Source organism: Molossus molossus, unplaced genomic scaffold, assembly GCF_014108415.1.
Source record: "Molossus molossus isolate mMolMol1 unplaced genomic scaffold, mMolMol1.p scaffold_m16_p_3, whole genome shotgun sequence".
Taxonomy (NCBI): domain Eukaryota; kingdom Metazoa; phylum Chordata; class Mammalia; order Chiroptera; family Molossidae; genus Molossus; species Molossus molossus.
In genome coordinates, this window is record NW_023425366.1 from 58,422,710 (window position 1) to 58,566,888 (window position 144,179).

Below are 144,179 nucleotides of genomic sequence, written 5' to 3' on the forward strand. Positions count from 1 at the left end.
ATGAGAATTTTTTTTTTTTATGTAGGAAAATAACCCACAGCTGTCTTCATATCCTTCCATGAAGCTGTCATTGAAAGGTTACTGATATCTTTCTACTTAGCTTCAATGCATGACCAGTGAAACTATTGAGTTTCAGTAAGTAATATTAAATTAGAAGCCTCATAAAAGATTTACTCTTTAGAATGCTGATATTTCTCAGGTAATGTATTAGGATATATCAAAAGATAAGTATATAAAAAGAGTTACTGTAAATTAAAAAGCCTATTTCAAGTAACCAATGTCTTAAAGCCATAGTACATTCTTAGTGTCCAAAGTCTTCAATTTTTTGAATACCTGAAGTTAAAAATATTACAGATATCTAAAAATAAGTTATTTGGAAATTCTCCTGAAAAATATAGGTACATTAAAATATATATCAATACCTTAAACTAGTCATTTTTTAAACAGAGAAATTATATTGCTTATGAATACTGTGCATTTACATAAGGCTATTTTATTTTTATTATATTTCTCATTGTATTTTAACATTTTACAGGTTTTTATAAAGTTGTTTACTATAAATTAAACTTCCACTTATATTCCAAAACATACTTTAGTATAATGAACTCACAGATAAAACAAGTATCAATTTATAGCCAAATTTCATCTATAACCACATAGCTTTCCTTTCACCTCTGTTACCCATATACTCTGGATTATTTTTAAACAAATTCCATGCATCATATAATCTCATGATTAATATGACATAATCATACTTATGTCAGTATACATTTCTAAAACATAAGAATTTAGCCCTGGCCAGTGTGGCTCATTTGGTTGACTGTCTCCCCATGCACCAAGAGGACACTAATTCAATTCTCAGTCAGGATACATACCTAAATTTCGGGTTCAATCCCCCAGTAGGGAGCATTCAGGAGGCAGCTGATCAATGTTTTTCTCTCTCTCCTTTCCTCTCTCTATAAAATCCATAAAAACATATTTTTTTATTCCTCACCCAAGGATATTTTTCTACTTATTATCAGATAGAGTGGGAGGAAGGGGGAGAGAGAGAGAGACAGAAAGAAACATCTATGTGATAGAGCCACATCGACTGGTTGCCTCCTGCACGACCCCACCAGGGCCGGGGACAACTGCAACTGAGGTATGTGCCCTTGACTGGAATCAAACTCTCGACTTATTGGTGCACAGGTCAATGCTCTACCGCTGAGCCAAACTGGCCAGGGTCATAAGAACATATTTTTTAAAAAACATAAGAATTCATTTACAGTACATACCAGATACACTTATCAAACATATAATATTAAAGATTTCTTAGCTTTTAATTAAATAGTTGGCTTATTTGAATCAAATAAAATTAAGGAACAAACATTGAATTTCTTGTTTCTTATTTTATATTTTGTCCCTACATCATCAAGCTTTTGTAACAACAAAAATTTGTCTTAAAACTCTAAGAATTTCACAAAACTAGGGTTGCTTTGTAAAGTAGTTTGTAAAATAAATTTTGCTGTTGTAACAAAAGTAATTCAGAGAAATATACAAATCAGATGAGTACAGACTGATGACTTTTAGAAAATCAAACATCCCTAGCAGTGCCTGTATAGTTCTCCTAGTGATATCTGTTCTCATCCCCAAAGGTAACACCTTTCTGATTTTTAATATTATGGATGTGTACCCTTGTATTTTAATTTTAAATTTATCTTCATAGTATCACACAATACATATTGCTTTGTGTCCAGTTTAAGTCACCCAAAACCAGGCTCATTAGATATATGCATATAGTTGTGAATAGCAGTAATTTGATCAGTCTCTCTTCTGAATACTATTCCATTAAAATATATTACAATTTATATATTTATGTATTATTCTAATACTGATATGCCCATTAGTTGTTTCCAGGATCTGGCTACTATAAATATTCTCATAAAGAAAATACATGAATATATCTTTTGCTGCAAATATTCCCTTAATTATGTTGGCTGTAATTGTAGGAATAAAAGTGTTAGATCTTAGAGTATTTGTTTTTTCAACTTTAGTAGGTATCTTGAAACATTTTCCAAATACTCATACCAAATAATACTCCTACCAACAGTATACTGAGAATTCCAATTAATGCCCATTTTTGCCAAAAGATATTATCAGATTATCATTCTTTTTATTTATTTTTTTATCCAATCTTGAGAATGCACTGCTATCTCAATTTAGGTTTACTTTAAGTTTTTATTTGATTAAGACTGGAAATTACTCATCTGTTTATTGGCCATTTGGGAATCAACTAGCGTCTTGATATTGCTCAGGTTCCATTTTGACAAGAATATTTCATTGACAGAGTCACATATTTCCACAAGGTGGCACATAGCATCTACACATCTTCCTTTTATGATATTGATGGACTTTGATAGTCACTGCCTAGGTTCATCATGCTATTAGAAGTTGGCAAAATTGAGATATTTAGAATTATTTATACTTCACTTTTAGTTGTAACATTTATTTAAAAAAATGTAAACTTTCTCTAATCAATTATTTGGTTTTCATGAATTACTGTCCACATAGAAAATGGAGGTTTAAAAATACCTTTCTTATTTATTCCTTTTTAAAATAATAAGGTGTTAAATTCCCAACTTCTTGCTGCCTTGGGAGTCCTGTATTACAGTTTATTTTCATTTAACCCATGAGACAAAAAAAATATTACATTTTCTTACCTTCTCCAGCAACTTACAATGAGAACAGTTAATGAATTTTGACATAATTGATATTCTTCAAATCACTGACATTTTCACTGATGTTCAGTTATCTTATCTGAGACATTTCGGGTTAGAATTTAGATCATTCTGACATGACCCTAGTATTCTTTGTTATATGGATTTCTTTCAACAAATTATTCCAGGTTCATCTCATAAAACTCCTGTTTCAAACTTAAAATCAATCACACATCCTCAAAGTGCCCTGTTTTCTTTTAGTTACAGATTACATCTGATGCTCCAAGTGCTTATGAAAAAGGTTTTAGTCATTGTTTCTAAGACTTTTCATTGAATAGAACTAGGAATGATTAAATTTTTTTAAGAGAAAATACACTATGGACTCATACTAACATTTCTGAAACGAATGTATAGTTCAGCTATTTTACTTAAATACTACAATTTTTTATTATGTGACAATTTTGGATATGACCAACTTTAATATAATATAAAGTCACTTATAACACCGAGTGTGTGTTAGGTTATGTTAAAACTTAATGAGGAAGACAGAACAATGAACACCAAAAATGCCTGTGCTCTATTTCCTATAATCCATGACCATGTTCTCTTCCCTGATAAGAGATGTTGCAGATATGTTAAGAGTACAGAAATTATCCTGGATTATGCAAAAAAAAAAACACAGTCTAATCTCTTGAGCACTTATAAATGGAACAACATTTCCTGTTTGGTCAGAGTGCCGACACAACACAAAGGGTTAGAGAGGTGACACATGACAAGGAGGTGATCCGCTAGTGTGTTTGAAGATAAAGGGGGGGTCAAATCAGAGCGGCAGCAGCCTCTAGAATCGGTGAACAACTCTCAGTTTAAAGTCAGCAAAAAACGAGGGACCCCAGTCTTACAACCACAAGGAAATTAATTCTGCCATAAAGCTAGATGAACAAGAAAAAGGATACTCCCTCAGAAGACTTGGTTTTAGTCCAATGAGATCCATACTGAATTTCTTACCTACAGAACTGTAAGGTAATCAGTCTGTATTTTTTAAGCCACTAAATTAGTGATAATTTGTTATGGCAGCAATAGAAAAGTAATATAGTTAAATTCAATTTTTTTCTTTCTACTTTACTTTTGTTTTTTTTATTTTTTTTTATTTTCATTTCATTTTATTTGGTTTATGTAAAATATGCTCATGGGTACAATATAAAATCTGTCAAACAAGATATTCACTGAGAAATTTAGTTTCTATCTCTATCCAACCACTCTTCCCCTTCTTCCCCATTTATAGTCTTAAGATATACATTTTGGCTTTCCAGAGTTATATTTACTAAAGCAAATGCACACATTCATATTTGTATCCCTAAATCTTACATTTTTATTTTTTAATTTAACATAGTCTAAAATTTGCTTTCTTGATGTATAGTTTAATACATTTTAACACATAAATACATCCATATAATCACTTCCACGATCAAGATTCAGAATGGTTTTTCCACTAATGAAACTTTCTTGTGCTATTTATTTAGTGGGAGAAACTACATCCTCCCCTTTATCTCAAACCCTGCCGACCACCAATCTGTTCTCCTTCATAGTAGTTTTCTCTTTTTAAAAATGAAATAACTACAGCCACTCAACATGATGCCCTTGAGAATTATCCACGTTGTTATAAACCGATAGTTTATTCCTTATTATTTTATTGACTTTTAGAGAGAGAGGAAGTGGGGGGAGAGAGAGAAACATCGATGTGAGAGTGAGACATCAGCTCCCTCCTGCAGGCCTCCTACCAGGTATTGAGCCTGCAAGCTGGGCATGTACCCTGACCAGGGGTCAAACCAACAACATTTTGGTGCACGAGATGATGAACAACCAAGTGAGCCACATCGGACAGGGCAGCTTGCTGAAATTTTGAAAATAGATTGTGTTGAATCTATAAATCAATTTGGGAAGAAGTGACATCTAAATAACATAAGTAGTATATAAGACAGTTTTTTAGAGCCGTATACAGTGTATACCTCTATTCATAGGGCTTATTTCATTTCTTTAAGAATCAGTTTGTATTTTCAGTGTACAAAATTTTTTGCATCTTTTGTTGGTTTTCATATTTTTATGTTATTCCAAATAAAATAAATTTCCATTTCCAATTGTTTTGCTAGTGCACAGAAATTCCGTTGACATTACATATTGATTCTATAACCACGCTAAACATCTTGCATTCTATAACCACGCTAAACTAATTTTTTACTCTTGGTAGCTCCTTTGTAGATTCTATTAGATATTCTACATAGATAATTATGGCTACATGAAATATAATTTTACTTTTGCTCTCTGAATGAATATTTTTAATTTATACTTCTTGCCTTATTGAACTGGCTAGAAACTCCTATGAAATGTTTAATATTTTAAGAGTGAAACCAGATATCCCTGTGTTTTTCCTAGCCTACAGAGAGAGCTATAATCTTTAACTATTCCGTAAGATATTAGCTTTATATTTTTCATAGATGTCTTTTATATTATAGTGAAAAAGTTTCTTTCTCTTCTTTGTTGCTAAGAATTTTTCTTATCAGGAATACCTGCTGGGTTTTGCTAAATGTGTTTTTTCTCTGTCTATTGACGTGACCTTTTTATTTTTTGTTTGCTTGCTTTTTGTTATTGCAAATTAAAATGACTTATCCTTTGATGATAAACTCCATTCGTCATTATGAATTATCAACATAATATATTATGAATTCAATTTACTTAAATTTTGAAATTGTGTATTTAAATTCACGATACATATTGTTCTGAACTTATCTTTCATTGTACTATTTTTGTCTAGTTTTAGTACCATAGTAATGCTAGCCTCCTCAAATAAATTAGAAAGTCTTCCTTTCTTTTTAATTTTCTAGACCCATTTGTGTCTTAATGGGTATAATTTATTCCTTAAATATTTTGTAGAATTTACTATTTAAGACATTATTTTAATATACATAGGGGTATTTAAGTTATCTGCTTTTGGATAGATATGTATTGATAATTTGTAATTTAAAGTAATATGTCTATTTCCTTTAAGATGAATTTATTGGCATAAAGTAATTCATAATATTCTATTTAACCATTTAAAGACTGTAAATCTGTAGCAATTTACCTTTGTTATATCTGACAAAGGAATATTTGATTTGTCTGTTTTCATCAAGAATTTACCCAGAGGAATCTGAATATCCTTTCTAGATTATATTTCACTGATAAATGTCTTTAAAGCTTGCTATAATTTTCTCATGTAGAGTTTATCACATTTTGTAATTATTCCTTTGTATGACTTGTATAACACTGTGTATTATATTCCATAATACTGCAAACTATGAGAGTAGGTTCTATGTCTCTGGATTACTATTATAGTCCAGTATCCAGAAAAGTCCTTGGCGCATTGTAGGTATTTGATAAAGCAGTAAAATATAAATGAATATAAATAAGAATAATATGCTATGAAAATTAACAATCATGAAACTATGAATTATTATTATACAAGGTAGGGAACAGTATTACTGTAATGTAACAATAACATATCGGAGTATGAATGAAAAGATAAAATTATCAGATAATCATTTAAACATTGTTGGCTCATAGCTATTTTTATTGCTAAATCCTCAATCTTATCATTAGGGACATTATTATTTACTGTAGAAAACACTGATTATTCCAATGGTAATAATTAAGTGATAATAGTTAATTTAATATTTAAGAAAAAATAATTTTGTGTTCAGTAAATAGTTATCTATTTTTGCATAGACACAGTTGAACTTTTACTACTAGTGTGAACTTCAAGGTCAATTCAGAAGGATAAATAAAAACATGAAAGTTATGGTGAAGAAACTTATGGTGAAGACATTTCAATATTTCTCTATTCAAAAACTTAGAAATTACATATAAAATATTAGACAAAATAAATAAGACAGAGAAAAGCTTAAACTATGAACAAAAATTCCTGCTCCAGAACCTAAAAAATTCAAATCAGTCTAATGGTTAAACTCATAACCTGAGGTGCTCCCCTGAGGAAGCCAGCAGTTTTGTTAGGGTAGCTGATCTTGCAGGGTGCCAGGGAATAGAAGTTCTCCACGTGAGGTTACCGGCTAAGATGGGCTCCCTGATTAAAGCCAGGTTTGGGAAGGGAGAGGGGTGTTCCAAACATTCCTGTACCTTCAAAAAATAGTATTTCCAAAAGTTATATGAGACAGTTTTCTCTTGACCTTTTGTCGTGATAATGGGGAAGGTAGGTTTTCTAAAAGAAATAAAACTGCAGAAAATGTAAATATAAAGAGAGAAAGAGGAAAAAAGACTAAACTAAATCATGCCTTTCAAAACCAGTCTAATCACCAAAACCAAACTACACAAAAAATTAAAAAATAAAAACTTTAAAATTCAAAATAAAAATATTAGAAAATTCTCTAGAGATAAAATTGATTTCTAGAAAGGTAGAAATACTTCAAATACTTTTTAAGATATACAAATTGACATTTAACCTAAAAATAGTTATTAAATAAATATAAAATTATTACAAAGTAAAAATTATATATATACATATATATATACACACACAACAACAACAGTATTAGATACCTTAGAAATGAACAGAATAAATTATAGACTGTATTCAGCAGAATTGATATTTTTTTTTTACTTAGAAAGCAATAATCTATAAAAAAAATAGCTCAGACAGAGACAAGGAAATAAAAACTACTAAGACGTGGAAGATGATTGATGATCCCATAAAAACTGAATAAAAGTTCTATAAGACATGAATAAAATAAATCATAGAGATGCTGTAGTTAAATAGACAATCACTGACAATTTTGCAGGAGAATAGCATGACATGTCCTTTTAAAAGGGTATTCTGAATAATAAGTAGTAAATATAAAATAAATCCTTAAACCAGCACATTATATGAAACTACAGAATTTTTAAGATAATAAAATAGATGTTATTGTCCCAGAGAGAAAAGATGTTTACCTTCATAAATAACAAATTCCTATAGTAAACAATGGGACAAGAAGAAATACTCCTTCTAAACTGAAAATGTTATATCCAGCTGAAATATAGAATGAGGACACAATAAATACACTTTCATATGTAAAAAGATCAGGTTCGTAAACCATTCACGGTGCTTATTAAAGGAATTTTTCAAATAAATAAAGAATTAGAAGCAATAAGCATGAAAGTGTCCACAAGATTTCACCATCACATTCACTATCCAATCCATATACTTTGCTTTTTCTTTCCTTCCTATAGATGAATCCTCCATCACTTGAACAGATCCTTGTTCTTTATTTCTGCACCAAATTTCATGTCACTTACTTAAGCCTTCAGTATTTGTATTCTCTCTGTATTGCATTGTCTACTTTCCTCTCCATTAGCTTATTCTCATCAGCATATAAACAAGCTATTATTTCTCTCACGTTATACATATCAACCTTCTCAATTTGAAATCCTTTCAGCTAGTGCTCCATTTTTTTCCACTCTCTAGTAATAAATTCTTTCAAATAGTTGCCTATACTTGTTTTCTCCAATTTACTTCCTGTCATTACTTTGTGAACCTATTCCAAACAGGATTTTCTTCTTCTCATGCCACTGGTGTTACTGTTATCCTAGGCACCTATGATCTCCACATTGCAAGTTATGATGGTACAAAATCATCTTACTTCACTTATATGGCAGATGCAAGAAATCTAATTTTCACTTCAATTTCAGGAAACACACTAACATTTCTACTGTCTACCTCATGCTACTCCTTAACTTCTTCGCCAGTCACTCCTCATTTCTCTATCACATATTATTGGAATGCATTCGTATCTTAATTTTCAGGGAGATCAAAAGTAAAACTGCAATAGAATCCTACTTTATAACTATAAAAATAGCTAAAATTCACAAGACTGACATGAATTTATGTCAAGAATGGGGAGCACATGTTACTGTTGTTTATGGATGGTAAGAATATAAAACGCTACCACTATTTTGGAAAACAATTTGGCAACACCTTATATAGTTAAACATCCACCTACTCTTATAAAAAATAGTTACATTCATAAGACTCTATCTGAGAAAAATGGTATCTTACACCTCTAAAAGCTTTGTGTAAAATCATTCATATTAGCCAACAATCAAAAACAACCTAAATACTTTTGAAACAAATTTAAAAAATCAAACTGCGTTATAGTCATACAATTGAATACAACACTTCAATAAAATGAATGGACTACTGACATAAGCAATAATGCAGATATCTCAGGACATGTTAAATGAAAATAGCCAAAAAGTGAACATGCTGATATAAATCAATAGTATACACAAACACACACACCCAAAACTATTCTATGGGTGTAGAAATAAGCATAGTAAAAGCAGTAATTGTTGCTTTTTGAATGGAGGATTGAAATGAAAAGGAAAGAAACATAAGAAAATTGTTTGAATTGACAGAAATATTCTATATACTGATTGGTAGGTCTTTACATAGTTGGGGAAAAAAAACCAGCAAAATTGATCTAAATCTGCACATAAGATTTCTGGAATTCAATATATGTAAATTATAATACAGTATAAAAAAGGAAATTTTAAAAGAAGAGGAAAAATGTCTGAGGAATTTCCAAAAATGAAGGCCACAGGAAAATATATATTAAAAACAGAGAAAAAAGACATTATCTTCACAGAAGAACTCTCAGACTAATAACTGGCTTAAAAAAATTTTTTTTTCTGTATTGATTTTAGAGAGAGAGGAAGGGGGAGAGAGAGAGAGACAGAAACATCGATGAGAGAGAATATAAATTGGCTGCCTCCTGCACGCCCCACTCTGGGGATCAGGCCCACAACCTAGGCATGTGCCCTGACTGGGAATTGAACCAGTGACCTCTTGGTTCATGGGTTGATGCTCAACCACTGAGCCACAACGGCAGGACCTAGTAACTGGCTTATAAATAGAAATTATGGAAACCAAAAGTCCCGTTTTTGTTTACAACATGACATGCCAACATGTTGAAAGTGCTGAAAGAAAATATAATGACCAACTGCAATTTTAAAACAACACAGATACTTTTAAAATCTGGGAGAAATTAAAATCAAAATCAGATAAACCAAAACTAGAGACCTGGTTGCTAATAGAACTAAAACAGAACAAAAATATTTCTGAATAGAACAATGAATATATAGGTAGAAATAAAGAAAAATGTGAAATAAATAAATTTGGACTATGATTTTTAAATTTAAATATATGGCAAGAGTAAAGCAAGTCTTGAAGGTAATTAAAGTATTTGTTTTATTTTCTAGCATTACAAACTAGGAAACAGTGACATAAAATAAAAGTTTAAAATCTGAACATTCCTATATCTTAGTTACTAATCTCTTAAAAGTCAGTCTAATTAGCTTCAACAACTATTTCCCATACATTTAAGAGAGAAAAATACATAAAGAAAACAAGGACATAAAGAACAAAAATAAATGAAGAAAAAAAATGAGCTCACAAGAACTCTCCTGAGAATTGTTTTAAAAGGCAGAATTTGAACAGAACTTTATCAAAGTGTATATCTAAATATCTACAAGGTACAAGACAAAACACTTAACTTCATTAGTTATCAGGGAATGTTCAATTAAAACCAACATATTATGCCTGGCCAGTGTGGTTCAGTGGTTGAGAGTTGACCCATGCACCAAGAAGTCGCTGGTTCGATTCCCAGTCAGGGCACATGCCCAGGATGTGGGCCCAATCCCTAGTGGGGGCATGCAGGAGGCGGCCAATCGATGTTCTCTCTCATTGATGTTTCTGTCTCTCTCTCTCTCTAAAAATTAATAAAGAAAAAATAATCTTGCATAAGCAAAAAAATAAAAACAAAAACTCAACATATTATACTACTACAGACCCATGAAAAGTAGAGTGGAAAAGACAGTAACAAATTTGGTGAGGTTATGGGGCATCTGAAACTCAGACACTGTTCATATGTAAAATGGCATAACCTCTTTGGAAAACACTTTTGCAAGTATATATTCATGCTAAATATACACACACTTCATGATCTAACCATTATACTCTTAGCTATATATCCAATAGAAATGTATATAAATATCCGACAAAAGAAATTTACATGTTTATAATAGATAAAATTGGGAACAACAAAATTGATACACTTATCAGTTGTAGAATGGACCATTTCTCACATAGTAATTGTGATATATTCATATAAAGAAGTATTATTCAGCAATGAGACTGAAGCAATTCTTCCTACACATAAAACATTTGATGGTTCTCACAAATAAAATGTGAAGCAAATAAATCTATTCACAAAAGACGTGATTCTATGTATACTCATGCACTGTTTGCGAGCAGGGATATGTTTTTAGAAATGCATTAGGAAATTGTGTTGTGCGAATATCATAGAGTGTACTTACATGAACCTAGATGGTATAGCCTTCTACAAACCTAGGCTATATGGTATATCCTGATGCTACTAGGCTACAAGTCTGTACAACACACTACTGCACAAAACAAAATTATATCAGGCATAAGACAATATAATGTAATCAAAAAACACAGCAAAGAGGAGATAGATGAGACTGCTGCTGGTGAAATGTAACATTTTTTACAGCAAACTTTTTTTAAATAGAAAGAGTATACTCTAAAAGGATGATAAAAGTGTAGTATGGTAAATACATAACATATTAGTTTATTATTATCAAGCATTATGTACTGTACACAATTGTATGTGTTATGCTTCCACACGACTGCAGCTCAGTAAGTTTGTTTACACCGCATCACCACAAACACCTGAGTAACAAGCTGCCTTACAATGGGTATGGTGTCGCTGTGAAATAGAAATGTATCAGCTTCATTATAATCTTATGTGACCACTATTATATATGTGGTCCACCCTTGACCAAAACATCGTTATGCAGACCATGAATATACATCAACTCTCAAAACAAGTAAGACGAACTTATTAGAAAAGAGGAGAGGAATTAGTTTTAAATAGATAGTAACTGGGAGGGGTAATAAAACAAACTTCGGAGATTATATTGTGTTCTGTTTCTTTATATGAGTACTACACAAGGGTGGTTACTTTGTAAAAATTTATGGAAAAATACACATATTTTCAATAGGTACGTTACATATTATTAAAATATTTACTTTAAAAGTATAGAATTGAGCCCGGCCAGTGTGGCTCAGTGGTTGAGTGTCGACCCACGCACCAAGAGGTTGTTAGTTCAATTCCCAGTCATTTTCCGGTCAGGGCATATGCCCAGGTTGTGGGCCAAAGCCCCAGTGGAGGACATGTAGGAGGCGGCCAGTAAATGTTCTCTCTCATTGATGTTTCTATCTCTCTCTCCCCCTCACTTCCTCTCTCTCTAAAATCAATAAAAAGGGGAGGGGATATAAAGTTGTTTGTTTATCAAATTCTTTTCAAAATGATTTTGTTTTTCTTTCTCTGCATATACATATTGTTCCATCAAACAATTTCTAAAGTGGTTTGTTATAGGATGGTGTATTCTTGATACTTTAAAACTATGATTTAGAAATATTCTGTATTCTTTTAGTATTTAATAAAAAGCTTGCATCAAATTTTACAAAAACTATAGTTATCTACTTACCATCATGTTAGATTCTGATCACAACACCTACACCACCCCACACATACCATACACACATTCAAACACAAGGTATTTGGAAAATATATTACATGTATATTTTTATGTAACACACAGAGTATTTCGCAAATATATTACATATAAACTAATATCAACAAATCTAAACATATCTCAACAAAACAAATCTGTTGTTACATTTTTTTATCCCTTGTGAAGTTATTTCTGATCACTCGGTATATAATTCTTTTAGCTTTTATAGTAACAGAGATAAATCCTTAATAACGTTTTTCTCTGGTTATAAAATAGTGAACATTAAAACTTGCATAAAAAAACTATAATAATGTGTTCTTTTGTATAAAGAAATTGGAAAATCAAGGTCAATCTATCTGAACACATTAAATTTCTTTGAGAGTAAAAATTATCTTAAAGATTTCTATTTTCATAGTTATAACCATTAAACATTTCTAAATCAAAAAAACATTCTCCAAGTACCAAAGTCATCTCTTAAATCAATGAATCATGTTTTATATGCTTGTATGTTTCAGTGTATGTGTAAGGATATGTGAGTGAGATATGTGTGTTTATAGAATCAGAATTTGGTTTCAAAACTTACCTCCATTCTTCAATCACCCGTTATACAAGCTTAAAAGGTTTACTTGTTTAGAAACTGACACACATTTGGAATCATAATACAGACCTACCTTGGAAATATTACAGAAGTATCAGTTCTAGACCACCACAATAAAGCAGGTATTGCAATAAATTGAGTCACACAAATGTTTTTTGTTTCCCAGTGAATATAAAAGTTATGTTTACACTACACTGTAGCCTATTAACTGCACAATAGAATTATTTCTATAAAACAAAAACAAAAAAAATCTGTGCATATCTTAATTTAAAAATACTTTATTGCTAATAAATGCTGACCATCATCTGAGCCTTAGGTGAATCATACAATTTTTGCTGGTACAAGTTCTTACCTTCAACTTTAAAAAAAATGCAATATCTGTGAAGCACAATAAAATGATGTTTAAAAAAAAATAAGGTATGTCTTATATGTACTCTTTTGTGTTGTATGTTTACCCAATATTTTGTTTGTAAAACTCATGTATGTTTTTTTTGTAGCAATGCTGACTTTAGTCTTCTTGAAGTATTGTATCCTTAGTATAAATATACCACAACTTATTTATCAGTTCTCAAGTATGATCTTGCTATTATGATATTTAATTTTCTTTTCTCAAATTAATCTATGAACATTTGTTGTGAAAATCACGGATTTGACATATCCATTATTATTGTTGCAAACTATTTTTTTTTTTTGTTTATTGACTTTTAGAAGGGAGAGGAAGAGAGAGAGAGAGAAACATCAATGAGAGAGAACATCAACTGGCCGCCTCCTGCATGCCCCAACCTGGGGACCTACCTGGCCCACAACCTGGGCACATGACCTGACTGGGAATCGAACCTGTGACCTCTTGGTGCATGGGTTGACACTCAACCACTGAACCACACCAGCCAGGCACAAACTATCTCAATGATTAGTTTCCTGGTCTATTTATCCCTCCCTCACTCCCTTTCTTCCTTCCTCTTTCTTTGTATTTGCATGCTACTGTGTAACAAATGTCTCTATGTGTGGCATAAACTGATCCAAGATGTACTTTAATTATAATTTGATGATGAGTTTGCAGGAGAGTTGTCACCCACCTTAACCCTTTTTTGAAACTGAGGTAAAACAGACATACATTATATTAGTTTCATGTTTACAGCATGATGATTTACCACTTGTATACACTGCAATTATCACCATAGTAAATCTAGTCACCATCTGGCACATAAAAAGTTACAATTTTTTTTTTTTTTCTTGTAATGAGAACTTTCAAGATCCACTCTCCTGGAAACCTTCAAATATGCCCTACAATTCCACTGACTATAGTCACCATTTGGCATACCACATCCCTAGGACCTGTTCATTTCACAACTGGAAATTTGTCCTCCCCAACCCCTTTCATCCATTTCTCCTATCACTCAAACCCCTCTCGTCTGAAAACCACAACTCTGTTCTTAGGATCTATAAGTTTTGTTTACTTGCTGTGTTTTTTAGAATCCACATATAGGTGAGATCATATGGTATTTGGCTTTTTTCTATCTGACCTATTTAACTTAACATAATACCCTCAAGGTCTAATCATGTTGTCAATGGGAACATTTCATTCTTTTTATGCTGAGTAATATTCCATGGTATATACGTAACACATCTTCTTTATTCATTCATCCACTGACAAACACTTAGGTTGTTTGACTACCTTGGCTATTGTAAGCAATGCCGCAATGAACATAAGAGCGCATATATCTTTTTTTACACAGTTTGGGTGGGATAAGTACCCAAAGTGAAATTGCTGGATAGCATGGTAGTTCTATTTTTAAATTTTGAGGAACCTCTATACGGACTGCATTAATTTCCATAGTGGCTGCACCAATTTAATTTCCCATAAAAAATGCACAAGGGTTCCTTTTCTCCACATTCTGGCCAACACTTGTTATTACTTGTGTTTTTGATAACTGCCATTCAAAGAGGTGTGACGCTATATCTCACTGTGCTTTGGATTTGCATTTCCTAGATGAGTAGTGATGTGGAGCATTTTTGATGTGCCTCTTGACCACCTGTATGTCTTCTACAGAAAAATATCTATTCAAATCCTCTGCCCATTTTTAAAATCAGATTGTTTTGCTATTGAATTGTATGAGTTCTTTATATATTTTGGATATTAACCCCCATTATTTTTTGCTTTGAAACTGTTTTTTATTTTATTTTTTCCCCATTTAGGATGTGCATTTTTATTTCATTGATGGTTTCCTTTGCTGTACAGAAGCTTTTCGTTTTTTATATTTTGAAAATTTTTTGTAGGTCTTTCATTTATGATTACCATGAGGTCCATGTCTATCTAGCTAGCTAGCTTTTTCCATTCCTTCATTTTCAGTTTTTATGTCTATCAATTTGAAGTGAATCTCCTGCAAGCAGCAAACTGATTACTCTCAATCTTAGTCCAATCATCTGCCCTTTGGCTTTTTTGCTGCATTTAATCCATTTACATTTACAATAAATATTGATAAGTATGTACTTATTGCCCATTTGTTCATTGTTTTCTCCCTTTTGTAGTTCTTCTCAGTTACATGTTTCTTCTCTTTTTCTCTTCTCTCGTGGTTTGTTGACTTTCCTTAGGTTCTACGCTTAGTTCCATTGTGTATCTGCCATCGTTTTTGCTTTGTGGTTATGATGAGGCTTACCTACAACATCCTGTTGGCACAGTCAAGACAGAGGGGGAGCACAAAAGCAGTGCCTGCCAGTGCCCGTGTTGCCACAGAGTCCTAAGAGGCCCCTTCCCTTCTGGAAGACTCTAATATTAGAAAATCTGTCTCCTTCACACATAGTCTAGGTGGCTTTCAAATTGTTTCATTTGCACTGGTCCCGGGACAAGTGAGTCTACATGCTAGCCCTTTAAGAGCAGTATCCCAGAGCCCCTTTGTTCTCCTGTGTATGTGCTCCATTCAAAGCCAGAATTTTTGTAAGTTTGTCTCCTTGTAGTAGGTCCCAGGGGTTGGGGTGCTTGATGTAGGATACAAACCCCTTACTACTCAGGGAGAATCTCCAGATTCATGAGATCCCATCTAATCACAGACTTCTGTGCTGGGATGAGGTTTTTACCTCTCTTTCCCATGTCAATGTAGCCCTTTGACTGTTTGCTGTTTACAAGATATTCAGCTAGTTTGCAGGTCTTTTTCTGAAGGAACTATTCCATATATAGCCGTTGATTCAGTGTGTCCTTGGGAGAAGGTGAGTTTAGGTTCTTCTTACACTGCCATCTCATATTGTCCGCTTCTTGGTCTGTTTATTTTCCTTTGATTACTTGGGGTTTTCTTTGGCTTGTGTATTTTATAGTTTGTTTATATTTTTTAACTCTCACGCTAAATTATTACAAGCTGGCAGACACTGGCAAACTATATCTTTCATAAAACTATAACCACACATTTCCAAACATTATGAGAAATGGCAGTACTAACATTAATATACATCACCATTGCATTATTTACAAATTAAAACAAAGTAGAAGTATTGAAAGATTGTTACACAGTTCAAAAGCACATGAAATATTAAATATGTGTTAAATATATCACCATGAATCCACTGCTTTTTTTTACTAGAGAAATTTAGAAGAGAAGGGGGGGTGGGAATTACACTTCACACTTGAATGTTTGGTAAATAACATACATTAAATTGCAGGAGAACATACAGGATTTTCAGAAATTTAATCATTATTGTTTTACCTACAATACCAAAGCATCTCTATCTTTTAAGACATGTTTACTATATTAAGGGAAATACTCTATGTATGCATCCTACCCAAGACAAAGGCAACATTTCACTCAAAGTATTAATTAGCCTCCATCCATTTATTTTTTAAATATAATCTGTGTTAAATTGTTCTTCAGAGAATAAATATTAAAGCTGTTTTTTTTTTTTGTTTTTTTTTTTTGCTTCTGGAGATGTTATAGGCAAGTGCTCTGTGCAATGTAGATTTGTCATAAACGTTCAAACATATTTTTTTAAATAAGAGTTTTCCTAACAACACAAAATAAAATATGTAGAAAGGCATTAGCTAATTACTGTGAAACTTGATAAAAATCCAACAAATCAGTGTTGCACCAACCTGATATACACTGGAACAAATGTGGTAGATGTGAACAAAAAGTGAGTCAATCATTAACAAATGCTACTCTTCAGTGATTGAGATGAGATCTAGAGTGTTGTTCAGACTGTGGGGTCTTAATTGTGTATAATATTAAAAATATACGAGTATTGTACCTGTCATTTTGTTGCCTAGTATCTTTACATTTCTTATATATTTATAAGATTCTGGCATAGAAATAGATTTAAATAAGACATAACTCACTACTCAACTCATTTTCCGAAAAAGTCAGTTGAAATACAAGTACATTTTGAATGCTAAAGGGCAATGATTATTTGCTAAGTTTCCAAATCAAAGTTGACAGTAACCCAAATGTAGCACTGTATATGACACATAGTAAGTACTAAATAATCATGTTGTATAAATTGCATATATGCACCTTAAACTGAGGTAGGTATAGAGAAAAAGGCAGGGATTAGGTATTAGAAATGAAGCAAAGGTAATGAATTGTCAGAGGAGAAAAATCAAAAGGGCCCAAGACATATATGGATATAAACTAACTAAGAATATGATCACACCCTAATACTATTCACAATTGCTAGATATTACTCCCAGCTAATCACTTCCATATTTGTTTATCAACAAAGAGTTCATTTGTGATTTGATCAATAGAGACTATTGTTTTCCTTTATATGCTTCTGTCATCATCTTCTGGGACCCAAGTGGATGGTTTATCTAACAATGTTACATTTTTTTACCCACCCATCTGCTCCTTCTTTTTTTTAAATAATTTTTTATTTATTAATTTGATTTTGTTACAGATGTTTTTCATTTATCCCCATTGACACCCTCCTCCCCTTCCCCAAACCCCATCCCCAGCTAGATCCTTCTTTCTGTAGCCCACATAGGAAATCCCAAACCTTTTAACTCTTTTACTACTGAATCTCACGTCAAATTATCAAATTAGCTTACAAGAATCTTGTATCTTTCTAGACTCTGCACTCCAAAACTTATTTTTTTAGACTTCTTCAGCCAAAGTTCGACCTCATATTCACTGACTCCACCATTGTCCCCAGTAGCCACCACCTTCTCCCACATCTTCATTTTCCCATTAACAACTATAATTCCATAGTACATTCATACACTCCCTTGGAACACTCGTAACTCTATTGTATGCCTTGCAAAATTTAATGCTGGTTCAACCAGATTATTTTCCTTCTCTGGACTTGAGCACGGGAACTATTTAAGAAAATAATGAGAAAAAATAGACCATTTTTAAGATAATGGCTGCAAACATCAGTTGGCACTCAAAACTGCCTAGTTAATCCACTAATTAATTTTTCCCTTCCTTGAGCCAATTGTTTTTTTCCCCTTCACATCTTGTTTTACATTTCTACCATTTCTACTATCACTCTAATTTGATAGCTTTACCTCATGCTTAGTTGAGAAAAAAAAAAATGATAGAAACGTCCTCTATTTCCCTTTACCAATTTATGAAACTACTTGTATCATAACCACATTGCTTTCCCCTACTTACAGTAAAATAGATGACCCTGACTGAGTTCATCGAAGGTCAAACCTGTAATGCACAGGTGGAATCCTATTCCATCTTATCTTTTTGAGACTTAGCACCTGCAGTTATTTAACCTTTCCCCTTTTACATCACTCACATCTCCATCTCTCTCATATTACACTTATTAGGATGTAGCCATACTACAGGAACTATAAATAAAGATTTTAAATCAAAACCTTCAGTGTTTCTGTGTTCCATCAAGCTATTGCTCTGCTTTAATTTTTTATTTGTTTTAATATCCATGGGGAAACTTCTTGAAATAAGCTCTAAAAATAATTATTGAATTTCCTCAGTGGAATTTATTCTCCAATTCAATTTAATCTCAATTCCATCCTTAACTCCTTCATCAAAACTGTTACATAAGGTTATTCAACAATTCCTTTGTAGCCATGACTAGTATCCACATCCTTTTCCTCATTTTACTTTAAATTTTAGTAGCTATTATTCCATCATCCCTTGAAATATACGCTGCCTCAATTCTGCTAACCAACCCTCTCCTTATTTATAGCCTACCTTAGAGTCTTCTTCTTCTCAGTCTTCTTTATTGAGCAATTTCTTCTTTAAATGTTGGATATAGAATCATCTCTCACTCCTTAGCTTTCTAAGCTGTCTCATCAAGTTCTATAAATGTATACATGTAATCATCTGATATTTCCCAGTGGTTTGCTACAATCCTGACTTGTTAACAGAGCTCTATATTCCTATAACAAATAACCTTTGGAAACATTATTTATAGAGTCTAAGAGAAATATTAAGATCCAAGTATCCAAGATATAGTCTGCGAGGTTATTTCCCCTCAAGGTAGTCTTCCACGCAGTTTTCCACGCCAGTAAATGGCCTCATCGTCAACCCAGATATCTAAGCAAGAACTCTGGTGCCAACTTTGATTTCTGCCTTTTCCCCAACTTCATTTTCAACCTCATCAGTTTAGCCTAACAACTTTTCATCAAAATAAATCCTAGATTGACCTACTTCTCTCTCAACTGTGTTATGTGTATAACTATTTTTGGACTCTATTGTTTTATTGATTTATTTTAACATCAACACTGTCTTGATTACCGTAGCTTTATAAAAAAAATTTAACTTGGGTAGTGTAAGTCCTTCAAAGGTGTTGTTTTTTTCAAGTTGTTATTCCTATTCTTAGTTCCTCTGAATTTCTTAAGAGGAGTAAAAGCAAAAAGAAAAGGGGGGGGGGGCTGGGAAATAGTCTGCTATATTTGTGTTTGGTAATATACTGAATCTATAAATCAATTTTTAAATAATTTATATCTGACAATATTGAGTTTTCTAACACAAACATAGTATTATATTTTCATCTAAGTCTTCTTTTTCTCTCAGCAATATCCCATAACATTCATGTGTAATTGTGTACCTCTTTAGTAAGATCTATAACTAATTATATTATATTTTGATGCAAACATCAGCTGGCACTCAAAACTGCCGCCTATTCACTGACTCCACGATTGTCCCCAGTAACCATCACCTTCCCTTACATCTTCATTTTTCCTTTAATAACTATAATTCCATAGTACGTAGCCAAGATGAGACTATTTCTATTGGTTCTCAAATAAGGTAAATATTATATCTTAGTCCATGAAAAATTGTATCTACTAATATGTAGTCACAGTGAACTAAAAAATACCCGTATAAAGAAAGAAAAAATAAATTCAGTACATCTGTAATTTAGTTGTCTTGCTTGTGTGTGAGGAGATAGAAAATGAGATAGTTCATTAGATGATCTCCAAGTCCACTTCAGTTCTAAAATTCTGTAACTCAAAGTAAACCCTGACCTTGTTATTTCAAGTATTCTGTTCTCTCTGATACTGACCCTGATTAATAATCTTGCTATTCCATGCTGAGCCATGACAGTGTAGTCAAAGCTCTTTTGAATGGAAATATCAGAAACTCACTCTAATTAGTTTAAGGAAAAGTGGGTGAGGAAAGGAAATATATTGTCATCAAATTAACTTATTCACATGAAACCAAGTGCAAGAGAGCAGAGTTAAATCTCACTAGTAACAGGAACCAGGAAATCTTAGATGTGACTGCTGCCTTTTAAATCTGGACCACAAAGTCCCTCTGCTTGTATTTCAACACATATGTGCTTCATTCTTCTTTGACGCATGGATCATTTTGGATTTTAGCATGTTCAAAGCTAGTAAGTCATCCCTGCCAAGCTTTGTCACACCAGTTTAAGTGCACAATAGAGACTAACTAAAATTGCTATGTTCCAGTTCAAAATTCATGGAAAGTTAGATTGATCTAACTTCAACCAAATGTCTGTACAAGTCAACTGTGACAGGGGAAAAACTTCATATTACAGACTAACCACCAGAGTGCATACCTGTTTACTAACAGGCAGAGATTTTGTTAAAAGTTTGGAAGATGTAGACTGAGAAAACATTCTAAAATTTGTCAGGTACACACAGAAATTATGAGAATATTTCAAAAGGTATAGAGAATGGATTGCTAAAATTGATATATATTCTAACCAGACAATATAAACAGTGTTAGAGAAAACTCAATGTGTCATGATATTGTATTTCTATGGAAACAACAAGCAATTACTTTCTATGGCATTTTCTCTCTTTGAACAATGAATTTTGTGTCCATATTCTATTCATCTACAGAAAAAGTACTTCCTATAGAAAATCATTTCACATAGTCATAGACATGTGCACTAGACAGTTTTAAAACCACAATATCTCTAATTAAATGTCTTTCTGACATATAGCCAGCGGCAGGGGCTCTCATGATGGTACTAACGACCTGTGAAATCTAAGCAGTTCAGAAGTTCTAAGAGCCTGAATTGGGAGCATGGAACCATAAAATAAAGACTCAGCTACTTTTTTTTTTTTTTTTTTTTTAACATTTAGTGCTTACTGTAGCCAAATTGAAATATAATAGTTGCAAACTAAATTTCTGTATGGAAAACTTAACCTTAGTGTGAAATTAAATTTATCAAAGTAGATGTAATATAAAGTCACTAAAACAAATGTTGAAAATAAACTACTAATAAACACTTAAGTGCATGCCATTAAAACAATGAAAATGAGGGGAAAGTAAGGATTCTCAAGAAAAAGTTAAAGCTGTTATATCCAATTTACTATTATAATATTTTATACGTATCAACCATTTAAATAGTTGTATAAGATTCTATTACCATTGATATATTTTATATATGTATTAATATATATACAGAACATATATTATAATCCTAGATTAAAGTCAAGCAACTATCTGATTCTTATTCTTCAGTAATTGGAAGAACCAATATCTATATTAATTATATAGAAGTACCAAAGGGGAAAAGTGAAAATTAAAAAAAAATAATTTTGAAGGTGACAAAAAAATGAAGAAAATATTTTTCATCGAGTCTTGGGCTACATTCCCATTTTCTATGTACTATACATAAAACATTTGGAAATAGTGAGTTAGGGATAAAGGGAATACTCTTATAATAAAAGTATATGAAGTACATGATAATCTCATGAGAAAATGAAAGCTACTTGTAGAAACAGAGAATGATAAAACAAATTTTTTACCTTACGTACTCAAGTGAGTGATTTCTCTAATTGTTATAATGTTCTTTAGTTTTCAAAGTATGGCTACAAATGCAGTCTGAATTATCAATTGAAACAAAATGAAAGTAAAAGTAGACCAAGAAACTAGGGTCAGAGGGGCTGAGTTGTCACATGTTTAAGGTTGTGAAATCGGGATTTATGATCTGATGATTATTCTTACACAAAACTGAAAATAATTTCCAGATGACTTTATAATACCTATAATACCCATTTTTGAGATCACGATAATTCCAATGAAAATAAATACAAAATATTCCTTGAAAACAGCAATCATTTCAAGGAATGATTGAAATGACAGGTTACTGTTATTTCATTCTTTATCATTACTATTTTAAGTGGCAAATAAAATGAGTATATATTTTATGAGAATTATCTCATTTTCTTTTTAAACTCAACAACTTAATGTGAAGGAAAAGTTATAAATATTTTCATTTAATTTCTTTCATTGTTCAAAATAAAAGAAATTCTTGACAATTGAGCCAATATAGTTGGATGTTCAGCTCATTTATGGGTGTTAATAAAGTTTTTCAGCTAGGTACTAGTATTTTAAGAAAATATCCAACAATTATAGACAAAGACACACAGCAATACACACACACACACACACACACACACACACACACACACACACAGAGGAATCACAAAAGAAAATAGAATAGTTGCAACAAGGCCCATCTACCCCTATATCCTTCGTCCTGTTCCAAGGCAGGGCATTTTCATGGCCAAATCTTCCTAGAGATGGATGTCGCTGATGTCACTATTGTTACTTGACTGTGCTGTTTCTTTCAAATGGAATGGAATGTAAAATGTGACTTGACCTACTCTGAAAATTTCAGTTTAAAGCTCAAAGTCAGAGATGATCAATGATATGAATCTCCACATTTTAAAATGAACTACAGTCACTTACTCAAAGAACTTATTAAGAGGCAGCCAAATGGTCTGGTGATCATCCTCCTCAGCAGCCTTTAAGAGAGAATACTGACAATTCAGTGAAGAAAAATATTCTTTAAAGGGAATTTTTCAAAGCAAAAACAACTCTGTTATTTGTTCTCTCTCTTTCTTTTAATTACGGAGGACAAAAAACAACTGCATCTCCTGTAATTCAAGGTATATACTTGATAGGATACTCAAAAGAAGCAACTATATATATTCAGATGATTTACAAAAGGAGAAATAGACATTTTATAGTCAACTTGAATGTTGAATGAATAGGATACATGCATAGGCCATGTAGCTATTGGAATGGAGAGTGAGAGAAATTCTTGGGAAAATGAACAAATCTCTAATGTTTCTGGACAGGTCATAAACACTGGTACCTGGATGATGAAGTCTGAAGACGGAGGCTGACTTGAATATCCCTAAGTGGCAAAGAAACTGGAAAGAAGACCAGCTGCTTTCTGGGGTAGTAGGCTAGGCTGTGTGAGTTTCAAAGCTCCAGTGATAAGCCATGAAAAGTAACTGAAAAGATATTTTTTAAGAGAACTATCTAATGCATAAAGAGATTCAGCAGTGGGAGGGAGATCGCTACTGCATCACATCGAAAGGATGGCAAAAGTCAGTTAGAAAAGACACTGCCTAGACAGTGGTTAGAAGGTCCAGAGGGATCATTATTATCTGTGAAAGACCATGTATATGCGCCTCAAAAAAGCTAGCTATTGAAAAAATGTATCTGTCGAGATCTCTTATCCTTTGAGACAACATGGAGGGACCTGGAAAGTGTCATCCTAAGTGAAACAAGCCAAACAGAGAAAGACAAGTATCATATGATCTCACTTATTTGTGGAATATAATGAACATAACAGTCTGAGGAATGGGGTAGCCCCAGAGACGTGAAAGTGGGGTACAGACTGACTATCCCCAGAAGAGGAGGTGGGGGGAAGATAAACCACAGAACTTATATGCATGTATGCATGAACAACAGACATGGACAAAAAAGCTGGGGAGAGGGTAGGGAGAGGGGAGGAGGGAATCAGTGGGGGGAAAAGGAGAAACATCTGTAACAAAAATAAATTAATTAATTTAAATTAAGAAAAAGAAAGAAAGAAAAAATGTATTTGACTCAGCCAAGAGAGATCTACAAGTTTTAAAAAGCTAAAGTAAAAGACCCTTTTGCTGGTTCTGAAACCTCTCCATTCTAGAGGTTCAATCCTGGGACAGCTAAAATCAACACATGAGGGTTAGGTCTTGGAGGTGGTGTTGATGAGTCAAAGAATAGATTATGTCATCATTTTCCTACAGCTGTCAGTGAGCCACTGATTGGGCATGAGAGCAATTGCTGGGATTCCAATCAGAGGGAGGGGGAAAAGAAAGAGAGGAGGCTAACATTTTGAATTTAATGAAAGATTAAAATTTAACATTAAATTGGATAGAGTACTTTATTATGTAAAAAATCAAATTTTTTTTTTTTTGAAGAATATTACCATCATAAGTTCTTTCAATGTTTTTCATACTCTCATGGCCAGTAATTAGAGTTCCAATAGTCATTGGCTCATCTGTATTTTCTTGTTTAGGAAGATGACGTTCAGTAACACTACTGTGGTCATGAGTGCTATTTACCAAGTATTTTGCCCAAAATATATATTAGTAGTATGTATCACACTGGATATAAACTTTAATAGACAGATTATGATTGATTACATTGATTTACCTCTTCTTCAGTGATCAAGGATAAATGTGTTGAGATGATGCCTAAGAATGTCTGGGTCTCCATGTCACTTTCATGAAAACATAAATAAACAGATGTCACAGAATGGGGTGCGCCATTAGCATCCCTTGAAAGAATATTGGTTCCTTTTTTCATCTCAGGTTTCAATGTCACCTCCCATTTTCTTGAATTAACCTTATTTTATTATCTTCAAAATTCATTATAATATACTCTTCCTCTTTCCACTTATTTGCTATGTGACAATTTTCTATTCCCAATATTCATAAATCTCTCTCATCAAGATAGCTCTGAAGCCACATACTCTGTGATTAAAATTAACAAATAAAATTTCATGTATGGGTACTGTTAATCTAAGGAAGTTTTTGCACTGAAAATTGTTTCATTACTTATTTAAATGAGACAAAATGTCATCAAATAAAAACTTTAATATAATATTTAATAAAGTAAAAAGAAATGACACATTCTTTATCGTGAGTTAATTTAATTTCTATAAAAGCTGCTAAAAGACTGAAGTTTAAAAGGTTCTTCTTTTAGATATTAAGTTATTTTAAATATATATGGATATATATCTATACACACATCCATATATACACATCCAGATACACTTATATCATCTATGTGTATTATTGGAGAAACATAATTAAACACAAATCTTCTAGCAATCTAGAAAATTCTCCACAAAAGTATAAAAAAAATAAAACTATTTTATTATTGAATTATAATTAAGACATAATGTGATATATATCACGAGCAATCTGCTAAGAGATTTAAAAAAACAGAAAGAATCCTTGCCCTTTATATAGCCAATGGAATACAACTCAACATACACGTTCTCCAGATAAATAACTAGTGCTCAAGTAAGAGGAGTTGACAACACCATTTACCACACATATTTCACCCTAGATTCATTGGGATGGTCATTTGTGTTTGTTAATTGGATTTATCCAAATAAAAGTAAATTTCTCACATCTTTATGGCAGGAGGTAGTTTTGGAGCCAGATGGCTGACTGAAGTCAGGCTTTTATCCTACTACAGAAAGCGGGCGAGAGGGGCTGATTTCCTGAATAATTACATCTCATTGAGGTGGTTCCCAGTCCTTGAGACGGGCATTCCTGAATTGTAACCCAGACATAAGTCTTCTTCAGCCTTTAAAAGGTAAAGGGGAATATAGTCAATAATACTGTGATAAGTTTACACCATGACAGATGATTATTACAATTAGGGTGATCACATTGTGAGGTGTAAAAAGATTGAATCATTGAATCATTACACTGTACACAAAGTTAATATAACTAATATAATATTACATACCAACTATACTTAAATTAAAAACAAAAAACTAAATAAATGGATTTACACACATTTCAAGAGACAGAGAAATAAATTACAAGTTTTCTAAAGTAAATGCTCAGAAAAGGGAGCCGAAAGACGTCTCTCCTGTTACTTTCAGCAGAGATAATTAAGCTTCTTATTTTTAATTTGTATTTGCTCTTACCAGTGTATGTGTAGAAACTTTCTTAGTTATTGAATTAATTTAAGAGGTAACAGTAATTCACAATCTTTTAATTTTAAAAAAAAGCAACTTTAATTTTTCCAATATTTTAAGCTCTCAGACAAACTTAACTTCAGAAAATTTACTTTAAGGTAGTCATTGAAATAAACTACTTTTCCAATTTGTTATCATTATCTTTTGTCAACTGTGCTTTTTAATATCTAATTTAAAAAATACTTCTGTAAACTGTATATCAGAGTTTCCTATAGTATAAGATAGCCCATTTTTTATATTTAATTTACAAAATTTAAATGTAAAAAATAAGAAAAAGTTTATACCAATGTATTTAATGTATAAAACATATGCACAGATGTTAAGTGTACTGATTAATGAATTTTTACAAAATTAACAGTGACAAAACCAGTGCTCAGTGGGATAGAAGTTACCAGAAGCTCCACTGACATTTGTTTCCACTCATTGCCCTTCACCAAAAGTAATTAATATCTTTAGTTCAATAGCCATCAATGTGCTGTGCTGATTTTTGAAATTTATATAAATAGAATATAAAAAATTCCACTCTTTTATGTGTACCTTCTTTCATTTATCATCATGCTTGTGAGATCTACCTACGTTGCAATGTGTGAAATGGAACGTTCCTCCTCAATGCTGTGTGACAATCTTCTGGATAAACCTATCATGATCTATCCATCCTAGAATGGATGGGCATTTGGATTATATCCAGTTTGGGGACATAATGTTGCTATCAATATTCTTTTTTTTTATTCTCACCCGAGGACATTTTTCCATTTTTTGTTCAGGTAGAGTGGGAGGGAGAGAGAGGAACAGAGAGAGAGAGAGAAACATCGATCTGAAAGGAACACATCGAGTGGCTGCCACCCGCACAACCGACCAGGGCCGGGGACAAAGTGCAACCGAGGTACGCGCCCCTTAGCGGGAACCGAACCCGGGTCTCTCAGGACCACAGGCCGACGCTCTAACCGCTGAGCCAAACCGGCCAGGGCGCTATCAATATTCTTATACATATCTTTGGTGAACATATGTAAGTACTATTAGATATAGGCCTATAAGTTAAATTGCTAGCTCATAAATGTGAGCTCATTCAGCTTTGATCGATTTTGACAAATAATTTTTTAATGTGACTATACCAATTCAACCTCCCTAAAACAGTGTATGAATCAGTTCCTCTATATCTTAGGTAATACTTTTCCATTTTAGCCACTGTCATAGTCTGTTTTGGCTTTTAGAACTATATACCACAGTCGGGTAGCTTATAAATAACATCAATTTAAATTTATTGTTCATAATTCTAGAGACTGAGAAATCTACGATCAAAGCTCCAGCATGGTTGGGTGAGGGCCCTTTTCCTGACTCATAGCCAAAGAGCTTTTTATAGTCTTTATCAGAAGGGACTAAGGAGTGCTGTGGGATCTTGCTCTTTCTTTCCCTTTTTAAAAATTATGTTCTTATTGATTTTTTAGAGGAAGACGAAGGGAGACAAACAGAGGGAGAGAGAGAGGAACATTGATGTGATAGAGAAATATTGCTCACTTGCCTCCCACATGCCCTGACCAGGAACCGACGACTTTTTGATTCAAAGAATGATGCTCAACCAACTGAGACACACTGGCCAGGGCTATGGGATCTCTTTTGTAAGAGTATTAATCCCATTCCTGAGGACTCCACTTGTATAACTTAATCATTTCCCAAAAGTTCTGCCTACTAACACCACCAGCTTTAAGGGTCAGGATTTCAACATATGAATTTGGTGGTAGAAGAGGGGACACAAGCATTCTGACCACAGCAGCCACTTTTTTTTGTGCAAATAATGGTTTCGCATTACCATTTTGCCTTGTACTTCCCTGATAAAGATATAGAGAGATACTAACATAGGTATCTGTGTGTGTGTGTGTGTGTGTACGTGTTTGTGTAGTACTTCTCCAGTTTGTCTATTGCTTTGTATGGACTTTTATTTATTTCAAATTATGAATGTAAGTTTGGGTACATATATTTCAATTATCTTCTCTAACTTTGAGACTTGCCTTTCACTCATATCAGTGTCATTTCACTCATATCAGTGTCAAACCAGAAGTTATGAATAGGAATACAATTTGTTAAACTTTTTGTACTTTCTGTGTCTTTTAAAGACAATTTTTGATTGCCCAGTTCATGAAGACGTTCTCCTACATTTTCTTTGGGAAGCTTTCTAACTTCATGTTTCACATTTTGATTTGAAATTCATCTGTAACTTTTTATTCTTTTAAATTTCTATGTGAATATCCAACTGATTCTGCTACTTGTTGGTACAAGTGTACAGTAATTGCACCTTAGATATAAATCAAGGAATTATATGTGTTTGGGTCTTTTTGTATAACTAGTTGATTTCCTTGATTTATTTAGCTATTGTTGCATCTTTACATATTGTCAGTTATTGTAGCAATATCAAGTATTCATCAGTAGTTATCCAGCTTTATTCCTCTTCTGGGTCCCACAGTTAAGAAATCTGTTGTCTATATTAGTCTTGCTGTTTTGAAAGTTTATTTTTTTTGTCTGGCTTCTTGTGTTATATATATATTTTTTTATTTGGTTTTCAGCACTTTTTTTCCTTAATATGTGTACATATATTTTTCCTTGCATTTAGTTATCTTATGCTTTTAAATATACAAATCGATGTACTTGTGTCAGTAAAGAACATTATCAGCCACTAACGCTGTGGATATTGTTTCTGCCCTGACGTCCTTGTCGCCTCCTTCCTTCTGCATCTGCCGTACCTTCCATCTTGTGCTTCACCTTGAGTACTTCTAAGGGTCTGTTTTCTAGTACAAAAACTCTTTCTTCTCTTCTACCCAATTTAGTCAACACAATAGCCTTATTTCTTAGTTTCAGTTATTGCATTTTTTAGAAATGGAATTTCCACTTGATTTTTGTCATCTATTTTCTTTAACGTGTTAATCACAGTTTATTTAAGATCCACATTTGAGAACTGTAACAACTCAGTCATTCCTTTGCCTGTTTCTTTTGTTTGAATTTTTTTTTCCTCTTGGCTATATATTTTTTTAACATTATAGTTGGTTTTTGACAGAATGAAAAACACTGTAAATGAAAATTATAGAGGCCCTAGATTATGTTATCATTCTACATAGAGGTAGTAGCTCATCTTAATCTAATCATACTGAGCTGACTTGTGGCTGAGTTTCATTAAAAAAATAAAAAACAAAAAAGTGCCTAAGTGTGGTTTGTCACCCCTACTGGACAGCATTTCTCCACGACTCCTAAATGACAGGTTGAGGTGTGTACTACTGTCTGACAGCCTTGGAAGGTCTTGAAATTTAAATTTTGTTTCTCTAGTTCTGTCAGACCCTAAAAAACTCCACAGATGTATTCAGAATACTTGCATCATTTTTCTCAAAGCACATATGGTATCAAAAGTCATCACAATTTTTACTTCATGAAAAACTTCTACTGTAGCACACTAAAATTTCAAACAAAAAGTCATTCTGACACTGTTGTACTTCATCAAAAAAAATACTGGATTTCAAAACAAGAGGTAATTTATCATCCTGGTTAAAAGTATAGTTTGTAAGTCAGACACAGGGTGTGAATCTCGGTTCTACCACCTAAAGATAAATGGTATCTGACAAGTAACAACACCTCTGTGATACTCAATTTTCTTTTCTATAAGTTAGGAATAACCCCTGGCCAGTTTGGCTCAGCGGTTAGAGCGTCAGCCTGCGGTCTAGAGAGACCCAGGTTCGGTTTCCCCTAAGGGCACGTACTCAATTGCAGTTTGTCCCTGCCCTGGTTGGGTCGTGCGGGAGGCAGCCACTCAATGTGTCCCTTTCACGTTGATGTTTTTCTCTCTCCCTTCCTCTCTCTCCCTCTCACTCTATCTGAACAAAAAAATGGAAAAATGTCCTCAGGTGCGGATAAAAAAAAAAAAGAATAAAAATAGTAGCCATGCCTAAGTTATTTATAAAATTTAATTATTTTTTAATTTGACAACCACTTTTTTGGTATACATACCGTTTCAAATACTTTATTTTGTCTTGGGAATACACTAGCTAACAAAATAAAGAATGAACCCTGCCCTCAACTGAATTTGCATTCTAATGTGGGGAAACAGTCAATAAATACCAATATACAAATAAACATGTCAGCCAATTGTAGGTGATACTGAGAAATACAAGGTGACTATTGTTCTGAGTGTCAGACAACCTGCTCCCAGCCAATGCTGTCATTGCCTAAATGGCTCATGAACAAATTGACCATAGCAGCAGTGACAGAGGTTATACAAGAGATCAAAATACAGGATTTCCACTCACCAGGTCAGAGCTGTTTACAGCCACGGCTGAGTGCCAATATCCTCACAGCAGAAACCAGGCTCTGTTATGGTGCCATTCCCTGGGGTTATCAGCCAGCTCAAGCAGTGGAAAAGGCAATACTTTGTTCTCACTAGAGTAGGTATTTACTCTGGATGTGAGTTTTCCTTCCCTGTCTGCAGTGTTTCTGCAACAGTAGCAATCCATGGATATAGACACTGCCATACTCACCATGTTGGCATTACACACAACATCATTTCAAACCAACCAAATAATTCCCCAGCCAGTGAAGTCTGGCAGTGAGCCCTGTTCCATGAAATTCACTGGATGTACATGTTCCTCATTACATTGAGACAACTGGCTCAATAAAGCAGGGCAATGGCCTTTTGAATTTTTACTTACGGTTACATCCGGATTGCATATGACATCCTGGGTGTCATGTATACTCTAAATCAGCAGTCCATGTATGAAGATGTTTCTCCCATAACCAAGATTCATAAATCTGTGAAACCAAGGGCAAAAATGAGAAGTACCATCTTTTACTATTACCACTAGTAAGCCATTAGAAAAACAATTAAAAACTCTCCTGCCCCTATGACTTTAGGTTTTAATGGCATAAAAGTTTTAAATACATAAGGAGGAAAGTTTCTATTAATGACTAAATAATAACTCTATTGAACTAGAATTTTAAACAGCAACCTAAGCACTGTTAGCTCCTTGTGCCAAGAAATCAACATGTAAAGAGGGGTTCAAAGTTCTGGTTGGGAAACTGACTCTGACAATCAAGGAAATAGTGGGTTGCTATTACATAATGTGTACTCAGAATATTATGTCTGGTGATCACACAGGTGAGCCCCTGGAGATCTCTTAATACCCCCAAGTCATCTCATTAAAGTCAATGGAAAAGTATCATGTTAGGGGGAAGCATGACCGTATTATTGTTTTTATAGAAAAATTTTTAGCACTGAATGCTATATATAATGAAGGTCTAAAATCAATCATTTAAACTTCCACATTAGGAAAGAAGAAAAATAGAAGATCAAATAAATTCAAAGTAAGAAAAAAAAAGGTAAAAAAAAAAAAAGAGCCACAATCCCACAATCTATAAAATGTCACACAATCAATAAACAATATCAACAAAACCAAAAGCTGATCCTTAGAAAAGATAAATAAAATTTATAAGTCTCTAGCCAGGATAACTAAGAAATAAAGAGTATACAAATTACAAACATCACAAATAGAAGAAGGGCATCAGTATAGATTCCATTGCCATAAAAGGATAATCAAGGAATACCATGAAAATCTCTATGCCCATAAATTTAATAATGTAAGTAAAATGGACTGACTCCTTGAGAGACACAATTTACCAAAACTCATACAACAATAAGTAAACGATATCAGTAGGTCTGTATATTTTTATGAAATTAAATCCACAATTAATAACTTTCTAAAACAGAAAGCACCAAGCCCAAATATGTTCACTGATTAATTCTACAAACATTTAAGAAAGAAGTTATACTGAAGATAGGAAAATGGTGGCAAAGTGAACGGAGCGACACAGACCATCTCCCAGGACCAAACTGGATTTACAACGAAAATAAAGGCAAATCGTCAGGAAGGGGCAACTGAAAGACACCTTGGAGGACCACATAACCAGGGACACCGACTCAATCCTGGTAGGCTTGCAAGGACGCGAGAGAAGGCCAGGAGCCCACGGTCCGCAGCGGCCTGGGTGGGGACCAGGGAACTTGGCGGGAAGTTACTGCTACTGCCTCCCTGGCGACCCTCCATGGGCCCTGGGAACTCTGTAGCCGGCTAAACTCTCCACTGGAGCCGCACAGACTCACGGGCCCCAGGGAACTCGGCGGGACCAGGGAACTCGGCTGGAAGTTACTGCTACCGCCTCCCTTGCCGCCCTGCATGGGTCCTGGGAACTCTGTAGCCTGCTAAGAGTTCACCTCAGCTGGTGCCGCAAAGACTCACGGGGACCAGAGGACTCAGTGGGACGCTGCCACCAAGGCTGAGTCCCGTGAACTCTGCGTGCTAAGCCCTCGGCTGGTGCCGCATGGACTCGTGGGGACCAGGAGACTCAACGGGACGCTATTGCCATCTCTGCAGTGTCCCGCTACTGCAGCTCAGTCCTGGGGCTTCTGCTGAGTGCAACCCCCTCGGCTGGAGCCACAGCCAAGGCTGCCCTTGGCTGGAAGCAGCGCCCTCGGGTTAAAAGTCTCAGGCGGCTCCAGGACGCAGAGTCCGGACAGAGGCTAAATAGGCAGCAGCCACTCACCTTGGGCTCCGGCAGAGGGAAGGCAGACTGGACTGGAACTGTGTGGGGACACTTGGGATTTGGAGGGTGCTAAGAGCTTTCGCTGAGAGCAGCCACGCAGGACTGTGGTCATTTTACTCCTTCCCAGGGCCACTCCAGCAAAGATTCAACCCCACCTGGTGGCCATTGAAATGCTAATTGAGGCCCATTAACAAGGAACAGCTGCCTCACTATCAGGAAATCCTCTTACACTGAGCTCCTGAGGGAGTTTTTCAGGCAACTCAGAAACCAAGGGTCTGCAGGTGACCTCTACTAATAGCCTCCAGGCAAAAAAACCTAGAGGATAACTACCATTCCCTGGACGTGTAACACTAACCAGAAAAGCTAAGACTTGACGGTGGTGTTTAAAATGGGTCCTCCCTGGCGCATCCAAACCCAGGAGAGGGAGCCACAAACAGCAGAACACCAACACCCACTGGGAAAATTTGGCATACTCCAAAGCCCCCTGTGATAGCCAAAATGGTGAAAAACAGAAACAAAAGCCAAATGAAAGAACAAGAGACCTCTATAGAAGATGAGATAAATGAGGTGCAGTTAAGCAAGTTAACAGAACTAGAATTTAGAACTAGAATGCAGAAGCTCAACAGCATGTATAAGGACATGAGCACCATGAGTAAAGACATAGAAATGTTGAAAATCAACCAGTTGGAAAATAAAAACCAACAGGAAGAAATGAAGAATGACATATCAGAAATGAAAAACACATTGGAAGGTCTAAAAAGCAGAGTAGAGAAAGCTGAGGACCGGATCAGTAATTAGAAGACAGGCTAGAAGAAATCAACCAATCAGAAAACCAAAAGAAAAAACGATTAAAAAACAGGAAGACAGCTTAAGAGAACTGTGGGACAACTGGAAACGGAATAATATTCACATCATAGGAGTCCCTGAAGAAGAAGAAAATAAGAAAGGGTTAGAGAATATATTCAAAGAAATAGTGACAGAAAACTTCCCTAATTTGGTAAAGGAAGAAGGCATTCAAGTTCAAGAAGCACAAAGAGCCCCAAGTAAGAAGAACCCAAACAGGCCCACACCAAGACACATAGTAATCAAACTGCCAAAAATTAAAGACAAAGAGAGAATCCTAAAAGCAGCAAGAGATAAGCAACAGGTTACCTACAAAGGAAACCCCATAAGGCACTGAGCTGACTTCTCACAAGAAACACTACAGGCTAGAAGGGAATGGCATGAACTAATCAAGGACATGAAAAACAAGGATCTGAATCCAAGACTACTCTACCCAGCAAGGCTGTCATTCAAAATAGAAGGTCAAATAAAGAGCTTCCCAGACAAAATAAGGCTAAGGAAAAACATTAACACCAAACCAGCACTGCAAGAAATGTTAAAAGGACTGCTGTAATTACCAGGAGAAATGGGAAGGAAAATAGAACCACACTAAACAAAAATGCCAATAAATAAGTACATATCAATAATCACCTTAAATGTAAATGGACTGAATGCTCCCATAAAAAGACACAGAGTAGCTGATTGGATAAGAAAGCATGACTCATCTATATGTTGTTTACAAGAGACCCACCTCACAACAAAAGACTCACGTAGATTGAAAGTGAAGGGATGGAAAAAAATCTTTCAAGCAAACAGAAAAGAAAAAAAAGCTGGGGTAGCAATACTTATATCTGATAAAATGGATTTCAGAATGAAGGCCATAATTAGAGACAAAGAAGGCCACTACGTAATATTGAAAGGATCTATCCAACAGGAAGATATAACCTTGATAATCATATATGCACCCAATATAGGAGCACCAAAATATATTAAAAAACTTCTGGAGGACTTCAAAGGAGAAATTGATAGCAATACAATCATATCAGGGGATTTCAACATCCTGCTGACATCACTGGATAGATCCTCTAGACAAAAAATTAGCAAGGAAACAGAGACTCTAAGTGAAGCACTAGACCAAATGGATTTAATGGATATCTACAGAGAACTACACCCCAAAACTACAGAATTCACATTCTTCTCAAGTGCACATGGAACATTCTCAAAGATAGACCACATGTTAGGGCACAAACTAAGTCTCTACAAGGTCAGGAAAATTGAAATTTTATCAAGCATCTTCTCAGACCACAATGGCATGAAACTAGAAATCAATTGCAAGAAGAACATACAAAGACATTTGAACACATGGAAGATAAATAGCATGTTATTAAACAATGAATGGGTCACCGAGGAGATCAAGGAAGAAATTAAAAACTTCCTGGAAACCAATGAAAATGAAGACACAACAACACAAAATCTATGGAATTCAGCGAAAGCAGTTCTGAGAGGGAAGTTCATAGCACTACAGGCCTACCTCAAAAAAGAAGAAAAATCTCTAATAGACCTCTAATAGACTATCTAACCTCACAATTTAAAGAACTAGATAGCAAACAAAAAGAAAACCCCAGAGCAAGTAGAACGAAGTAAATAGTAAGGATCAGAGCAGAAGTAAATGACGTAGAGACCAAAAAAACAATTCAAAGGATCAATAAAATAAAGAGCTGGTTTTTCGAAAAGATAAACAAGATTGATGGACCCTTAGCTAGACTCACCAAGAAACAAAGAGAGAGAACACAAATACACCAAATCAAAAATGAAAGAGGAGAAGTAACAACTGACACCACAGAAATACAAAGGATCGTTAACAAATACTGTGAACAATTATATGGCAACAAATTCGACAATCTAAGCAAAATGGACAAATTTCTAGAAACACATAGTCTCCCAAAACTGGATCAGGAAGAGATAGAAAACATGAACAGACCAATAACAACAGAAGAAATTGAAGATGTAATCAAGACTCTCCCGGCAAACAAAAGCCCAGGCCCGGATGGCTTCACGGGGCAGTTTTACTGAATATTCAAAGAAGAACTAATACCCAATCTCCTCAAACTATTTCAAAAAATTCAAGAGGAAGGAAGATTTCCAAACTCGTTTTATGAAGCCAGCATAATTCTAGTTCCAAAACCAGAAAAAGACACAACAAAGAAAGAAAACTACAGGCCAATATCCCTGATGAACATAGATGCCAAAATCCTGAACAAAATACTAGCAAATCGGATCCAGCAATACACCAAAAAAATTATCCACCATGACCAAGTGGGATTCATCTCAGAGATGCAAGGCTGGTACAATATTCACAAATCCATAAATGTGATACACCACATAAATAAAATGAAGAATAAACACCACATGATAATATCAATAGATGCTGAAAAAGCCTTCAACAAAATCCAGCATCCATTTCTGATAAAAACGCTCAGCAGTGTGGGAATAGAGGGATCATATCTAGACATAATAAAGGCCACATATGAAAGACCTACAGCCAACATCATACTCAATGGGCAAAAACCGAAAGCATTTCCCTTAAGAACAGGAACAAAGCAAGGATGCCCACTTTCGCCACTCCTATTTAACATAGTACTGGAAGTCTTAGCCACAGCAATCAGACAGGAAGAAAAATTAAAAGGGATCCAAATTGGAAAGGAGGAAGTGAAATGTCATTATTTGCAGATGACATGATACTGTACATAGAAAACCCCAAAGACGCCATCAAAAGTTTACTAGACTTAATAAATGAATTTGGCAAAGTAGCAGGATACAAAATTAACGTCAAGAAATCGATGGCATTCTTATACACCAATACTCACAGAAAGAGAAACTAAGAAAACAGTCCCATTTACCATTGCGGCAAAAAAATTAAAATACCTAAGAATAAACTTAACCAAAGAAATAAAGGACCTATTCACAGAAAACTACAGTTCGTTGAAAAAAGAAATAGAGGAAGATATAAAAAAGTAGAAGCACATACCCTGTTCATGGATTGGGAGAATGAACATCATTAAAATGTCCATATTACCCAAAGCAATATATAGATTCAACGCAGTCCCCATCAAAATACCAACGGCATACTTCACAGAATTAGAACAATTACTTCAAAAGTTCATATGGAACCAAAAAAGGCCTCGAATAGCCACAGCAATTTTGAAAAGGAAGAACAAAGTTGGAGGGATCACAATACCAGATTTCAGGTTGTAGTACAAAGCCACTATAATCAAACAGCCTGGTACGGGCACAAGAACAGGTATATAGACCAGTGGAACAGAACAGAGAACCCAGAAATGGACCCAAGGCAATATGCTCAATTAATATTTGACAAAGGTGGCAAAAGCATACAGTGGAGTGAGGACAGCCTCTTTAATAAATGGTGCTGGGAAAATTGGACAGCTACATGAAAAAAAATGAAACTAGACCATCAACTTACACCCTACACGAGAATAAACTGAAAATGGATAAAAGACTTAAATGTAACTCATGGATCCATAAAAATCCTAGTAGAGACTGTAGGCAACAAAATTTCAGACATCATACACAGCAGAATTTTTACTGACACATCACCTAAGGCAATAGAAACAAAGGAGAAAATGAACACATGGGACTACATCAAACTCAAAAGCTTCTGCACAGCAAAAGATAACAATCATCAAAACGGAAAGGCTCCCCACTGTATGGGAGAGCATCATTGCCAATGATATATCAGATAAGAGGTTAATCTCCAATACATATAGAGTGCTCATACAACTCCACAAAAGGTAGACAAAGAATCCAATTAAAAAATTGGCAGAGGAACTAAATAGACACCTCTCCAAACAGGACATACAAATAGCTAAGAAACATATGAAGAAATGCTCATCATCACTAATCATCAGAGAGATGCAAACTAAAACAACAATGAGGTATCACCTCACACCTGTCAGAATGGCCGCCATCAACAAATCATTAAACAACAAGTGTTGGTGAGGGTGTGGAGAAAAGGGGACTCTAGTGCACTGCTGGTGGGAATGCAGACTGGTGCAGCCACTATGGAAAACAATATGGTGTTACCTCAAAAAACTAAAAATTGATCTTCCATTTGACCCAGTGATCCCACTTTTAGGAATATAGCCTAAGAAGCCTGAAACACCAATCAGAAAGAATATATATACCCCATGTTCATAGCAGTACAATTTACAATCGCTAAGATCTGGAAACAGCCCAAGTGTCCATCAGTAGACGAATGGATCAAAAAGTCGTGCTACATATACACAATGGAGTACTATGCAGCTGTAAGAAAGAAAGATCTCTTATCCTTTGAGACTACATGGAGGGACCTTGAAAGTATCATCCTAAGTGAAACAAGCCAAACAGAGAAAGACAAGTTTCATATGATCTCACTTATTTGTGGAATATAATGAACATAACAGTCTGAGGAATGGGGTAGTCCCAGAGACGCAGAAGCGGAGTACAGACTGTCAATACCCTAAAGAGGGGGGTGGTGGGGGAGAGATAAACCACAGAACTTATATGCATGTATGCATGAACAGTGGACATGGACAGCAATCTGGGGAAAGGGCAGGGAGGGAGGGGGAGGGGGGAATCAGTTAGGGAAAAAGGAGAAACATCTGTAACAAAAATTAATTAATAGAAATGATTAAACATATTACTTTTTTCTTTCAAAATATTTATTTCAAGTAGACATGTATGATGTGCTGTATATAGGAAGACAACCACATGTATGATAGTTGATTAAAATACCTCGAGGAACACACTTATTTGGTTATTCAAATATGAAAAAGTGGAAATAATTTTACAAAAAAAAAAAAAAAGAAAGAAAAAAGTTATACTAATTCTCTACAATCTGTTTCAGAAGATAGAAACAGAGGAATATTTCCTGACTCTTTCTATTAGACTAGTATGAATGCAAAAGGGGTTGTACAATAAATGCAACAAGCTCAGTGACTGAAAGTAACCTTACAGGTGATCTGATCATAAATTTCTAACTGGGAAGGTATGGTAGGTAGTCATGCCCCATGTCTATAACATCCTTAGTAAAAGGCTCATCTTTGTCTTAAGCAGGCCCTGTCCAGTGTTCTTGTGCACACACCTTTAAAATGCCCAAGTAGTCCTCTTTTCCAGACCCCTTGGAGGCAAAACCACCCATAAGGGAGCATCTTGTTGCCTGTATACCAACCCTATTAACTGTAAATGTTAAATGGTAACTATCCTGTACCCACCAATGTAAAAGAAGTATGCATTTTTAATTTTACTTATCCGATCATAAAGATCTCCCCACATTGCTTTCTCCTGCCTATTTAATATACCACCAATGGATTTTGTGTATTCTTCCTTAAGGTTCCTCCTTTGATTCCAAATGTAAAACTGCTTTTCTCCTGAGAATTTTCTCAATTTATTGAGAGCTTGTTTCCAGGCATGCCCTCCGTTTGGCTCAAATAAATTCTTATAAAATGTTCTATAGGTTTGGACATTTTTACACCAACAACAGGCCTACTCTAATACCAAAACCAGTAATTACTCTAATATTAAAAACAAAAGAAAAAACACAGACCAGTATCTCTCATAAACAAATGCAAAAATCTTCATCAAAATATTAGCAAATCAAATCTTGCATTGTATAAAAATAACTATACACCATAACCTTGTGGGATTTATTCCAAGAATAAAAAGGTGGTTTGATATTCAAAAATCAAATATTGTACTACATCACAATAGCAGGCTAAAGAAGAAAAAAAAATCACATGATCATATCAACAAATGCAAAAAATCATTTGACAAAATTCAGTACCATTCATGATAGTAAACTAATAAACTAGAAATAGAGGGAAGTTTCCTTAATTTAATAAATAATATCTACAAAATTCTACAGTTAACATCATACTTAATAGTGAGACATTCTAGGCATTCCCATTAAGATCAGAAACAAAAAGGATATCCCCTTGTACCACTGCTTTTCAACATCATACTAGAAGTTCTAGCTAATGCAATAAGACAAGAAAAGGAAGTAGAGATATACAGATCAAGAAAAAGAAAATAAGATTGTCTTTTTTTTGCGTGTGTAGGCAATCTGTAATAAATATGACAGAATAAACAAACAAACAAAAACTCCTGGAACTAATAATAAATGATTATATCAAGGTTACTGGATACACGGTAATACCCAGAGCCAATTGCTTTCCATAATAAACAAGTAGAATATGAAATTTAAAACATAATGCCATTTACATTAGCACTCCAAAAATGAAATATCTAGGTATAAATCTAGCAAAATATGTGCAATATCTATATGAGGATAACTATAAAATTCTGATGAAAGATATCAAAGAAGAAATAAAGAAATAAATAGACCCTGTCCATAAATAGAAAGACCAATATTGTAAAGATGTCAGTTCTTCCTAATTTGATTGATAGAGTAAATGCATCTCAATCAAAATCCCAGTAGGTTATTTGATGAATACCAACAAACCTCAGTGGATACAGAAGAAAAATCTGGTTGCAAGACTTTTGAAGGGGAAAAAAGGATGAATTGGTGGAGCACTGAGGATTTTTAGGGTAAACTACTCTGCATGATACTGCAATGTTGAACATGTGTCATTATACATTTATCCACATCAATACAATGTACAACACTAAAGTGAATCCTAATGTAAACTATGGCACTCGTGTAAGAATGATGTGTCAGTGTAGATTGATCAGTTGTAACAAATGTACCACTCTGGTGGGGGAATTTGATCATGCATGAGTAGGGGCAGGGTAATTTCTGTACTTTCTTCTCAATTTGTTATGAACCCAAACAGCTCTGAAAACATGAAGTTTACTCCAGAAAAACTGAAATAAAATTTTCTATATTCAATACATGATTTTAATAATTAAATAATTTTAAATAACTAATCGATAAAGTTCATTTACGTTTTAAATATTAGTAAGAATAACAGTAGTTTCCATTCTATTTGAACATTATTTCTTTTTCAACATAAATATATTTTACATTTTAATGCTATAGTCTTATGATTGTTAGACATGAGGACCATAAAAAATTACACACGCCAGCACATGTTTATATTAGAACTTCTAAATGTCAAGGCTAATCATGACACTAGAGTTGAGCACCAAAGATTTATACTTAAAGAATATTAAATGTTTGTTTTCCTTTCTGGAGCAAAGAAAACTTTAAAAAGTTCTTAATTTGCTTTGTAAAAGCAGTTGGTAATTGTGCCTTCATGCCAGACTGCAGTGATGGTGATAAATGGTGTTGATGCCTTAGGGTGATACCTAACTAAATTAGCTGGTAAAGCTAAACTGTGCTCATTTTCCATTTTTTTATAGTGTGTAGTAGTGATGGCTGTTCAGACACCATTCAATTGGCTTTGCTTACATTGTGATTTAATTGTTTCTAAGGATGTAATGAAAATTTAGATATGTATAACAAAAGGGAGAAATGTGCTTTTACTACAGATACAAAGAATAAGATCTGGTAACTGGAGTCCAGGGAGTCTTACAAACGTTAAAGCAATTTCACTTAAAAGCTGCTTCTTCTTTAAATTTTATTTTATTATAATTGCTAAGAGAAACAACCTTTTGTCATGAGAATATAAAAACTGATACTTATGAAGTATTATGAAATTATAAAGCTTGGAGGTTGGATGTATGCAAAAACATACTGATAATGATCTCATTAAATTATCTTTCAGAGTATCTCCTTCTTTGTACCCTTCTTTTTTCAGGCTGTTACTAGGTAAATAATTAAGGTTACTCTATTATTACCATTATTATGGTTCAGTATGTGCTTTTACTTAAAAAGTAATTGTAATTAAAGGAAATAAATTATCCCCTTGAGATTTGCATTTATTTACTATATTACACGAACAGAAAAAGAGAAATAAACTGGAGGGGGTAAAGGAATAATATGAAAAAGAAATCTCAGCATATAACTATTAGGCAGAGGAAATGATAAGCTCTATGTTCTTTAAAAATTGTTACACTTCACAGAATCTGTGCCAATAAAAAAAAGAATCATTATCTGTACATGTATGAGCACATTTACAAAAGGCACAAAAAGTTAGCTGAAGAGGTAGAACTCTAAAGAACTGGTACCCACAAACTGTTAAGCAATACTGCAGGTCCAAAGTGCATGATAGAAAAGCCTTTTAAAATCCAAAAAACAAAACAAAAAAAACATTAGAATGTGATTTCTTTTCATCTTAAACCCAATTTGTGCTTACTGTTTGCTGCTACATTTAAGAGGTGTTTTGTTGTTGTTGTTGTTGTTTTGTTTTGTTTTGGTTTGGTTTGTTTTGATGCCCTGGAGGACAGCTGTGCTCACAGCCATGAGCACTGGGGAGTTTACTATGGTTTAATTTCCAGTCGCTTGGAAATTTAGAGTCTAGATACACATTTAACTCTAGGCTATTAGGATCCTAAAATTTAGCAACCACTTTTTAGGTAGTCTTTGATACATGTCTGGGATCATTTCAAAATTCATATATTTTCAACAACTTTTATATTTAAAATAAGTTATTTCCTTTTAAAAAAATATTTTTAATGTTTTATTTTCCTTTATTGATTTTAGAGAGAGAGGAAATGAGAGGGAGAGAGAGATAGAAACACTGATAAGAGAGAACACCGACTGGCCACCTCCTGCATGCCTCTCACTGAGGATCAGGCCCAGAACCTGGGCATGTGCCCTGACCGGGAATTAAACTGGTGATCTCTTGGTGTATGGGTCTAAGCTCAACCACTGATCCACAGCGGCAGGATCTTTATTTCCATTTTAATATTTTAATTATTATCCTATTCAAGTACTTAATGTGATAACTAATATAAACTACACTTGCAGATAAGATGTATGTTAAGGTCTTTCAAATATGCCTGTGTAGTGCATAATTAGTAAGTTTCTGCATTAAAAAACAAATATCTAAGATTATTTCAAGATGTTGCCTGTGAGTTTCCTTAATTATTTCTCTGAGTATCCTATATGTATTTAACATAAAAGTATTTCTTTAGCCCTGGCCGGTTTGGTTCAGCGGTTAGAGCATTGACCTGCAGAGCAGAGAGTCCCAGGTTTGGTTCTCGCTAAGGGCATGTACCTTGGTTGCAGTTTGTCCCCCACCCTGGTTGGGGTTGTGTAGGTGGCAACCAGTCAATGTGTCTCTCTCACATCAATGTTTCTTTTTCTCTCCCTCCTGCTCTATCTGAAGATAAATGCAAAAAACGTACTCGGGTGAGGATTAAAAAAAATATTTCTTTAATATTTATCTTTATGAACATTAATTCTAGTTTTTGTCCATTGGTGTTAAAACAGCTGTGAATATTTTGTGCACTAATTTTTCATTAGCGTTAAGTCACAAGAGTATGTACTATTAAATTTTTAAATACATTTAAAAGTATCAAAAATCCACAAGTTTATTAACACAATAATATTAAAAAGTAGTGTGACTCCCTTAAACATACCCAACTTAGGTATGTATCTTCCTGTGCTGAAAGATGTTAGCACACTAAGGTAGTACTTACATCATTTCAAACATTTTGGGCTTGGTGAATACTAACTGAGTTCACCTAAAAATCTATGCTTCTGCCTGAATTCTTTAGGCTGTTGTGACTAGATAATTAAACCCTATATTTTTCATTCTAAACCAGTGATTTCATAACCAAAGAAGATGGTTCTGTATCCGAAAGTCTTATAGTTCTGTATCTAAAAGTTATGCCTTACCTAGTTCTTCGTTTGACAAATGAAATCTGCAAAAATAACCTAGTTTTCTATATTATCAAAATTGTAGTTCTAATTCACTTGGTCCTTAGATATGTTGAAGACTTCCCTTGTTTAATTCTAGGGTCCTATGAATTTGATAAACCCTGCAGTCTTTTCATGTGAATTCCATTTCCTAGAACCTGCTCCATGCTTCTTACTCCTTCTTATGTTAGAAACCTTAAGTTAGTGACTTCTCTGGCACCTGCAACTCACCAGGCTGAGAGTTAATAGCACCTCTTTTTTCCACAAATGTGACATTGAAGTTCCAATTTATGGCATTTTTATGGCCCACAGATTTGGGCCAGCTAACTGACACGCTCACTAGCCATGTGCCAAAGCTTGCTCTCACTGCCGTAGTCTGGTGCATGCAAAGGGTGGATGTGTGGAGCACTGGGGGTGGGGCTTGTGGACCAGCTGGGAGGACCTATAGGTGAAGCATTCTCAGTGGCTCATGGGTAGGCTTTTTAAACAAAGTCTGCAACACAATCGGTAGTATTCACATTTGTTCAGTACCCTCTGAGAGTCCTATCTGCTGCTCTCTCAGCCCCTTTCTCATCCCCAGTCATGCAGCTCGTGATTCATGTAGCTCATGATTAATGAAGCAAGAGAGAAGTGAGCCCTTTGGCAGTGTCCCACACATCTGGAAACGCTGGGTGCCCACAAGATCACATGTTTTTCCCTGTGGGAGAAATCAGAGGCTGAAAAGCATCTCTCACACCCCTAAGTTGTGCTGCCGTAAGGAAGGGGATAATGTGGGTAAAAGCAAGCTGTTTCTCTTACCCACCCCAATATGCTCCTACGGGAGGCTGGGACTTCTTGGGAACCCTGGATATTCTCAAAGTTTACTTTGCCCGTGGGTAATTATCTAAAATGGTGTTTTCCATGGGCTCCTGGACCAGCTGAGAAGGGCTGGGGCTCTTTCGCAGGCTACTGCCGGTTCCACGGCCAGGACCAAGGTCTGTCTACTACCTGAAGTAGAAGTACACGGGATCTCTGCTGGCTCCCTTGGTTTGCTAAGGTGATGATATAATTTCAATGAACTTCTATGTCCGGATGCTTAATTTTTGGTAAGAAAGGGACAAAATAAGGATTGTCTTACCCTGCCATGATGCTGACATCACATGCCTTCTTTTTTCTTTACTCTTTTTTTTTTTTTATTCTCACCCGAGGACACCTTTCCATATTCTGTTCAGACAGAGTGGGAGGGAGAGAGAGAGAAAGAAACATCAACCTGAAAGGGACACACCGAGTGGTTGCCACCCACAAGACCCAATCGGGGCTGGGGACAAACCGCAACCGAGGTACATGTCCTTAGTGGAAACTGAACCCGGGTCTCTCGGGACCAGAGGCCGATGCTCCAACCACTGAGCCAAACCTGCCAGGGCTCTTCCTTACTCTTGAAAATGCATCATCATTGAAACCCCACATCCCATTATAATATGCAAAATTTACATTCCTGAAACATTTTCCCTAAACACTGTAACAGTAAACTCAATTATCTGGGCCTATCTACTCCTAAATGACAGGGAAGCTCATTGCAATCTGTCAGTTCATAATTTAGAAATTAATTTTGGTTCCACATGGCTAAGAACAATTGGTTCTTGTAGGGAACACAATGATTATGTTTGCTAAAAATGTAGCATCACAGTTATCTCTGCTCCTATCAGATTAGGGGAAATGTTTTTGTCAAGTCTGTGGTTTTCTACCTCTTGTTTTTATTTTCTTGGCAATTTGTGAAATGTGCTATAGTTAACCAGTCCATCTGGTTCAAGTCCTTTTTCCCTGCTTTACATGTCCTCTTCACAGATCATTGAAACTGAAGAGATTGTTCCTAGTTTATGTGAACACTCAAACTGAATTACAGAAATGGCAGTATCCATGAGAGTTCATGTCATTCACTCCCTGCTGCTACAGAGACCTTTACATAAACTGTCATAGCAAGACTGTTCTTTTTTTCTTTTTTAATTTTATTTGAGACGCTACAATGGTGCACTCCTTATATATGACCTAAGCTATTTCCTTTGCATGCTTTACAGAAATTATTTTGACCCTTCTGCTATTTGTATAACCATCAACTTTGAAGTGGTCCATGTGCCTAGAACTGGTTTTGTGTATTTGTTCTCGACATATTTCTATATATCTTTACCTTTCATTTGTATGCTCACAAGTATTTTTCTACTATTCCCTATACAATACTGTCTTCTGGTTCAAATAAAAAAATCTACTGCTTGCAAATATGGATACCCAATAAGTCATTCACGTAGGTCAAATGAGTCCTTCCTATGATCACTACATAGTCAATGACATTTAGTAAACTGTTTATAGAAATAAATAGTTTTACAAATATAAAAACAATATGTATAAAAAGGAAATAAAGAAAAATTAGAGATAGTTAACTGGATTATCCTTGAATTTTTAAAAAGATCAAGTAAAATAAAAATAAGTAATAGAAAAACATAACCTTACGTATTTGTTTAATTACGTGCACAATTGATTAAAGTTTTAAGCTCCCTATTCATGCTTATTCATATCTTTATTTTTAAAGTTTAATCCCAATAAATAATGTACATCCTTAACATTATAAGATTTTCTTTTCTTAGAAATAAGGGAGATTTCCACTGAAATTTTTTTAAAAAAATTTGCTCTACCCTTATCAATTCCAAACATATTTTTAACATTTGAAGAACGTATTTTATAAATTCCTAAAAATAAACATAAATTTTGAAGTTTCCACTTATACTATTTTGTTAAAAGGAGTAATTATTAGGTAAAACTATTAAGCTCTATATGCCAGTCACTGTGATGGTAAGCTGAGAATACATACTCTTTTTTTTCAGCTTTATTTATTTATTTTTTGCATTTATCTTCAGGCAGAGTGGGAGGGAGAAGCAAAAGAGAAAGAAAGAGAGAGAGAGAAACATCGATGTGAGTGAGACACATCGACTGGCTGCCTCCCGCAGAACCCCGATAAGGGCTGGGGACCAAACCTTAACCAAGGTATGTGCTCTTGACCGGAATTGAACCTGTGACTCTGGTCTGTGGGCCAACACACTAATCACTGAGCAAAACCAGCCAGGGCAGAGCTTCATTTATTTATAAATGACAGAATTGTAAAGATATTTATAGTGCACACCAAGATAATTTAATATATGTCACAAGTGTGACAACAGTTAATGTGTTTGTTCTGTGGCCTTTAGAAATTCACTTTACTCTAAAAATTAATGGACCTCTAAATAATTTGAAACACTTCATGCTTTCCCCTAAATTGACATAAAAGGATTACATGATAACATGGCATGTCTTTTTTTATATGTACTTTTTTTTCTTTTATTGATTTTAGAGAGAAAGGAAATAAGAGGAAGAGAGAGATAGAAACCGATGAGAGAGAACATTGATTGGCTGCCTCCTGTATGCCCTCCACTGGGGATTGGGCCCACAGCCTGGGCACGTGCCCTGAATGGGAATTGAACTGGTGACCTCTTGGTTCATGGGTCGATGCTCAACCACTGAGCCACACCATTAGACATGGCCTGTCTTTATACTAGCTTTCCATTGTTATTAATAACCAGAAATTTATATCAATGTAAACAAAAAGAGGAACTTATTGAAAGATATAAGTATATACATCAGGTCTGGCCAGTGTGGCTCAGTGGTTGAGCATCAACCCATGTACCAAGAGGTCACCGGTTTGATTCCTGGTCAGAACACAAGCCCAGGTTGTGTGCTTGATCCCCAGTGGGGAGCATGCAGGAGGCAGCCGATCTATGTTCTCTCTCATCAATGTTTCTATCTCTCTCTCCCTCTCACTTGCTCTCTTTCTGAAATCAATAAAAGAAAGAAAAAAAAAAATATATATATATATATATATACACACACATCAGTGGATTTTAATGTCTTTATATATTCCAAAATGTCATTTTTAGTTATATGTAAGTATATATATATATATCTCTCTATATATATACACACACATATATATGTATATATACACATATATATACAAATATAAAGATATTGATATAAAATAATTTTTGCAAAAATAAAATGACATTTTAGGAAGTATGTTATCTTATGATTTATGCTGTGATAACCTATAAATATTCTTGTATATATATGTTTTTGAAAAATAAAAATTACATTCATGGATTATTTCTTGTGTCCAGTGAAATCATTTAATATGTTGATATTTGGGTAAGATTTTTATAATCCAAGCTTTTCTAGTTTTGTAAAATGTTAATTGTAAAAATAATTTTTTATATTGAGAAAAAAACAAGTTAAATATTAAACTTGTACATATGGTGACTTTCAGTAAGACTCTGTGACTGATACTTAGCAACAATATTTGTTTACATCAACATAGTAGAATAAAATAATTCTTAAGGCAAAAATCACTTTACTTGATAGAACAAACACCCATAATTCAATGTAGTGGTTAATGCCCTTACACATATTTGCTATAGTATAGGCAAAACTCCAATGTTCTAATCTTGTGAATGCAACCCCTAAATTCTACACAGGGAGACATTACTGGGAATATGTATTATTTGGAATAGTCCCTTGGTAGCATTGAATACTTTTATTTAATATAGCATTAAAACAAACAATGTAGAGTAGGTATATGGTAATGACAACAAGGACAGGAACTCTTGAAAGAAAGCTGACCCTTCAAGAGTTATATTTTAAGAAACAACATAATGAATGGGTAGAATTAAGCAATCATAGAAATAACACACCATAGACAAACTGATGACTTACAATATTTGTATATTTTCCCATTTTTATGAAGCTTGCTAGAGTATATAGAGAGAAACATATCAATATCATAAATGAACAGCTGTGGAAGGACCAGACATATTATGCTGTTTGAAATAACTAATCGAGGTAATGCCAGGTTATGTTGTGATAAACTAATCCTGAAATCTCAGAAGCTGTAAACAGTAAGATTTTTATCTCACTCACACAAAATGGGTTATGAGTCTAACGGCTATCCAGGATAATACTCGGGGATTCAATATTCAGATGATATTCAGGCTAGTTTCATGTTGTGACTGTGCCAGTTTCTCCTTGTTCTCCACATGTGCTTCCAAGAAGGAAGAGAAACATGAAAAAGATACATTTACATCTTTCTGAATTGGTCCTGAAGTGACACACAGCATTTCTGTTCACATTTCACTGAAAATAAACAAGTAACACAGCTCCAAACTAATTTAAGAGTTGGTGGGATGTCAATTAGCACATAAATATTCAATGATCAGTAACAATCTCTGTCAGAGGTTGTTTATTACATTACTAGTATTAGTATTATTAATATTAAGTGTAGCTTTAAAAAAGAAACTGGTTGGTTGGTGTAATTATCCCTTAGCCATTGATCAACTCTGCACACCCTTGGGGAAGCAGGGAGAAGAAGAAATTCAAGTTTAAGGCCGAGAGTCTGGAGTTTAACAAAACTGACTTACTGTATGTGACTTTTGGAGTGTTAACTCATATACTCAACAGTTCTCTTTCTTATTTTCCTATGAATTCAACTAAATAATATGCTATTTGGATAATTGTGTTACAGAACCCTCAATGTTTATAAATTATTCATAGATTTACAAAAATTTCTTTCTGAAAATAATCTCATCCATCTGATTTTGACAACACAATTCTACCTAAAACTTGGCATTATTTATTAGAAAATAATCAACTGGGAATCAAATTTGGTTATCCTGACAGAAAAGTGAGTAATTGGTCTCACATATTGTATTAGGGATACAGAAAATATTAAATAATAATTTTATTTGTGTTGCTTTAAAAGCCTATTTTAATTACAGCTTGCTTATAAAAATATCCATATTGTCTTCTGGCCTTCTTTCTATGCTTAATATAGAAGTGTATGATTTTCCATTAGTGAATTTGAAGTTAATAAAAATTATACAAAATATCCCTATTCATGTTATTGTAAATTACGTTTTTACATTGATTGTAAACTGGCCTACTCACTGTTTTTGTTTTTAACATTTTTCTTTAAAGCATATATTGAAATTGATACCAGGTACTAGGAAACTGTGATAAGTGTTTATAATAAAAATCAATAATAAAAATCCCCTACATGTAAGTAGATTATTAATGGCTTTGTCATTGATATGTAATTATATAAAATATATATATATATTTCACATATATATACACACACACACATATATGTGTGTGTGTGTGTGTGTATCCAACTAAAGAGTAATAATAATTTGAGTTAAACAAACACTACTGAGATCTTCCTTTTGAATGTAACAATTTGTTTTAAAAAAATGCCTGTTCCATATCTAATATAATTGCTGTAGCTGCTTTAACTGTGTGTATACTATGTGCCAGTCACTATACTGAGTATTAACTCAATTCACATATTAGTATTTTCACATTGGAGATAAAAAAACTGGGAAGAAATAAAATAATAATCCTACTGCAATGCATATGCTTAGTGTGTGTGCATTTCTAGCTGATGATTATCTGTCTTAATTCTGAGAAACCATATCCTCAGTGACAGTAAAGCTTGTGTCTCATGCACTGTTCTTCAAGTTTTGTTTTAAAGCGTCTAAACCCATTTTTATGGCATGTACAGTAATTTTATGTGGAAACTGATAACAGAGGAATAGCTCTGGCAGAATTCAGCTTTCTCTTGCCTACTCTGGTGGCCCCTGTTTTACTGCTTAGAGATGAATTCTTTGAAAAATGATCTACATTAATTCTAAGAAAGGACTGTGAGTTCTGTCTTAAGTAAAGAAGCAACCTTTTCTGCTCAAAACGAGTTTAAAATTATGTTAGTAGATAAAAATAGAACAGTGTATACAAATTAACTACAGGTATTTCTTTAAGGATTCACTCAACTCTCAGAAAGCCAAATTGGTAGGGCTAAGAAAGCCTAGTTTTCTTTTTTTCCCTCTAACTACGCTAAAAAATAGTTTACTTAATTTAAATGCATTCACTTTACAGTATGTATTTTGATTAAGATTAAAATGATTACAAAATAGCCTTAAATATTCAAAAATCCCTTGAAGATATGCTATATCAATAAAATAAATAAAACGCTATAATCTCATAATAGATTTGAAAGCAGTATCTGGAAGAAAAAAAAAAAAAAGTGACAGAGATTGTAAACCCAGTATGAAAAAATATAAAATCTGCCTTTTACAAAATCCATTCTCCTTTTGATCTACTCTGATCTCTCTGACTTAAGGCCCAGCTCCTGAATATGCTAGATAATGTTCAGATGTGAAAATAATCTGGGTATCCATCCATCATATTATCACAGCCTAATCATAGAAGTCTTCAGTTAAGATTTTGAAGTCTATCATTTTAATAATGTTTTCACTTGTCCATGAACATCTTGCCCTTTTCCTTTCATTGTGCCCTAACCCAAACTGTACCCAAATTGCAAATGCTTTCCATGAATATAAACACCCCACTAGCCAAGAGCTGCTAGAGAAATACTCAAATATTAGAGTAGATTGGTAACACTGTAAACTCATGATCAATATATCAAATTAGTGCTCAACAGTAATACTACTACATGTTTTGCTCAGTTTTATTCCCCATTCTTCACAGCAATGATTTTCAAGATGTGGGCCATTGACTAGCAACATCTGCAACAATTTTGAACTCATTACAAATGCAAATTATTGGCCTCATGCAGACCTATTAAATAACACATTCAGTGCCTGAACCCAGTAGGCTGTGTTTTAATCCCATGTTTGCTGTCATTTACCCCCTTTACTCAGTCAGGAAATTACAGTTCTTAATACCCTTATTTCTCTTGTATTGTCAACCTCCCTGCTTGCAACAGCATATTTGCTACTGGCTTTTGCACATGTTCTCTTTTCCTGTACTAAAAAGTAATAAATATCCTCCTATTACAAGCAAAGCTTAATACTAAGTGACTCCATTTTTTTCATCTCTTATTCATTATTTAACCTGATAAAGTCTATCGCCCATCCTCGGCAAGCACTAAAACTGTTCTTGAATCTCACTCACAAGCTCACATCAGTACCAGGGCACTTTTTAGTTTTCTAAATTATCCTGTCATTCGTAGTTTTTTCCCACCTTCTGAAATCATTATTATTATTTTTTTTAATGTTTTGAGTGTTTCAGACAACTGAAAGAAAATATCAAGAAACAACTGGACAGAGCAGTCCCAACTTTAACTATAATGTGTGATTTATGTGAAAATTAGTGGGAATTGAGGCTATGCATGCGTGAGATTGCCTGAAGAGGAAATACAGAACGATGTGGAAGACTACTACCTTGAACTATAAATCTGTGAGTCATCAGCATGTTTGTGGTGATTGAAGCTGTGTGTATGAGATTAAACAGAAATTAAACAATGAGATGGAAAGAATCCTAAGGATTCAAAAGTGAAAAAAAAAAAAACTCTTTAAAAGGTACAATAGGGGAAAATGAACCTTTCATTTTCTTTGATGGGTATTTTGTCTTAAATTCAGCTGCTCAATTTTGAAACTTAGGCAGTTCAAAATCAAATGCCCAAAAGAAAATTTATAATTTTTCCTTCCAAATTTAGCTCCTTTCTAGTTTTATTCCTCTATCTTAGAGAATGGCACTATTCATCCCCGTCCAGAATCCAGATGTAGGTGTCATCACTTTAACTGGCTGTCCAAAGCTCCCTAGGAACAATTCATTACTAACATCCTGGTTATATGACTGGTATATTCCTCAAATCTAGCACTTTCTCCATAACTGCCATCAATCTGACGCAAGCTACTGCTTTCACTTATGTGAATGACAGAAAAGGTATTTAGTCTGGTTCCCTTATAAGGGCTCTCTAATTATTTCTCCAGAATGCAACAGGTCATGTCTTCTAAGAACATGTCTTACTATATTATTTATCTTATGGCTCAAAACATTTTAATGACTTCCTATTGCTCTTCAAATAAAGACGTAAATCAATTAATTTGATAAAACCATACTTTATCATGGTCTGGTTCCCTTTTCCATTTATAGTCCATTCTTATTCTCTGCTTCCTCTATTTGAATTTCAACAATACTTACCTTATTTCAACATCATAAATTCATCATTCTACCCCATTCATTGGGTCTTCGCTCACAATCATCCCTGTAATAACGATACCTCCTCTTATTTGGCTTACCCCTATATTTCCTTTAGGTCTCTGCTCAATCCCCAAATGATAATGAGTCAAGTGTTAAGAAATATTTAGAGAGTAATTGTTTTTTCCTTTATGAGGCCATTTGAATGTGTTTTATATTTGTTTAGTTAAATTAAGCCAGCATCCAACCATTTTTATTTAGGAATAGCATAGAAAATTATGAAGACTCTATTTTAACCATCTGTTTTATATATTATATGAATTAAATTAATACATATGGGATTTTATTGATGTGGCTTTTACACATTTATTCACAATGGGGTTAGAACAACATTGCTTACATTTATTTTTCATGTATTTCTAAGTACAGCTTTTATCTTACAATGTAACTACTATAAAATTTTGTTTACAACACATCTGTCATAAAGGAATACGATAACATTCTGTAGCATAAGCACATGTATTTGGCAAAGGATCCATAAAACACAATGTGCTAAACATTTGGCATTTTTTACTTTTTTAAAACCATACAGTATCTGTATTCTATGCTGAATCAAACAATAACTTTGAAGAAGTTTGGTTTTAGAATAGCTAGCATTTTCACACAATAAAATAATTCCCAAATATTTAAAAAGATTACTTCAAGCAAAATCATTTATTGAGCAACTCTTTAGAATATGAGAACAAATGATATATAACATTCAAGCAGATATAATAGATGCCACAGAGTTTTTGCAACAGAAAGATGTATTCATCTACTTTGGAGACTACTGTTTCCTATTTTGCAGAAAGTTCTAATGTTGTTACATTGCTATACAACGTTTTTTGGGTTTTTTTTGTCTGCAATATCCTGAAGCCTGGAAAAGATCCTCCAACACACTGAAGTCATTCTTATGTGTTTGTTGGGATGAGAGAATTTTTTTTTTTAAAGGCTGTAAAGACCTGCCTAGGTACCAGTGGACCAAAAGAAAAAGCTTTAAAAAGCTGTACAGGTACCAGTGGATTTCATTTGTCTGTCCATCCTGTATACTTTCTCCAAATGATCTCCCATATCATCTAACATGACTTGAGTAAAAGCTCTTGATTTCATGTTTTCTGTGCTTCAGATGCATTTTCCTTTTACATATTAATGTTAGCCTCTAGGATATCTTATCACTACTATCAAAATAGTGTGTCAAAACTGTTTCCTCTCTGAATGTCTTACTTTATTCACTGTTAGAACTATTATTTAAGGTTTTCTTAGTATACTCTGGGTATCATTTTTAAAGCTTCCCTCTCCCTCTTTCAACATTTCATTGTTCATCAACCCTACATTAACCCCAAACACACACAGAAAATGTCCATTGTTCTCCCAAATTATTACCGCTTTTAGAATTAAGCCTTACATAATGTTTCTGCTGATACATTCCTAATATATGTTTTAAATACAGTTTTCTTGCTTTTAACATAGATCATCTATTGTCCTTTTCACCATTAGCTTCTCAAAAGAAAAATTCATCACAGCCTCATACACAGAAGCTCTGCTGCTTCTCATGTACTAAATTTAAATTCACAGTATAATGTCAAAGAAAAGAACACAGAGGTATTTAAGTCATCTTTGTAAACTATGTAACCTTGACTCAGGACATCACTCTGAAACTTAGCCCACGCATCTTATGCTCATTTGATGCCACAAACCTGCATCTCACTAGTTTAATAAACACTATTAGCTTCATTAAACATGTGGATCTTTTCCTTTGTTCTCGGGAAAGAATAAGTTGGTTACCTGTCCTCTCCAACCCTTGTTTCCTTAAATAAAAGAAAAACAAATAAAGCCACTCAATTCCACTTTGCTGTTCATTCACGCCCTTCCAGTGAAAGTGACTGCCACCAAGATTCTAGTTCTCTAGGTGTATCTTAATCAGTCATGGTTGTTCCATTCATTTCTCAATAATTGACTTACCAATGGCATGTGATCCAGTTCTGGACAATGACTTGGGAAGTCCTGCTAGGAAATTCTTCAGAAGGATTCTCTATGGCTGAGAAGATACTGAAGCAGTGATGACCTTTGGATGTGAATGTGTTTTCACTTTAACTGCTTTATATATTATATAAAGGAATTTTGTACATGTCAATTCTATATTCTATTCTCTCTCTCCATATATATATTCTTCCCTACCCCCCAGCGAGATTAGAACCATATTCTTTAATTTGATTTTTATATATTTCTAGGTATGTGTTTTATGTAAAAAAATATTCTCCCAAAACTGCCCCAGATGACAGTGATTTTGGAAGATACGTTATTACTTCCAGAACTAAATTTATTTTATGTTCTTGTTAAAGCAAGTTTGAATTGGGATTTTCTGTTACTTACAGCCAATAAAATTTCAGTATCTTTTCTTAATAAACAAAGTCTTACTCAACTGTATGACCTGGTTTCCCTTCTCCCACACGGTATTATTATTATTAAATTGTGCCCAGGGTTTCTCATTGGTCTTTGTGTGAATACTCTTTGATATTTTAAAGATTGACCTTGGTCCAGAATATGAATATCTTTTTTTCTTGTCTATGATTCTCACTTATTTTTAAAGATGTGTTTCTGTTATCTCTTCTTATACACCTGTGATGCTTTACCCAATTCTCAGGCAGATTTCACTCGTTTTATAGTGCTTCAGCTGCAAATATTCTATATCTCTTTATTCATAGTCAATGTTTTCTGTTTTCATTTCTTTTTATTTTTAGGGTATTTATTTCAATCTATCTCCACAATGTCAGCATCTAGCACTCTGAGGTATATCTGATATTCAATCAATATTTGTAAAATGATCAATTATAAGGAAAGTAACCATTTTTTTTAAATATTAAATATCTACTTATGAGACTATATGTGTAATAATTACACAAAATATGTTTTGTTTTATCTCAACAAACTAAATATTCAAAAATAATGAATATGGCTTTAAAAATAATGTCTCCACAAAACTGGAAAAAAAACTCCTGACAAAAAAGAATGCTTTCACAATTGCTGACTTTTTGAAAGAGGACAAGAAGTGCTATTTGAGAATAGGGCTATAAAGGAACAAGTTAATGTTCCAATGAAAATTCCTAGGAGGCTGATACAGTCCATTAATATGAGGGGTGTTTGGTCAATTCACTGAATTACTTCAGATAAAACCTCAGGTCTTCAAGAGTTCTTTCTGAAAATGATAAAATTACAAAGATCACACAGTACTAATTAAGAATGACTTCAATCATTTTTCTATAAAGTTAATACATAATTTTTATTACATGTAAGAGATTGTTGATATTCACACATTTATTCTTTTTACCTAAAAATCCAAAATAGAAAGAAAGATCTTTGATCTCCTTATGATGGGAAAACCTTCCATAAAAAGAAGGCAAGATGAGAGGCTATACAATATTTAGTTTTGAGTTTGCTCATTTATACCTACTTTATTGTGAAGTGCAACAGTAATTATCATTAAATTAATATTTTATACTCAAAATCAAACTTCCTTAATTTCATTAACTAAAAGCTTGTATAGCTTTAAATTCCAAAAGATAGCTAGTGTGTCCATTGTATTGCCAAATAAATAATCACAATAAAAGAAGGGAATGTACTGAATATGTGTAAAGCATGTCACTACACAGAGTGCACATACTTATGAAATGTAATCTCCACTATTACATAACATCTGCCTAGGAAGAAAAAATAAATACAAAATTAATATTCCTAAACACTATATGACAAAGTGAAACAAAATCCATGGAGTCAGAGTTAGGGTCTGTCAACAGATGGTCAATGTTGCCAACTCAATGCCATCAGGAATCCCCAGTTTGGGGAGGGGTAAAGAAGGAAACTTTATTCAGTGCAAAACAGCTCCACAGTGATACAGCATGCTTATGAAAATAGTACAGCTGTGGGGAGGCCATGGGGAGTGGCCCTGGGGCAAAGCAGCTCTGCTCTGCTCTGACCTGGTTTGCTTTGCTCTGTGCCAGTCTGCCTTGGCGTGAGTTGGTCTCCTTCATTCTGTTCTGACATCTTCAATGTTTCATCTTCAGCCAGAGAAACACAGTATGCAACGGAAAGGGAAAGTGCACTCCCTGAGCTCATGCGTAGCTGATTGAGACAGAAGTCCCTGCCCCTAGATCCTGACTGGTCCATCCTCATGCAAATGAGGACTCCAAATCCTTACAATTTGATCGGTCCAAAAGGCACTCTCCTGTTTGGTTGGAATAAAGTCACTCTAATTAGTTGAAAAAAATGCTGATGGAAATATAGCTGTGCAATTCCAATTGGATGGGAAAATCTCAGTTCTGTTGGTTGACGGGACAGCAGGGACTCCTCCATCAGGGCTGGCATGGATGGCAGAAACAGAGCCGAAAAGCAGCTCAGTGCAGGAGGCAGGAGGCATAGTGCAGGCTTCTACCTGAAGTGCCATTTGATTGAGAGGCCCCTGTTTAGAAATACTTCCTAGGCTTTGTTTTACGTTTTGTTTTTCATTTAAACCCAGTTAAGCCACCAGGAGCCCTTTTTCTTAAGTATCTTCTTTCTCAGGGTCCACAGGTTTAAAGTTATAAATACCAAAGCAACATTTTTTTTCTTCAGTCAACATGGCTTCCAACACAAATCTGACTACAGTAAATGATACTTTTATTATTCCAGATAGATGCTGAGATAATTCACTGTTGTTGTTTTTTCCCCAGTAATTGTCATGCAATTGATGATATATTTCTGGTATCAAGTTAATTGTGTATTTCTTTTTCAATTTAGTTTCCAAATGTTGGAAGACTATTAAAAATGCATTTAATGGGTTGTTTGTTTTGGTTTGTTCTGCTATCACCTTTATTCCTCCCTTATATAGCAAGCTGCTCTGTGATACATTAATACAGGGCAAGGTTATAGCACATATGAAAATACATATACTCATGCATGTAATAATATGTAATGATTATATTACATATATATGTCATGTGTATATATATAGTGTGTGTATATACATATGTGTATTATATATATATATATATATATATATATATATATATATATATAATGTACATGCAATGATTATGCTTTATTCACTAGAATTATCTTCCCAAAGACAATGTATAATCCTTAAGGGAAGAATCTGTGGATTTTATTATTTATACATATACACTGGTATCACACTTCTTAGTGCTGAATGCATCATAGATACTCAGTAAATATCAGTTTAATCTCAACAAGGGATTGTTCTACTAGAGTCTCTTATTATGATATTGAGCAACAAAATCAACTATAGTTTTACATATGGCCCATGTCTATCCTAAGTGTGCTTTAGTTTTATCTTTTCATAGCTACAAAGGGAATTTAGAGTATCTTTTTATTATTAGAATTTCTATTTTCTTGCTTCTGGCAGAAAATCAAATCAAATAACTAGATCAATTTAAAATTCAAAGTACAAAATATAGACATATTGGAGAATCTTATTAGGGCAAAAAATTTTAACAAACATAATTTTGATAGCAACAATAATTTAGAAAAAGATGTAGAATACTTGAAAGATCTTAATTTAAATATCCACTGGCAATATCAGCATAGCCAGATAGATTAGATAAATATAGGTATAGATATAGATACAGATAGATATAGATAGATATAGATACAGATATAGATGATAGATATAGATACAGACACAGATAGATACAGATATATAGATATATACATAGATAGATATAGATAAAGATATAGATACAGATATATCTCAGTACAGTAGTTGTCTATCCATCTATTTAATCCCTATTGACACAGTGATTAATTAGACACTGGTAAACACCTTTCTAGCCAAGGCATTTTTAATACCAATATCCTGCAGTAGACATGACCACCTGGCCTCTGTTATCCTGGGAACTAATGATTACATTAAATCAAGAAAGCCATATCTAGCCAGCATCCCAAATAGTCATATTTCTCCTACAAAGGATAGTGACTAGAGGTCATTTCAAGGATGCAGGTGCTGCCCTCATTTATGAATTTTTAATGCCTCATTGAAGTGACTGTCTTCTGTTCCTTCGTATAGAACATAGTGGGTACGCAGGTCATACATCATGACTCCTACATTTTTATTATATGTCTAAGCCTTTGGATTCCTTCCTTCATAACATACCAGGTAAACTCTAGCACCTCAGCTCATTAAATCTAGGTCACACTGACTCTAAGTTTCAGTCGAACAAATAATAAACCACTGACTCACCTCTAGTATACAAGGTAACACATTACATTCTGAATCACTAGTAAGTTGACTTACATAAATAGTGTCAAGGTAATGTCAATGTAAGAAACATTCAAACCTGTGAAGAATTTTGTGAGTTTATCCAAGCCAAACTGTCCACAAATGCTGGGAAGCAAGACTAAGATTGCTTAGTCTTGGATTGAGATAATACTCTGGAGGATGGCAGTTTTGCACCTTAATTTATACATTACAATCAAACAGAAGACTTAAGTGGGTTACATAAAACCTATTGGTGATAGATGAGGGAGGAGGGAGAAAGCAAAGCAGGGAAATCCCTGGGATTGGATAAAAAATAAAATGATAGATACAACTTTATTTTACATACATGGGTGTAGGATAGTTAACAGTCAACCATTAACATGATAATAATAACAATGAGGGGATTTGTGATTTCCACTCTGGTGCATAGGTTGTGCCCTGAGGGGGTTGGAAAAAAAGAAGTTACTCCAGGTTCCAAAGGTCTATAATCTTAGATGCAAAAAAGACTATTGCTCCATTAAGGTGAAAATTGACTTTTGTCAGGAAAGATGCCCGCCCAGGACATGACTACCTGCCATAAACTGTTTTTAGTTAAAAAGTTTAAATTTCAGACCATCCTTTGTGGTTACTTTAGGTCTCTGGGTTTGCAAGGCTACCAAGCAGGTCTTCCCTGAGCTTTTTAGGTTAGCATGTGGCCCCTTTTTGTCCACAGTAAGAAACATTCAAACCTGTGAAGAATTTTTGTGAGTTTATTTGAGCCAAAACTGTTGACAACTGCTGAGAAACGAAACCTCAACACATTGAAATAATGCTCTAGAAAATGGCAGTTTTGCACCTTCTTGTATATATTACAATCAAAAGAGAAGATGTAAATGGATTACATAAAATTCATTGGTGATAGATTAGAGAGGTGGGAGAAAGCAAAGAGGGAAAACATCTGGGATTGGATAAAAAGTAAAATGATAGACACATACATCTTTTACATAGATGGGTACAGGATAGATAACAGTCAACAATTAACATGATAACAATGAGGGGTCTGTGCTTTGACAGAAAAAGGAAAGTTACTTGGACATTCTGAAGGTATGCTATCATAGATACAAAAAGACAATAGACAGGCTCAGTTAAGGTAAAGATTGACCTTTGTCAGGGAAGATGCTGGCCTAGGACATGGCTACAAGCCATAAACTGCTTTTAGTTAAAAAATTTAAATTTCAGACCATCCTTTGTGGTTACCTTAGGTCTTTGAGTTTACAAGGCTGCCCTGAGCTTGTCAGGTTAGCATGTGGCCCCTTTTCATCCACAATAGTATTTGTTTCTTCTTTTATTCATTTAATTTGTTCTCCAGGTTTCACATAGACATAACAGCTAAGTCTTAAAATTCTTTTGGTGTTATGGTATATTTTTCTTGGTCACGGTGTATATTTTTCCTGTTGGAACACTGTCAGATTTGACACTAGTTATGGGTCTAATGGTAAAAGGGAGTGATTGTGATATGCATTGAGTAGAGCTTATATCCATCTCCTCTGAGACATAGGATTTGCATGCAAAGAAAGTCCAGTTTCCTCAGACACAGGAGGACAATTTACTTTGATGGACAAGTGCAGCTCAGAGTGACACAGACCATAAAGATTGTTCATTTCATCTAGGGCTACGAGATGTTTCCATTCCAAGTTTTAGTCTTTACCAGTCTATGATCTAACTTCAACACAGAAAGCTGGTGATACTGAATTCACTATCACTGCAACTCAGCAGGTCACACAATTATAGTTTTTGCCTTTGATTGCTGTCTTTACATTTTATCTTTGATTTTTCAGCAGTGTCAGACCTGTAGCCTCTCAAGGAAGTGCTCTACTTTCCTACTATGACTTGAGCTGTGAGTTAAGGAACCTGAGCTTGTTTTTGCTTCCTGAAGCACACACAGAAGAATCTACTTCCCACCATAGCTCTCCGAGGTTCTTACGGTTATCACTACTGTCATAAGTGAACAGTCGCTGGACTTCCAAGGTACTTGCTTTAACTTGTACTTTCCACAATCAAGCACTAATGATAGCTTAATTAATTCTAATGACACAGAATGTCCTGGATTATTAGCATCCCATTTCTAATTGGCAAGGATCTCAGCAATGTGTCAAAACCCAAAAATACAACAAAAGCAATTCCCACATCCCATCTCTGTGAACCTATCTCCTTGGACCATTATTACTACCAATTCTGTAACAGTCAGAGTCCTGTGGTGAGACAGAAACCACATTGTACATTTGAACAGAGAGAGTTTATAATAAAGGTTTATCAACTACTAAGTATTAGGTGTAAATAGAACTCTAAAGAATAAAAAAATAGATCTATCAACTATAGGGAGCAGCACTACCAATATGGCTGAAGCTGAATACTCAAGGAAGGAAACATTTGAAAAAAAATTCCTTAACACATGACTTAGATTCAGATATTATTGGAGGTGTTGTGGCTATAGCCACTGGATGTCATAAAAGCCTGCTAGAGTTCTGCAGGCAGAAGTACACAAACAGGAAATTGCCTGCTGAGGTGTCAATAAAACTCTCCAGGAATTGCCCACAGGCTTGCTGCTGAGCTAATGAAAAGATGATTGCAATGCTCACTTAATTTATTGGGAAGCTACTGTGGTAGTGCCGCGAAACTCACTGCAGGTTAGCACCACTGGGTGTTCAGTATGCTGCTCAACCATCCTGTCAGCTGATAAAAAAAGAAATGTTTATAGGTTGTAGCTCCCATAAAACAAGCAGGGCAATGAAGAGTAAATTTGGAGCTGATAGGCAATACTTTGGTAAGTGGCACAAACCCAAGCAGACTCAAATTTGGTCCCTATGTTAGAATTGACAAACAGAAACTTTAAAATAACTATAATAAATACCTTAAAGAAAATAGTGGAAAACTTAGAAACTATGCATATAATGATGGAGAAATACAGAATAAAGTATTTTTTAAAATCGCATGCAAGTTTTAAAAATTAAAAAATAGTGCATCACAAAGAATCTATTCAATAAACGTAACAGAGGCCTATAGAAAGTACAATATAGTTTCAATAAACTTGAAGATAAGTCAGTAAAAATCATCTATATTGAAATGAACAAACAAAGAAATGAAGAATGCAAAAAAAAAGTGAAGATTCAAATTCGGTCATATAAAATGGTTAAACATATAGATTTGAATTTCCAAAAGACGAGAGAATTTTGCTGAAGATATATTTGAAAATATAATAGATAATAATTTTTTCAATACTTTTAAAATTTCAAGTCCCTCCAAATCAGTTGATAAACTTACTACAACCCAATGCAACATCAGCAGAATTTTTATAAACATTTTCTGAAGATGAATCAAAATTTATATAAAATGAAAGGATTTATAATAACCAAACAATCTTAAGGAAGAAAACAGCTGGTGGTTCAGTTGCATACACCAAAAGGTCTCAGGTTCAATTCACAGTCAGGGCACATACCTAGCTTGTGAATTCCCCAATCAGGGAGTGTACAAGAGGCAACTAGTTGATGTTTCTCTTTCTCATCGATGTTCCTGTCTCTCTTTCTCCATCTCCCCCTCTCTCTAAAATCAATAAAAAAAACATATCCTCAGGTGTGTATTAAAATAAAATAAATAGATACATTTTTTAAAAAAGAAAGAAAACAATTGGGAGAATTATATTACTTAATTACAAGATTTATTATTAAGCTACAATACTCAAAAAACATAATTAGAATAAGACACAGAATGCAGAAGTAGACTTACATATACAGAATCAATTGACTTATGATGAAGAAACTGCCTCAATTCAGGAGATATAAAAATCTTTTTAACAATGAGCACAAAAAACTGAATAACTATATGGATTAAAATAAATATTAATTTCTTAATATATGTACAATTAATTTCAGAAAAATTATACATACAAATAAAAAAAGATAGAAATATAAAGCTTTTAGAAAAAACATATAGAAAGATACTTTCTTGATTTTGAGTGAGGTAAAAATAAACAAATAATGTAAAGAAACATTCGATACATGTGACTTGATAATAAAAATTCTCTGCTCATTTAAAGAGAAATGGAATCACATGTCCACATAATGACTTATACAAGAATGTATATGTCTTATTCATAGTAGATACAAATTTGAAACAATATAAATGTCCATAAACAGAAGGAAGAATAACATACTGTTATATGTTCAACTGTCAACAGGAATGAACTACTGTGTGTGTGTGCATGTGGTAGTAACAATTATTGTGATTATGTTAAGCATCATGTTGGTAAATATGTATGTTATTTCCTGTTTGTTTGTTTTTTTTTCTTTTTTTTATCCTCACCCAATGACATTTTCCATTTTTTGTTCAGATAGAGTGGGAGGGACAGAGAGAGAGAATGAGAAACATCGACGTGAAGGGACACAGCGAGTGGCCGCCATCCACACAACCCAAACAGGGCCGACCGGGAACAAACTGCAACCGAGGTACGTGCCCTTAGCGGGAACCGAACCCGGGTCTCTCTGGACCGCAGGCAGACGCTCTAACCGCTGAGCCAAACCGGCCAGGGCTCCTGTGGTTTTTTGATAAACCACTACCTTCTGTCTTCAAAACTCTGCTGGCCCGAGGAGACACCCAACCACAGAACTAAAAGCACCAACCAGTGGCAAGAAAGAATCCAAGAATCAACATGGTTATGTACAAGATTTATAATGCTATACCATTGCTTCCCTCCCTGTTTTTCTTAACATTTCTCTCTTCCAAAAAAAAAAAAAAAAAAAGCGAATGCCTTCCTGTTATTAGTCATTCACATCTATATTTTAAATCTTATCTTTGTTTGACATTTTGCATTGGAAGCCTTTCACCAGGAACTACGAAATCTGAGTAGTAACTAGCTAAACATCACTTCAGTGATCACAAGTTTACATTCCAGTCATACCACTTAGTGCTAGTTATTGTAGACTTTTGTGTTCCCCCAAAATCCATATGTTGAAGCCCCAATCCTCAATGTGACAATATTTGGAGACAGAGCCTTTATAGAGGTAATTAAGGTCAAATAATGCCATTAGGGTGGGGCCCTGATCTAACAGGATTAGTGTCCAGATAAGCAGAGACACCAGAGAGCTTACGGGTTCTTTCTTTCTCTACACAACACACACACACACACACACACACACACACACACACACACTGTAAAGTCACAGTGATAAGGTGGATGCCTGCAAGCCAGCATGAGATCCCTTAACCAAAACTGAATCAACTGAGTCCTTAATCTGATACTTCTAGCCTCTAGAAGTGGGAGAAAGTAAGTTTGTTGTTTAAGCCTCTTAGTCTATGGTATTTTGTTATGGCATCCCTTCAGTTATATAGCACTCTATGTTCTTCACAATGCTTCCAAAGACACTAATATGTAGAACCTATATAATGGTATATCATGTTGACAATATTTTAATTTGACATAATAAGAGAAACAAAGCTCAGAGATTTACACAAGATCACCAAAGGTGGAAACTGGCAGATCTCAATATAGAACTGAGAAAATGGATAATTTTTATATTGTACATGTGTGTAAAGATTACATATATTTATTATTTTCAAATAAATTAAATGATCTTGAACATGTTATGATAAGTGGTAAAATACTTGAAGTTATTTCAAACTAATTTCTCTGGAAAACTCTCTTCATGTGTCATCACTCTTCTTTTGTCCTTGTAAAGCAGTACTTTCCTCATCATTAGACAATTTCATCTATAAAAAATATGGCTTTTAGTAAATATACACCTATGAACTTATGAATCCACTCATTCTGTTCTCTGCTGTCTCCAATAACTCATACTGTGAATTTCTTACTAGACTGCAAGATTGGAATGGGATTGTTTTTCTCTTTTGTTTACTGTATATTCTCAGCTTCTAATAAGGCCTGGGTCAATACTTGTTGAACATGTAAACATATAGAGAACAAACAAACAAAAATAACCAAATACACAAAAATGGTTCTTTCCTCGGGTATTTAAAATTTTCTTGGAGCAGATAAAGTTTTAAATAATTTTATGCCTATAGAAGACTTTCTGTTAAAAAATTAAGTTTTTCTCTGATAGTTTACTTATTCCCTTACCCTCTGTTCCCTGTGTTCAGACATACTTATCAATTAAACAAGAGAAGATGAATTACTTTTCATTAAAAGAACGCATGCTGCAAGATAACCAGACGGTAAAGCAAAGATACGATACTAGTGGGCTTGACAGGTTACAAGGTCTCACTAAGCAGCCCCTTTTCTTATCTCACTTGCACATTTATCAAGGGCTCAGCATCTGGTCTTAAAGTATGACCATGAGGGAATCGCAGAGGCTGGTTACTTGGTAGCAAGATGACACACATAGATATTGACCCTGAAAACTCCAACCATTTCCTGGCTTAAGAAAATTTTATAGTTCTTGGAGAATTTGAAATATGCCCATTCAAAATGACTCCTGACCACTTAGTACCTTTTCAGTAAAAATACAGGATATAATGTCTCTTATATATAGAGAGCATCATGTATGTCTGTTTTGGTAGAATTGCAGGCAAGGGGCCAAGTATGGGTTTGGCTGCTCCCATTTTCACATTGTTTGGGTTATAAGAAAAAGAAATAGATAATGGGAAATTCAATGTGTCATCCATAGTAAAGCAAGGAATCCTGAGAACTTTACATTCTTTAGCTTGAGATAAAGAACCATTTCTTTGATATAATGACTCACTTGCTAGTAGGTAATGCTGGTTGGACATGCTATATCAGGTATATACAGGAGCAAGCAAAAGGAAGTTTGCAGTTGTTCAAAAAGACATGCAGGTTATGATTATTACAGCAGCTTTATCAACTCTGTGTCAGGTACTCACAACTGTAAATCTACTTTTGCCTACATGGAGATAATATCAAATGGCATGTATTTTGTGAGTAGAAGCGTGTGCTTGTGCAAAGCTTTTAAAACAGAACATTAAAAAATAGTAATAAAAATATAACATTAAGTAATAATCTTCAAATTAGGGTACATATCTGGAGTTACATGAAGACGTTCTAAGGAAACAATAATCAAGGCTGAACCCTAGATTCTCATATGTATGATTTCATAAACCTTACCTTCATGAGAATAAGCCAGTGTTTCTTCTTGTCCGTCCTTGAGCAGTCCCTCTCATCCATTTTGCAAGAGAAATGTTAACCTCTATTTTTAATATCACAATTGCAAATTGCCTTATTGTAAGATTCATTCAGTGCAGAAATAAAAAGGATGATTCAAAATTTCAGTTTAGTGTCCAGAAAGTGAATGACAGTAAAGACTCGTAACATTTATATATGATATGATTTCTAGATTCCTTGCTTTCATTAAATTGAAAGAATACCTCTTAGACTTTTTGATTAATAGATTATTCATAATATGTCACAATGTGATTTTTTGGCATATAACTCAGAAGGTGTCCAAAAATTTGAGTGGCATTGCATTTTTTTTAACAGCATTCTTCTCACTCTCATCTACATTTTGTCATAATGGCTTATAATTACTTACATATACACAATGAAAACAATGGGAATTACACTGATTTTCAATTATGTCTCAGTTGAGCAATAGGTTATATTAATCTATAAATAGTTTTAAAAAGGAAAACAACCACATGCATCTAAGACATTTTTAAAACTAATTATAGCAATGTACAATAATCGTATCAATTATATACTTATAACAATGATTAGGATCCCTAGGGAAAAATGAAACTTCAAAACACATAACACAGGAAAAGATATTCAAATTTTGTATATAATTTTTTTGTGATACGCTATAAAGGGTGATTAGTAAGATAATTAAAATATAAATATATGGGAATATAATTCTATGGCAAAGATAGAATAAAAATATAAATTCTAGCAGAAAAAAGATATCAAATGATTGTTAAAGGAGAACTTTTTCATATATTTTTAACTGGATAGCACTGGTTATAAAATCATGATTTAATTAATATTTGTAATATGCTAGTATTTATAACCTTTGTGACTATGTAAATTTATGACATAATTTTCTATATTGACTTAGAATGTTAACTTTTAAAAACGTATATGCATATATGCATAACTGATGGACATAGACAATAGTGTGGTGAAGGCACGGGGTTTAGGAGTGGGGTGGAGGGGTTCCTTGAGGGAAAAATAGGGGACACCTGTGATACTTTCAACCATAAAGATAAATATAAAAAATAATAAATTAACATAGACCTGAAAAAAATTATTTCGAGGTTTGCCAGGAAAAAAGATGAAGCCACTGACGTAAAGCATCCTGTGACAGACACGTCTAATTATTTGTCATTTTGCATTCTTCATGTCTTTCTTGTCATGATATAATCCCTGATTTTACCAAGTATCAATCACTGAGCTAAGAGATTCTATTTTCCCCTTTTTCATGCATCTAGTTGTAACCATGAAATAAATAAAGTATGCGACAACGTGGTATGTGCAACTTCTGCATGATCACCTAAAGGAAATTGCTTGCCTGCCACTCATCTCCCTTTCAAACTCCCTGGGCTAGGACAATGGCTGAACGGTCATTTCGTACTCAAAAAATGGAAACCACCTGTGAGGAAAGACAGGGCCATCGGCCAACAAGCCCCAGATGGCTCACTCTGATTTGAAACATAAGTGAAATAAATAGCTCTCTTATTAAATCACTATTTGGAGTGTTTCTTATTTACGACATAAAATTCTGCATTCTAAATAATGTACATGGTAAGTAAATAAATGGAAAAGCAAGTGGTTATATTATTTCAGAAAATCTAAAAATTATCAACGTGGTAGAGTGAATGAATATTTTATTGGATTATACTTGGCATAATTAACTTTTTTCCCAGTCCTAGATTTGATGTGATACGGCTATTTTCCTTTGGACAGGTAATTCTACTTCTCTAAAGCTATTTACTAAAGGGAATAGATTAGATATCTTTAAGGTCTTATTACTTAAATTACAGTGTTTTTCTTCTTTTCATAGAGAAGGCCAGGGGAAGTTGCAAGAGAAGCTGTTATTGAAATTGGGCCTTGAAATATAATTTAGTGGAAGTCCCTGTGAAATCTGAATCATAGAATAAAAGTACAAATCTCACCATGTCTTCCAATGATCTAGAGAGAGTAGAATAAATTGAGTTCATAGGACAACCATATTCTTAGAAAAGAAATATACTTACTGAATGCAGCTCTGATGGAAATGTAGTGGTTGCTTAACACATTACTAACAATATGCAACCTATTCTTATATTTAAATGATCTTGTAATTACAATCCCTAATAGACTTTAATACATGAGACAAATAATATAAGGATGACACTGATCATGGCAATGATCAAGTGACTAAGTATATTTCATTCTACTAAAACAGATAAGATCTTTGGCAGTTGAATATGAGAACATAGGGATAAAAGTGTTCAAAGATGAGAGGAATGATTTGCAAGTTCATTTCAACATAAATAAAATGTTAGTGAGACTTATAATACATGTAGTTAGCGCTTTTCATTTTTAAATTACATAAGTTATGTAAAGCTGTAAATTATTAAGCAAATTGATATCTGAAATCATTTACAATTTATATCAACCACCCAGTTAAAAAAAAAAGGCAAATTAAATAAAAATAAGTACCTCTATGCATACAATTCTTAGTCATTTTAACATGTGTTCTTCCTTAAGTTTTAAACAATACTGTTAGATTATTCCCCCACGTTTTTCAAGATGGTTAAGCTGAAAATCAGAGAGTGAAATAACTTCTTTGAAGTTTCAAAGCCAGTAAATTCTGGTGGCAAGTTTTGTCCTCGTGTCTATTTGTTCCTAAATTCATGCTTTTCCAGGATTACCTTCTTCCCACCTCAATCCATTCTTATTTTTTCCATATCAACTTTATTGAAAAAACAATAACTGTACCCATTTAAAATGTCCCATTTGAGGGGTTCTTACGGACGTGTCAACCAACTATCGACTTCTCATCTTCCTCAAGAGTCCTCACAGTCCTTTGCTTCGCTCCTCACCCGCCACCAAGAAACACTGATGTTTCTAGCATCACATATTAGTTTTGTTTTATGTAAATGGAACCTTCCACTACATACTTTTGTGTTTCTGTGCCTTCAGTCAGCATAATGACTGTGAGATTCATCCATGCTGTGGTGGGTATCATAGCTGTTTCTTTTTTATTGCTGAGGGGTATTCAGTTGTATGGAGATACCATATTTTATTTTTCCATTCAATTATTGGTGGACATTTAGATTGGTTTCAGTTTTGTCTATTATTATAAAAGCTTCTTTACACCCTTCTGTACAAGTGTTTGTGGGGATATATGTTTTTATTTCTCTGAGGGAAGTATCTAGATGAATCCTGTGCTACATGTATGTTTAACTGTTTAGGAAGATGACAAAGGGTTTTTTTCCAAAGTTGTTGTACCATATTACATTTTCACTTGCAGTATATTATAGTCTAGCTTCCCTACATCTCAGAACACATGCCATGCTCACTCTATTTAATCTTAAACATTCTAATAGATGTGTAGTGGTATCCCATTGTGATTTTAATTTTAAATTCCATAAAAGTTAAATGAGGCTGAGCTTATGTGTGTGTGTGTGTGTGTGTGTGTGTGTGTGTGTGTGTGTGTATTCACTGCCCATCTTGAATGTCCTTTAGTCAAATACTGTACTATTTTAATTGGCTTTTGATATATTGTTAAGTATCATTTTTATATCTTTTGTCAGATATATTTATTAAAAATATTTACTACCAATCTGAAACTTATCTTATTGATTTCTTTTGGCTGAATAGTAAAGAACAAACATTTCTCAGATGGATAAATCTGAATTTTGTCATTTTTATTCTTTATGTTTCATTCTTTTACTATGTTCTGTGAAACCTTTGCCTATCCAAATACAGTATGTAAAGATTTTTCTTTATGACTTCTTCTAAGAGATTTAGTATTTATTTTATATTTAGTTCCTTGATGCATTTCAAATCAACTTTTTGTATATAGCAGTATTAATTTCCTATTGCTACATAATAAAATGTCACACTTTGTGGCTTAACCAATTTCACTCATTAAAGTTCTGGATGAAAGAAATCAGACATAGATATCACTGGGTAGAAATCAAAGTTCAAGTAGGGCTGCATTCCTTTGTGGACACTCTAGGGGAGAATCTATTTCCTTATTCACTTCAGTTGTTAGCAAATTCAGTTCCTTGTGGTTGTAGTATTAAAGTCCTTATTTCCTTGCTGACTGTCAGCTGAGGACCAATCCTGACTTCTAGAGGACACTCACATTCCGTGGCTTGTGGCCCTTTTTCTCCACTTCAATGCCAGCAACAGCAAGTGGAGTCTCATTCATATCACATCTTTTCCTGACCCAGGGAGGGAAAGTTCTTCACTTTTGAAGTTTCATGTAACTACACAGAGTCATTTAGATAATCCAGGATTATTTCCTTATACAGGTTCTGGGGATTGGTGTATGGACTTCTTTGGGAGATCATTATTCTGCCTATAACTATGACCAATAATGTTTTTATTTCTATAATGAATGTCATTATTTTAACATCTAATGTGAAAAACATTTTCTTTCTTTATGAAATTGCCTTAGTAACTTTATCAAGAATCATTTGACCATGTACGCTTGATTCTATTTCTGAAATACTCACTTTATTTGCTTATGTAGATGTTTCTTCTTTCAGTCAACACTACACTGTATTGATTACTGCACCTTTACTGTAAGTTTTTAAATTAGGTAAAATAAATCTAACAACTTTTTTTTTTTTTGAAAATTGATTTGACTATTCTAATTTGTTTGAATTTTTATGTTATTTATTTAGGCCTTTTAAAACGTATCAGCATTGTTTTGTAATTTTTATTTTATTTTCTTAAACATGTTTTTATTGATTTTTAGAGAAAGAGGAAAGAAGAGAGAGAGAGAGAAACATTGATAAGAGAGAAAAAAATTGACTAGTTGCCTCCTACATGCCCTCCATCAGGGATCGAACCTGCAACCTGGGCATGTGCCCTGACCAGGAATCAAACCCGCAACCTCTCGGTGAATGTGATGACACTCAACCAACTAAACTACGCTGTCCAGGTTCTGTTCTGTGATTTTTAGTATAAAGTTTCTGATAATATTTTTTAAACTTATTCCTAATTAGTTTATGATTTTTGATATTATATTTTAAATTTATATTTTCTAGTGGTTTGCTGCTTGTACATAAAATGCAACCGATTTATTTTATATTAATCTTATCTCTTTTGACTTACTAAATTCACATATTAGTTCTAATACTAGTTTTATACATTCATAAGGATATTCTATGAAAAAAAATCATGTCACCTGCAAATAAACGGGTTGCCTATTCTTTTTTTATGTTAGTTTCTTTCTTTCTTTCTTTCTTTCTTTCTTTCTTTCTTTCTTTCTTTCTTCCTTCCTTCCTTCCTTCCTTCCTTCCTTCCTTCCTTCCTTTCTTTCTTTCTTTCTTTCTTTCTTTCTTTCTTTCTTTCTTTCTTTCTTTCTTTCTTACAATGACTTGGATCTTCATTACAATGTTGCATAGAAATAGTAAGAGTAGATACCCTTGTCTTATTCCCAGTCAATAAGAAGGTATTCAGTATTTCATCATTAAATGAGGTTCTAAGTTTTTACAGCTGTCTTCTATCAGGTTGAAATAGTATCTCTAAAATTGTAAGTTGCTTAGAGTTTTTCTCATTCTTGTGTACTGAATATTGTAAATGGTTGTTGTTGTTTTTCATCTAATAAGGTGATTACATGTTGTTTCTTCTTCTATTCTATGTGTTAATACTTTATTTTATGTGTTAGTCCAAGTCTTGTGAGAAGCAGATGCTAAAATAAGATTAAGTTTGCAAAAATGTTATTAGGAGACCCATGAGTGACAGAAAATTGAGAGTGGGCTGAGATCTAGGGAGTTGTCAGGCAACACAGGTCTAACACTGTGTGCAGGAGATGAATAGACAATTAAGTAGAAGTATCCTATAATGAATATAGTGAAGTCAAAAAATAGTTGAGAGTCAGGACATCAGAGAGTTCTCAGATCAAAGTATCCCATCAGCAGAGTCCCATGTCTCCTAGAAACAAATCTGCCTAGTCATTGGCAGGTAGCAAATGAGCAATTAATTTCACAGTGCATCCGCTGATGCCCATGGTCAACTTTGGTCCTTATAGGTGGAGGGATTCAAGGCACATCTTATGACTGCCACAAACCAATCTTGGCTCTATACAGGTCTACTTTTTCTTTTAAATAAAATGTATTTTTAGAACTATTTTAGATTTACAGGATCCCATCCAGGATAATATATTACATTTAGTCATCATTTCTTATTCTGCTCCTCTAATATCTGATTTTTAAAGCAAAATCAAAGAGAATCTCTTCCCTGGCTCCTGTGGTAAATTAGTCTCCCCTACTTTGCTTCCTGGACCTAAGCACAACTAAAAGTTTAATATTTATGACATTCTTCCTGATGTGTGTTTTTGTAAAATCAGAAGTAACAGGAATGATTGATATTCTAGTACTTGAAAATCCATAGCACCAATGTAGTTGCATCATACTTCACCAAGTTTGTATAATAATCCAATGAAGTAATGTGTATGAAGATTTCCAAAGTCCTAGTTTCTTGTGTTTTTATTGATGACAGAAGGGGGGCTGCTCCTTTGCTGTCTTGGTCTTCCAAGTTTCTCTTACAAGTCTAAGTGACTGTGTGATTCAAGTTTAGCCAATGTGATGTAAGAGAAATATATTGGGCGAGGTTGCCAGGAAAGTTTATATAACCCACAAATTCACCTAGTATCTCAATTGGCCCTTTATCCTTTGCCCTACTCGATGATTTTCCTATGTAAAACATAAAAAATAGTTTTGATTACTAGGAGTACAGAGGCTATCATTATCCTGTGGATGAAAGCCAAAAGCTAAATTGAATTAAGAAGATAGAAGAATCAACGTCCCTCTTTGACATTTTTGCAGTTTGTACAAGCACAAAACAGCCTACCTCCATAATTTTTGTGTTAAACAAATAACCTTCTTACTTATGTATGTCAGTACTGGTCATTTCTTTGATTATTACTATATTAACAGAATCTTAGTTAATATTGTAGGTTAAATCTTTAACACGAAACCTGTTATAGGTACTTTGATCTATTTTAGTAGGTATTATTATGAATACATTTACCAGTTCCAAAAATTAAATCTACCAAACAAAACACAAAACCCAGAATATATTATAATTTAGTTCTCCCTAATAACACATACTTAGATTAAACATTTTTGCACAAAATGAACAAAGTGGGTCACTAGCACTTTCCCTTGAGGAGTAGGATTAATTCAACTTTGTGCATCTGAGATTTAAAAAAAAAATTAAAGAAAAAGAGTGTAGATATTAATTACCTTGACTAAGTAAATACTCCAAAGCCTAATTTTTAAACAAACAGAATAAAAAAAATATATATTTATAACTTTGAAAGCTTATATGATATTTTTTTTCATTTCAATTCATTTTATAATTTATACTCTAGTTATGAGTCAAACTACTTTACATAAGTTGCTGGGATATTGTGAAGATTCAACAAAGTAATGCATGTACAACACTTAGCAACTGTCTAAAATGAGCATTCAGAAATACTAAATGCATATAAAATACAATAATAAATGAAAAGTAAAAGCAGCTAAATTAAACTTTTTAAATATTTGCTTCAAATCACAGATTTAAAAAACTTCTTAACCCTTATTTTATAAATGAAGTGTCTGACTAGTTCTAATAGACAAAACTATATAAGCAAAAATGTAACTGAAATTATTTAGGCATGAAACCTCCCACCTGTGTTTATTGGCTCTCATTTAGTGGAAATTATCACTTCTATTCTAAGTCATAATATGCTACATAAAAATCAGTTCTTTAAACAACACATCTAGTAGATTTTTTAAGCAATGATACAATTTGATGGATATTTGCTTGCACAGATTTTTGTTACTTTGTGCTTTTTTCTCCTATAATCACTATGGACAGGAGTTTATTTTCAAATAGCTTTCCTTTATATTTTCATTTCATATTTCTCCTGAAATCATAACACTGAGTAATAATTAAGTATGAGACATGGTGAATATATATAAACTTCACAGGTAAGACAATGACAGGTCTCAAGAAAAAGTTTGGAAAGGTACACCAAGATTACATGGTAAGTTGCTACGTTCAAGGATATAACTAAAACCCTGAGTAACTTCCAGTTTTGAGAAAAATGACCCCTAACTATTTAAATACTACTCATTTCTCACACAACTGTTCAACAGCAATGGCTTTCGGGAGAATATATTTTCTATAGATTGCTAGAAGCAAATATTCTTCAGGAACAAATATTATCTTGAGTTATTACTCTTATTAAACTCCCAGAAATCTAGCATGGTCTGCTACCAATTGATTCTGGAACTGAAAAGGTACAAAGCAAGCAGATGTCAAAGGTTCTTGGGCAAAAATCTGCGATAGAGAGAGATATTTCCTCAACAGTCTTCAATCTCTCTTTAGGAAGTCCCTCCTCCAACTGTATCCATACTCATCTAAATATATATCACTCTTTTTGTAGCCAGTCCTAAATTGACATTATACTGTTTTTTTTTTTTTAATCCTCACCCGAGGACATTTTTCTATTTTTTGTTCAGATAGAGTGGGAGGGAGAGAGAGAGAGAGAAACATCAATGTGAAAAGGACACATCGAGTGGTTGCCACCTGCACGACCCAACCAGGGCCGGGGACAAACTGCATCCGAGGTACTTGCTGCTAGCGGGAACCAAACCTGGGTCTCTCTGGACCACAGGCCAATGCTCCAACCGCTGAGCCAAACCAGTCAGGGCCAAACTATTTTTTAAAGTAATGTTCTCAAGGTTTAGTGCTTTAAGAACCTCTGGTTTCTTAAAAATGCAGATCCTGGTCTCCATAACTACCTGGCAATAAATATTAACCGAATTCAAAAGGATCTGAATACTTTATATCTATATCTATTGAATTTTTAGAGAGAGAGGATGGGAGAGAGAGATAGAAACATCTATGTGAGAAAGAGATATCAATTGGCTGCCTCCTACATACCCCCTACTGAGGATAGAGCCCACAACACCGGGCATATGTCCTGACTAGGAATTGAACTGGGATCATTCAGTCCATGGGAGGATGCTCAATCCACTAAACCACACCCATCCGGCATGATCTGAATACTTTTTTAAAAAGTGTCTCAGTTGATATAGACTATATTGAGACTACGCTCTAGACATTCAGGGCTTTGTACTGTTATATTTCCTCAAGTCAAAGAAGATCCTAAGGCACAATGGGCCAAAATGCTGAAGATACTATTTTAAGAGTAGGTTAGAAGAATTTAACTAAATAAGTATTATATTACTATTAAAGAACCAAAGCTAACACTGTTCACTGAAGAATACAAGTAACAATCATGAAAGGTTAAATGGTTTGTCAGAGTACCTGAGTTGTCCAACTGAAGATAAACTCAAATGAGGTAGTTAATGATAAATTTACTCTGTCCCTAAAAACAGAGAAATTTTCCCCTCAGCAAGTATAAAGTGGCTCTGTATGGAATACACATGAATCTCTGTCTCAAAATGAAATCTACCCAAATAGAAGATGATTGAGAATTAATGTGCTCAGAGAAGTTGGAACTACATTCCTGTTCCTTTGCTGAATGTGGGATTTCTTGGGTACATTTTATCTTAATTAGTAGAGAGACAGATGCTGCCTCAGATTTACAAAAATTATAAATTTCGAAATTTAATAAACATTTAGTAACTTTGAATCTTGTTTTACATTATATAAATCCATTATAAACTGTGACATTATTTCAACTGATATTGTTCTGTCTCACCACCTCATTATTTTAACTTAACAAGCTCTCTTCTCCATCACCTTTTACTCATAAAATTGTCCTGAATCTTACTAAATTCTGAGTGAAATGAAGCAAATTTAAAAATACAACAGAAGTTATGTAAAAAAATACACAATAGTCAAAGAAACCTCAAATACCCAAATATATTTGTATATGTGTTATATCTACATGTGTGAGATGCTACTGTAATGGACAAACTTGGCAACGCTGAACTACATTTCCTAGAATTCACTTTCTCGTACATTTCTGGTGAGGGGAAGCCACAAGGAGGGTTCCTAAGAAACCTGGAAAGCAGCTTACTTTGGAAGCACAGATACACGCTGCTGCTGATCAGCTGATTCACCTCATTGGTCTGAAGCAGCAGCTGGGCCTGAAATTACTCTCCCTTCTCAGCATCATCCATCTCACTTCCAGACAGGTGTGTATGTTTATCTCTGTGACAAAGAAACTACCCAACATATGGAAGATACCTTTGGCAACAAGGTCAGGGGCAAGAAGACCAGACTCAGGCCCCAGCAGACTTCCAGCTCCAGCTAGTGGGTCCCAGCCTGCCCTTGACCTTCACCACTTTGCATCCATCTTCCTTTCCTGACTGCCTGTCTAGTGGATTCTTACCTCTGGCACCAGATGTGGAGACAACAGTTTCACAGGGACTGCCTAATTGAACTACAATTATGTAAGAAAAATCAACTTCCTGTAACAGATGCGTTAATATATATGTATATTTATATCTCCTACTGGTTCTGCTTCTCTGAAGACTAACTGACAAAGTGTATATGCTGTGTGTTCTCACAATGATCTTATGAAATAATAATCTGTACTATCCCGATGGAATTGGAGGTTAAAAACCTTGTCCAAGATCGCATTGCAAGCATGTATATAATTCAATCGGGAACAGAACCAGTCAGATACGCCTTCTTTTTTTAAAAAAAGGAAGAAGTTATTGATGTTTGGCACAGTAACCCATATGACTATATAACGTTCCTGTTACATAGTAGGTACTCTCAAGGTGTCGTTTCCCTACGTGGGTGATTTTCCTCACCAAATGTCAGCTGCCTGTGAAAGAATCCTTAGGAACTATATAGAGCACACACCTTCCAAACTCGTACAGAATGGACAGGAAACACAGTCAACATTTTGCTTTTGTTATCATTGTATTGTTCTCTCAAGGTGAACGAGAAATGAATGATTAATCACCTGCTTACATTTGACTTTATTTATGAAATCTCACACAATCAATAATTGATTACTCTCTGGAAGAAGTGACTCACAGACACTGAAAATGGCATACTCCTTCCTTCCAGAAAGGAAATACATTTACTTGATTTTTTTGGGGGGGATAACAGGGTGGGTTTGGGCAGGGGCATGGGCGTGGGGGGCAGAGTTTGACATTGACTATGATGTCCACCTAATCTTTTTGTTTTTGTTGTTAATCGTCACCCAATATAATTTTCCTTTGATTATTTTTTCCTGATAGAGTGAAAGGGGGGGAGGGAGGGGGAGAGAGAGAGAGAGAGAAACATTGATGTGAAAGAGACACACTGATTGCTTGCCTCCCGCATGACCCAGACCAGGTAAGGAACCTGCAACCCAGGTGCATGTCCTTGAACAGGAATCGAACCTGCAACCCTTCAGTCCAAAGACCATCACTCTAAACACTGAGCCAAACTCTCCAGGGAGATGACTACCTAATCTTAAATGGAAAAGGGGCAAGAATAACATTTTGGGGCTTTTGATTTCTTCTACTCAAAGACAAAAAGTTGATTTCTAGCTAACATATAAAATCTCTTTCAATGGAATGGAATAGTAACCACTAACTAGCATTGACATGACTGTTTTCTTTTTCTTTTTCTTTTTATTTTTTATCCTCACCCGAGGACATTTTTCCATTCTTTGTTCAGCTAGAGCGGGAGGGAGAGAGAGGAAGGGAGAGAGAGAGAGAAACATCGATGTGAAGGGACACATCGAGTGGCTGCCACCCGCACGACCAACCAGGGCCGGGGACAAACTGCAACCGAGGTATGTGCCCTTAGCGGGAACCGAACCCGGGTCTCTGTGTACCGCAGGCCGATGCTCCAACTGCTGAGCCAAACCGGCCAGGGCGACATGACTGTTTTCTGTTTGTTTGTTTTTTTTCAAATTGAAATTTTACTTCAACCAGACTTGCCTGGAAACATTGGAAATAAAGAATCTAGAATTTGTAACATGGCCAATCAACTCTAATTGTTTTCATGTTCTACCATGTTAATTTTTTCTTAGGCCAGTTTAACAAGGGCAAGTTTGCAGCAATTTTCACTCATCCCATTTTTGTTTCTTATTTCATTGTCAGGGAAGCATTTAAAATAATGGATAAATGAGTTTGTTTCCCTAATAAGGCACGTGAGTAGTGTCACATTTAGCATGTATTACACAAGGAAAGCTAAGAGACCATGCAGAATGCAAAGAATATAATCTAAATCTGTAATAACAGCAGATGGCACTAAAGGATTTCACACACTGGAGAAGCTAAATTGATTGACCTTAATTGGGTTCCATAATCTCTGTCCAGAGCCCCTCTATCAGAGGTGAGATACTGCCGGCCATTCTCCTCATATGCTAATGACAGAGAGTCCCAGAGGAGAGGGTTTAGGAGAGGAAAGAAAAGGGATGGGAAATGGAATATAGTGCAAAGGGCAGTTTTTTGGAGGTTCAGCCTCCTTTCAGACCCATGTCTGTTTTTGTATCAGATTACTGGCCATAGTGAGAACTAAACCCAACTCCAAAGTTAACTATGGAAATGGTGGCTGTCTTTCTCCCAAGACCACGATGATAAAATCTATGTGCTTAAGCCATAGCTTGTTTTAACAATAGAACCTTGACCAAACTTCACAAATACCACTTTCATTGTTTCAAAGAATAAGTTTTATATGGTATGGGTCCTATTTACGTTATAAGATGTTGGATCTCCAGGGCCTGGCACATAATAGGGAAAATTATTTGCTTCACCAATTAATCAGTTAATTCATCAAAACAAAAACAAGAAAATTTATTTTATTGCTTTTTTTTTTTTTTTTTTAAAGAGTTGACCTACATTTAACTTAGCATCTGGCTTCATCTTTTTCTCAAGTAAAATGCCTGGTTTCACATTTTCACTGTAACCCTAAAAAGAGATATCTTGAAACTTGTTTTCAACTACTGATAACCACTACAGATTAATACTAAATGCTGGCAGAAGTCCAAGCAGCTACATCAAAATGATATGTGAAGGTGGAGCAAAGTGTTTATTCTATTATTGATGCCAGCATACTCTACCCTTACAAAGAAGAAAAAAGAGAACGTGCATTAACAAATATGTCCAATTTGACATGATACTGCTGAAGCATAAAATAACAATTACAGGTAGAAAGAAGACCATAGTGATTTGTTTCCATTGACTTTCACAGGTGTTGATCACCTTGAATATATACTCATTTTCCAAATGGTGTTGTGTGAGCTTTTGGTATTTTGATTGTAATTTTTTCCAAGTTAACTTTTGTTTCCCAGATTTGTGTCTGCAGGTCTGTGACAATGATGTAGTAACAATGATATATCTCAGAATAGCACTGCCTAAATACCACCTGTAAAACAGCAAGAAAGCAGTATCATGAGGAACAGAACAACAGGAGAGATGGTGCCAGCTATGTATTTGTTCAAGCTAATGAGGTGTAAAGGTAATCTGACTTAACCTCATATTGTCCAGAGTTTGAAGGCATGTTGAGGAGTAGGTCCCAAGAGAGAAGGGTGGAAAATTGCCTAGATCAAGTAAAATCAATGGCCAACAGGAGAGAATGACATTTATTTCTCGAGTGTACAATAACCAGGTGCCAAATTAGCAAAAGAGAATGTGTTGGTTTACAGGTCCTCAGCGATGCTGATTGCCATATGTAATCAGAGGACAGTTTATTCTTTTAAATTTTAGTTGAATGTCTAACAATGCTGAAGAGAAATTTTTATGGATGTGTAAAGTTTCTCTACGAAGCTGGGTGGTGAGAAAATACACTGCGGTGAGTTTCATCTTCAGGAATTAAAGTATTAAGTAAAATAAGGTTTCTATTGAATGTCTTATTGTCAGCTAAATCAGAAGTGAGGTCCAATCATAAATATTTTAATCTTCTGTTGGTAATATTAGAAATTATCCCTCCTCTTGCCTCAATAAGATGCATCTCTGCTTACCTTTTGTAAAATCAAACTATATTAATATACATTAAGGTAATAAGACAACATTAAAAAGAATGACTTAGACCCTGTATGCCAAGTTTATCATTCTCTATACATCCTAAATAACTATTAGGGATTTAATAAATGTAATCTTAAAGGCAAATGGTTTGAAAATTCAGACCTCTGTTGATAGGCTTTTTAAAAATTCTTTTCTAGCTCATGATTCTGAAATTTCAGCATAGACTTAAACTATGAGAGTTGTTTATATATACAAAATTATGTTTTTTGTATGATTTAAAAATTCTTTATATTGGCCCATTTTATACTTTCAACCTAACTCCATCTACAATGTAGTCTAGGCTATATGAATCTGGAAACAAAAATGTAAGAACTTTATAAAATTTATAAAGCTTTATAATGCTTCTTTACTTTTGCAGTCCTAGAAATTATGGAATTATACAATTGTAAGAGATGCCTATAAAACTCCAAAATCCATATAAAGACTTGACAATCCAATATACAGAATATACAGATGATGTATTATAGAATTGTACACTTGAAACCTATATAATTTATTAACCGCTGTTACGCCAATAGATTTAATAAAAATAAATGTAAAAATACATTCATACATATCTTTAATCATTAGCATGCACCTCTATTTGAATTTGACTCTCTATGAAATGCGTGAGTGAACTTAAACTGGCTTGTTTTTCTTTCTTTGTGTGTTAATCTTCATCCAATCATATTTTTTCCATTGATTTTGGATAGAGTGGAAGGGGGTGGAGAGAAACATTGATGTGCGAGAGACACATTGATTAGTTGTCTCCTGCACTACCCCAATCAGGGCTGGGATTGAACCTGAAACCCAGGTATGATTGGGAATCGAACCTGCAACCCTTTGCTCCACAGACTGACACTCTAACTGCTGAGCAAAACTGCCTAGGGAAGATTGGCTTGTTTTTCATTTCCATCCAGGGGATGAACCCTGTGAGTAAAAGGTGGCCAGAATAACCTGAACTATTGGTTTCTTTATCCTTCAACTTTTCCCCTAGTGAATGCAGTTGAATTTTATGTAACCACCATTTATTGAATATATGTAACTTCCCTACCAAACTATAATATAGTAAGAAAATAACTAGAGAAGGACAATAGTGTGTAATACAAATCATGAATAAAACAATAGGATTAAAATATCTTATTTTTTAATGATGTAATTTTTTAAAATATGAAAATAATCCTTTCAACAATTAAAAATAAGCTTTGTGTTTGATTTGGGATTGGAAAGCAAGGTGGGAGAAAAGACAAGGAATTTACTGATTTATCCTTTGTAAGTTTTCTGGCTACAGCACAGTTGATGAAATGGTGAAATGCCACATTGCTTCTAGTCAGTATTGCTTTAATGTAAAACTCATGCTCAATTGCCGTTTTCCCTCTGAAGGTTTAAATGAGCCGATGGAGTCTGAAAAATGTACTGGCATCTAAAGTCTAACAAAGTTATGGTGTTAACAGCAGTCAAGATTTCTCTATTTTGTACCAGAAGTAGATATGTGAGAGTCTATGGGGAGGGGAGAGGTGGGGAGGCTCCTTAAAATTATTTAGTAACATAAGTGAATGCCACATGATTATTATCCTTGTCTTAGGGAAATATGCATGATAATGTATTCGTTATTGATTCTTTCTCTGTAGGACTCCTGCTTTGGCTCATTGCTCATTTTAAATGGCTCAGTAAGTCACAAGAGTTGTCAGTGCATTCTCACTTAGCTTTACATCATTTGTTTACAGCATCTGCTCAACAATAGCCGGCTTTATGGATGAGCTCCTATAGACTGTGAGGATTTAATACATAATGCAGGTGTATATTAAATCTGTTACACATATGTCATGACCACAGTGGAATTGTTTGAAAACAACGGTAGATAACTGTGCATTATTTTATTCTGAATCACAAATGCTTAGCATGGTGCCTGGAACATACTATGCGCTCTATGAATGCTTGTTGAATAGATGGATGCACAAATAAATGAATAAAATTAAAACATAGAAAAAATACTCAGTTGATTTTCATATAAGACTCTGCCCACTGGCATACACTGTATTTTCTGCCTGAAATTCTAAATAACTCCTTCTTTGCCTATCTAAACCCACCCCTTCAAGGACTAGCTTCATCCTCATATTCTCCATGAGCTGTACTTGATCATTTCATCAAATGTTATTCTATCCCTGACTAATTAGATGACAATTTGTAATACCTTAGTTGGAGAAAGAAGATAAACAAATGATGAATTAAATACCTATTTATAAGTAGATAAGCAAGATCAATATAATACCAGGTATATACAGTGTTTTACTCTTTCAAAAGACAACAGTAATGTCCGCTGATGTGGACCAATGGTTGAGTGTCAACCCATGCACCAGGAGGTCGCTGGTTTGATTCCCAGTCAGGATACATGCCAAGGTTGTGGGCCAAATTCCCAGTAGGGGTGATGCAGGAGGCGGCCAATAGGTGTTCTCTCTCATTGATATTTCTATCTCTCTCTCCCTCTCACTTCCTCTCTCTCTAAAATCAATAAAAGTAAAAAATAATTTTAAAAAAGGCAAAAGTAAGATTTGGATTCATGTTCTGTGCATTAAACAAATAAATCACTACTCACCTAAGCACCTTGTAAACAGGATATCCAGCAGGTTCTCATGATGCAAATCTGTTTGAGATATAAAATTTTAGAGTTAAAAAACCCATTTAAAATTTTTTCAATTTTAGAAGGACTTTTATTTCAATGAACTATTTTTTTCTATATAATAAACATACACTTGAAAAATGAGCAAAATAAAATTAGCATTTTTATCACTTAGTTCATATCATCTAGCATCTGGCATATTTTAATATAAGTGACACGCTTTTTTTTTTTTCCTTAGAAGGCTAACATTGGAATAATAGCAATCAGTTGTTGCAAGAGTAAAATGTAAGATATAAAGAAATCCTATCAATATAAATATTTAAATTTCTTCTTTTAAATAAATTGGAGCAATTATCACATCTCTCATTACTTTCCAAACGTGCTGTGCTCAAATCCTGTATTAATCACATCTAAGAACTCTCAATGTCCTTGATAAAGCTGAAATAGGTTGTTTAAATTAACCCAAGAAATTCTCAGTGGAAGAGTGAACAATGAAACATTCATTTTTTTTATCCATTCAATACACAAATATTTATCGATATGCCAGTGTCTGGGGAGAATCGCCTTTACGTCTTGTCCACCCCTGCACTGCCTCTGGGGTCTGAGCCCTCTGCCCACGCCTGACCGGACGGGCCCTGGGAGTGGCACCAAGCACTTCCAAGCTGAGTGAGGTGGGGAGGGGAAGCGAGGCCTCTCCAAAGATTGCGGTTTGCTTGCTAGGTGGGTGAGAGCCAGTAAACCTCTGGATGAGTCTGAAAGAGGAGCCTCCGCCAACCGGGGCACCAGGTGTTTCACCCAAGCCTTCCCTGGCTGCACGGAGAACTGGCGAGAGTCGGCCAAGATCCCGTGAGATTTCCAGATCTGGCCTCCTCGGGTAAGGGTGGGGTTTGGCAACAACATCCGAGGCTTGGTTCCACTGTTTTCTGAGCTATTCCTGTGCTCAGTGCTCCTGGCCTATCCTCCCGCCCCTCCATCAGGACCCACGCTTACCCCCCACCCATTCACACCCCAAGCCACAGAGCATACGGTGCAGACTCGAACTGCTCCCTGTTTCACTGCTTTGGAAATCCCACGCTTCACATGCTTGGACCGCACCCCTGTCTGGTGGTTGGGCATCCCCCATGGTGTTCCAAAAAAGAAAGAAAGAAAAGGTGGGGAGGGAGAGAGAAGAAGGAGAGACGGAGAGACAAATGAACACTGAGGAACAGGATACTGGATACTGAGGGACAGGGGTGAACAGGGTAAAGAAGGGGTGTAGTGCCTTGACTCTCCAGCCTCCCAAACAGAACAAGGAACCAGTATGGTGTTATGGCGTGATGACTCCAGCCCTGAGTCTAAGGCATAATCCTCATTTGAAGGCAAAGGGCTCTCAGTGATGTTGGCATAGGCGCAGAAGTCTCTGAAGATGGTCAGGTAGCAAAGTAATTAATAAAAGTATAATTGAAGTCCAGGACGCTAGTAAGTGGAGATCTTTTCCTCCAGGCAGCACTACCTATAATGTCTCCATTGGTCAGTAAGGTCAACCATTCAGAATTATGGGTCCTACAGTAAACTCTTAGCTGGAGTGATTTCCACAATGATTGCACTAAATGAAGTTGCAAGGTCTTTTGTTTTGTTTTTTATCCTCACCCGAGGACATTTTTCCATTTTTTGTTCAGATAGAGTGGGAGGGAGAGAAAGGAAGAGAGAGAGAGAGACAGAAACATCGAGTGAAGGACACATCTAGTGGTTGCTACCCACACGACCAACCAGGGCCAGGGACAAACTGCAACCGAGGCACATGCCCTTAGCGGGAACCGAACCTGGGTCTCTCTGTACCACAGGCCCATGCTCCAACCGCTGAGCCAAACCGGCCGGGGCTGAAGTTGCAAGTTTTAAAACACTCATTTAATGAGAGGAATGATTATTCAGGCTTTCATGAGATCATAATTAAGGTGCTGAAGATTTCCAAAAAGATGCTTTAAATTATCATATGAGTTTGAATTAAGTTGTTAAGGTAAGAAAGAAAGACCTCTTATCCTTTGAGACAGCATGGAGGGATCTGGAGAGTATTATGCTAAGCGAAATATGCCAATCAGAGAAAGACAAGTATCGTATGATCTCAATTATGTGTGGACTACAAAGAACAAAATAAGGTGATGAGCAAAATAGACCCAGAGACACAGAAGTAGGATTCAGACTGATAAACTTCAGAGGAGGGGTTGGGGAGAGATATAAACTAAAGAAATTATGCATATAAGCATAACCAATGGACACAGACAACAATGCTGGGGGGATGCGTAGGAGGGTGTCAATGGGGGGGAAAGGAGAACCATTTGTAACAAAAATAAATTAGTTAAATAAAATAATAAGAATAAATTGTTTGTTGAGAAATCACAAATGCACACCTTTATGAGCAATGAGATCATAATATGTCTCCTAAACTTCTATCTCTACCTTCTCCTTTAAGATCCACCCACATTGCCACCATTTACCTTTCTTCTTCCATTTATGATTATGACTCATCTTCCTTTTAGTCTCTTGTTCTAGCTTTCAGACAATTGTTTACATCATATTCTCAACTTTGCAGATCTGGTCATGGGGTATGTGGGAGTGAGGTAAAAATATAGCTTTTCCTGTATATAGACCCTGTCGTCTTTAGGAGGAAGAAAAGTAATATGGGATAAAAGCAAGGCTTTCTCATGCAACTTTAGAGTGAGAGAATTAAAGTCCACAGGACTAATATATTTTCCCCCGCTAATTCTGAGCGTGTCCATCCTTCATTGCACAGTACCCACTGTCATTATGATTGCAGAACCTCTGACATTTTGCTTTGTTTTTCCAAGCTTGGCATTAGCCAAGACTATAGGAGGTAGAAGGCTAAGATACTCTTCCTAAAGAAGGAGGTGGAAGAAGAGGGATAGAAGAAAATCCCATCCTGCTAAAGATAGAGGAAACATTTAAAAGTTATTCTCAGAAGAGACCTTTGGGGTTATTGGTGCATAATTACATTAAATTTATTATGCTCTAAAAAAGAGTGTATGGACTGAAAGTAAGTTGTAAGTAGGCCACGATAGCCTGTTTTCTTGTCAGTTATAAAAGCACTTTATGAAGGAAATGCCTGATCTATAGAGTAACAATGCGGCTGAGCCATTGTAAAACTGGCTATGCTTTTATACAGGTGGACGATCTGGTGAGCAATTATTGGCTGCATCTGCAGGCAGCTCTCCAGGGCCCACTTACCTGGTTCAGGGATTCAAATAAAGATGCCTAGATTAAATCCTGCTGTGCAAATAGGCTGTCTCCAGCTAAATGTTTCCACTGGGCTTGGTGTGGCATTAGGCTTTATGAGTTCCTTAGAAAATCATGGCATCATCACAATGAACCATTTAAAAAAGGAAGCTATTTCTCTTATATACACAAAAATTATTGACAGTTTATTTTTGTCAAGATAATTGTACTTAGTTTCACATTAAGTGAGTTTAATAAGGATTTCTGAAGTATATAGCAAGGTAGCCTACAAGTGGATAATATTGTGGAAAAGTGAATATGCTTTGTCCCCCTTTTGCTAAATATTTATGTAAGTCAGTAGAGGAAGGTGAAGGTGGTAGTTAAGTTTTTTCATACAGAAAATTTTGCATTCTCCTTTGATGACTAAGTGACACAGACCTTGGAAATAAAATAGCAGCTTGAGAGACAAGAGTCTAGGTGTTGATTAATAAGGAAGCTGTCTGAAATGGATAACAAATCTCATTTGGAAGTCAGTTTTATCTTTATCTTTTAGAACTAATTGCCAAATGTCTTGGTAGAAATATAGAGAGATGCTAGTTACAGTGAATTTACATCCTATCTCTTAAGGAAATTTAAACAAAAGTAGTAGACAAAATAGGTTGGCTTTTTCTGCTAGATTGCAGATAGAGTTGAGTGAAAGGAAAAAAGAACAGGTAAAGGCACAAGCAACAGGAATAAATAAAGTGTTGTATCTAATTAGTACCAGTAACTAATTGAAAACTGAACCAGTGCTAGAATAAATTAAATCCAGCACCTTTTTTGTTATATACTAATAAAACTTTATAACAAAAATAGCTCTTGAGATGGTGATAATTAGAAAATTTAACGACACATAGTACTTAAAATATCTGCATTTTGAAAAATCATTTTACAATAATTGACAAGGGTTAAAAGATCTTTATTTCTAAATATTAATACTGTGTTAGTTCAGATAATAATGGTAAATAAGCCCAGCCAGTGTGGCTCAGTGGTTGAGCGTCGACCCATGCACCAAGAGGTCACCAGTTCAATTCCTGGTCAGGACACACGCCCAGGTTGTAGGCCAAGTCCCCATTGGGGGGGGCATGCAGGAGGCGACCAGCCAACATTTTTTCTCATCAATGTTTCTATCTCTCTCTCTCTACCTTCCTCTCGCTCCAAAAATCAATAAAGGAAAAAAAAATTAAATAATGGTAAATAAAGTTAATTCACATGTTAACAGAGATAACTTTTTGTTGTTATTAATTCTCCCCCAAGGACATTTTTCCATTGATTTTTATATAGAGTGGAAGCTAGGGAGAGAGAGAGAAAGAGAAACATTAGTGTGAGAAAGACACATTGATTAGTTGCCTCCCACACCACCCTGTGCATGACCAGGGATGGAACCTGCAACCCAAGTGCATGCCCTTGACCAGAATTGAACCAGCAACCCTATGGTCCATGATGCTGATGGTCTAACCGCTGTGCCAAGCTGGTTAGGGCAATAGAGATGACTTTACAGATGAGAATTTAGATTGATACCAAATTTCAAAAGATACAAATTTTATTATTTAAATTTATAGAATAGGTTAGAATCATCATAATAAATTCCTTTCAACAATTTTATTATTTCTTTTAATAGTGTTCAAGAAAAAGCCACATTATTTTTGCTGTTTCATTAGAAATCATTGCATATAAAACTTTTAAAAATTAAGATTGCCTCTAGACTGCAAGTTCTGATTGGATGGGTTCAGTTTTTCAGTTTTCACTTCAACTATTACAGTAATGACTGTCAGACATGTGTCTTCTTTTTTTTTTTTTTTATCCCTTTGAAAAAGAAATTCTAAAATAGTTAAAATTGGAATAGAAACCAACACACATAGAAATTATATGTTTATATAAATTATGGTTTATTACAGCATCTGTTGAGCAGCCACAAAAGGGGTGACTTTTAAAATTCTTTTTATCGTTGTTTATTTTTCATAATGCAATATAGAGTTTTATTTGCTAAATATCTTCCATACTTCTCTTTAGTGACATCATGCATATAATAAATAATTCTAATTTATGTGTCATATAAAACCTTTGGTTTTTATTGTAATGGTATTCTAATAATAGGCTAATAAAGTCTGAATCAACAATACAATAAAAATACTTCTCATACTGGCATAATCAACATAAAAACAAGGAAAGCTGGTTTCCTGGATACAATGTTTGATTAGTGAAATCCTCATAGGATGTTTGGGATGAATGAGATCTACTTGTTAAGCTAACTCAACCCATTATTTTTCAGAAACACAAGCGCACATTTTATAACTTCCCAAATTTTAAGACCTTTTTCTTAACATAGTTTGACTTTTCATGCCGAAATAATATATTTGAAATATTTATTTTCCTTGTTCTTGAAAATTACTAAAGTTGTTTTCTTGCCTAACTTATTCAACCCAAGTTGATAAAATTTCCTGATTTTTACCCTGCTCAGGTGGCTCAATTGTTTGGAGTATCATTCTGTACACCAAGAGGCTGCAGGTTTGATTCAGTTAAGGCACATACCTAGGTTGCAGGTTCAGTCTCGGTTGAGCTATATATGGGAAGCAACTGATATACCTTTCTCTCTCACATCAATGTTTCTCTCTCTCTTTCTCCCTTCCTCTCTCTAAAAAGCTATAAAGCCCTGGCCAGCTTGGCTCAGTGGCTAGAAGAACACTGGCACACAGATGGAAGGGTCACGGGTTTGATTCCCATTCAAGGGCACATACCTTAGTTGCAGGTTTGATCCCTGGTCAGGGTTGTGCAGGAGGCAACCAATCAATATGTCTCTCTCATGTCCATGTTTCTCTCTCTCTCTTTCTTCCCTTCCTCCCTTTCACTCTACCTAAAAAAAAATCAATGGGAAAATACCCTCAAGTGAGGATTAACAAAAATAAAAATCTATAAAGAAAACCATATCCTTAGGTGAGGATTTTATTTATTTATTTATTTATTTATTTATTTATTTATTTATTTCATCCTCACCCGAGGACATTTTTCCATTCAGGTAGAGTGGGAGGGAGAGAAAGGAAGAGAGAGAGAGAGAGAAACTTCAACATGAAAGGGACACATCGAGTCGCTGCCACCCGCACGACCCAACCAGGGCCAGGGGCAAACTGCAACTGAGGTACATGCCCTTAACGGGAATCAAACCCGGGTCTCTCAGGACCACAGGCCGACGCTCTAACCGCTGAGCCAAACCGGCCAGGGCTAGGTGAAGATTTTATAAAGATAAAATAATTTCTGATTTTCAAAATAGGTAATTCATTTGTATCATGCTATTGTTATTAAAATTTAATAAGAAATCAGAAATAACATTACCTAAATGACAAGCAGTCCAAACACTCATCCCCCCACAGAAATATTGAAAAACAAGCAGAAAGTATCAGAACCAACTTTGCCATCTGGAAAATGGTCATAGTTATAAGCAACCAAGCAAATGCTGAACAAGAAAAGTCAACATAAAATGGTAGGAAAGCTTTGAAGCACTATTTTCTTTGCCCCAATATTTTCTTTGCCTCGCCATGCTCTGGACTCGGTGGTGATCATGAAGACAAAATAAAGTCCTTCCAGCGGGAGCAGCGCAGACCCTGTTCACAAATTATTGTGTAACTTTACTCTGGGCTATCTGGGGGCTGCTTGAACTGATGTCATGTGCTCATCTTCCTTTCACCTAAGGGCAGAAGAGTGATAGGCTGTTAGAAAATAGTATAAGGTAAATAAAAACCCTCTAGATACCAGGGGCAAAATATAACAGTTGAAACATAAAATAGACCATCCAAACATAATAGGAAAAGCTGGGAAGAGAATTTCTTCCCAGAGAAGAGAAGTTATGGCATTCAAAAGTGCCCGTGTGTACTGGAGAATTTAGGGTGTGAGTGGAGGTAGAAGAGGGCATCAAGGGGATAATGGTGATGGAAAAAAAGTAATAAGTTAATTAAAAATAATAAAAAGAAAACCATGTGCACACCCAGGATGCATTTGTCCCCCCAAAACCCTGGGAACACTGTAAGCTGTGCCTCCGCCTGATCTCTAGACCCAGTGCTTGCAAGAAGTGTGAATTGATTGAAAGGAAATATTTATTAGGTGGCCTTGACAGAAAAATATGAATAGGTGAAAGGATGAATCAGTAAACTCAAAGACAGAGCGATTGGAATCAACCAGTCTGCATTGCATAGGAAAATAAAGAATGAAGTGAATGGAGCCTAGGGAAAAATAAAGACATTCCCATATAAATAAAAGTGGAGTTTGTTACCAGTGGAAATGCTAAAAAAAAAAAAAAAAGTCCTTTAGGTTGAAATGAAAGGGCACAAACAGAACTCAAAGTCATACAAAGCAATAAAGATGTCTGGTAAAGGTGACCACATAGCAAATATAAAAGTCACTGTCATGCAGTGTTTTTTTTTTGTTGTTTGTTTTTTATCCACACCTGAGGACATTTTTTCATTCAGATAGAATGGAAGGGAGAGAGAGGAAGAGAGAGAGAAACATCGACGTGAAAGGTACACATTGAGTGGCTGCCACCCACACGACCCAACCAGAGCCGGGGACAAACTACAACCGAGGCACATGCCCTTAGTGGGAACCGAACCTGGGTTTCTCCTGACCACAGGCCGATGCTCTAACCGCTGAGCCAAACTGGCCAGGGCTGTCATGCAGTTTAGTTTGCAACTTCACTTTCTATTTTCTACATGATTTAAAAGGCTTTAGAAGAGAGTCAAAACAAAACACTGTAAATAAATAAATAAAATGTAATAGAGAAAATGAGAGAGAAATAGATATGACATGCAAAACAACAATAGCAAAATGGCCAAAATCAGTCTTTCCTTATCAGTTATTATTTTTAATATAAATGGGTTAAACTCTCTAATTAAAAGGCTGATATTATCAGAACACATTTTTTAAAAGATTCAATTATATACTATCTACAAGAGACTCACCTTAGATCTAAGTATATTAATAAGGTCAAAGTGAAAGAATAGAGAAAAAATATTCCATAAAAATAGTACCAAAAAGAGTTTTCAGTAGCTATAATAATATCAAAGTAGACTAAATCTAAGTCCTCTGCTAAAGACAAAGAAGGACAGTAAAGGAGCAATTCATAAATATATATATATATATATATATATGTATATATATACACACACAAAAATACACACACATATACATACACACATATATATGTATATATCAATTAAAATGAAATTACACACCAATAACACTCCTCAAATATGTAAACCAAACACAATAAGAGTAGAGACATCAATACCCACTGTCAGTAAAGGATAAGATATCTAGCCATAAGATCAATAAGAAAATTGAGGACTTTAACATTACAAATCAACTAAACCTAATTGAATATATAGAGAACAGTCTACCCAACAATAGCAGAGTACACATTCTTCTCAAATGCAAATGGAACAATCTCCAAGATAGACTATATATTAGGCTTCAAAACAACACTCTTTAATTTAATTTTAACTTTTTTCTTTATTGATTTTAGAGAGAGAAGAAGGGAGAGGAAGAGAGAGATAGAAACATCAATGAGAGATGACATTGATTGGCTGCCTCCTGCATGCCCCTATTGGGGATCGGGCCCATAACCTGGACATGTACCCTGACCGGTGATCAAACCAGCAACCTCTTGGTGCATGGGTCAACACTTAGCCACTAAGCCACACCAGCCGGGCAATGCTCTTTCATTTTAAAAGACAGAAATCATATAAAGTATCTTCTACAAGATCATTTAACTAAAACTAGAAATTAATATCAGAACAAAACTGGAAAATTCACAAATATGAGTACAATAACAGTATTTAAAAATCAATGAGTCAAAGAACAAATCTCAATGGCAATTAAAAAATAGAGAGGAATGAAATAAAGACAACACACTGACATTTATATGATGCATTGAAATCAGTGCTCAGAAGGAAACGTATAGCAGTAAATACTACGTTAAAAAAGAAGAAAGCTCTCTAATCAATAACCTAACTGTACTCTCTAAGGAACGAGAGGAAAACACGTGCAAACTAAACTCAAAGTGAGCACACACAAACAAAAAATGATAAAGGTTAGAGGTCAAACAAAGAATAGAAAAAAATAGGATCAACAAAACCAAAAGTTGCTTTCTTAAAAGAACAAATAAAATTGGCAAGACTTTAGCTAGAAAGAAAAAGAAAAAAACAGAGTGAAGACTTAAATACTAATATCAGAAATAAAAGTGAAGACAATGCCTTGGACCTAATAGAAACAAAAAAGGATTATAAGAAAATACTATGAATATTTCTATACCATAAATTAGAAACCTTCATGAAATAAACAGTTCTTTGGAAGCACATAAACTACCAAGAATGACTAAAGAAATTTTAAAAATCTCAACAGACCTATAACCATATGTACATTTCATCAATAATTAAAAAACAAACAAACAAAAGGACAGTCCAATTAAAAGATAATACTAAGAATCCCAAAACACTAATCAGAAAGAATATACTTACCCCTATGTTCATAGCAGCATTGTTTACAATAGCTAAGATCTGGAAACAGCTCAAGTGCCCATCAGCAAATGAGTGGATAAAATGCTGTGGTACATTTACACAATAAAATACTATGCAGCTATAAAAAAGGACTCTTACCATTTTAGACAGCATGAAAGAACCTGGAGACTATTATGCTAATGTAAATAAGCTGGTCAGAGAAAGACAAATACCACATGATCTTACCTATACGTGAAATCTAATGAACAAAACAAACTCATGAATTAAATAGAATCAGAGGCATGGAAACATGGTACAGACTGATGGATATCAGAGGGAAGGAGCAAGAGGTGGGGTGAAGCAGTGTGAAGAGAGATTAACCAAAGAATTTATATGCATATATGCATTGCCCATGGACACAGACAAGAGGGTGGTGAAGGACTGGGGTAGGGCAGGAGCTAGGTGAAGGGGGACAATGGGGAAAAAACGAGGGGACAACTGTAAAGCTCTCAACAATAAAGTTTTTTTAAAAAAAGTAAAAAAAATAATAAAAACTAGAATATACATTTCTCTATAGAAGTTGAACAAATGACCAATAAGCACATAACAAGATGTCCAACATGATTAGTCATTGAAAATATGCAATTTAAGACCCAGTGAGGTACCATATCATATCCACTATGATGATTAAAATTAAAAAGTACATTGCTGATGGAAATACAAAATGATGAACCATGGCCACCGTGAAAAACAGTTCAATATTTCCTCAAAAAGTAAAACATAGAATTATCACAGGACTCCACAGTTCTACCCCTAAATCCACATACTCCCCCTCCAAAAAAACCTGAAAACAGGTACACAAACTAGTACATGCACTATATAATAGCACTATTCAAAATGACCAAAAAGTAGAAATAGCCTAAGTATTTATCAATGGATAAATGAATAAATAAGTGTGGTATATATTTACAATAAAATATGTTTAGTTAATATATTTCTTTAAAAAGTACACAATATATAATTAAAATCTTTAATGCTCAATTTAGAAAGTAGTCTAAATTGCTTATAGCTAGATAAATAGAAATTTTAATATCAGGGGAAGTTTTGTTACCTCTCTGGACATCTTTTTTTAGTGAGTAAATGAAAGCTGGGGAACGAAATCTGGTTTCATGCTTATATGCCTTCCACTGAACAGGGCCTCTTATAATAGCAACATTTTTCAGACAGTGGTTCAACTTAGATTTTACTGGAGAAGGAATGTTAAGAACCATGTCTAACTTGTGTGTATTGGTATATTAGGAAATGAAATGTGTTACAACTTCACAGTCCAACGCTCAATTTTTCTAGGACTATGGAACTGGGAAAACAAAATTAAATTCTAGAAAATTTTTGCAAAATAAGAATGATTAAAAGCAAATTTGGAGATCTTTTTTTTTTTTTAAGAGCAGTTTGTTAAATCCTAATACTGGGATATTTGTTACAGGTTTCTGTTATCACACCTGCTACTACTCCCTTAATGTAAGTAAAAAACAATATTGACTTTCAATCTCATGGCAAAAATAAAAAAATAAAAAAATAATGGGAACTATACTCATGCCAACAAAACTTCGGTCTTTAAATTTTTCCAAATAGAAAAAATGCTCAAACTGCATTTGTAAAGTGTTTTATAATATAATCTAAATAGTTTTATAACTTTGCCTGGGCTGGTTTGGCTCAGCAGTTAGAGTGGGCCCATGGTCCGGAGAGACCCAGGTTTGGTTCCTGCTAAGGTCACATACCTTGGTTTCCATTTGTCCCAGGCCCCGGTTGGGGTCATATGTGTGGCAACCAGTTGATGTGTCTCTCTCACATCAATGTTTCTCTCTCTCTCTTCCCCCCTCTTTCCCTCCTATTCTATCTGAAGGTAAATGCAAAAATGTCTTCTGGTGAGGATGAAAAAAATAACAAAAAACAACAATAAATAGTTTTATAACTTTGCTATTTTTTATCTACAAAAATCAGCTCATTTCTATTTATCTATAAGCAATTTAGATTACTTTCTAAATTGAGCATTAAAATAAGAAATCAGAAATGCCTATTAGTCTAAAATGAAGATGCTGTAGATTTTTTATTTTTAATTTAATTTTTTAAATCCTCACCCAAGGATATTTTTCCATTTATTGAGAGGGAGAGGGAGAGAGAGAAACACTAATGCAAGAGAGACACATCAACTGGTTGCCTCCCACATGACCCCTATCAGGGTCGGAAACAGAACCAAAACTGAGGTATGTGACCTTGACCAGAATTGAACCCATGACTTTTTGGTCTGTGGGTTAATGCTCTAACCACTGAACCAAACCAGCCAGGACAGTGCTGTGGATATTGATGTGACTTATTGATGCAAGAGAGAAGAGAAAAGAGAGAGAGAGAGAGGATACATCCCTGGGGGTTATGTATTAGTGGTAATAAGTCATTTTCTTCAAGACAATTTTCATCCTTAAAAAATAATCAAGTTTTTAAACAGTCATACCACAGACAAGTAAGAAAACATAAAACATGACAGTTTCTTCTACTTTGCCCTTCTTTGGGCAATAATACAGAATCAAATTAAGTAAACAAACAATTAAATAATATAAAACTTCTTTTCTATCAAGTTATGGAAATTTAGACAAATTTCTTTACAAGAACTAGAACTTATATCTTCTATATAGCATCTATTTTAGATAAAGTGATTTCATTTTTTATTTAAGAAGGAAGGTGAAAAAATTGAGCCAACATTCATCAATAAATAGAGTTCATTAATGAGTCAAATTTACTTGAAAATTTTGAAAAAGTGATACTCAACTTAGGTGTTATTTCATTATAAGAAAAATAAAGATAGAATATATTTCAAAAAATATTTATACGCAATTGTTTTTGGTGATGTATACTTTGGAGTTCAGTAGGGGTTTGAATCTCAAGAGCAAAACTGAAATAAGTTCTGAATATAACCTTTACTCTTAATTAAAATGAAGGCACTGTGCAAGTGGGATCTAGGGATCAATCAGTTATTGGCAGCCCACCCCCAAAACAGGCATTAATTTCATTATCTTTGAAATAAAAGTAATTGTATTAATAAAATATGTACAATTCTATCAGCTCAGAAGTTTTATATTTTGATTGGTTGACTAATTTTAGAGAAAGAAAGGAAGGGAGAAAGAGAGTGGAACATTGATTTGTTGTTCCACCCATTTATGCATTCATTTGTAGATTCTTATATTGCCCTGACCAGGGATGGAAACTGCAACATTGGCATAGAGGGGGCAAGGTTTTAGTCCACAAGCCAGCTGCCTAGGGCTTCAGAAGTTTTATAATTTGGTGAAATGAAGAGAGAAAAGATGGAGACATGTAAAGATTATGAATAGCAATAATATAGATATGGAAACTAATATTCATTTAAAACTTTTGATTTTATGAGGCATTTTAATATATACCACCCCCCTTTTTATCCACATCAAAGTTCTACCAAAATGCATTAATTAAGAAAATGCTGTTAAAATACCCACATTTTTCTGCTATTTATACTGAACATGAGAAATTAAGTGACTAGTTCAAGGTCGTTCAACCAGGTAAGCAGTGTACCAAGGCTTAAACATGTATTCCTCTTAAAACTCATCTTCCAGTAAACAAAAGTATCTATCATATTTAAGGAACACCAAATCATCAAGAGAAAATTGAAACTAGTCTGTGTTATCCATTACCAGTCTTCAGGTCTCTAAATTATTGAGCCAGGCAAATATTTATTTCAACATTAACCAATTTATTACAACATATTTATCATGACTAATAAACCAAATGAGTAAAATATAAATTTAAAGTATAAATTGTATGTTCTGTATATCAGAATTTCTGATATGTGGTTACAGAAAAATAATTTTCAATTAAAAACAATTTATATAGGACCAAAAAAACTAAAACAGAAGTTTTCCTTTCTTGTTTAAATCTAAATAAAAACTTATTATATTCCTTTTATTTTCTTCTAATAGAATCTAATTTTAAATAATGTTAAGGAGCATCTCTACATTGTCATACTAAAAGTAATATCAATTTTATCTTCCCATGTGACAAAACAAACTTAATCATTCCTAATTTTATAAGAAGTTGCCATGTGCCTGAGAATTCCCCTATTATAATTACTCATAACACTTGAAGAGACATTCAGGATGTTATTTATCAGCCAATTCAATTTTCTTGGATTCTAACATTACATTATAATTTAATATAAATGGCAGTTTCTCAGCTTGTTCAGAAAAAGAAGTTTTGTATAATATATTAGCAATGCAGGGACAAATTTGACATAGGTTAGTCATTTACTTTTACTAATGCATAAGCCTTTCAGATGTTTAACCAACAATTTCTCCACTGAATATGGAAAAATTATAGAATTAACACAGTTGGAATTTGCTACTCTTTAAGTATCTGTTCAATTATCACTTGGAGCAGAGCTAGTATAAGTATTTAAGAAATATAATTATCTGATGTAAATATATCTTAATCCTAGAAAAATTAGGAAAACCCTTTAAAAATCCTTCAAAACATACACTATCATTATTTTTTGTTATTTAATTTGTCATTTAGCCATGACTTCTAGATGTTCACTTAATTGACTTGTAAGGTTATATACAAATAATTGACACAGACGTTGTTATGGTTGATAGTCAAATAATTAAAATGTTTCAAGGTAAAAGTACTTTTTCCTATTTATAATTCTGGGACTTGACTTCCCATCTAATGTCATCATAAGTTTTTAAATGATGGTAAATGGAACTGGGGAAATGGATAATTATTCAGATAACCAATCATTGTAGAGAGCAATGCCTAAATACTTTATCTATCCAAACCTATTTATTTTTTATTCAATTATTAAATTATGTGTGGGATTTTTCCCATTTGGATTATATAGTTTGGCCTCATTACAATAACAACTATTAACACACTGAATATTATAAACCAAGACCTCAAAGAGATAGGGTTTTGTCTCTCTGAGAAGGGATGAAGAGATCATAGTGCAGCTTCTTTATGCTAAGACTATTATCAGTGAAAAGTGTTTGATACTTTTAGTTTCAGAGGAAATTAGAAAGATATACCTTAATATCCTGCATTTCTAAAATTTGAAGACACTTGAATTTAACATTTAATGAACTACTAATGTACATAGGAATATCATGTCCTATAAAACAATGTAGGTATTCTACCTGTTGTCTGATATCCAATCTAGATGTAATACAAGGTCAGTTACAAAGGGTTCAAAAAATTCAAACCCTAAGGGATTATTAGTTCAACATAGGCAGATGTGGTAGATTGTTAGATTGTAATTCCACCCTGCTATGTGTCCCCTTACAATGTGATTTTGTAGCTTCTCTCATTAACAGTTTGTTTTTCTACTCCTCAAATATATACTGGCTTAGTGATTGCTTTGGCCAATAGAATGTGACAGAAGTCATGTTGTTCCAGTTTAAGCCTAGGTCTTTCAGGCATCCACTTTCTTTTAAAAACCTGGCGGAAGGGGACAGGGGATGTTCAAGATGGTAGCAAAGGAAGATCCTGAACTTACAGCCATCCAAGAACACACTGAATATACAGCAATATATGCAACAATTCCTTCTGAAAAAGACCTGAAAACCAGCTGAACAGCAACTTCAAACAAATAAGATAGGTAGGAGAGGAAGAGACAGGATCATGCCAAAAAACCCACCTGCAGGTAGGTGACCACAATCATGAGGAAAATCAGGAAACTAGAGCTTCCTTATGAAACCCAAGGGGTTCATGACTCACATCAGGCATCCCAACACTTGGGGCCTTCACCAAAGAGACAAGACCCCAAAAACATTTAGCTATGATAACCAATGGGGCTTACATCCAGGAGACCAAAATAGGTGTAGGGAATTGAAATACTGCCCTTAAATGTCTGAAGTGCTGAGTCAACAGCCCTAGGGCCCAGCACAAAAGCAGCAGTTTGAGAAGCACCTAGACTATCTGTGATAGAGATTTATTTACTAATTTTGAAGTGTCTGCCTGCTGAGCAAAGACCTGTTTGTACTCTCTCCAATGACAAAGGTACTGGTGGGCACCATTTTTGCATTCTCCCTCTAAATTGCCAGCACTGACAGCCATGCCTAATTCCTGCATTCTCCTGTTATCCCACCAAAGCAAGTGGGCATGCTCTGCCTCCACACTCTCCCACTTCCTTGCTAAAACCAGGGGTGTCCCTGTACTTTTCAGGTGCCTTACTAGAACCAGGAGATTCCCCTGGCCCTTCTTAGGTCCCACAAGACTTTAACAATTGATGAGACAGTTCTTTGCAGACTACTACCCTCAGGGAACTGGGTAGATAGCAGACTGAATCATATCCCCAGTATTCCTGTGAAAAAGGCCTATTTATTTGTCCTGGGCTGCAGCTTGAAGAGCCGGTCAGGTTTCCTATAGATGTGCTCTAAGGGAATATAGTCTGGGGGATGCCATCTTTGTACTCTCCGTAGGTCTTGCTACAGCTTACTGGCATGTCCCAGAAAGGAGCTTATACATATTCATCTGCAGCCCTGACTTTTACAACTGTCACACAAGGGAGAGCTCCAGATCACCTGGTCTGGAGGCCAGTATTGTTTATGATTACAGTCCCACAGGACCATATATATTTGCATATTTAAAAAGCTGCTGCCTGAGGATCTGTCATCCAATCAGCCTGAAACCAGGTGCTGACCAATACACCTTCCTTTGAAATACTGACAGATCTTGGTACAATCTGAACAATTGTGACCTATCAAGAATAAATCAGCCTCTGACACAATCACAAAGGTTCCAGAGACAACCTAGAGTTAGGCAAAGTTGATTGATGGGAATCATATCCTAAGCAAGGCCACTCTTTCAAAAATGAGAGAGGTAGCTATTTCACCTAATTTATAGAAACAATATGGAGAGTCAAGCAAAATAAGGAACCAAAGGGAAATGTTCCAAAAGAAAGTGAAAAATTAAAACTTAGAATAAAACTGTAACAAAATGAAGATAACTTACTGATAAAGAGTTAAAAATAACAGCCATAAAAATGCTCACCAAACTTAGGAGAAGAATGAATGAACACAGTGGGAACTTCAACACAGTAATAGGAAATATAAGAAAGTAGCAAATGGAAGTCACGAAGCTGAAGAATGTAGTAGCTGAACTATGAGATACAATAGTGGAGTTCAACAGATGAAGCAGAGAAAAGGATCAGTGATCTAGAAGACAAAGCAATAGCACTCACCCAATAGAGCAGCTAAAAGAAAGGGAAATTTTAAAAATTGAAAATAGCTTAAGGCATCGATCAGACATCATTACCTGGAATGACATTTGCATTATAGAGGTCCCAGAAGGAGAGGAGAGAGATAGAAAGGGTCAGAAGGATAATTTGAAGAAGTAATTGCTAAGACTTTCCTAATTTGAGAGAGAGAACAGACATGTGGATCTAGGAAGGAGGGAAATTTCCAAATTAGGTGAATCCAAAGAGATTCACACCTAAATATATTACAATTAAAATGTCACAACTTAAAGATGAAGAGAGAATCTTGAAAGCAGAACTAGAAAACTGTTACATGCAAGGGAACCCCAACAAAATATCAGCATCCTTTTTACAGAAGCACGGGCCAAAAGGGAGTGCCATGATATAGTGAAATTGCTGAAAAGAAAAAAAAAAAAAGTCCTTTCATATTTTCCAGAATCTATTATTGGGTACTATTCAAAGAAAACAAAAACACTGCCCTGGCCAGTTTGGCTCAGCAGTTAGAGCGTCAGCCCACAAACCAGAGAGTCCAGGGTTCAGTTCCCCCTAAGGGCACATACGTCCTCAGTTGCAGTTTGTCCCCAGCCCCTGTTGGGGTCGTGTGGGTGGCAACCGGTAGATGTGTCTTTCTCACATCAATGTTTTTCTCTCTCTCTCTTCCTTCCTCTCTCCCTCCTGCTCTATCTGAAGATGAATGCAAAAATGTCCTCGGGTGAGGATAAAAAGAAACTAAAAAAAAACACTAATTCAAAAAGACATGTGCACCCCTGTATTTTTGCAGCATTATTTACTATAGCCAAGACATGCAAACAATCTAAGTGTCCATCAATTAATAAACAGATAAAGAAATATAATATAGATAGTAGAATAGTACCTAGCCATAAAAAAATAAATAATCATGCCATTGGCAACTACATGAATAGACCGTGAGGGTATTGTTCTAAGTGAAATCAATGGGATAGAGAAAGACAAATACTGGACAATTTCACTTATATGTGGAATCTAATAAAAAAAAAAGGGGGGTTTTCTACTATAATATAACTTTCCCCTTATGATCCATAGTATTAGAAGGAAGTCATATGCACAGGCCACATTAAAAAGTAAGAAATTATGCTCCCCCTCCTTCAGGGCACAGTAGCTACACAAATTATTTAGAATTTTTCTGCATGGGAAATTTGCCAATTCTACAATTTATTCATTTATTCAATCATTTATTTATATTACTATAGATTTATGGTTATTTATTTTATACTTAGGGTTATAATCCCATACTACATTATTTATTCTGCACTCATGCTTTTTCTGCTTTGGTCATTAGGAGATACTTCATTTGCTCTGTTTCCCGTTGCCATATCCACTTCAATGTAGGCCTTGTTTTGTTTTGTTTCATTTTGAGGGGTGTTCTTTACTCACTGACACAACAGGATCTTTCAGGTCATCTTGTATATTTTCTGCCTCAATTTTAAAATTAGCTGTTTCTCCAAGGAGCCCTTGTACCTTTTATTAGAGAATGGTATTAAAAACTAAGGTCTGGGTATAAGACATGCTTGTTGCTACTAGAATGTCGTTGTTCATAGACCCTTTCAGCTATCAGAGCAAGAAAATATATGTGCACATATTAATGAGTGTATATAAATATATTTATAAATAGTTCTATATGTCACCACATGTATCTACACTAAGCTAAATATGAGTTGATAACTAATGTCTACAAGTTTACTATGCTACCAGATTATTTCAGATCCCTCTTTGTGTTTACATGTGAACTCTAAGTCAGTAGAAACCTGTTTGTAACCATCATCCATTTGTTTAATTGTTCAATTCCAGTATAGCTGTATCATAATTGCTTACCTGTACTCCATGGGAAACAAGTTTCTCAACTAGACTACAGTGATAATGTCACATGACAGTGAGGACTTTTTATAGATAATTTCTGAAGATGATTATAGAAAACTTACTTCTATTATTATCTTAAATTTTGTTACACATATTTTGCATATATGTTTTTTACATGGAGCCACTAAAATATTATGATTTCACCAAAAGTGTAATATCTTAAAATTTCAATAAGAAAAAATAATTTACTACTTTGTGGTGCAGGTACAAATAGTCAAATTATGTATTATATTCTCCCAGCCCTCTTCCAGTCCTCTGTTATAGGTACTAATATGAGTTGTTAAGCAACCTTGGTCCATTTGAACTTCCTCATAAAACTAAGCTTGTTTTATACAATTTAGAGGCTTTTAAATTGCATTGTCACAATCTGCTGCCATTAAGAGTAATTCTTTTAATTATCCCCATGGTTTTAAATAACATCTAAAAATCAATGACCCAAATTTACAAAGCTACATCTGTGCTCCCCCACAAAACTTTAAGTAACATGTCTAATAAATCAGCTGACAGTCAAGTTAACTGAGATCGATCCCATCCAAGGAGCTGCCCCCATCTCCCCGCCAGTACCATGGTGCAAGCAACCATCTCCTCTTATATGAACAAACTGCTACAACGGCTTTTGTCGTAATTACTCCGATTCCCTCCTTGATTGTTACAAACAGTTCTCCACACATCAGACAGTAGATATTTAAAGGCATAATTGAGGTCACAGTTCTACCATATTTAAACCTCTTCAGTTGTCTCTCTGCATTTAGAATACAATTCAGGCTTTGAACCATCAATTAGAAGCGCCTACATCAGTTCATCTCAGCTATTCTCCATGTCACAGTGAAATTTCAAGAACTAGGAATTCATTTGGTTTTTCAAAAATGCTACTGTTTTTGTCTTTTTTTTTTTTTTTTTCTTTTAACCCTGCTTTAGGTCTTTGCATTTGATTGCCTTCTGCCTGTATTGCCTTTCTTCAGTTTTTCACTCGATTGACTCCATACCATTCTTTACCTCAAACCCTAACTCTTTAAGGTGAATTGCCTTGAGGGCAGAAACCACTATTCCCAGTTCCCCTCTTTCAGATTATCCTGATTATAACCTGTACTCAAATTTCAGTTTGAATTATATGTTTGCTAATTAGCATATTCTAACATTGTAACTTGTTTTCTGTCTCCTCCTAACAGAGTATAAAAACGATGAGAGATTCTAGTCGTGCAGACACAGTTTAGCTATTCGAGCTGTTCCCGAATAAGTGAATGAGTGGATAAAATAAATATAACATTGTTCTAAAACCTTGCATATGGAGCTAAGACCAAAAATAAGCACATTTTTGTGCCAGCTTTCAACCCTTTCTAGATTTTCTTTATTTTCATTACAGCTGAAATTAATCAAGGATTACTTCTGTTGAGTGGAAAGGGGTGGAAATTGAGATAACTCCCACATAACTGCACCTCAGACTGACAGGGGAAGTCATCCTCATCTGGAAAATAGCTCAGCAAGTTTATCAAAACATAAAGTCTTTTACTTTAAAGGGGGAAAAAAAGTATTACTTTTAAAATAAATTAACAACATAGGATACAGGAGATTATTTTTTAAATTACACTATACATGTGACACATAAGTAAGCTACTCTTATTGGAATATATGAAATAAAATTTAATTTTTTAAATTTGGCTTTATTTTGTGCAAGTACATAGATCAATACTAAAAATAATTTATATTTGTGTAGTTAGTTTTTTGTTTTTTTTTAATCCTCACCTGAGGATATTTTTCCATTTATCTTCAAAGAGAGTGGGAGGGAGTGAGAGAGTTAGAAACATCAATGTGAAAGAGACACATGGACTGGTTGCCTCCAGAGCAACCTCAACCAGGGCCGCAACTGACGTACATGCCCTTGATGGGAACTGAACCCACAACTCATTGGTCCAAGGGCCAACGCTCTAACCACTGAGCAACTGGCCAAGGCTGTGTAGTTTTATGTGTTTTTATTCTTGATACATTTAAATGCTAGTTAAATATTCCCTAGAATCTTTTATTTTGGAATTGATGACATTTCTTGTTCATGGATTTCTGTGGTTTTTCTTTCTTCTTTTTTTTTTAAATGAAAATAGGATGAGGTATTTATGTTCTTTAAAAATCCACTTTTTAGGTGTACAACTCAATGAGTTTTAACAAATGCATATAGTGGTATAACCACAATTACAGTCAAGATGCAGAATGTTTTCAAAACTTCAAAAAGTTTATCATGTTCTTTGTGGGTAATGTTCTCTCCCTAGACCCAATGATCAATATCTTCCCATGATTTTGTTTTTTATAGAGAGTTATTTAAATGGAATTATAGTTTTATCCTTTTCTATGTGGTTTTGTTTAAATTTCCTACAGTTTTTGAGACTCATTCACACGGTTGCATTTAGCAGCAGTACGTTGTTCTTTACTGAGAATCTTACTGGATGAATATGCCACAAGTTGTGTATTGATCACCAACTGATGGATATTTGAATTTTCTCCAGTTTTGTTAATTATGCATTAATGTGCTATATACATCCATAGAGAGGTGTTTTTGCAGACATATGTTTTCATTTATTTAGGAGTATAGTTGCTACTATATTCCATATTCAGGTTTACAAGAAACTGTGTTCAAGACTTTTTATACTGGAAGAATTAGACAAAACTTCTCCCACATGCCTCCTTCAATAGCATCTACTACCAACATATTTACCATTTCTCTTTTCTTTAAGACCCAAGGTAAAATCTAGCTACCAATGAATAAACACATGCTTAAAAACAATCTATCTGGTAGAAATTATTTCCTTAGTTCATTAACTACACCTTTAATGGCTATGTTCACATAATATAGTCAGGAAGTGGTTTATTCATAATGTAGATAATTGGATATAGAAAATAAAAATGTAATTCACCTGGTGATTTAACTTATTCTTTCATATAGGCAGATAATTTTACATATATCTTTTCTTAATTCATGCTTGAGTTTCCACATCTATAACTTTTCTTTTCCCCTAAGAAGCTCTCCCTCTTGAGATGGTTGTATTCCAAGAGGAACAGATTTTACTTCTTGCATCATTTAATATGCCTGAGAAATCAAACTAAAGAAGAAATTGTCTACAACACACAATTTTCTTGTCATTCCACCTCTTGAATAAAAAAATAACTCTGGAGAATATAATGCTTATGAATATTGTGTGAATAATTTTGATGTAATAAGAGACTCTATTTTACCATAAAATCAAAGTGAAAATGGTAAATATCAACACAAAAATACTATGGAACTAAGAGAGGGTTTCTAGTGCAATTTAATATTTTTACTCTGACATACTATATTATCTGCCCAAAGTACTAGATGCCTCCAAATAATTACATTTAAGCCTTTTAATTAAAAACCCAGAATAAAAAACAATGCTTTGTAATGCATGAGCTTTTTCACTCTACTTTCCAGCCTGCTGACGCATAACTGTTTGCTTGTATCTCACAGTTCAGGCAAAGTTTGATTTACAGTTTCTGAACAAGCCATACCATTTTCTGTTCCATCAGTGTGGAATGGCTGAAGTTTGATCCCCACTTTATATCCATGCACATCCATTAAAGAAAACTTGTATGTCCACTTCTTTTTACTTTTTCTCTTTCCATTCTTTTATTTTTCCTATTTTAACTCTTAACCTGTGGTTTGTATTTTCAGGGTATGTTTCACAGACCTCTAGTAAAATTAGCTATTTAAACAATGTGTTTCATCTCTCCAACTGAAGAATAGTATGGTTTAAGGACAGGCCTTGAATGGATGAATGCTATGCAAACAGCTTGTACTAAAAGTGACTACAAAAACTAATTGTTTTTTATTTTTATTATTATTATTTTTTAAATCCTCATCCAAGGATATTTTTTCCCATTTATCTTCAGACAGATTGAGAAGAAGGAAGGGAGAGAGAGAAAGAGAAAGAGAGAGAGAGAAACATGGATGTGAGAGAGACACATCGACTGGTTTCCTCCTGCATGACCCCAACCAGGGCCGGAGACCGAAGCACAACTGAGGTACATGCCCTTGGCCAGAAGCAAACCCGTGACCCTTTGGTTCATGGGCCAACACTGTCACCCTGAGCCAAACTGATCAGGGCAAAAGTAATTGTTTTTTAATTTAATAAGGATAAGCATTGAGGGACAGTTCCTGGTACACATGAATAATTTAATGCTATTTTGACAGTTCTACTTTGGGATTCACACTATATTGTCACACGCATTTTACTCTAGAATATATATAATATACTTAATGCTAGGGAAGTGCACAATGTTGAGCAGTTTAAAACATCAAAATGGATGGCTGAGCAGGGTCATGCAAAGAAGAAAACATATGACAAGTAAACGAGAAAGAGAATGCTAATTCTAGTCTTATCATAGAAGCCTGGGGCTTCTTTCACTGGTTTGATGATGAGTTGAATAAAGAAGGGACAGGTGAGAGCTCGTCAATTACTTCCTGAACCGAAGAGGTATTTCAAAGGTGGAAGTCAACTAGTCTGTTCTACATCACCTCAGGGTGTCTTGTGGCTAGAAAATAAATGAAGTTTTATTACAAAAAAGGGACATACATATTAAAACTGTGAACTATGATGTACTGTTTTATACCCACAATATTGTCAGCAAGTCCAATGATGCTAGGTATGGGCAAAAGATAGGAATATGGATCATTCGTATTTATTGAAAATTATAGCATAAATTGGTACAAACTCTTCAAAAATAATTTGGAATTATCTTGTAAAGATGATAAATATTTATAAACTTCTTACGCAGTTATTTTATTTTTACGTATATGGCTCAGAAAATTATTGTGTTTGCACCAAGAGATGTAAAAATATATTTGCCTGTATTTTTCAAAATAGCAAAAAAATATTTTAAACTAGAAACCATTCAGCTGGTGTGACAGTGGATTGAGCGTCCTTCCATGAACTTAGAGGTTCCAGTTCCATTCTGGGTCATGGCATGTGCTACCTGGGTTGCAGGCTCTATCACCAGTGGAGATGTGCAGGAGGCAGCCAATCTCTCACTGATGTTTCTGTCTCTCACTTTCTCTCTCTCCCTCTAGAAAAACAAAAATCAATAAAAAATATTTTTTTAAAAAAAGATAAAATTTAATTCTTTTAGAAAAAAACTAGAAACAAGATAAATATCAATTTACTTGAAGTGAGTAAGTGAATTGGAATATCGTTTGCACACAATCGATTTAAGGCAGTGAAAATAAATGCAACAACAACATAGATGAGTGGTAGAACCATAATATTGAGTGAAAAAATAATTCAAGAACCTTACATATAATATGATAAAATAATGTCATTTTATTTATTTATTTATTTATTTATTTATTTATTTATTTATTTATTTATATTGATTTCGAAGAGAGGAAAGGAAGGGGTAGGGGAAGAGAAAGAGGGATAAACATGGATGTGAGAGAGAAACATTGATCAGTTGCCTCACCAGAGGACCAAACCTGCAACCTGGGTATATGCCCTTACTGGAATCCAAACTGCCCACTTTTGGTATACTGGTGGACACTCCAACCAACTGAGTCACACCAGGCAGGGCAACATGATGTCCTTTTAGACAGCTCAAAGCCAAGACACACTAAACAATATATTCATTAGGTGGTACCAAATTTGTGAACATATATATATATATTTTTTTTTTTAATGTAAAAATGCAAATGAATAATGGAAGCAAAATTCCAGGTATAGGCTTATCTTTTTAGGAAGGTAGGGGAAGTGTTGAGATGAGATCTCAGCTCAAAAAAACATTGAAAATCATCTTTTTCTTTATTGACTTTAGAGAGAGAGGACGGGAGAGGGAGAGAGATAAAACACTGATGAGAGAGAACATCAATTGGCCACCTCCTGCATGCCCCCCAGTGGAGATTTGATTCGCACTCGTGAACTCTTGGTACGTGGGTCAATGTTCAACCAGTGAGTCACACCAGCCAGGCTGAAAATGATATTTTTAAATTATTTTACTTCATATTTTACATGCATGTTTATAATTGATTGTAATGTTGCAAATGTCTTCAAAGAGAGTAAAATAAAGGGTAATCTGTCAGTAGATATTTGACACATCTGTGAATCAGCTACCAAAAATAAAAGTCCGAAGGCATTGCTCAATAGAAAATTGAAATACAAAGTAAATAAAACTTAATATTTATTATTGCCTATGTACTTGGGGTGAAACCAAGCCTTGACCTTTTTTCATTCTTACTGCTAAGTTAGTTATTAATTTTTAACAAAATAAGAGATGACAATTATTTTCCTACAGGTAAGAGCATTAGCTATTGAACACCTACTGTGTATCAACAACTATGCCAAGAATTTCATGAATTTCCTAATATTAATTTCTCACAATAACTGTGATATAGATTGTCCAAATTCACATAGAGTAAGAGTCTAACACCATATGTTCCAATTTTAGGGTCTATAATATTTACCACATGGCTATTGCCTGCCAGGACCCATGTCAAATTCTGTTATATCTTTATCATTCAGTTGGAATAAAGGAAATACTTTGGTACACACTTTAGATACCAGTTCACTTCATAAAAATACAGCCAGAGTTGCTGAAATTGTAGATGTATCACACATTCCAAGGATGTGCAAATGGTTTTCCATATATTTCTCTACTGAAATTGTTGGTTTCTAATAACTGATTTCCCATTGATACAAAATAATGCACATGCATTTGAGATGGCCATGATAGTGTAATAAAGAATCACATTAATGCAGTGACTGCACCCGAACGGTTCTCACTGGTAAACACATTAAGCCAAATTCATTTTCAATTGTCAGCACCATATTTTGAAGTCCTTTTCATAAAAATACCACCTTTGGATCATTAACTAAACTATATATAAGCTTATATAATGTTCAAGATGAATAATTTTCATTGATTCCATAAAGTAAATGTCATATCAATAGTTACATAAAGTACTGAATTACAAATGTATATGATCCAAAGCACTACTTCTGAGTATGTGATGATATGAGTATAATATTAATAATCATGACCATCTCTATTTGTGCTTGAATATTTATAGCTTTCAAAGCATTTGCACGTCTTTCTCTATTTTCTCAATAAGAAGGCATCTTTATTTCTCTAGCTCACAACGAAAGTTTTACAGGGTTGTGTAGAAATGGCTTACCTTTTTGTCTGTGTTGTCAGGCCATGATAAGTCATTTTGCATAACTGGGCACATTTTGATGGAATCTTAGCATCATTGGGAAAATTATCATAAATATAAAATTTAAAAAATTGGCTTCATGGAAATTAAGATAAAACCCTAAAATAAGCTTAGTACAAAATACTACTCTTAAATATTTATCTTTTCCTTCTAGCAGAATATTTCTGGAGGGAGAACAAAGCATATCTATACAGAACTGCAAAATCACTAATTTTATATGCAATTATTATTTGCAGTAATTATGATCTATAAAATCTTCACAAACACTGAATTAGGAAACACTGAATCATTGTTCCAATTATCTCCTTTCTTATTGGCACATTTATACACAGTAGTGAATGGACAGATTCTTCCATTATGTATCTATTTGTATTTGATTCTGAATGTTGGTTGTAGATTGAGCTCTCCAAATCCAGAGGGTGAGACAGAGTTTGGAATACAAGATGTTTGTGGGGTAACATCAGTGAAAATAAATAAAAGACAGGCTAGCAGATAGAGATGTCAAATTGTGATGTAGTCCTGACAAATAATTGATCAATCCCACTGGAAGTTTTTGAACTAATATTGTCCATCAGTTGTCCTACAACAGGTAACATGGCCAGTCATTTACATTTCCACTTTGCTCAGTAATCAGGGGCAGGCATGGCCTTGATGAAGGCAGGTCCTCTGCTAAGGTAGACTCTAGTGTGCAAATGGGGCATCATAACCTTCCTTGTTTGGTAATTTGGGTAGCACATTTCTTTGCCCACCACAATGGATAATTTATTTTTTCCTTCTTAATAATGAAGGGAAATTCCTATAGCTTATACAGAGAAGGTACTACATGCAAGTAAAAAATTTCAGTCATTACTACATCTTACTAGAAATATTGGGAATTCCAAAATCTCATTAGAAGGCCATTGTGTATAAGAAATGGTATTAGGTAACTGGATACTTGAAATTATTAGCACATATAGAAATAAAAATATGGCAGGCCATTTCAAACTTTTTTGTACCTAACTAAAAAACATCACTTTAAAATGCTTCCTTTGCAAAAATATTTATTCATAATAATTTAGGATTTTAAATTTTTGAATGATTCTATATTTTTGCCTTTTGAAAAAAGCTAGTAGAGGAAACTGTTCTCATAAATTTGCAAAGTCCTCCATATTCCAAACCAATCTGTCCTTCTAGGATGGTATTCATCTGCAAAGGCAGGTTGATTCATTTCAGTATGGGATTTTATTCATGCAAAACACATGGAGTACAATGTGTCCTTAACAATTTCCACTGATTTGAAAGATAAATTTGTCTCTCTAAAGTCTTTATGCTGTCAGTCATTATAAAACTGCCAGTTTTCCTTCTTGTTATTGTACTGGCATGTTCTAGAGATGGATATATTTTTTAGAACCATTGTGTTCAGAGAAATGTACATTGGACCTAGAGAAAAAATGTGCTGGCAAAGTGAATTCATATCTCATAAAAGCCATGTCTATATATTTTAAGACAATATTTTTCAAGATTGTACAATTTGGGCACCTGGAAATATGAGTGAAAAGGCATGATGTGACTGTTATGGGGCATGTCCAGCTGCCAAATTTTACATACCTTAGGCCTATCCAGCTCATTAGCCATAGAAATATATTTCAGCTCAGAGTATCACATGGAATAAACTTTTAGCATTTTCATTCAGATGTCACAGTAATGGTTCAGGCTAAATGTTCATAGTTTTTTGATAAAGCTGTACGTATAGACATTTTGAGAGCTTTTACCAAACCTAATGCATAATCAGATGCTATAGGTAGAGATGGTCTCCTGCTTTGTACAAGTTCCTGTGCTCATAAATTTCACTTGTTTTTATAGTCAGATCTTTCACTTGCTTCACAGACCATAGCAGTTGAGTTTAAATAATTTTCCCAAGGAAATAAACATATTGCAAATGTCTGTTAAGTTATTGAAAATTAAAATGCATTAATTCCAACTAGAAATTATCTATACCACTGCCTTTGTTTTACAAATGAAGATATTTGAAACCAAGGCTTTAAACTTACCTGAAGATAATACTTTTCAAGTCCCTCCATGTCGTCTCAAAGGATAAGAGATCTCTCTTTCTTACAGCTGCATAGTACTTCATTGTGTATATGGACCACAGCTTTTTTATCCATTTGTCTACTGATGGACATTTGGGCTGTTTCCAGATCTTAGCTATTGTAAATAATGCTGCTACAAACATGGGGTACATATATTCTTTCTGATTGGTGTTTCAGGCTTCTTAGGGTATATTCCTAGAAGTAGAATCACTGGGTCAATGGAATTTCAATTTTTCATTTTTTGAGGTAACACCATAGGGTTTTCCACAGTGGCTGCACCGGTCTGCATTCCCACCAGCAGTGTACTAGAGTCCCCTTTTCTCCACACCCTCGCTAACACTTATTGTTTGATGATTTATTGATGGCGGCTGTTCTGACAGGTGTGAGGTGATACCTCATTGTTGTTTTAATTTGCATCTCTCTGATGAGTAGAGATGTTGAGCATTTCTTTATATGCCTCTTAGCCATTTGTATGTCCTGTCTGGAGAGGTGTCTATTTAGTTCCTCTGCCCATTTTTTAATTGGGCTGAGCAAAACAAGCCAAGCAGAGAAAGACAAATATCACATGATCTCACTTATTTGTGGAATATAATGAACATTAACAGTCTGAGGAATGGGGTAGTCCCAGAGACGTGGAAGTGGGGTACAGACTGACAATCCCCAGAAAAGGGGGTGGGGGAGAGATAAACCACAGAACTTATATGCATGTATATATGAACAATGAACATAGAAAACAAAGGTGGAGACAGGGTGGGGAGGAAGGGGGAGGGGGCATCAGTGGGGGGAAAGGAGAAACATCTGTAACAAAAATAAATAAATTTTTAAAAATTAAAAAAAATAACATAAACTTACCTGAAGAAACTCAGGTCTACATAAGATCACAGCTGGGAATAGACCCAGGTATTCTTACGTAATTTTTATCATTTTTTTCTCTAATCCATATTTCTATTATTCATTTTTTCGTATGTGATAACAGATTTTTTAATGTATTTTATGTTTTTCAGCTTTGCTGAGATATAATTGCATATAACATTGTGTAGGTTTAAGGTGCACCACATGTTTTAAAATACGTGTTGCAAAAATTATTAATATCATGGAATTAGCTAACACCTCTATCATGTCAATTAATTACAATTTATTTTTTGTGGTAATAACATTTAAGATCTTTCTTAGCAACTTCCAAGGACATAATACAGTATTGATCCTCAGAAATTAGTCATCTCATAACTGTAATAGTGTATTCTTTGACCCACATTTCCTATTTCCCCACCACCATGCGCCTGGCAACAACCTTTCTGGTCTCTGTTTCTGCCAGTTCAGTTTTTAAGTTTCTACATATAAATGATATTACACAATATTTACCTTTCTCTCTCTGACTTATTTGATGCCCTCCAGATCCATCCATGTTGTTGCAAATGGCAAGATTTCCTTTTTGTGCAGGGGTGAATATTCCATCATATATAGGATAGGCCAGAGAGGTTTACCGTTATGAGTATGCAAAACCCAGAGTTAATGAAGCTATTGTAATAATCATAATCTGAATGACTTTTCCCATGCAAACAAATGTAAATCTACTATTGCCCTCCCCTATATATATATACACCATATCTTCTACATTCATTCATCTGTTTACAGATACTTAGGATATTTTTCATATCTTGGTTACTTGTGAATAACACTGCAATGAGCGTGGGAGTGTAGATATCTTTTTGATATTCTTTTTTTTTTTTTTCATTTTCTTGGATATATATCTAAAAGTGGGGTTTCTGGATTATATGGTAGTTCTATTTTTACTATTTTGATGAACCTCCATACTGTTTTTCATAGTGGCTATGCCAATATATGTTTCCACCAAAGAGTATACAAGGGTTCTCTCTTCTTCATCCTCACCAAAGAGCATCTCTTATCTTTTTGATGATAAGCTATTCTAATGGGTATGAGGTGATATCTCATTGTGATTTTGACTTGCATCTTCCTGATGAATAGTACCACTTTCACATGTACCTGTTGGTCATTCCTATGTATTCTTTGGGGGCAAAAATGTTTATTCAGTTTCTCTGCCCATTTTTTAGGATTATTTTCTTTTCTTTCTTTTTTTTCTAATTTATTTGTATTGAGTTCTTTGTATATTGTGGATATTAACCCCTTATCAGATATATGGTTTGCAAATATTGTTTCCCCATTCTGTAAGTTGTCTTTTTATTTTCTTAATGGTTTCCTATGCTGTGCTGAAACTTTTAACTTTGTAGTGCATCTTGTTTATTCTTGCTTCTGTTACTCTGTCTTTGGTGCCATATCCAAAAAACACATCGCCAATACCAATATCAAGAGCTTATCATCAATGTTTGCTTTTAGGAGTATTTTGGTTTCAGGTCTTACATTCAAGTTTATAATTATTTTGATTTGATTTTTGTGTACGATATAAGATAAAGGTCCAGTTTAATTATTTTGCATGTGGCTGTCCAGTTTTCCCAACACCATTTACTCAAGAGATAAGCCTTTCTTTTTCCAGCTGCTTGTGCGATCTGACTGCTACAGACTACAGCAACTACTTAGTGCTGTCTGGAGTAAAGGTAGACAGGAAAGTACAACAGTAAACTGTGAAAGGCTTAAAAAAAAATGAAACAGTGTAGTGTTCAACTCATGCATTTGGAGACGATTAATCCTGGTCGCAGTACTGTGCCCATTCAGTACTGAAGCCCCTTTTCAGATGATCTTATTAATTTCTCAGTCTCCCTGGTGAGAACTGTGAATAGGAGTACATTAGTGCACATAATGTGATACCTTTCTCTTTTAAAGTGATTGATCTAAGAATGCACATTCTTAACTAAGCTGAGACAGAGAAAAAATCATTAATTTCAGGTTGCTGAAGCCGTAATATGTGAAATTTGATCCAATTATACCATGAAAACATGGGAGCTGAAGCAGATATTTTTCAGATAGAGAAGAATGAATCAATTTAGGCCACAGAGAACTATTCAATACCACATAACAACCACTTTTTGATGCCCAATTGAATTTGTACTTGCGGATTTTGTAAAGTGGCTCTGAGCATTAATATTGAATTTCTTCTGCCTGCATAAGTTAGCTTAGTAGTAGTTTTGTTATTTGCAACCAAGGATGCCTCTTGGAAACAGCTCTACACCTAGCCATATAACCTCAAGTAAAGTTCTTACCCTCTAAATCTAAGCTTACTCCTACTTCTACTTTCGTATAAGATTGTGACAATTAAACCAAATAATTTACGTACATTTCCAAGCATAATTTCTGACCAAAAGTAAAACCTAGTAATGCTGGTGTTGTTTACCAAAACAAACAAAAACATTCTTTGTTTTTGTTTACTGTGGTTTGTAGTTTGTATTTAAAAAGGAAAGAAGGGTTTTCTTCTCTGCTTTAGGGACTTTTCACTTTTAGACAATTTCAAGTTGCCAAAGGGGAAAAGGTAAGAAACTATTCATTATTTAATATTCAATCTGAACTAACAAGCGAAATAGAGACAAACAGCAGGCAGATAGCTCTGGTATGTGTGTGTGTGTGGGGGGTGGGGGGGCTGAGGCAAGTGGGGGGATTAAGCACAAAAGAAAAAAAAGCTAACTCATGGACATGGACAAGAGTGTGGTGATTGCAGGGAGGAGGAGGGGGGAGGGGGAAGAGGGCATAGAGGGGATAAGTAGTAATGGAAAACATAAAATATAAAAATACATTTATAAATAAATAAATGGAAAACAAACAAACTTTATTATAGATATCCATTGCTTACAAATATCCACACCTAGAAGAGCAATAATAAATATCTTTGTTTGGCTTATGCATTGACTTGTTTACCATGCATTTATGGAGGACATTCCCTAGGAATTTAACTGTGATCAGTGCTGTGGAGGTTATAAATTGAAAGTACAGCTTTTCTCCTTAAGTAATGTATCTGTGTATGCATCTGAGCAATTACCTTCTTATCAACACAACTTAATAAACTCTAATAGGGTGAAATGAGATAAAGAATCATCACGTCTACTTTATAGCAGGTTTCTTAGAATATTTCATCTCATTTACTCTATAATTTTAAAGGGATACTTTTAAAAGGATCCTCAAAAAAACTCAGTAACTAAAGTATATTAGCAGAGAATTCTAGCAGACTCAGTAATCAAAATCAAAGGACTTTTTTTTATATTATTCCATTGTGATATTTAAAATAGTAAGATGTACATAAGGGACCAATTAATATATCTTAGAACATTATTGTTTTTTAGATCTTCCAACATGCACATAGAAATATATATTTGAAAAGAAACTTCTGAGTTCAGAAGTTAAGAATTAATAATGCAAGGGCTTTTGAACTTATAAGTAACATTTTAAAAATATTGCCTGAAACAATATTTATGACATTCATGCATGCCTTTCTTTTTATTTTGTCCTTAATTCTTTAAATAAGACTCTTAATAGGAAATACAAACTGTTATTTGAAATCTAAATTGTGACCTATGTGGGGATAATTATGGAAGTATAAATATTCTGTTGGATGATACAAACATCATATAGCTGAAGAACAGACATGTATAAACCTATTATTTAAAGATGGCAGTATATCATTGTATTCTATTTCTACTTGTAATTTTTATATACTATTTTTTCTAGTTGTAGAGCTTAAGGAAAAACTACACTGTAGGTCAAGGTTATATTACCAGAAGTTGAATCAGTTTTAACTGAAACATGGTACAAAATGTGAATGAAATTGTCTTGGTGCCACAGTTCGTGAACTGTATATTTTCCTTATGTCTGCAGGTGGAAAGAATGCTACATTTTTTTTTATTATTATTTCTAAGCTTTTGCCTTAGGGAGAAGCAGTTTTTCTAACACCTAATTTCAGCAAAACATTAGTGATTCACATTTTTCTCCTAAAGTACAGATTTGTTTTTCTCCAGATACAGAATATCTACCACATGATTTATTTGCATTTTAACTAGCAATGGTATTTAAAATAACTCTGATATTATAAATCAGTAAATACCTTCTTGGGATATTCTATACAGGTCTACAAACATAAGTATGCTTTATGTTTATTATTCATTAACTCTAACTTTGTGTAGAAAGAATCATATCAAGATAAAAAGTTAGCTTAGGTAGTACTGTTTGTAGACTTAAAAAAAATTTAGAGAAATATATTTAGAATTGTGAAACACAAAATTTTATCTTTTTATATAGTTGTTAAAGACTATAAATGAGAAAACCTCACATCAATTATTGATAAGAACAAAGGACCAACATAACACATGTATATGTCTTTGAATGATAATAAAAGTCATCACAACAGGCAAATTTGTATTCAATTTGGTAATATGAATCCTTTAGTTATTCTTATATTTAAAAGTAAAAAACCCTTACCAATGTAAAGGGTTCCATCTGATAACAAAAAATTATTCAGCATAAATTTCCTTATACCTAAGGCACATTTTAAAAATCATCAAACTTAAAGAATTAATTTTTATTATCTATAACCTACATGAATTGAAGTAATAAATGTCCTCATAAAATGCAAATGCCATGATATTTATTTATAATATATAGTATAACAAACATTAAATTATAGCAAATTCAGAGCTTTATAAAATATAATTTGGGGCCAACCATTTTAATAGCAAGAGCAAAAGATGTTCCTTTTTATTCAACATGTAACATAAAGTAGCCAAACACATTTGAATCTCATTAATTTTATAGTCTTGTAGCATAAAAAGGAAAATATTTTGTTCATATCCATTCACTTAAAAATTGCTGTCTAAATGTTATATTGTAAATAATCATACACATAAGAATTCAGGTATATATCAAGTTTGAAAATAAATTGGATCTAAAAAGAGTCATTAGGACATGATAGGTAATAATGAACTATTTTGGTTCAGTATAGAAGGCCATATTAGTAGTTGAGCAATTCAGAGAGTACTCCAAGTTAGAAGAGAGAGTGACTTCAGGATTTGTTCTGTAATAGCTAAATTTGACATCCATTTTCAAATATAAGCTTTACGTTAATTACCATGATATCACTTTGTTAATTATACAAATGTCTAGCCTCTATGCTGTATATCTGAAAATAATATAAAATAATACTGAATATAATCTATAATTAAAACTAAAAATATAAAAATAGAAATATATATATATGTATATGTATAAACTAAAAGAAAAAGTATGTAAGCTTAACCTAATTTGGCCTACTATTTTTAATTCTAGCAATGAAATGAGGGCCAGTATATATTCCTAAGTATAGGAGACATTGTTTTAACTTTTCAGATATTTCTCATAAAATCCTAACACTATTAAACATTTTATGGTTGTTTTTTATTTAATAAAATTGATGGTACTTTTTAAATCAACATGTTGTTCCAAATTATATTCTCTCAGTGGTGTTCTGGAAAAGTTATTGAATAGTTACATTTCCCAGAGAAGACACAAACTCTTTACATTTGAGCTGTGTTTCTTTAGCACTAAAAAAAATTCAAAACACACATCTCAATTCCAAAAACAAATGCCCCATAGTTGTATATTTGACTCTTCTTTTCATGGCTTGTGAGTAAAAATAAATGAGCCTGAAGAAAAAAACTTTTCTGCCTCACTTTCAACTTCAGGGTTTACTTTACACTTTACAGTACATTAACTAAAGCCATTGACAATGTGGTCCAAATATAAGCTATGGCTGCACCAGGTTCAAGTTATGCTCTGAGTCACATTTAACATCAGATACAAACTGAAAAGAATGCAGTGTTTATTTACTTATCTCAAAGCATATCAATGGAGACTCATTTTTATTACTCAAAGAAACATCTTCAGAATCTTCTTTCTCTATTTCTTAAATCTGAATCAGCTCTAAGATTGACTGACTCACATATTAAGTCTTTACTCTTTATATCTAGCTTTATGTAACTTTTGACTTTTTAAATTTATTTTGTTTGACTTAGAACCCCTGATCATGTCTAAACCATACATGTCTTGTTTTTCTTGTGTTCTTTTACTGTGGTTGAAGGGGGACTCTCCTACTGTCGTCAGTAGATGACAGGTTTGTGGGAAGGCAGTGCTCTTTTTAATTTCCCAACACAGAGATTGTAATGAAAAGTTGTTGCATGTTAAAGAGCAACATGTATTTTCAGTGATTCTTCTAATGTTCTGTGATGGCTCTTAATGTTGACGTGTGAGATAGGTGTCCTGAACTCATCCTGTGATACTGGTTTTCTTGTCCTTCTTATGTCCTTGCGGCAATCTCTTCCCACACCAACATTAACCTATGTCTCTGTAGAATCTTAAATTTCCCCTGGGCTTTGTATGACAACTAGAATGACCCACATTAAACACAGACTTCAAGTGTATTTGCATTGTAATAGAAAATAATGCCTTAATGAAAACAAATCAATATAAAATATATAATTCTAGACACTAGGGCAAGTTATTGTGATAGATATTTTAGAGCAAGAGTTGCTGATTCTATTTGATTTTGTAGAAGTAAATGTTGCCTAATTGTGCATTACTAAATAGCTGTGAAAAATGGAGGCGCTTTAATAGAAAAACTAAAACAAACAACCAGAGCAATTTAAAGCTTTACAATGAATATACAGCTCTACTTTGCTCATACAGATCACCTAAATAATGACTTAATTTCAGTGATAGGCCTGATCATTTGTACCCAGTTCTTTTTTCCCCAAACCTCTAATATAGAGTGCACTTAACTTTAACTGCCACAATTAATTTCTGCTACCTGAATATCTTTCTTTATAGATGAACAAGAAAATTAAAATAAAATAGTTGCTGTGAGGTATACAAAAGTAATTCCTTCTCCTTTAAGAATTTTACAGCTATTGCCCGAGAAGAAAAGACAAGGGTTGACAAAAAATAACTGCAATTGTTAAACATTTTTAAAAGTTTTTTCATTTAATATGACATAGCCATTTAGGTTCTTTGGCACGTTTTCTCTGATTTAAAGACATAGTAATGATAGCTAAAATATAAAGTTAGAAAAATCAAACAAAAAGAACTAGACAGAGAAGAAAACCCAAGCTTTGTGGATCACAAGAGGAAAAATGCAAAGTAAAGTGTGTGTGTGTGGGGGGGGGGGCGGGTAACATAGCCTATGCTAGCGTTAGATCGTGAAGTAAACAATGATAGCCCTGAATTTGTTCTTTGAAATGTAATGGGGTAATAGGCTCAGCAGTTATGTCTGACACTGGGTCTTCCTCATTTATCAAAGTAAGCTGAAGACGGGGTACTGAAACCAAATGGTAATGTTTGGGTTTGTTGTCTTGCAAAATGGAAGAAAAAGTTCATGGGCAAAGGGCAAGCAAAAGGAAAGTTTATTTGAAAGACAGATAGACTCACTGCAGCAGGGAAGGGACCCAAGTGGGTTGCCAGTGGGGCTGTTGTCAAGGTATAGATATATGCCCTGCTAGCCTCTGATTGGTCCTTTCAAGGAATTCTGCCTTAGCAACATTCATCCATCTTAAAGTTTGTGTTTTCTACCTGACTGTGTTCAGCCCTATGTCATCTACAGGGCCTTAGTGTCCTCCCTTTTTATGATAATTTCAACTTCTCCCAGACTATTAGTAAGGAGGAGGGGAAACACCCTTGGAGCAACCTACGCTTGCTTTTGGTTTCTCTCTCAAATCCAATCTTGGTTTCCTATAATCCGTTTTAGAGTGACCTGGCTTTCTGCAGTAGGAACACACTCAGCAGAACTCATTCAGCAATCGTGTTGCCTTGCTTCCAAAAACCAGTGGGTGTATTAATTGCAATAGGTCAGAATCGTCAGCACTATACTTTTTAACAGTAAATAATATTCCTTTGCCAACACAGAAAAAGGAACTATACAATCAATCCCTGCTTCCCTCTGGCCTGAAACCAGCATGTAGGGTTTTTTTGTTTTTGTTTTTTGTTGGTTTTTTTTTTTTACTGTGTAATTGACCTGTGCTTCTTTCAGGAGTTTCTAATTTACATCTATAAAGTTAGATGGGAGTTTCTGGACATGAAGATAAAATTTTCCAGTTGATTTTAGCTCTATTTTGAGAAATGTGGAGTCTGAATAAACCTCCAGATATGCTATGTACTGGGTTCTGCCTGTGTGCTGAGCTCCAAGTCATCTCAAACTTCCTCTATGTCTCAGCCTCCCCTTCCCATGGTCCCATCCACCACTGCCTAATCTGCCTCTATACCATCTCCTCAGTACTATTGTGATTTGATTCTGACTTTATAAGATATTTTAGGTCAAGCATTTGTTTTTTGCATTGATATATAACCTTAAATAAATTTTCTTTTTTCAAAAATGTAAATATTCAAAATTTACACAATCAATATTAAGAACCTGAATACTCAATAATCATTAAGAATTTAAATATGTAATAAAATATTTCCTTTTGCCCCTTAATTCAATGCTAAATCCAAATAAATGTTTATACATATTTAATTTATTAAACTCTCAAGAACAGATATTATATACTTGTTTGAAGAGGAAATTAACATTAACTATTTTTGTGTGCGAAAATAATATGATCATGATAATAAAGGCAAATAAGTAAGGTATAATAAAAAAATCAAGGACTGAAAATTTTATTAAGCGAAATGCTAAAACTTCAGTAAAACTTATGTATATTTAATGAAATGATTTTTAGTTTAAAAAATTGACCATAATCAAATGTTTATTTAAAAATTCAAAGTTTATTTTCTTAAATGTCATTTACATGTATCATATTTGCTGATAATATGAAAATAGTGGTTATCATAAATAAATAGAGGAAAATATATGAAATATTTTACTCATTCGTGAATAAAAACAACAGTAGTTAAATACTCAAAGCAATCCTTTCATTCATTTTTAAAAAAAAATTCTTTATTGATTTTAGGGAGGGACAGAGAGATAGAAACGTCAATGAAAGAGAACATCAATTGGCCGCCTCTTGCATGCTCCCCACTGGGGATTGGGCCCACAATCTGGGCATGTGCCCTGACCTGGAATCAAACCAGCAACCTCTTGGTGTATGGGTCAATGCTCAACCACTGAGCCACACAAACCAGGCTCAAGGCAATCCTTTTAAAGTGACAGGCTCAATAAAATCAACTATAGCTACTCACTTTGGGCTCCCACAGAGGGAGGGCAGACTGGACTGGAACTATATGAAGAGAGTCCTGTGCTCCTGCCTCAGGGGGAAGATGGAAAAGGACACCAGGAGTTTTATGCTGAATCACTACCTCATAGGAAAGTAGCCATATTATTCAAAAAGCCCCTTCCCAGAGCCCAGGGGAGAAGCAGCAGCTCCTCCCTCAGGAATTGACCACTACCAGACCAGGACAGGGAAATGCAAATTGATGCTCCTTAACAGATAGAGTCTGCCAGCAAGCTGAGGGCTACAACCCAAAGTTCATCAAGTAACAGAGACTAATATCCTGCAGGTAAAAGCTAGAGGATAACTGAACCTCAGCTTGGTCTGAAAATCTACCCAGGAAAGTAAGAATAGACAGTGGTGTTTAACATGGGACCTCCCACACTCATCCAAACCCAGTAGAGGGAACCACAAGCAGCAGAGCACCAACACCCACAGGGAAAATTTGGTAGGCTCCAAAACCCACTGAGACAGCCAAGATGGTGAAACAAAGAAACAAATCCCAAATGAAAGACCGAGAGAATTCTACAGAAGAAGAGATAAATGAAATGCAATTAAGCAAATTATTAGAAGTAGAGTTCAGAATAATGATAATGAGGAAGCGCAACAGCATGAGTAAAGACACAGAAACAATAAAAATAAACCAATTGGAAATGAAAAACCACCAAGTAGAAATGAAGAACATAGCAGAAATAAAGAGCACATTGGACGAAAAAACAGCAAAGTAGAGGAAGGCAAGGATCTGATCAGTGAGTTAGAAGACAGGATAGATAAAATCACCCACTCAGAGAACCAAAAAGAAAAACACAATTAAAAAACAGGAAGTTAGCTTAAGAGAACTGTGGGACAATATAAAACATAACAACATCTGTATCATAGGAATCCCTGAAGAAGAAAAAAATGAGCAAGGATTAAAGAATATATTTGAAGAAATAGTGACAGAAAACTTCTTGAACTTGGTAAAGAAAAAAGGCATTCAAGTTCAAGAAGAACAGAGAGTCCCAAGTAAGAACCCAAACAGGCCCACACCAAGACACATAGTAATTAAAATGCCACAAATTAAAGACAAAGAGAGAATACTAAAGGCAGCAAGAGATAAGCAACAGATTACCCACAAAGGAATCCCCATAGGGCTATCAGCTGACTTCTCAACAGAAACATTACAGGACAAAAGGAAATGGCATGAAGTAATCAAGGTAATGAAAAACAAAGATCTGAATCCAATACTACTCTATTCAGCAAGGCTATCATTCAAAATAGAAGGTCAAATAAAGAACACATTTCCCAGACCGAAAGAAAAAAAAAAAGGTTAAGGGAATATATTAGCACTAAAAGGACTGCTGTAATAAGAAGAAGACATAGTAAGAGAAACATAACCATAATAAACAAAATGGCAATAAATAAGTACATATCAATAATAACCTTAAATATAAATGGATTAAACACTCCAATCAAAAGACACAGAGTAGCTGAATGGATAAGAAAACATGTCTCATATATATGCTGTTTACAAAACACCCACCTCACAACAAAAGACTCACACAGGTTGAAAATGAAGGGATGGAAAAAAATCTTCCAAGCAAACGGAAAGGGAAAAAAAAACTTGGGGTAGCAATACTCATATCTGATAAAATAGACTTCAGAATGAAGGCCATACTAGAGACAAACAAGGCCACTACATAATGTTGAAAGGATCTATGCAACAGGAGGATATGACATTGGTAAACATATGTGCACCCAATATAGGAGCTCCAAAATATATTAAAAACTTCGGGAGGACGTCAAAGGAGAAATCAACAGTAATACAATCATAGCAGGGGACTTTAACACCCTGCCGACAGCACTAGATAATTCTCTAGACAAAAAAATTAACAAGAAAACAGAGACTCTAAATGATGCACTAGATCAAATGGATTTAATGGATATCTACAGAGAATTACACCACAAAACTGCAGAATTCACATTCTTCTCAAGTGTACATGGGACCTTCTCAAAGATAGACTACATGTTAGGACACAAACTAAGTTTCTACAAGTTAAAGAACATTGAAATCATATCAAACATCTTCTCAGATCATAATGGCATAAAACCAGAAATCAATTACATAAAAACCCCAAAAATATTCAAACACATGGAGGCTACATAGCATGTTATTAAACAATGAATGGGTTACCAAGAAGATCAAGGAAGAAATTTAAAATGTCCTGGAAACTAATGAAAATGAACACACAACAACACAAAATCTGTGGGATGCAACGAAAGCAGTCCTAAGAGGGAAGTTCATAGCACTGCAGGCCTACCTCAATAAACAAGAAAAATTTCTAAATGACTATCTAACCCTATAACTTAAAGAACCAGAAAGTAAACAAAAAGAAAAACCCAGAACAAATAGAAGGAAAGAAATAGCAGAGGTCATCAGAGAAATAAACAACATAGAGACCAAAAAAAAAAAAAATTCATAACATCAATGAAACAGAACTGGTTCTTTGAGAAGATAAATTAGATTGATAGACATTTAGCCAGACTCACTAAGAAACAAAGAGAACTCAACGAAAGGAAGACAAAGAACCCAATTAAAAAATGGGCAGAGGAACTAAATAGACACCTCTCCAAACAGGACATAAAATGGTTAAGAGACATATGAAGAAATGCTCAACATCACTACTCATCAGAGAGATGCAAATTAAAACAACAGTGAGGTATCACCTCACACCTGTCAGAATGGCCACCATCAACAAATCATCAAACAACAAGTGCTGGCGAGGGTGTGGAGAAAAGGGGACTCTAGTACACTGCTGGTGGGAAGGCAGACTCATGCAGCCACTATGGAAAACAATATGGTGTTACGTCAAAAAATTAAAAATTGAAATTCCATTTGACCCAGTGATCCCATTTCTAGGAATATAGCCTAAGAAGCCTGACACACCAATCAGAAAGAATATATTTACCCCATGTTCATAGCAGCACTATTTACAATAGCTAAGATCTGGAAACAGCCAAAATGTCCATCAGTAGACAAATGGATAAAAAAGCCGTGGTCCATGTACACAATGGAGTACAATGCAGCTGTAAGAAAGAAAGATCTCTTATCCTTTGAGATGACATGGAGGGACCTGGAGAGTATTAAGCTAAGTGAAACAAGCTAAGCAGAGAAAGACAAGTATCATATGATCTCACTTATTTGTGGAATGTAATGAACATAACAGCCTGACGAATGGGGTAGTCCCAGAGATGTGGAAGTGGGGTACAGACTGACAATCCCCAGAAGAGGGGGTGGTGGTGGATAGATAAACCACAGAACTTATATGCATGAACAATGGACATAGACAACAAAGCTGGGGACAGGGTGGGGAGGGAGGGTAAGGGGGGAATCAGTGGGGGAAAGAGGAGAAACATCTGTAACAAAAAAATAATAATTAATTAATTAAAAAAAGAAACAAAGAGAGAAGACTCAAACACACAAAATCAGAAACAAAAGAGAAGTAATAACTGACACCACAGACATACAAAGGATCGTTACAAAATCCTATAAACAATTATAAGCTAACAAATTGGCAGTCTAAGATAATGGACAAATTTCTAGAATCACACAGTCTCTCAAAACCAAACAAGGAAGAGATAGAAAACTTGCACAGACCAATAACAACTAAGGAAATTGAAGATATAATCAAGAAACTCCCCAAAAACAAAAGCCCAGACCTGGATGGCTTCCTGGGGGAGTTTTACCAAACATTCAAAGAAGAACTAAGAAGCATTCTCCTCAAGCTATTCCAAAAAATCCAAGAAGAAAAACTTCCAAACTCATTTTAGGAGGCCAGCATAATTCTAATTCCCAAACCAGAAAAAGATACTACAAAGAAAAAAACTCAAGTTAATATCCCTGATGAACATAGATGCCAAAATCCTTAACAAAATATTAGCAGATCGGATCCAACAATACATCAAAATAATTATTCAACATGACCAAGTGGGATTCATCCCAGGGATGCAAAGCTGGTACAATAATGGCAAATCAATAAATGTGATTCACCACATAAACAGAATGAAAGATAAAAACCATATGATCATATCAATAGACACTGAAAAGCATTCCACAGAATCCAACGCCAATTTCTGATATGTTTAGCAATATGGGAATAAAGGGATCATATCTCGACATAATAAAATTCATATTTGAAAAACCTACAGTCAACATCAAATCAACAGGCAAAAATTAAAAGCATTTTCCTTAAGAACAGGAACAACATAGAGATGCTCATTTTTGCCACTCTTATTTAACATAGTACTGGACATCTTAGCCACAGCAATTAGACAAGAAGGAAAAATAAAAGGGATTCAAATCGGAAAGGAGGAAGTGAAACTGTTGTTATTTGCAGATAACATGATACTATTCATAGGAAACCCTAAAAACTCCATCAAAAATCTACTAGATTTAATAAATGAATTTGGCAAAGTAGCAGGATACAAAATTTTCATTAAGAAATCAAAAATTTTTTTTTAATTTTGCTTCACAAGGATCCATAATTAAACCACTGATAAGAAGGATATATTTGTGATTTTTTTAAAAGATACAGATGTACAATCTTAAGAATGCCAAAATTCTAAAGTAGAAGACACTAAATAAATGGGTAAAAATAATCACAGGAAATTGAAAGAAAAAAGCTGAAGAGCCAATAAATTCACATAAAACTGCTCATTATCACAGGTATTTAGGAAAATACAAATTAAAAGTAAAATGGAGAATAACATTTATCTTTTACTACATGTGGGATGATGTATAAATTGTCACAAGCAATTTGAAGAGTAATTTGACAATATGTAAATACGTTAAAACTCATCACATCTGTTTCTGTGTCTTTGGCCTAGAGATAGAGGTCACTCCAGAGCCACTGATAGAAAGGGAATTTATTTGGCATTTCAAAAGAATTTCTCACAGATACCTGTAATCTCGGAGTATCTCCTATTTTAATTTAATTAAGGGAAGTCTCATTAAAATCACTAGAGTATGTTGTGGAAGGCAAAAGCATGCATCATAGTCACAAGCAACGACTTCTCAATAGTCAGAGAATATATTTTGGATATGTATCATGACAAAAAAGAAAAACATAAAATTTGAAGCAAACATATTTTCTTTATTAAAAAATTGTTCTTATGGATTGAGTACAAATGAGACAAAGCACAATGTAGATAATTTAAACAGTATTATTTTGTATTTCTATAAATGTACATAATCTTATATGGCATGCATTTTATAACAAATCAGAAATTAAATAAATATTACTCCATGTCTGGAAAAATTTCCTACTATATGCAATTTATAACAACTGTTATTTTGGTCCGAAGTACGTCTCAATTAATGACTATTCTCCTTTCAATGCTATATCAGTATCTCCATTTGTTACCATCACTTTGTGGTTGCTCTAGTATAAACCTAATCAGGTTTGGTTATATAATAGACAGTTCTTACTGTTCAGTCATACTATCTGTGTCCTCTTCCATAATTTTTAGTAAGTTTCCCTGTAACATTTTATGTTGCATTTGCTAGACCCCCAGAACAAGACTGCACAAACAAGGCAACAAGTTCATGGCCTTGGCTGAGGTGTTTCAATTTTGGATAAACAATTCAGTCAGCTCTAGTGCACTGCACAAAGAGAAGATACTGATTCATAAAAGTTTTAGTGTCTCATATTGGTATGATTTCCAGATGTTTTAATTATATATTGCTTGGCATCTCTTGACAATGAATGCATTAAACTGAACAGAAAAGTTACAGCCAGCTGGTTTTCTGTCAGGTTGAATAAGTTACGTTTCCTGTATTTCCAGCCATTTACTTTTATAGCTATCAGGCCTCAATACCTCCAAAATTAGGAAGGATAGTCAATACTATATTGTATGGTAAACCTCAGGTATTGATGCAAAATACATCATTATATTAATTTCTTTCTTGATAGCTACTAAGTTAATTTTAATAGAAATGTCTTCTTAATATGCCAGTTGTTTGGCAACAATGTCACATAATGGTAAAACACCTGTTTAACTGGGAAATAGCAGCAGAATGCTTTTATGTTTTTGTGTATTCTTGTTTTTTTTTTTGTTTTACTTGCTTTCCATTTGCTTTCATTTATCATTGAAACATAAAGGTTTCTTATTTCCCTCAAAATGTTACTGCTCTTTATATTATTCTTTTTACATGATTGGGAATTTTTATTAAAATATAGTATTTATGTCTAGCTTCCTATTACTTAATTCAAGAATCTTTATAAACAGTTTTGAAAATAAAATAAGTAGAGGACATCTAGGTTAATATTAAAATGTCAGAGAGAGATCCAAAGATAAGTAAGACATGGTCACTGCTCTTGAGCCGGTTCTTAAATCTTGGTATAAACTAAAAAGGAAAATAACATAGCATTTACTACTTCTTTCCCATTTTTATAACATGATTGACTTACAAAGAACCAAGAAGTGGAGGGAACAGAACAATAATTTAGGACCAATTATTTAGCTTTCCAAGCCAGCAAGAGCAGGAAAATCTGTACTCATTTTTATAAAGTTGTGCAAAACTACTGCAAGTCCCTAAATCAGTTTATAGATAGTTAGAGGAGGAAAGAGCCAGAGTTTCTACAAGTAGTGTGTACAAATGAGAAATACTGTTTTGTTGGTGTTCTTGGTGATTCCGTTCCCCAAGACTCTACAAATGTGAAGCAGATTGATTCATTAAGAATTTCTGTTGGTTAATTTGTTTTGTCTTGTTTTCATTTTAATATTTTTCTTTTCCTTTTGAAATTTTCTCATTCAAAATATACATTAGCTTTTATAAGTCAGGATATATGTAGAAATAAATATTATATAAAAGGCCTTTTATATCTCAATGTTTCTATTATTATATTATACACATTTTATCATGCTATCTTTGTTTTCAGATAACATTTACTCTACAATCAGATATGACAGTCGAGATTGAAACATTGTTCTTTATTATTACTGTAAAGTTATTATTAACATGGTTTCTGTATATTATATTTTTCAAAGACTCAATATGCAAAAACATTAGCCAAAACCCTGGCAGTTGTTCACTGTCATAGTATCCACTTTCTTTTTTAAAAAATATTTTCTTTATTGATGTTAGAGAGAGAGGAAAGGAGAGGGAGAGAGAGAAAGAAACATTGATGAGAGAACATTGATTGGTTGCCTCCTGCATGCCACCCACTGGGAATTTGGCCCACAACCTGGGCATGTGCTCTGACCGGGAAATAAACCAGCGACCTCTTGGTGCATGGGTCGACGCTCAATCACTGAGCCACACCGGCCATGCACAGTATCCACTTTCTACTCATTAGTAATACATTTCATGTATATGGGTTTGAGAACATTTCTCTTTAAATATTAATAAGAAGCTTGGTGCTACTTTAGTAAGAATGTCTCAGCCATCAAATAAAGAAAAATTTAATCTGCATGTGTAATACACATCTAGTTATTTAAGCCATACAGAATTTTTTAGAGAGCAAAGATTATATTTGATCGAAGAATCTTTCTGTTAATCCAAAATTAGATGCCAAATGATTTTAATATAAAGTACAGAAATTAACCAAGCTCAATGTTATTGAATTTTACTTCTATTTGTAAATACATGACTTGATTCATTAGTGTTGGATAATATATATTCAATTAACTGATCTAGTAATACACCATTACTTTTATAACTTTGAATGCATTAGCAACTGGATAGAGTTTACAAGTACAACAATTAATTGAAAAAGTATAATAAAGTTTGGTTGTAGGTATTAACTACAAGATGCAGATTATGGCAAGATGAGTGAGAGAGAAGGGTGCAATGACAGAGAGCAGCAGAGGAAGTTTCTAGACTACTTAGCTCTTTGAAAAGCATTCATGCTTAGGTTGCAACATGCTGGGTATATCATGGTTGTGCCTCGAAGGAGAGACTCCGTTCCTCTTTTGCTCATTTTTTTATAAACAGAATAAACCTAAAGTGGTGTTAGCGGGTAAAAATGTTATATTTGGCAGTGCTGAAAAGTCTGCATTTAGATATCAATTGTTTTAGGGAGCTCTGGGTTAAATAAAGGCAGCTGCTCAGCAGCAGGAATCTATGAAGATCCCATGGCAATTTGGGATTCCGCCCACTTTGGAGACACCACTGGTTCTACGGAAAGTTAAGTTTGAATACAGCCCTTCTCATGGGTTTCATGCAAAAATTTCATCCCTAAATTTCATTGTCATGCAAAACAGAATGAGTTCATTGAACTGTTTTAGGCAATTTCACTTATCCCATAAAAGAGGAAGAGCAATATATAAAGATAATGGTAGATAAAAATGTGTGAGTTTTAAAGGAAATTATAAGTGTAAATCTAATCAATTCCTTTTGTTGGCTGAATATGTATGATTCACTTTACACTGCCTGTTTAACTGAATTACAGATGTTTTCTTGTTCTTACATGAAATACGTCCTTTAAAAGTTTTTCAGTTGTAATATATTGCTTTAAATATTTTAGTTTTTATTTGTGATCAATTTTATTACCTTTAAACATTTTGAGATGTTTTCTTCTTAATAATTTAAAAGATAGAAACTCTATAATAACTTAAGAACATAAAATTTGAAAAGGTAAATGCACAATGAAACAAAGAACAGTTTCTTTTATCTTCTCTTGTATAAGAGTTTGATAAGCAATGATATCATTATTCTTTCAGAAGCAAAAGACATATTTTCAAGTTTCACTTGTCTCATAGTTGTATTTCTAGCTCCTTTGTATTTCCATAAATTTATTAACCATCCTTTTTTTATTTAAATGTTCATTTATTGTTTGCTTACATGATCTTTCAATAACTATGTATTCTGAAAACTAATAAAAAATGTTGTCTTTTTATCTGTCTTGTGAAAATGCATCTCACAAATGCATCTTATTATTGCTATTTACCAATTTTATTTTAATCTTCTTGACAGTTCCTTTACAATGTTTATTCTAACTTTCATGATTACAGTTACAACTTCTAAAAGCTTTAGTTACAAAAGAAAATTTGAATAGTTACTCAAACATAATTAAGACCTACTGAGAACTTTATTTATGTATTTTAACACAGAACATTGTTTACATTCTCTGACACTAAGTGAATTAACATTTGAGGTCAAATTTTCAAAATACACTAAAACTCCCTTTTTCTAAGCGCTACCTTTTTTTCTTAATAATTGCGGTGTACAAAAATAATTTTGCATTAGATTTTATTATGATTCAAAAACATCAGGTCTAAGGAAAAACAGAATAAAACCACCCATAACTGGATTAGGTGTGGTTTTTCATATAATGCAAAACCCACTTCTGGATATTTATCTGAAAAAATCCAAATCACTAATTTAAAGGAGATTCAATTGCAAACGTAATAAATAGTAGCCACTTTCGCATGCTATCAACTCTTTTAGTTTGTAGTGTATAAATAGGCAAAGGAGAAAGTATTACTTTTTGATAAAGTATAATGGTTCTCGAGGAAATATTTACAAACACTGGAATGTCAGAGAAAGCATTCCATGGGTATGTATGTATGCATGTAAGCATGTATGTACACATCTGCCATATGTCTAGTCATCCCTCTCAATCAACGTGATGAAAATGTTAATAAATTTACCAACAGAACTATTGTGCCCTTTTGCCTTGAGGAAGAATTTTTTTGACAAATGCTTGAAAGATAAATTTATATCCAGGCTTTGGGTCAATTGGCACAAGGGCTGTTGTCTTCATAGTCATATTATTAAAAAAGAAATAGATGATAGGGCAGCAATTTAGAAAATAGGAAGGGAAAGGAAAAATAAAAAATGGCTATGATAGGAGACATTTAAAATTGCTCTTAGTAATATTATTTTGGATGTCTCCTCAGGCAAGGAAAACAAAAGAAAAATATGAAAATGGGACTCCATCAAACTAAAACATTTTTGCACAACAAAGGAAACCATCAATAAAATAAAAAGACAACATACTGAATGGAATAACTTATTTGTCAATGATATATCTCATAAGAAGTTATTATACAAAATATATAAGAAACTCATAAACCTTAACACTAAAAAGATAAACAATCTCACCTGACTCAGTGGATTGAGCATTGCCCCATGGACTGAGAGGTCCTGGTTTGATTCCCAGTCAGGGCACATGCCTGAGTTGTGGGCTCGATCCCCAATAGGAGGCAGCCAAAGTATCTCTTTCACATTGATGTTTCCACCTCTCTCTTCTTACTCTCTCTCCCTCTTAAAAAAAATAAATAAATAAAAACATATTTAAAAAAATGATAAACAATCTGATTTAAAAATGGGCAGATGACTTGAATAGACATTTCTCCAAATAAGACACAAAAATGGCCACTAGACATATAAAAAAATGATCAATGTCAGTAATCTTCAGAGAAATGCAAACTAAATCCACAATGAAATATTACATCACACCTGTTAGAATGGCTGCCATTAATAAAATAACAAACAATATATGTTAGTGAGAATGTGGAGAAAGGGGAACCCTCATGCACTGTTGATGGGATTGAAATCGGTGCAGCCACTATGGAAAACAGTATGAAGATTCCTCAAAAAATTAAAAATAGAACTATCATATGACTCAGAAATCCCACTTCTGGATATTTATCTGAAAAAATCCAAATCACTAATTTGAAAACATACACACATCCCTATGTTCTTTGCAGCATTATTTACAATAGCCAAGGTATGGAAAATGTTATCAATGTCTTTTCAATTTCATTGACAACAGAAATTAGATATTCTCTATGTAATATTCTGATTCTTACATTATATCTATTCCTCAGCCCTGAGGATGGTTCCATCTTTGAAATGTTTTATGTTCTTCATACCTTATTCATACAGTCCTCCAAATTTAAGGTTGCATGAGTTCCCTGCTCAAATTTTGCAATAAAAGGAATCCCTAAGTTCAGACCAAAGAAAAAAAAGAAACACACAAGCCCTTAATGTTAAACATTTGATTTGAAGACCTGAGAACCTAAAAGTGAGAGGGAACCAATCAGAAGAAGAGCAAAATGAAGGTGTACATGGACTGCTGTGTATGTAGATGAATTGCCAGTTAAGACACTGTGCTCCATTCACTCTTTTTTTTTAAGGCAACGTAAGGTTTTGTTTCTTTTTTCCTGTTGAGACTTGTCTTTATTTTTTAAATTTATCTTTATTGTTAAAAGTATTACAGACTCCCTCCCTTTTATCCCCTATTAATCCTCTCCAACCTATTCTGCTCCCTCATTTGCTGTTTAGTATGACCATAACTCCAAAAAGCAAAATCAGCCTTTTTAGCCATCCACAGTATGAAGGCGACCTTGGGATGCTTCCATTTTGAAACAGGTATGCAAACTCTGCAGGTAAACAGGTAAAGGAGCTTTACTGGTACTTCTTAATATTTCCAGCCCTAGTCAGTTGTGATGGTGGGGTCTATAAAAGTTTATTTTAATTTTGTCTGGGTTCCCTCTCTTGAAGGGTAAGCCATGACAAGCAGACATGTAGGTATCATTTCTAAGTTTTTACCCTTAGTCTAAAACAACAACAACCACAACACTAATTTTGATGTTCAAAAATTCCTTGAAATGCTTAATGTGGAGAGATATCATCAATGAGGACACAGTTCACTATTTATTCATATGCCCTTTTGGTTATTATAATGGTAATTAGTAGTGCAGAAATGTAATATTTAATCACATTTCAATGATTGTGATTCCAGTCTCAATAATTAGTAAGGGAACATTTATATTAGGAACCAATAAATTACCATGAATAAATTCTCCATATATTTGATAGCAAATCAATAGCTAGCATGAACGAAAACCACTTTAACCATAAAATCAACAAACTAAATAAACTCTATCCATTATCTCTGAATAGCCAAGTGCAATTAAGAATAGGACTAGTTACTTTATTTTCTCTTATGGAAAGATTTTTTCCCCCCCACTATGGATTGGATCCTTGACAGATCATTTGTCTTTTTAATGAATGTCTACACACTTTAACATATTGGTGCATAAATATAATAAACTTTAGATAATTTTCTTTTAAATTTCATCAAATATTATCAATGTCTTTTTAAAAATTACATTGTGACAAATTATACCAAAACCTATCATGGATAGGGCATGAAGTGGTTTAGATTGGTCTGAGTTCAACTTCATCTACATACAGCAATGTGAAATTTGAACGCACAGTAAATTCTGTGATTCTCATTATCCTAAGTTAATAGTTGTAATGAACTAAACACATATATGACAGATACTTATCATAGTTCTTGGTGTTTTGCTAAATATAACAATCTTTTTCTTGACACACTTGCATTGAAATTTTTTCTGAAAAAGGTAGCTGAGTTTCAGAAACTGAAAATAAAGTTTCAATTCAATAATTTAGAAAATACACATTACTAAATTATGTATATAATTGTTCATGTTTTGTAAAATTTCTGTTGCCTATTGAGATTTTTTTTGGAAAGTTTATATCCAACATATTTCTTCTAGATCAGTAAGAGTTTATCCTTAATTCCCAGCATGTTTTAAAGGTTTTTCTTAAGAAAAAAAATTTTAGTAACATTATTTTAATGTAAAAAAAAAAATCTAAAATAAATCACTTATAAGAGATACAAAAGTTTAACTATTGAAACATACCAATTTTCCTTAATTTATTGCCTTGTTTATACTTAAACTTATTTGTAAATATCATATGTTGTAAAGTGGAGGAGTTATATGCAATATTATCCAGTTGTATGTATATCAATAGTATCAATTATATATCACAATGTGATTCCAAGGCAGCATGTTTGAGACCTATAATAGCATGTGTAATTTATCTTAAGATTTCAAAGATATAGTTAAAAATGTTATAATAATAGACAACTAACCCAACTATAACAAGGGATTTTCAACTTCTGGTTCTTGAGTGTCATTGGAAAAGCTAAGGCATCAGTTATGCTGTCTTAATTATTTTCTGTTCCTTTCCCAAATCCATCAGCTAGTTTTGGTTTGTCTTTTTTTGTTGTTTTTTTTTTTGGGGGGGGGAGGATTAGACAACAGTGTGTAGTAAGATTTACTTGGGGATACATAAAATTAATAAAACAAAGAGGGATATTACACCAGAAGAAATTCTTTTAAGTTGCTTTCTTAGTTTCAGGACATCAGAGTTGAGATTTTGCTTACTGAAAGAGTTTTCAGGGGTGTGTGTGTGTGTGTGTGTGTGTGTGTGTGTTTTCCCCCATCTGCATAAAAGATTATTTTAGAGATAGCATTATTAATGAACATTATAATAATTTTAAACTTTACATGCAATTTTTATATCATTAGCAACTTCTTTGGAGTAAACTTCAAATACACTTTACAAAGTGCTTATTCTGAGGTCTAATGATGTTATGTATTAGCAGGGACAAATTGGAAGTCAGCTTGTCAGTGTTGCAGACATTCTTTGCACATCAGGACAGGAGAGGGATAGTTTAGTGAAGTGTGACATTGGCATCATTAAAAGTGTCAAGCTGTGCTACAAAGGGATTGCTGAAGCACTATTCTTTCAAATTACATGAAATAGCTAAAACAAAAACCAAAAGAAGGAGAAAAATTGTTCTACTGAAATTGATAAGAAGAAATATTAAAATTAAGCCTCTGTCTAGCTAAAGAAAAGAAATGAACAAAGGAAAATTTAAGAAATAAATGAATAAAGGGGAAAATAAAATAACATACATAAATAGAGATAAATAAATAGATCTTATTTGTGCTGAGAAAATGAACATATAGAAAAGCATGAGGGGAAATTCACTGGCATATTTTTAAGAAGAAGGTCAATAGATATTGTACTAAGGTAGTTAGACAGATAGCACACTCAATTGCACTGTGTTTTTCAAAACTCTAAGATGCTATAGTGAATTACATGGTGAATTACTCAAATCAACAAGAACTACACAACAGCAACATTAAAACAATTTAATTGAGACCATTTCCACCATATGCAACAGTGGGAGAAAAAATATTGTTTCCATTAAACTACAAGGGTAGAAGGCAGTTATGATCCCAAAGGTGGGTGACTTATTGTTTTGAAATTTCCTTAAGTACAGACCTGCTTATTTCAACCATATTTAAGTGTAATTCAGCATGAATAAAATTTTCAGAAATATTATCAGGACACAATAAAAAACAGAGATGGAACCTTTTTATGAGCTCATATTGAAATAGGTGATCTGAGTTGACAAAATCAATCTAGCATAAATCAGGATTAGGATACATAACACATGTAGTCAACAAAGCACGCCTTTTCCTTTCGTTGTCCATATAACAGTTCAATATAATATAAACTGCACACGTTTTCAATGTATGGCCTCTCAGCTCCAAATCCACCCTTTATTGCCTTCTCTGCACTAATGAAAGTAGCCTCTGTCAGCATGTCTGTTTTGCCTGTTGATGTGATGTAACTACCGGGACTCAGGTGCAGGAAGGGGTTTCTCTTCCTGTTGGTATTCTTCCAGGCTTCTGCAGGGTGTGTGGTTACTCTGGCTCTTGCAACACTGGTGGCTTCTCCAGCGTCGGGCTCTTGCAGCACAACCCTTTCTGCTACATGTGCACCTTCTCTAGCACCCAGCTCCTATAGCATGGGCACATGTCTAGCAAGTTCTCAGCAGCTTCTCCACGTCCAGTAACGAAAGACTTACTCCCTCCAGTGACAGCTGGATCTCAGGCCTGAAGGAGAAATCCTTTTCCTTGGTGCGCTGTTTCAGCCGTGGGGTGGTGGTAAGTCTTTTTTATTTTTATTTTTTAATTAATTTATTTATTTTTGTTACAGATGTTTCTCCTTTTCCCCCCATTGACACCCTCCTCCCCCTGGTGGTAAGTCTTAACACCTGCCATTTCTTATGTTATTTAGCATTCTCTGTACTTCTTATTAGGGACTCCCACATTACACTACTCCCTATTATATTTACTTAGTATTTAGATTACACTCTTCCTGTTCAAATTCTTAAGTAGTTTGCTCCTCCCGAATGAACAATGACTGATTCTGAATTAGTACCAGGAAGGGTTTCATGAGATAGGCCCTCAATGATGGGGTTTGGGGTTGGTTTTGTTGTGCCTTTGAGATTAGCCTTTCTTTGTGTGGAAACTTGTGATAATTTTGCCTGGGTTAGAATAGGAGAGGGATGCTAATTTTCCTCAAGAACCACCATAAATCTCCATTCCCCCTTCTACCATTAACTCATAACTAGAGTCAAATCTCACCAAGCGCGTGCGCTCGCGCTCTCTCTCTCTCTCTATATATATATATCATGATGCTACAGGAAGAAAAACCTTACACAGCAAAAGAATTACAAATCTTTGCCAATATATATAATATATATCAGGGGAAAGCTGAGGGGACATGTGCGGAAGTGGATTCCAAAGAGCAAACAGGACAAGAAGTACCATTAGTTTGGGTTGTATTTACTTATATGAATGCAACTAATTTGATTCTTGCAGCTGGAGAAAACAAACAGCTAGAGCTAGCTCTGATATTAGCAGATTGAATAAAACTTGACTTAGTGGTGGTTTACATATACTGAACTGAGACACCAGAACTTCTGTAGTGTGATAAGGAAAAAATCAAAAGGTTTGGGATATAGAAAAGATGGACTAGATTTATCATGTATGACTGGTACACCCACTACCCAACTGTATTCCATAAAAAGGCCCAGAGGACACTCTCTCTGAGCTTTCATTAGTGAGGGAAGCATCATTCTCAAACTGCTCTCAGGTTGCTCCTATCTGTAGCCCCCGTGTGACCACAGGGGGGCTGCCGTTGAAATGGACTTCCTGCTTTCAAGGTTCATGAGGGAATTTTAGACTATCAGAGGTCAATGGGAATACATAGTGTCAATAACACAGTGGGCACATCTTTTTTTTTGTTTGTTTGTTTTCTGTTTATTGATCTTTAGAGAGAGGGGAAGGGAGAGGGAAAGGGAGAGAGGGAAACATTAATGAAGAGAACATCAATTGGCCGCCTCCTGCATGTCACCTACCGGGGACCCAGCCCACAACCTGGGCATGCGCCCTCACTGGGAATCCAACCAGCGACCTCTTGGTGTATGAGTCGATGCTCAACCACTGAGCCACACCAGCTGGGCCAGTGGGCACATCTTTAAAAAATGGAGAATGGAGTACCCTGAAATCAGCAATACTCCTAAATGGCTGTCAGATGAGTGAATGCCTTAGATGTATCAGATTAAAAAAAAAAAAAAAAAAAGTGATCTTAAAGGCAAAATACATAGCACACAGGATTGCTTTTCCAAATATTATTGTTATACATATGTTTATATGTGTATGTGTGTGTTCTACAAATATTTTGGCAAGAAGAAATACCCTGCTTTTTAAAAAGAGAGGGCTCAAAACAGTTTTGGTGCTATTAAATAACATCTAAAGAAAGTTTGCGTATATACTTGGAAAGAGTAAAATCCTACATGAGTTCCAGCATATGTATTGTTACCTAGCAGTAATCTCATTGTTTTGTGATAGCTTCCTATATCCCATTTTTATTTCCCTATCCAATATTCAAACCACAGCAAGACAATCCAAAATGACTTTTTTTTTTTCCATTTATATCTAGGAGAGTATATCACTGGAGCATATCATGTAATACAATAATTTAGCTTTTAGAATAGGGTTTGAAGATTTGCTACCTCTACAAAAATAAAGAAAATCATTTCAATAGAGGTATAAGGCTAAGCTTAATGCACACATATTTTGTGAGAATGGAAGGTACAAAAAAGAAATTCCATAAATGGACTTAATATGTATTATCCCATTACCTCAGCAAGTGCTTATGTTTAGTTTATTTGCTTTTAAGAGTTATAGGTAGATGAAGAACAATTGTAAAAACAGTAAAACTTTCCTCGGCAACATATACTTGTAGTATGAGCAAGTTGCAGTGTAAAACCCACCCCTCCTTGTCGCAATGTAGATATGCGGAAATCAAAGGACCAAAGTCTTGTTTTGTATATAATGGTAGGTTTCTCCATTCTTATGATTTTCTTGTATCATGATTTTTTTTTTAATCCTGGTTTTAATTGTTGCTCAGCTAACTAAAACTGATACATATTTACCATTTTCAAAGCTTTGGGACACTGGCTGCTTAACTTTACATTTGGGCTTGCAGAACACAGTTTCTCCACCTCACTGCCTCCTTCAGCCCTGATGCCCCAGACCCACCAGAAGAGGAAAAGCATTTCATGGAGGATCATGCTCACTGACAATAAGATCCCACATTGAAATACAAGATCTAAAGTTAATCTACTTCTCTTCCTCCAAACACATACATTTATCATTTTGACCTTTAGGAAAGATATATTTACCTCTTTAGGATGAATCTGAGAAAACCCTTCTTATTCCAGAATGTGTCCCTAGATTAAATATTATTCTTCTGTATCAGACTTCTCAATTTTATACCTCTACCACTCATATATTAATAAATAGAATATCAGCATAAAAAGACAAATACCACATGATCTCACTTATATATGGAATATAATAAACATAACAGTCTGAGGAATACAGTAGACCCAGAAACATGGAAGTAGGGCACAGACTAACATCCCTCAGAAGAGGGGGTGGGGGGGTGGTAAGAGATAAACCACAGAACTTATATGCATGTATGCATGACCAATGGACATGGACAACTAAGCCGGGGACGGGGAGGGGGGTGCCAATGTGGTAAAAAAGGAGAAATATCTGTAACAAAAAAATAAATAAAAATAAATAAATAAATAAAAGAGCAACAAAAATAACAAATCTCTAACAAGACTGACAATAAAAAAAAAGAGAGAAAATACAAATTTCAGAAACAGGGAATATCACCTGACATACAGACTTCAAAGAATAATGAAATACTACGCACAATTCTACACAGATAAATTTGACAATTTAAATGAAATGGGCTATTTCCTCTAAAAACATAAACTATCCCAACTCATCCAACATGAAATAATTTTAACAGGCATATAACTATTTTTTTAATTCATAATTTTAAAACTCTCAAAAAAGGAATCTCCAGGCCTAGATGGTTTCATGGAGAATTCTACCAAATGTATAAAGAAATAACACAAGTTCTACACAATCTCTTCAAAAGACAGAAGAGGAGGAAACGCTTTTCAGTTCACTTTATGAAGCTATTATCATCTCTGATACAAATATCAGACAAAGACAGCACACACACACAAAAAAAAATCTGACCAGTTTCCCTCATGAATATAGACACAAAAATTCTTAACAAATTATTAGCAAATAAAATTCATAAATACATAAAAAGAAAAAAAATAAATAGAATATCCATTGGTACCCCAACTCACTACTCCTATATTCTTAAAACTTCCTCTGTTTAATATTCTACCCTATATATTCTATGCTATCCCTTCTGTGATCTCTCTCACTCAATCATGTGCATTTCTGTAATAAATTGGCCATTGTGTATTTTAGAGAAGACATATTCTTATCTCCTTTGGCATATTTTATTGCCCAATTGTTATCCAATCAGACTGCTTGCCCAGGGCAAACTCCTATAGTGGAATACAGGGAGTATCTTCATATTTTAAAATTTACTCTTTTCAAGGGAAATTCATAAAAAAATTTAGGAGCTTTATTCCCTTTGGTAAATCTAGCTATGATAAATTAGAAAGTTAAAAAATGAGTATTTTTAAATTATCTTATACAGAGGTTTTTGAACAACTATGCTGCATACTACTGTGTCCAGTCATTATCAACTATGAATATAATCTAAATATATTATTTTATTTACTCTTATTCCTAACTAAGCAGAATAATATTACTAATCAATCAATCAAATCAAAACTGCAGCAGTATTTGTAATCTTTACTTCAGGGATGTCATGACCCATTCAGAGATAGTTCCCTTCATGTAGTAGATCAAATGCTTCATGACCGTAATGGATGAATCAATTATTAAAATTTTTCAAATATTATTTAAGAAGAAATATGATAGAGTTTAGACTGTCATCTTTATAGTATAAAATTATAATTTTTAGATCTATCCAAGAGGTCGGAGGACCTACATGTTAATATTGAGCTTGACTCTAGGTCTAGAACCAGATTAGTAGTTTTGAACCAAGTAATGCTTTTCAACAAGGCCTAAAATTTTAGCACCAAATGACATTTTACTAGCAGGAGTTTTTTCCCCAGTATTTATGAAGTTAGCTTTCTTTCATCATAACAGGATAGAGAAAACAATGCAAGACATATTTTACTCCATTCCTCCTGGGGCTTCAACTCTCGGGTCATATGTCCATATTTTATAAACAGAATAGACTTCATACAAGCATGTGACACCAGTGACCAACTTACAGCCTTTAAAATGTTTCTAAATGTGGTTATTTCATCATAAATCTTCAATTATTCTGAGAATAAACAGCCAACTATTGCCATTCTTTAGCTATGGTAAGTAATCTTCACTTTTCTTTCTTTGATTTTTCAGTTGGACTGACTGAAGGTGAGTTATAAAATTTTATGTCTAATCCTATTTAACTTTTATGACCTACTGTTCTTTCATTTTCTTTAGCTGTTTCTCTATATAAATTATATTTTAGAAGAAACTTCAACTAAGTGACAGACACAGAGTTTTTGATATTAGAGTTATCAAGCTGTCTATAATATTGGTGAAATTTCGAGCTGCTATAAAGTAGATAGTACCTTTTCTTATTCCATAAAACCACAATATTATCTTTGAAGGTGCAAAGAAGCATAGTTTCATTGTATATATATTTTACAATCAGAAAGTATATTTTACAATAATACTTTTCTTTCATTTTCTATAAAAAAATTTTCAATAGAGATTGGTCATCATTCAAAAGAAAATAAAGTTACTTGCACTTCTTGATCAGAATTAAATTATAATTATCTTAATCTCACTCTTGCCTGTTGACTGTTGCTATAATACTTAAAAAAGGTATTGTTTTGTATGTCCTGTGAGGCTCAGTGGATTGGGCATTGCCCCATGGACTGAGAGGTCCCTGCTCGACTCCCGGTCAGGTCACATACCCAGGGTGTGGGCTCCATCCCAGTGAGGGATGTGCAGGAGGCAGCTCATCATTGTTTCTATCTTTGCCTTCTTCTCCTGCTCTAAAAAGAAATCAATAAAAACATCTTTTTTAAAAAAGCACTATCTTTAGTTAATTTTTTACTTCAATCTATTCTTCATTTTGTTTCTAATTTTCCTAACATAATGTTTTGCTATTATTTTTGGCTTTAATGGTATAAGAGTCTCTTCACTAATTAGTTTATCAATTTAAATTCTTTATACTTTACTTGGGGCTCCTCAGCTTGACTTCCCTGTGCACATTAATCCTATTACACAAACAGCTAAACCTTTTTTGTCAACTTTCTGACCGTTTCCAATATCCAGGCTCACTTCCACCTCTCTCTGACAATATTTATGCTACTCTTCTTCCCATAACGCATTTAACTGCTCAAAAGTGTAACTTGGTAACAATATTATCCTAATTTTGTCCCTGGTACAACAGTCAATTGTATGTCTTAATCTGCATGATTGATTTTACTGACTCATAAAATAGCATAATAACAATACCCACCTCGCTAGTTCTGAGGGAAGGTGAAGTGGTAATACATGCAAAGGACATGATACAGCAAAAGTACCTGGTATATGGTAACAACACCATAGAGTGGGGAATTGCATTTTCTCCCAAAGTTCAAATCAGAGGTTTTTTGTTTTGTTTTTCTGCCAAGAAAATTTTATGTTATTTTATGCCATTGCTTTGAGAAATTTTTTTCCTTCAATTTAGAGATCTAAATTATGTTGAAAAAAATTCAAAATACCAGATTCAAATTGTTTTTATTCAAATCTTTGCTTAAACATTCTTGTGATAAGACTTCACCTACCATCTTAAATGGACCATTTCAGTATTAAATAATTGTACTGGTTTGAAAAAACGTATTTTTGTTATTAAAAAAAAACACTTTTTCTACACTATTTATTCATTGGTCCACCTGATGTTTATTGGTATTAAAGAGAAAATAAATGAAAAAAAGATAGTTAGTAAGTCCTCTTTGAACCTTTTATATTCTACAAGGTAAATATACAGGTTATATCCATGTTGTTGCATTTTCTATAAATAATAATGAATTGTTTTGCCAATCTAATTTCATAGAAAGTTAAACCTACATTATGTTCTTGATATTTATCACATTTGATTTCAATTTTGTTATAAATGATGATGTGTGCCAGAGAGAGAAACTATTTTTTGTTTGTTTTTAATTAAATCTTGATGTTATAATTTATGAATTTATGGTTTATGAGAATTTGATTATCAGATCTTCTTTTGATTTGTATGTTTTGATAGCTGATAATGAAAGTGTCCACTAACCATATTGTTTTTCATTAATATTTTTTATTACCTATAGTGTAAATAACAGTTGGGCAGGGAGCTAAGAATGACAATTAAATACTGACATTAATGACTGCAGTAATAATAAAAATAATGAAAAGATGTATAAAAATGAAAATAAAAAGGAGAACAAAATATAACATAATAGATAAAGGCTATCACTTATAAAAGATTTATCATGTACCAGGAACTGTGACGTTTATGCTGAATTTAATAATATATAAATAAATTTAATTGACATCACAATTTTAAAGAATAGGAACCTAAGATTTAAAGAGTTTAAATGCATCATCTATTGTCTTGTGTCTAGTAATAGGACTGATACTTGAAACTCAAATGGAGATGAATCAAAAATAACCATATATTTTGAGTCTCCTTCCAGTAAAGTTACTTCAATTTGCATATAATTGTCTCTCAGTTACTAAAATAATAAATATAACTATGAACTCTCACCTTATCATTACTCGTAAATACTAATGATTTAATGATAATGTTTCATCTGAATTAATGATTCTAGCACATATGTATGCTTTAGATGTGTTTTTAAATGATTTTATATATACCATATAAGAAATACACATATACTATATCCAGACATATGATGAATAGAATAATGTTGCTGTCAAATACACATAATATAAACATATAATATACCCAAATATATGATAATATTTTCTGGCATTGGTGTCAAATGTTCTTTACCACCTACAGAATTTTGTTTAATAAAATTGTTTCAATATTATCACCAACTGAAAAGACTAATTATGAAATTTTTGAAAATAGATATCTTACTGTGTGATTTGAACAGTTTCATTTCAAACTTCTTAAAAGTAAAAACGATATATCCACAAATTTGTTTTATTTCTAACAGGGCATAATATAGATTATATTAAATTGTAATTAAGACTTTCAACTATGTTGTAAAATCTACTGGCAATAAGAGAAACAAACACATGAATAAAAGATAGCTCCTTGTAAGAGTACTATAACTTTCTAAAAATGACTTTTATTTCCCTAAAGCTTATATTGCAATACATATGTGATAAAATTAAAAATACATTTCCACAAATGAACAAGTTGGTAATTGGTGTTAAAAATTTGGACAAATCATCATAGTGTTAAATAAGACAATCTTGATAGCATCATAAGAATAAAATAACAGCCTGGCCAGTGTAGCTCAGTGGACTGAGAGTCATCCATGGACTGGGAGGTCCCAGTTCGATACCTGGTCAGGGCACATGCCTGGGTTTCCGGCTCAATCCCCAGTACGATGCGTGTGGGAGGTAGTCAATCAATTCTCTCTCTCACATCGATGTTTCTAGCTCTCTCTCCCTTCCTCTCTCTCTAATAAATCAATAAAAACATACTTAAAAATAAAATAACAAATATACAGTACTATGACACATACTACATTTCTTAAAAATGGTCAACCTGTTTTTCTTTTACCGGAAGCCAGAATGTGTACTAGAGATAATGATCAAGTAACTAGCTTTTCTAATAGTATTTTTAGTAAAAGATGCAATGATTTTTGTATCTATAAAATTTAACTATAATTATATTGTAGAACATGTGCTATTGAATATATTTTTATTGGCTAAGCAAATGGAAGAGAGACAAATGCTGCTAATTCCCTAGTCAATATTTATACTCTCTTGATAGTGTACCCAAAGACAGTGATAATTTAAGTATATAAATAATCATGTTAAACATGAATAATCTAAATATATTAAAGGACAAGGAATGCCAGAGTAGATGAAAAACTAAAGACTCAACTATGTGTTGTATTAAAGAGTTCACCTTCAGTATGAAGACTCACATTAAAAGTAAAATATTTATATAGCCCT